This window comes from Centrocercus urophasianus, unplaced genomic scaffold, assembly GCF_019232065.1.
Source record: "Centrocercus urophasianus isolate 14NV4802_14NV808 unplaced genomic scaffold, USGS_Curo_1.0 seq_36, whole genome shotgun sequence".
NCBI lineage: Eukaryota > Metazoa > Chordata > Aves > Galliformes > Phasianidae > Centrocercus > Centrocercus urophasianus.
The window spans coordinates 3,585,205-3,726,769 of record NW_024884933.1 but is presented as its reverse complement, the minus strand read 5'-3'; the positions used below and the strand labels follow the sequence as shown (position 1 = coordinate 3,726,769).

Sequence of the window (141,565 nt, the reverse complement as noted above, 5' to 3'; positions counted from 1 at the left end):
GCTCTGCACGCCTGAAAGAAATCCGCTGGGTTATTTTTATACGGCATCTTGGATGCATGCAGCATTTCTGTCACAGTAGGGAAGAGAGAAAACAAAAGTTGCTCCCCCAGGGAGCTGTGAAGACTGCTAAAGCAATTTCACATGCTGGAAATCTCCGGATTTTACAGAAAGACCGAGCTGAGGAAGTGTTGAGGAAAAAATGAAAAAATAAACAGTTGTTGTGGAGCCCACTAGGAGCTCTTTGTGATCTCAAGTCCCCACACAATTAAGTGAGCGTTCAGAGCAGTGGCAGCCCGCAGCCTCCCCCTCCAAACGCTGAGAAGCCAAACTCCTGAGGCAGACAGTGAGTGGGGAATGGAGCACCTGCCTGTCCTGCTCAACACAGGGGCACAACTCGAGCACCAGGTCCAGTCCCAGGCCCCAGCACCAGGGAGACGGGCACACAAGCAGAGCCCAAAGGGCTTTGAGGCTGAACACAGGGCTGGAGCATCTGCCAGGACAGCTGGGAGCCAGGGCTGCTCTGCCTGGGGGAGAGGAACCGGACTGGGGGATCCCACCTGTCTAGGAACACTTGGAAGGAACAGGGTCAGGCTCTGCCAAATGGTACCCAGGAACAGGACAAAACAGAGCACTGGAGCTTCTCCAGACCACCAGAATACATCCTCACTGTGCTGGTGACCAAGCATTGGTACAGGCTGCCTGGAGAGCTGCTGGGGCTCCTTGCTGGGATCCTATGGCTTCAACACAGCTACCATAAAAGATGAATACAAGGAAGGGGAAGGGGACAGCTTTTTCCTTTCACGTTTTAAGCTGACTCTGGGACAGTGCTCCAAAGTAGCTGCACCTCCAGGAGGAGGAAAGCCAGCATGCTCACTTTGGGAAGATCTGAGCAGAAAGCGATGAAAGGTCATTCAGATGACTGAGGTGAGGAACTTGGTGACTTGGCAGGATGTTTACAACAAAAGCTTTTATGTACTTTATCTAAGTATGTAAGTACAAAACATAATCAATTCAGTTGGGATACTGTGACCAAGCTGCTAAAGAACAAGGAGTGAGACAGGCAACTTGAAACCCAGCTACAGCACAGCAGGAAACCAAAACAAGGCAGGAGAGGCAGACACTGAAGCAGAAAAAGCTCACATCTGTCAAAAAATCCCTGCCCTGGAAAACGCCAAATTGCAGAATGATGCTGAGTAAACCAAAAACATCACAACAAAATCCAATTCTATCCACCAGACTGTGGTATGCATACAGCAATACCTCAACCTGCCCAGCAACTCCTTGAATTTAACTCCAAGGCGACACGCCGCTTATGTCTGAAGGTATGAAAGTAAAAAGGAAAACAAAAAGGACATTTGCCAAAAGCCACAACATAACAGGAAAAATTAACATATGTGAATATTTAATACATGGATTGAAGAAGGTAATTAAATGTTAATTATCACAAGAACCAGCAAGATGAATCCTTCAGTAGGCAGCAGTGCTGTGGGTTGTACAAAAATCCATGGCGGGGGCATGCAGCTCAAGCACAGAAGGGAAGGAAGAAGCAAGCAAACATCTTTTCAACTCTATCAAAGCAGCTGTACAACAATGGAAACTTGCCCATTCTTCCCTCCAGTTTCGACTAAAAGTTACTTTGGGAATGGAAAATTTGATACCTCTATCAACAGCCTGTGGTATGTTTAAACTATTATAACACAAAGCATGCTCAGACTCACAGGCGAAAGGAAATGACTGCCAAATGCTTCCTTTACAACCTCTCCAAAATAAGACAGATTCCTTAGCAAGAGATTTTCTCAACACACCACAAATAGCAGCCATGAGCACACAGACACACCAAGTTAGCTGCGGATTTACAGGCTCTCACTGAAGGCACAGCAGAGATAGAAAACACGACTACAGCTCCCCACATTTTTCACGTAATAATCATATTCACATTCAAAAGCTTCAGAAATTCAATAGTTCTCCTTAAGTTACAATAAGCACAGGATGTGACTATAGCTGTAACAATCTGTCCCTCCAGATGCACAGATACAACCTACAAACAGGAAATTTCTACTACGATCTTGAAGAAATGTTAACAGTTTGGAACCACGTGAGTGCAGTTCCGTTAGAGGGGAAGAAACCCTTCAGTTCCCAAATCTATGGGAAAACATAGCAGGTATGGCATCACTCAGGCTCTGTTCCACACAGCCCTGCAGCCTGGAATGAGGTGAGGGTGCTGAGCTCATTCCTGTCCCCATTCCCCTCCACAAACTCATCTGTAAGAGCCAACAAGAGGCCGGCTTCCATCTCATAGATCCAAAACTGATTCTTTCTCCAATTCATGCCCCATCCCTGCAGGCATTCAAGGCCAGGCTGGATGTGGCTCTGAGCAGCCCAGTCTGCTGGTTGGTAACCCTGCACACAGCAGGGGAATGGAACTGGATGAGTGCTGTGCTCCTTTTCAACCCAGGCCATTCTGTGATTCCACACCCAACTAAGAGCCTAGAGAAGCACACAGAGGTAAGAATCTCAACCAGACTAGCACGTGCCCATCTTCTGTGTGCTACAGCATCCTGCCTTAGGGAAGACCTTTTGTCCTACTGAATAATGTCTCTCTACACTTAGCAACACTTTTGAAAGAAATTTACAGCTGTACAGCTCACGGAGCACTGTGAGCTCCCTTACATCATACACATTACATCAGCAGCTTGCTGAACTCATCTTTGTTTGCTGCTAGGACAGGCAGAAGCTTACTGAAATTCGAACATCTCACACACAGCAGGCTTCAATGGAACAAAAGGCAGCAGAGGATTTGGATAGCCTTTATCAGCCAATTAGCAGGCAAAAAGGCCCTTCCAAATTATTTCCATACTATAGATGAAGAAGTGGCAATGAGTTAAGCATGCTTTACACTCGCTTGTTAAACACCCACCGCCGCAAACAGAGCCTGCTGTAAATGTTAATGTACATCAGCCTGGGCTACTTGTCAAAACAAGGCACGTTTTCCTACCAGCATTGAACACAAGGGCTCACAAACGCTGCTCACACGACTCTGTTTGACTCCCAGCTTCCTCCATGCAAAGGCCACACGCTTTGGCCACCCAGCTGCCCTCGGCTTCCCCACGTGCCATGCAGCTCCACCAGGGTTGTGTGTCAGCCTTGTGATGGAGAAAGGCTGCAGGGGCAAGAAGCCAATTCTCCCTAACACCGCTCTTCCAGTGAGCCAACAGAACAAAAATTAACAGCAGAGGCATCCCAGGTCTTCTATTCAGGTTCTCTCCATACAACCTGGCAAGAAATCACAGCAATGCACAGGAAACACCACTAAGAAAAGCAGAATACGTCACCTCCATCAGAGCGGGCAAACAAGCAATTTGGAGGGAAGTTGGTACAGGTAAGTGAGAGCTATCTGCACAATTGTTTCAAAGCACATGCACAAGTCTGCAAACATCAAAGCACCCCCCCAAAAAACCTCCAAATTGTGTTCCAGAAATGACATCTCTGATTAAATCAACTGCCTGCAGATTGCAAATCAAGCCCGAACTGAAATGCACACACATGTACCTACCAAAAGGCATTTCCATAAAACAAAAATTTTGCTTTTTAAAAAAAAATATTCACATGTTCTGCATTAAACTTGCATGAAAAGCAAACATGCCTGGACAAAAGGAGAGCTTCACGTGATGCGATGCAGGTTTCTGGAGTAACAACAAACAAGCAGCTTCACAGGCATCGAGGCATAAGAAACCTCTTACAACAAGCAGGGCTCCAAAGCAATCCATCCGTGACCACCGCTGCTTCGATCAGGTCAGGCTGCAGCATGCCACCTAGTGTCAGACTCCTTACACGAGTGGTGCTAAGGAGAAACAGAACACTGGAACACTGGAAGCCCAAAGGAGCCACCGGGACCACACGCAGGTTTGGTTTTGCAGTTCTAAGTTTGAGTTCTTTCGTTCTCCCTTTGAGTTCTGACAACCGCCCAACCAAAAGGATGGCCAAAACTCAGGGATGTAAGCAGCACCACAGGCAGCTCTTCAGTAGACACATTTCCACTCCAGCTAGCAATTCAATTCACCCAGACATGAGCTGAAGAGCAACAAAAACACTGTGCAGTGAGCTTGGAAATGCCGAGGAGCACAGGCTGGTCCCCTGACATGCAATGCAAGGAATGTTAGAGGTGTTCTGTTTGGCCTATGAGCCATTATTCCATTCTGCTCTGAGCATCACGTCTATCCTTTCATTAGGTTAGCTACAGAACTGCTGAATTTTAATGCCAGTGGTTTATCAGCACCAAGGAGACACGTACACCTCACGAGTTCATTAATAATCCATTAAGACGACTTGTATTAGAGCGTGGCAGGCAACTTCCTCATGAAATGAAATCTGTTTCTTTACCTTTTAAGATCTGAATGTGCCAAAGGTGGCATATCAAGATGTGAACGCAATTCAAAGGCTACACTTGCTGTTCCAATTTCCCTAACAAGTCACTAGGCAATCACAGAACACGCACTCTGTCATCCATTTCTTCCCTGTTTGTAACCTCCAGTCATTGCTTTACAATGGAAGTGTTCAGAATACGCCCACAGCAACGTGTGCCTGCCTGTAACACAGACAGATGAGGGGAAAGGTGAGTTCCCCCCAGATCAATGGCTGAAGACAGCAGGATGCCAACATGCAGCACGACACACGGCTGAAAGATGGCCTCAACAGGGCATTAATTGTCAGCAGTCAACGTGAAAAAAGTCACCTAGATTTGTAGAGAAGAAAGGGAACTGGAGAGCTCACTATTTCCAGTCCCAGGAGGGTAAAGTTGTGAGTCGTGGTTAAATATTAACAGTGAATGCCAATTCAAGAAAGCAACACAGGAGCTGACTCCCACACCTCCTCATGCAGGTGTGTAAGCAGTGGCTGCTTAGGCCTTGGCCCATTACCCAGTTTACAGGCTCAAAGGACACCAAACCCAGATCAAACCCAATTCCACTCCCAGCGCCGTCCACACGTTTCCAAAGGACGAGCAACAGAACATAGGGTGTCACAGTGCTGCTGTGGTTCCCTTTTACTGCCTACTCCATAAAACCCATACTTTGGAACGCCAATAACCAGATGTGCAAGAGATGTATTCTGTCCGTTGCAGTCTGCTCATGTAAGTGAGGTCAGCAGTAGGGCAGGCAGTGCTGTGTGACTCCATCCCTGGAGCAAAGGCACACAGTGCCTTTCATGGCTTCCTCGATGAAGAAACCCATAATTAGGTCTCATTTTTGTCAGCTCACTCAGTATGAAGATCCATACAACTGAGGGAGGGCTCTTAGACTCAGAAATCAAGCAGCTCCTAAGAATACCACTGCACCCGTTTCAGATTAAAGCCTTCAAAGCCTCCCCTCCATTAATCTACCCAAAGGCAGGAAGCACTGCGCTTTGCTCTTCAGTTTCAGAGCTTGGGTGGTGGCGGTTTTTCTTTTTTTTTCCTTTTTTTTTTCCTTTTTTTTTTTTTAAATAACCTTTAAGATTGCTCTCTGTTGATTAAACCATTTTCATGCTTCAGTGAGTTTGATTCCTATTAGTTCAGACTGCAGAGAGCGCATTGATTTTTACTATAGTCAGGATCAAGAGCAGTAACAGCTTTGCAAATTAAGCAACTGCTCACAACGTTAACTAGAAAAATACATCCAGGGCAATAACACAAGCGTCCAGAGCACTCTTCTGTACCAACAAATGCTAGCAAACAAGCTTATAACAACTTCAACCTTAACACTTGAGAAAGGAGGCACTCCATGCACTGCAGCCTGCTCAGATCCTGCTAGCTCTGCTGATAAGGAGCCAGAACACCGAGAAAGGCTCTAAATTATCAACAGCTCGTCTGCCAGCCCTGAGTTGCCACCATCACACCATCCAAATCACTGCACTGGGCTTCAGCCCACTGAACAGACACCACAACTGGAGTGCTCCGGTAGGCTGCTTGTTCTTCTCATCCTAAATGAAGCTTTTACACAAACATATCTATGCAGTTCTTGTGTCTCAGACTTTCACAGAGCTGCACTGTAAATCAAATATTTTACTCCACAGCCTGCAGCTATTCCCACATTTAATAACTGACATGGGAGACAAGTTTTAATCTTCCATCAGCCTGAAACAATTACTATCCTCAAAACCACTCAAGTTGCAAGTAAAGATTACCAGTTCTGTATTACCTGAATGAATATTCAGGGGAAACATTTTCTTTTCCATAGGACACACTTGAGGTGCTCTCAGTACAACATCACAACACCACCCAGTATCCCCACATCAACTACTGGCTTTGGTACCTGGATGGCCAAGCTCTCCCAGCAGTCACACTTGACCTGGAAGGAGAGAAGCAAAGCTGTCCTGCTGCACAGGAGAAAGCCGTCCAGCCAGGCTGCAAGGTGAGCCTTCTCCAGACAGGAGCAGGATCTGCAACTTTATGTAAGACCTTAAACTAGAGTGGGATTTTATTTTTAGGTATTAGAGAAATAGTTCTCATGCTCAGAGAAAACTGTACTGAAAAGCTATGTGTGACCTGCAAGCACGCCCTATTTTTATGCAATTACTGCCAGCGGTCTTCTCAGGTTTTAAATTGCTTGTCAGGAGGAGATCAGCTTTTAATTTAGGACGTTACTCTGAGGGTCAGAGCAGCACTGCCAGCTCCGTGCCATGCTCAACACCAGGGCCACACAGGCAGCCCCTCACAGCCACCCAGGGCACAAAGGGATGGGTGCACAGCCACTGCCTGCTGGAGCTGACAGCCATCCGCCCCTCTGGGCTGCACAGTGCAAGGAGGAACCATCCCTCCCCAGGACAACTCCTGTCACATGTTTTGCTACCAGTTATTATTAGCTGCTAGAAAGGCACATTAACAATCACAGCAGGTCAAATCACCTCTTCTTGCTTTTGGCTATCTCGAGGCAATAAAAAACCCCGCAATATTTCATCTCTTATCCAAGAAAGGAAAAAAAAAAAAAAAAAGAAAAGAAATATGGAAAACCAAACCGCCATCCAGTCCGAGCCACTCATCTTTTTATTTATGCTCTATAAAAACCTGAATGGCGCCCTCGGCCCCCGGGGCTCTCATCACGTGACAGCGATAGGCGGGGCGTTCCTGCAAGGTTCTGATCACGTGACAGTGATAGGCGGTGCGTTCCCTCCAGGCTCTCATCACGTGACAGCGATAGGCGGGGCGTTCCTGCAAGGTTCTGATCACGTGACAGCGATAGGCGGGGCGTTCCCTCCAGGCTCTCATCACGTGACGGCGGTGGGCGGGGCGCTCCCTCAGCACAGCGCAGCCCGCGAGCCGCGCGGTGCCGGAGCGCAGGGCGTTATGCGGAGCGCCCTCTGCAGCGGGACTGCAGGACGGGCTGAACTCGCAGCAGACGGATGTTTTTACAACACGCAGCAGCTTTACGAGAGTAAAGTTCCACTGGAAGGATGCTCTGCCTGCAAAGTTTTACAGTTTGACTGTAACAAGTTTCTGGTCCAACTATTGCTAAGTAACAGCAGACAGCAAGCAGCCAAGCTTTTCATTCAGTATGCGTGCACGCTTTTGCACCTTGTCTTCCACCCACTGCTGGTGTTTGGATAAGCATTCTTCACCCCAGCAGCAGCAGTTACGCTTCTCCTCAGAAGAGCAATGCCCGGGGGGTGCTGGGGCTGTGCAGACAGACGGCAGACAGACAGCCCTCACAAGTCCCCACTTACTTACAGCCCACAACAATGGCCCTACCTTCATAATATAAAATCCCTATCATGCACTTAATTCATATTAAGGGAAAAATATCAACATACCTAGCTTATAAGATGCTGAATTTTTCACGTTATGCGTCTATTAATTTTCTGCATCTCGACAGCTCATCTGAAAACCTGCTCCTGTGTGCAGACAAACCCATTGCTTCATCAGTGCGAGGCCATTCCAAGAAGCCATGCCCTGTTCTGTACCAGCTCGGTATGCAAACAACCTGAAGCACTGAGGCTCTCAGCACTGCCCCCAAGCACAAGTCAGCCCCGGGAAATGCAGCTGTTTTTAGCACTTCCAGTTCATCACTTACAGAAACGTGGCTTGCCATCCTTATCAGCCTTTTACCCTACTGCAGAGAGGCACAAGCTACTAGTTGTCATGTCCAAAAAGCACTAAAGGACTCACAGAAGGGTATATACTGTCTAACATGAGGTTTTCCTACCTGAAGGGCACAAGCATCCCGACCTGAGCTTTCCTAGGCACAAACCCTTGCAAAGGCAGGCACGTAGTCTCAGGAGGTGACTCCTGAATGAAGGCTTCAGCAGCGTTACAACCTCAGATTTGATCGAGTGACACTGGTGTCCATGTCACAGGATCACCAAGGTTGGAAAAGACCTTCATGATCATCCAGTCCAACCATCCACCTATCACCAATAGTATTCAATGTCAGAGTGGTTCTTCCTTCAGATGTAGAAGTTGAATAGATCAGCTTCCATCCCTAAATTAACAGGGAGAAACAGATCCTCCCCTTACCCGCCTCACACTGGTGGCAGCTCCAGCAGTGGATGGAGATGGGAGCCATCAGCTCTGTCAGGGCACACTGAGATGTCAGCAGGAAAAAAATCTTTCCCCAAAATGTGCTTTGACAAAGCAAGCTACTGCCTCCAATTAAGATACCAAGCTATTCAAAAAAAATCACTACGCCTCTCACTTGGAAGGAGGCTGAACTCGCTCACATTGAATAAAGATCACATTTTGTTTTCTAAGACTTCACGCCTTGCTGCCTAATGAAGGGAGGAGGGAAGCTGCTGCTGCTTGGGCTCAGTGCATCAGCCCAGCTGGGATGAAGGGGCCATCCCCGAGCCCTTCAACATCAGCCAATCTCCAAGATTACCTCGCAGCCACACGAATGCCAGTTTTTAATTACTATTTTTAAGTAAAAGATTCTAACGCGTAAGACGTCAGTTAATTAAAAATCCACTTAGTTATTAAACTACTATTAGAAGGCCCAATTGAATCTCAAATGAGGATAAGTTACTGTTGTGTGAAATACATCATTAAATTCTTGCTCATTGATTAGAAAGGATTTGCTCAAAGCAGGTACATGCAAAAGATAAGACCAGTACAAGAAAGGAGCTATGCAGACAGCATCTGACAAGTAACTGCTTATCAGTGCACAATTCTGTGTCCTATTCCATCCCAACCTGAATCCAGGGTAGCAGGGGGACACAACAAAGAACAGACCATAGAATTTAATGATGCCTTTGTGTTTTAGCACTACAAATCAAGCGGTTCTTGCTAGAGGCTTGGCTGCTGGCAGTGAGTTCCCTGATGCAAGCCATTTCTAGGGGGCTGCAAAAGCAATCTCAGCTCATAAGCACGGCTCATAACCCCCCGCTCGATCCTGCAGCCTGAGGACCACATCATCATCTCTGGTGGAAAAGCAGGTAAACACACAAGGTCGTGCTCTTGAGCTTTGCTCACATATCTCATACAGCAGACACATCTTCTGTTTCAGAAAAATCTATGATTATCCTTCTAATCTTTCTTTGAAGAGGATATTCATCCTCCATCTAAAGGGATTCAGAAAGATCTCCTGAAAACCCTGCTTTTAGGCGCAGGCAGCAACTCTAAGAACTGTAAGGGCTGTAAGAATTCAGGGCTATCTTCAAACAGCCATTTCCTTGAAAATAAATCACAGGAGAAATGAGGAGTTAAAGCAAGGTGAGCTTTTTCGGATGAGCTCAACGAAGCCAGAAGGCTCAACAAGGCAGAAGATGGTTTGTCTCTCCGTGCACTGCTGGGAAAATAAAGGAAAAACTCTGCTACAGCCCATCTTCCATAGAGATGCTTAGTGAGAGGGAAGTGTTCACTGCCCAAGCAATAAGGCCAAACCCCAGCTTGCAGCCATCACAGCCAACAGACCCAGGCTGAGCTGTTGGCACCACAAGGAGCAGCACCCAGAAACCCAAATGCACGTTTTATGTAATCAAAAGATGAGGCTGTGCCTGCCTTTAGAATTCTGCGTGTGCTTCTTCTTAGCTTTCATCAACATAACCCAAGTAGCAACTATCTGATATGCCTTTAAGAAGTAGGAAAATACATCTGCGTGGGTAACCAATACACAAGAAAAGCAGATCCTTTACACCAGTTCAAACAAAGTTCCCAAACTTTCACTGCCATCATCCTGCATGTCATTCATCTCAGGCAATATTCTGATAGAAACAAGTGACAAACAGCCCAAAACACCGCCGGGTTCATCATTTAATTTCTAAAGATGCTGGCTTCTGAGCCACGACAGCAATAAAAACACAGCTTCAAGATCTGAATTAAATGTCACACACAGCTCACATGCCTACTACATTTCCTGTCCACTGCTCCCAACTTTTGGGCACACGAGGCTTGCAGTTTTATAGCAGTCGTTAACACAAGACGCAATTCAGGGTTTGAAACCAGTGGCCAACAACAGCATCCATAGGAGGGCACACACAGCCAGAGCTGTTAACAGCTACAAATCTTAAGCACATCTCTCAATACCAATTTCTCCTCTCAAGAGGATCGATAGCATTGCCACAGTTCTTAGCATAAAGCATTTTTTTTTTTCTGTGAAGCCACTAGAAACAAGCAAAGCCCTGTACATACAAAGCAGTACCTGAGATTCACCCAGCAGATCCGTGCTCTCGGTGGTTCTCCTCCTTTGCTAGAGGGCATTTCCTCACACCTCTCCTTTCCCTTTCACCTGACCAAAATAGAACGATGAAGGCAAGCCATTTACAGCTAGGAGAACTACCACTTATTAGATGCTATTTTTAAACCAGCTACGCTGAAATTAAAAACGTATTCAAGAATTATGCCGCAGCTTTCAGCAGCAACATTTATGCCTCCCACCGCCACGTCTGCGCATCTTCCCCTCCTTCCCATTAATGTGTTTATCCAACCATAATTCCATTAGCATTATGTAACAGACAAGCTACTTAGGTGTTTCATCACCACCTCACACCAAAGCCAGCCTGCTGCACACGAAGCCTGGCCCAAATGACTGCTGCCTTCCTGGGCTCTGCTGACCTACAAAAGTCTGGCTGATGTAGAATTGAAGTGACACCTCCAATTACAGTGCAGAACTGCCTGGACCCACAGCCAGCCCTGCACGGTGCAGCGCTGGGGCTCACTGCCCAGCACTCCCTTCTTGCTCAGCTGTGCTCACCGCATGCCACTGTGATCTGTGACAGCTCTGCTTCTTCCCTTAAGGAGAAAAGTATCCAAAAAATACTGTTTGTCAATTGTCCACCGGCTCTCACACAGCACACATACTACTTGCAGTTATGTCTGTAATTTGACATTAATTCCTTAATCTTCTTAAGCCAAGACAAGCTTGTGGATCATTATGAGGTTATTTAGAAGAGCACATTTCAAGTATTACATGATACATTTTATTAAGATAATCAGTTAACTCAGGGTCTGGTTTTTGTCATTCATACACCTAAAAAATAAATCGACCATCTTCGGAGAAGATACACTAAGAGCTATTGCTGCTATGTAATCCTCTTTTCCTGCACTGTAGTATCTGGTAACAAGATTGTGTAGCTTTCACATTGGATCAGCAAGACTGTGACCTCTACTGACAGCTATTACAACCAATGTTAATGCTCCAGCGATGGGCAGTGCGGCAATGCACACATTTCTGCTCTGCGGTGCAGATCCCAAGCAGATCAGCTTCCTTCGCCCATCACTGCTGGCTTCTTGCTTGCACCAAAAAGCACGTGGATCCGATCCAGCAGTTCTAACACTGCCTGCACAGCAGCATGCAACGCAAGGAGCGGGCTTCACCCAACCAACCTTCACGTCAGCAGCCTTTACTGCACCGCACCTCTGTTAGAGGTCAGAGCAAAGCAGGCCTTGCAGTCATCACCGGGCCCTCAGGGCACTGATGGGGCCTTCTGCCATTCTGACTGCAAGATGACCATTTCTAATTAAATCATTCCTCTTCAAATACACACCAACAGCAGAAGCAACTCCCTCTAGCTAAAACAATCCGACAGTGAGCGGCTGGTAACAGCATTAGCAGGAGTGCATTGCCTTCTTCAATGCCAAGTAAATAGAGACACACTAATAAAAACTGCACTTACATATAGTAAAATCTGACCTACAACTCGTGCACTAACTGCTACAGCTAGCCTGCAGTGAAAGCAAACCTAAATAACAACCCAGCAGCAGCGCTCAGCAGCAGCATGCTTCTTGCTAGGTTTATCATCATAATGCATTTTGTAGTTCCATGGGTAATGTTTCAGAACCTAGTTTTAGTCAAATATACACATAATTACATTAATCGATGACCCTGTAATTGCATTTTGCAATTTGATTTTTGACTCGTAAAGCTTTAATGGGTGAATTTGATAAACAGATACTCCCCGTTCGGGGTTTTTGGAAGGACAATAAAGCTGAAAATCAATACCATTACAAAAAAAGCCTGAATTATTTTAAATTTCAATATGTTTTCCAATTAAGGCTTACCTGGAAGACACAACCACTCGACAGAAAATGATTCTGCTGTGTCAATGAGGCAGCAAGTTCACCTCTGAATGAGACCATGAGGAGCACTGAGCACAGACCCAGACCTTCAGTGAGGGACATTCTGCTCTTCAGGGTGGGACAGAACCCGCATGGCTGCTTGTGGCACAAACACACTGAAAGGGGAATAGAACGGCTCCTCCACCGCACCACCCTGCTTCGAGAGCTTCTGAAGCAAAGAGAGCTTCCCAGCAGCTCATTCTGCCTTGGAACGGCTCCTTTTCAAATGATTGCAGTCATTTCCAGGAGAGGTCAACTACCAAAACCAAAGGAAATGCTATTTTAGAAAATTGTTTGCACCTCGTGTTCATCTGGTGGGCGCAGGAACATTTCAATGCCTGCTCCTTCAAAACACCAAGAGAAACCACAGCACGGGGAATGCTGTGCCTCAGCACTTCTGCCTGTTTAAAAACACACTCACACCTCAACATGTGATTATTCTGCTCTTGTTTGGGGAAACTGGAACCAAAAGCAAACACTTAGCCCAGCACTGACTACAAGCTTCTTCTCTAACATGCAATTAGACAACTTCAAGAGATCCCTTTCAGGAATAGATGCTTCCCAGCCATTGCAGCCCAGGTCTGTTGCACAGCGTTTCCTGAACTACTACTGGAAACCTGGAAAACAGATTCCCTACAAACACAGGTTATCACGCCTTGCCCGGTGGTTTGACAGGTCAGCTGTAGGAGCTCACCTAACAAGGACATCTCTGCCTTTCCCTAGCTTGGCCATCGGCTGCACCATGGTTAGCAAAGTGGTGTGTTGACATCACCATGTGATTTTGACACCCGTGTAAATCAGAGCCTTGCACTGCGAGCATCTCCCACCCATGGCAGATGGGACTCAGACAGCAGCATTAGGCACAGCACTGTGAGCCTGCTTCTATACACCGTGCCAGCCAAGGCTGCGTAGATACCAAATACACAGCAAATGGAGCAAGCATTTCTTTCAATAAACCGCCACGGCAAGACTATGGGGAAAAAAAAAAACAAAACAAAACCCAAAGATTCAAGCTGAGGACATATTGATGGGTACAGAATCCTCCAGGCATTATGCAGCTCGCGCAGGCTCATGGATCAGTATTATTGCAGCAACCAGTGCCCGTCAGAGCCAATTACCCCGGGGACGTCCCTGCGTGAGGAGCGGGCTGTGCTGCTGCTGCGGAGCTGTCAGGGCTGCACGCAGCGGCGAGGAGGGAGCGCTGAAGATCTGTCACAACCAATTACTGCCAATGTTTTATTTATGTCAGGATGCACCTGATCAGCGAACAATAAAGCCATTTTATACAAAGCGATTACAAAAGCAGAATGCAAAATGGCAACAACTGGTAGTGAAATTGCACGTAAACGCAGCACGTCCGCTAGCCACACAGCAACATGTGCAATAAATCCTGCAGGCTGAAGCAGTAACATGCAGATTTTAAAGCCTTTGACTCAAAAACGTGGACTGCTTTTGTCCCCCAGGCTGCTTTAGTGGTTTTGTGGGCAAAAAGATGCAAGTCCATCCATGGAAATGGATGCGAGGAATGACAGGAAAGCAGAAAGGGAGAAACACATGGACACAAGATGGGGACGAGTCCACAGAAGATGTCCTCTGTGCCATGTCAGCTTTTATTTCAGCTGCCCAACTCAAGTGACAGAAGATGAGAGCAAGAGATCTGTGTTTTCAGTTCCGGCTGAAAGCAATCTCTGCTATTTACCAGCTGGAGATGGTCAACATTTCCAGTATCATTTCTATGACCTCGGACTGCCTCAGTTCCTAGCAGAACTATGAGGGAAACATCCAAGCTAATAAGGTGTTCTGAGATGCCCAGAACTGAGTGATCCAATTAAGCCATGTTCCCTTCGTGCACCATCTGGAAGCCAAAGATTTTCTTAGAAAGATTCCTTTCTAAACAATTGCAAATAAAAAGCAGATTATTTGATTCAAACCATCTCCTAAGCTCATGGACAGCTAAAAATTGATGGCACTTACTGCAAAGAGCTATCTCAGTGTTGGCTTCTGCTTCTACTTGCTCTCGGATTTCACAGTCAGTAGCAGATCAGCCTAAAGCCTTCAAGTACCTTCAGCCCAGACGTGCACATAATTAAATAGCACTCTGCAACAGCCTGGAGGGAGAGCTGCACACCAGCAGCCCAACAGTCCTGTTGGCCATGTCACATCCCCCACTGTGACAGCCACCTGGAGGGCATAAGAAGCCTAAAAATGCATATTTTACAGCTACAAACCAAAATAAATAATACAAAAATCAAGATGACACAACAGCAATTACCTCGACTGTTATCAACACAGACAAAATGCAACAGCATTTGAGTATAGTTAGTCATGGGGGGGATTGGAAAGAGCGCACGTAACTGGCATTGCTGACCTGGAATGAAAGTAGAGAGGAATGGCTGCTGGGTACCAAGCAGGGGATTGGAGTGGGATTCCCCTTCTCTCTGCATATGCTACCTGCAACAATTTTCACATGGTCCTTTGTTCACAGGTTATATTCTGTGCAAGCAGAGCTACACGATAAGATATTTATCTCAGAAATACAGCCTCTGTTTAGAGAGTTGTGTATATTTTGGTATAATACATTTTTTAAAATAATCTATCCTGCAGCAAACATGTAGCTTATTGTTATAGAGCTAAATGAAAGGAGATCAATATTATTTTAATTTTTAAAGGTCTGTTTATGAAACGCAATCATCCTTCATTAAAAATGCAAGCTATGCTTCACAAGAGGTTAGTGTAAATGATTCATAGTTTGATATCTTTCCAGTATGATCATCCTCTCACAGGAGGGCCCATCAGATGCTCCAACACATCACAAGCTGCTCTTACTAAGAAAATAGTCATCCATGACAAAGAAGCTAACATGGTTTCCAACCCCATCCCACACTTCCTTACTGTCTGTAAGGACCCACACACAGCGCCCAGCGCGCTCCCTGCCCCAGCTCCATGCTCACAACGGAGCCAACGGTGCAGCCACAGCTCATCCTTCCACACCTCTGAAAAAACCCAAACGCTGACCGCAATGAAGGAAAGCCCAGACACACGCATTGCATCGAGGAAACGGCTTCTGCTCGAAGGAAAAAAACCCACGCAACCCAAACCCACTCCGTCGCGTTACAGAAAGAAATCAAATAGTTGAAACTCACTGAGCTGGACGTTGCAGCGGAGTTCTGCCCCGCCTTACAATGAAAAGGAAACCTACACCTTCAACACTGGGCTTCGATGAGTGCCAAAGAATGAGATCTTCAAAGTCAAAGCTGCACAGCATTAAACCAAAGAGCCTTCCATTTAGGAACTCCAATTGCAGCTCCCCCTTTCAAAATAGCAGCGCTGGCTAATTATAACAGGGGGTTTTAAGGAATAAATTCTTCATTACTAAACTCCAGTGTTCAATTTCCTTCACACGGATAAAGCACTGCTACGTTACAGCAATTACAAACACTGTGGATATACCAGTCACACACAAAAAGCCTGGTATCACAGAAATCCCCTTGAAAAAGCTCACCAGCTGCTACATTAAAGCACAGAATATAATGCTTATATTACAATAATGTCTGTAGAAGAAGTGTCCTTATGGTCCATTATACACAGATGCATGCAGCCTTTATCTGGCTCACAGATATTTCACCTTGCTATCTCCTCATGCATAACACACAGCAGCTCTGTTTGTGCCCATTACAAGACTATAGGCCAATAATTTTCATCTTTATTCTTTTCTCTCCAAAAGCACATCTGAGTTTAATATAACCGTGCTGCCCTCACCCAGCATATTTATGTATGTGCTGCTGGAAAGCTATTTAATTAAGGGGATATTACACACTGTGGTGTCCGAGCTCCAGGTGCTCCCTAGAGAAGACATCAGGTTTAGCCCTTCCTACCTGACTGGGACACCTCTCCCCTACAAAAATATATTAAAATAAATATAAATATATAAATACAGCCAGTTCTGACAGAATGTTTTACAACGGAGTTGCAGAGGATATGCATTCAATCGCTCCATTTCCCAGAAGATTCATTACAGTTACATTAGAAAGTCAAATCAGGCAATTCTGCAGTCTGGTGAAAGCTAGCATATGAAAGCAGGTTAATACAAAAGAATTTCATTTTAAATAGAGGACATTTAGGACTTTTAAAAGCGCCATTACGATAAAAATTTCAGGGTGTTTGTTCTGGCTTTAGAGCACGCTTTTCGAGCCTTGATTCAACGACGTCGCTGATTTCCAAAGGAATGAGGGAGGAGATGTTACATCTCCAAGGTTTGCCATCTTAATTATCCGCCTGCTTCCACACATCAGGGGGAATCACACTGCAGCTGCCCTTCTCCACTCAGCAGCCAGCAGCTCCAGCTCTGCACCTGCCGTGCTGTGCACTGCACACCAACACACCACGGGGCTGCAAGCCAGGCCAAGGTGTTACTGACCACAAAATGCCCTGTTTGAGGCTCTCTTACAACAGAATCATTATATGTAATGCTTAGGATTTGCAAACTCGCTGCATTCCGCCAGATGAACTGCTGACAGGGAATGCAATTACCCATTCAACTAATAGAGATTGACGCAAAGGAACCAAAAATTTTTTGTTCAAAGCATTATTAACTTACAAATATTGGCTTATCTGAAGGCAGTCAACTACATTTAGAACAATTCCCTATCACAAACAAGACACCTTCTACCAGAGCACAGGCACTGCCACATCAGCCATACACTGAGAAATCAACACCAGGAAAACAACTCAAGGCCACAGGACACAAAATCCCACATTTAAGGCCATGCAAGTCCTAAACAAAGCTAAGGAATCACAGAATCACACAGAATGACCAGGGTTGGAAAAGACCCCAAGGATGATGAATCTCCAACCCCCTGCCACACGCAGGGCCACCAACCTCCACATTTCACACCAGCCCAGGCTGCCCAGGGCCCCATCCAACCTGGCTTTGAACACCTCCAGGGATGGACGGGGCATCACAGCCTCTCTGGGCAGCTGTTCCAGCACCTCACCACTCTCTCTGTAAAGAATTTCCCCCTGACATCCAACCTAAACCCTCGCCCCCGAATGGAGCTCCCATCTCTGCTACAGCACTGTGCACAGGGCTGGTTATGTGCTGCTGCAAGGCAAATGCACGTTGGGTACAAATACACTGCACTCCAACTAAAAGCCACATCTGCCTTCAGTTTCACACATTTCAACTCAAGAGCTGTACAAAAAGTTATTAAAATTAATGCATCAAACTATCATAACTCAGTCTCTTTTATTACCGGTAATATTCCTTCTAAAATATTAGTCTGCTTGGCTGAACCAGCGTGTCTTTTTGAAAGTTGTCTTTGAAGATCAGAGTCTCTTTAGCATAAGAAGTGAAACATGCCATCATGTTAATTTGACAAGGTAAAGGTGGGGGTGGAACACATCACTTCGAGTTAGTATTTCTGAAACCCAGACTGTTCTATTAATTTAATTTTTTTTTTAAAGAGCATTTTTTCTCCCCTGGTTTCCACGTGATGATGGCAGTGAGGAGGTAAGGAAAGACTTCATTACTCAGAGTACTTGAAAATGAGGAAAGGATCGAGCTTGGCAAGTGACCCAAGTAAGCACTTTCCATCTTGAACAGAATTAGGAGGTGAGGATAAGCTGCTGCAACACAAACGTTTCAGAATGATCCAGAGAGTATTCGTGTGCCCTTGTTTGCCTAATAAATACCAGATATGTATGCACACACAAAAAGAGCGTATGAAGCTGTGTTTTACCAACAAGAAATGCACAGCTGGGACATCTCAGCCCCTCCAAATCACACGTGGAGCCACAACATCGTGTTACCCAACACTGCTTTATCAAAGTGCAAAACAGAACACCCACACGCACCAAGTTATCATACAACACAAAGCAGCTCCAGGCCCTCATCAGCTGGCAGGAGCGTCGCAGCTTTCTGATCTTCTATAACTGTTTATGATAACCTCATACATGCATATGCTGTACTGTCTAATCACCTGTTGCTGGCCCACCTGCTTTACACCAGGAAAAACAGGCACTGCACTTGAAAGACCTGGGACTGGCTGCTCCACGTACCACTGTGCTTCAGGCAACCCAAGTTACCATTCCTGTTGGGAAGCACTGACAGACAGCCAAGCAGGGCTCCAGACTGCAGTTCCAACCTGCGCTGCTGTGCTCGGGAGCCTGCAGAGCAGCTCACTTCTTGGTCACCTTCCTAGCCAGTCTGACAGCCAGGATGCAAGAATCAAGGAGATGATGGTATAGAACATGTCTGAAACTACACTTGGCAGAGGTAATCCCTTTGAAATCAGCAGCTCCACCTCTATACACATGTTAAGCTTCCTTCAGGACAAACACCCACATCTTACAGACATTCAAATGAACGCATGCCAAGTCTGAAGTCACAAAGTAAATAAAGGCACAGGAATTCTGCAATTACCACAGCCCCCCGACTCCCCCAGCACCAGATACTCCCTTCCAACAAAAGGAACCATTTCAACAAGTAGCAGATATTTTCGTATCTCCTTTTCATAACTATTCACTCCACTTTTGAAAGCACATTCCTCTTCCTTACAGTTACAGAACAACTTCAAAAACACAAACCCATTACACCATTTGCTTCAGCCCGCCCTCACCAACAACCTCCTGAGTGCCAACTCCTCATTTGATCCCCAAGAGGCCCTGCAGGTGCTGCTGCTACTGGCTGAGCATCTTCTTTGTGCTGCTCCAGAACAGCACAGAACAGCAGGACACACAGCAGTCATATGGATATATTCCCTTTCTTGCTACTTTACAGAGACTTCTTCACCGTGGCTGCTCACAGCCCAGCACGCTCCTCTGTCCCAGCAGAGATCTTTGGATGGCCAAGCTATAAAACAATCCCACTCAGTTCAGAATAAGGCCCACCCTGCTTTACACCACAAGCCTCTATCAAGCACATCGCTGGGGTACAAGGCAATAAAATGGAAGTGCTCACAAGCCTTCCAATTGCACTCATGTTCCTCAAAGGCATGTGTGGGAGGTCAGCCAACATACACTCAGTCACACTGCAACCATTTCCTATAGTTCAATTCAAGAGATAATGGTATCAAAACACAACTGAAGAGAGAACCAAATGGGGCCCTCCTTATAAACGTTCCATCTTCAAGGCCCACTAACATAATTAGACCTTTTAAGGCAGCAAAGCTATCCCAAAGTTTGCTTTAAGAGACAGACAACCTGTGATGGTCATCATCTGGCCAGTCCTCTCTCTCTTAAAGACATCTTTCCATTCATTTCCCTGTTTCTTTTTCCCAGATCTCTTAACTATCAGCCAGGTAGATAAAACGCTCTAAAACAAAAACAATGCTTTCAGTATTGACCTTAATTTACCTTCTGAAAGGCTAAGTGCTCCAGGAAGCCAAAAGGCACTTGAGCAGACTGTGACTGCAGCAGAGATTCAGGCTGCCCAGCATCCACTTCTCTGCTGCAAGAAGAAAAGGGAACAGAAAAACAAAGCGAGTGGGAAGGGGGAAATGTTCGCAACAAAGCCAGGTGCTGGTGTCACTCAATTCTGCACGGCCACTGAGCTACAATAAACCACAACACACACAGAATGAGCAATCTTCAGTGCATCTCTGAAACCCTGAACTATTCGCTTTGAGATAAAGCTGCCAAAACACACGAGTATGCAAACATGAGAGTCAAACAACACATCAGAAGAGAAAGCTCTGTGCTCTCAGTCATGTCATCTTACTGTGTGTTTAACCTGGGGTTGACAGCTGAAGCATGAGGCTTGCTGCATTCTTCTCTAGGAAAATAAAAAGGCTCTGTAACTTGCAGACAGAAACTTGGCTGGGGTTACTCTGGGGCAGCGTGGACCAGTCCTAGAACACATTTCCTTCTGGTTTAAATCTTTCACAATAAGAACGCAAACACAGCAGAATTTAGCAGTCTATATGTTTTATAAACAAAACCCAGAGCTTGCAGTTGGACCTAAAACCACGTGAGGAGCTGCATGAAGCCCTTTGGTCTCAGCAGTGACACAGCAGGATCCTCCATCCCCAGCCATCCACATGCTGCCATTGGGGCAGGAGGATCTGTCACAGTGACTGCTCTGTGTCCTGCTCAATTTGAATGTTTCCTGTCCTAGGAGGACACTCTGACAGCCTTGTAAATCTCCTCTTAACCCCTCTGCTTCCCTAATCCTCTGGAGAAAGTATAAGAACATGTTTTTTTAGTATCCTGAACTGTTCCAGTGATACATAACTCACATTTGAGAGCTAACATATGGTTCAAACAAGCATCAGATTGTTACATGCTTTTCATACCAGCCCTGGATAATCCCTGGGTTCCCAACATCTGTCTTGCATTTGTGATATAATTACACATTTATTTTGCCTTTTACTAGCTAAGTTTCAAATATTGTTTACTTGATCCTAGGAATGGTTTTGCAGCAGCCAAGGGACATCCTACTCCTTATCACAGGCTTCGTTGGAGCTTACAGACATCTGCAATTCTCCTGCTCACAGATTCAACTAATTACAGAATACAATTGCTCATAGCATCTCCCTACCTACACAAACTCACTCTTCATACTCGATATTGGTCTAGACAAAAAGAAAACAAACCAAACAAACATAGAAGCATGAACAGTTGTTCTATAAAAACTTTTTAGAACTGCAAGGGAATGAAGAGTGCACTGGAAGGCGAGGAGGAGAACAAGGCATCAGTTTTTAATGTACCACTGAGCTCAGTGTCAAGGCAGTGTCTGGGTGACACAACGTTGCAGCTGGTTTCATTTTCATGTTCTTTTGTTACGAAAACAGATTTTCCTTTTGCGCTGTATTAAATACAGTACGTGTTTTAGAATCTCAACAGATCTCTAGGTCTTGCTGAACTTTAATGATTGAGAAGTTGTATTCAACATTTTACAGGCTGGAGACGCATGATACACTAAATGCAGACAGAGCTGATGCTAATTTTGTTTTTATGTTCCCTGCTGACACATTCTTCTCAAACCTGCTCCATTTGGAAGACAGAATGACCAATACAACCAGCACGACTAAGTTCAGGCATGTCTGCGCTCTTCTTTCTCAACTCAAAGTTCAGACCTCCCATCCACAGCAGTTCCTCCACTGAGCAAATTGCCACCATGTGGTGACCAGGTAGCACGTCTGTGTTCTGCCCATCTGCATGAACAGGGAAAAAAAAGTTCTGCTTCTAAACAGTGATGCATTCACCACAGAAGTCTTGTGATGAAAGCCTGCTTTTGGAGGAGGCTTTGTTTTTTAAACAGACAGGGATTGTGCTTTCACAGCACCAAGCAGAACAGCACCGACGATGGCTGCTGTGCGAGCTGTCGCAGCGAGCCCACGCACACCTCACTCCATACAGGACTTCTCAACGCAGTCACAGCAAACAAGCCCACATTCAGCAAGCTGGGCACATGCCTCAGCCAACAGCAAACAGCAACCGCCATTATGGGATGGAGAAGAGGCCAGACAAAGCTGAACTGGACGTACTGTTAACACAGCATCAATTAGAACTGCCAGTCATCTCACATGCCTCCAAACCTGAGGTGTGTGTATCAGCACATTGGGGACTTGGTGCTGAACTCAAGTTTCAGAATCATCATTTTGGAACAGCGGCCTCAGCGCCGCCAGCTCACAAATGAGGCACTGACCACACGTGATGCATTTCTACAGCACCACATCCCACTGCATTCTGTGGGTTTAATATATCCTTTAATGACTTGCCTGACCTGTAAGAATTCACCCCAAACGTTACCTTTATGTATCAGCATAAACAGAGGCCATAAAACTCATCAGATCCTTGTCTCCTCTGTTTGTTTTCCCCTCGCTGTAGCTCCAAGTTCCACAGCCTGCCTGGTACCCATTATTAAAAGCTAAACAGATGTTTACCCAAACTACCACCACTGTTTGTGAAGCATGCAGGAGCTGTTTATATCAGCACAGAATGGACGCCATTTACTTACACTGCTTTAGGATGAATGGGAACCCCTAACAACGAAAGGCATTCAAGCGCAGCAACACTCGTTAATGTGTTTTGATAAGAAGAACCCACTGCATTCGTTAGCACTGCATGTCACAGTTCATTCTGAACAGATCTAGATGCGTACCATCACACCCAGCATCCCATGCTGACACATCATCTAAGCCCAGGATTCCTTCTGCCTTCTCCATGAGGCCTGGCCCCAGCGCTGAGGATTTATGGGCCCTCCGTAATTGAAGCAATCTTCCCTAGAATACGTTCATTAGCTCTCCACACTCACTTGTGCTCTCTGTGCCTTATGTAGGGCAAGGTTTGCCATTCCTGAATACTCTTCCAATCGCACCATTAAGACAATCACCACAAAACACAGAAACACCAAAACCTGAACTGCTTTAGAAAAACTGAAAGGGAAAACTACTAAATATCCTTTAGTATTATTATTATTACGATTAAGAGACAATCATTCCCAAACACAGCTTGGTTTGCTCAGCTACATCAGACTGAGAATTCAGATGCTTGCATTCTGCTTGTCTGCCATTACTGGGAAATTGAGGCTGAGAACAAACGCTGCGTAAGCAACAAATAATTTGCCCACCATGCCAACAATCGCTTTAATCTCTTCCACTTCACCACTGATGAACCTTTTATGAACATAATCTTCTAGAAGGTAACTGGTAATACGAGATAATCCCAGCACAAGTTTAATTAAAAATACAGACTACGTATAGCCCTGTGCTTACCAGCTCTCGTTGCGGAAAGGCGAGAGCAGCAATTATTAATAGCTCTGTTAATCTGGCAAACTGAAGTGCACAGAAACGAGCTGGAGAAGCGTTCAACAGAGCATTTCACACTGAAAAATTAGTTTCCACAAATTATAATTTGCCTCAGTTTAAGCATCAGAGCAGCTATTTTTAAACTGCTGAACTGAAGCGTGCTTACAGTTACAGATGCGGGTCTCCCACAGAAAACCCAGCACAAGATTGCTCATTGTTGCAAGCCACCACAGAACGTAAGGGGGGAAGGAGGAAAGCAATTTTCCTGCCCAAGTAACACAGGATCTGAGCTGTCAGACGCAAGTCAACACAGATTTCATTCAAGTTTGGAATGCCAAGAGCCTTATTTGACCAGACACAAAATACATTTGCTATTTTTAAAGATACCTCACGCCATCATTCAACCAGAGCCTGCAATTCATGGGGACCTTTCACATCAAAAAGCTCATCAGCAGACAGTCCTGTACACATTCAAGCACAAATATCCACCATGAGCTCCCCAGCTCCCCCAGCAATCGCCCCACGGTTCTGCCCTGTTCATCCAAACCCAGCCAGAGGCATTTCAAGCTGTGTGAAAGCCTCCAGAAAGCTTTTCCTCTACTGACTTTTAGCACGGGCAGCGTATCACACACGGTGCCAGCCACCAAGCCTGTTACTGATACGGAAACAGCCTCTCTCCTAACCCCAACCCTGAACCCTTTTCTCATCTCCAACTGTCTAACTCTGAGCTTCATAACCATTGCAAGTAACAACAGAAATTCTCCTGAAAAGCACAAATGCCTCTAACGAACAAAGCCAACACACAGAATAAAGGTACCCATAGGTGAGCTGTGACATCCTTCCCATTGAGGAGCAAACCGTCCAAACCAGTACATTTCTCCCATCAACTCCTCTTGGATTAGACTCTGCCACGACCAATGGCCCTGTGTGGACTCCTTGCACGCCATGAAAACAGCAAGAAGGCCCACGTTGGAGGGGAAAAATGATGTGTGGACAAGCTAACCAAATTAAACCTGGTGATCTAATGCATGTTTCTTTCAGCTGTGACACTTCACTGAGAACTAAATGCATTGTAAATATTTCTTCCTCCTACAAGAGAGCATCGAGTTTCAGACAGCCGAGTTAGCAAAACAGAAGTGTGGGCAGCAGTACTGTCAAAAAAAAAAAAAATGCAAGGCTGTAACAGGCTTTGCCTTTCCAGGAATAGAGGCAACAAACAGTAACAGCCAAGTGCAACTGATGGCAACACAGCTGCTGGAGGGGCTGCGAGCAGAGCTGCAGGCATAGGGAGATCTTCAGGTGCTTCTCATAGAGGATGGGATGCATTTCATTACCCAGGCATTTTGCACACCCTTATCTCTAAGCAGCTCCTCACTAATGTCAGAACCTCCAGCAGAAGCCTCTACAGTGCTCAGTCCCCAGAGAAGCAGAGGTTTGTTTTGATACCAGCTTACAGAAAAATAAAAAAGAACACAGTTGCACCGCGCTGTAGAGACAGCACTCACAGCCCCCCCCGACTTAGGCAAATTCATAAGTAATCAAATCACTACAGCAGTATCAGCCACACACCATGCTCTGCAAGTTCCTCTGACAAACCCTTCCAGCAGCTACAGCCCTTCTGAACAGAGGTGTGCTGCCACAGCTGCAGGAATCACACTGCTGTGGACGGCCACCCCTCATTCTGATTTGTGCAAGCAGGAATGGGTGACTATGAGAATTGTCATCACCAAGGAAGTAAGCAGCAACCATCAGAGGGATGTGTATGAGATGCTACCCAAATAGATCTCCCCACACTGATCTCTTACTTGCTAAATTTACAGTACCTTTCATAATGAAAGCACAGCCTGGAGAGAAAGGCTGCCCAAGCTCAGGAGCACATCTAGCCATGCACAGAACAGACCTGGCTGGACTTCAAACAGAAGATCTGAGATCACAGAAGGATCAATCAGTTTTCTGCACTGCAAGTATTAATCTCTTCTGCTTAACCTTCACCTCTGAAGCCCTTCCCTTCCTCTTCCCCAGGAATAAAAGGAGTATTTCAGCCTTCTGCACACCCACTGAACCACGCACTGCTTGGTAAGAGCTACATTTAAGTGAGATTCAGCTCACTTTCCTACGACTTGCTGAAGAAACATTTTCAACAAAAGCAAACACATACATGGCAAACCACCTTTCCCAGGCTGACTGATGGGTGACATCACCTCCTACCATCTCAAAAAGCTCTTTCAACGTTTATGCCTTTACCTTTGTATACCTGAAAGCAAAATCCCAATTTCATTCTCTGTATGGAGGTGGAGAGAACGTTACTCAGGACGTACCCCCAGTATTGATTCAGAGCCTCTCTGAATGAGCAAGCAGTCAATTAGTAACAAGAGGGGGACTAAGCACAGGAGCTCTCCATTAGCAATACCTAAGAGACAGCCTGTTATTACAAAGCACAGCACTGCCTATTTTCTGCTAAAAACCCAAACAAGAAAAGCAGGGAGCATCTCCTTTGAAATGGAGAAGTACCAAACAGGTATCAAAGAGGCATCACGACACAGCAAATGCAAAAAGCCTAACTCCCCGTGCTCCATCATTATTTCAGAGTCCTTTATATAAAAATAAACATCACCCCATGGAAGCTTTGCCACAGCACTGGTGTTCTGGGCCACCACCAACATCTAAACTCTTCTTAAGGACCGCCACGCAAGCCTTCCAGCCTCTCTTGCCTACTTACAGCACGACCATTTACCATCTTCAGGAACTGAATGCATGACCTAATTAAAATATCTGTGGGATTTAATACAGGAAACATGTTTAATTTCCAACAGGATGTTACAAACAAGCAGCATCATTCATTAAGAATCCTCCCAGCCCTTCTTCTCAAGGATATCTAACACGTGTATTAGGGCACTGGAAAATCCCAGCATGGAAAAATGTGAATGTGATTTATCAGGACTCAGAAGGCTTTGCTATACGTACACACGAGTAATTACCTTCCACATCATACTTACTAAACTTGTACTTTGGGACAAAAAGCTACGGAAGTAGTTATTGGATGAATAATTAGTTTAGGAAAGAGTGCAGGGCTCTCCTGAATTGAAGTAAGCCTGCATGGAGAGAAGCGACACATAATGAGAACACCAGCAGGGCCACTTTCATTTGTTTCATAGATTACAAAGTGAGACAACAAAATTCAACGGCAAAAGGCCACGTCGATTCAACACGAAGAGAAGCAGGAAATCATCCAATGACTTTTCCCCTCCACAAAATTGGGATTTATAACTGCTGCATTACCTGCACCATCCCCTCGTTGCTGCCTGTGCTCCTGCATCATCTGAAAGCTTTGATGGCAACGGCCAAACAGCAGCCACAAGTGCTCCAGCAGGTCAGCAGAGCAGCTGGATCCTACCTACCTCTTCTTTCAAGAGCATATGGTAACATTTGTCTCAGCCCTCCACTAATCCAAATATTATTCAGACCATCATCCAGAACCACGCATCGCAAAATCTCCCCAAATCCAAGAGACTGCATATAAACAGAAAAGCCCTAAATCTATTTTCTCTTTATTCAGACACTAGGCTGTTTTATTTTCCTCTGGGGCTTAGCAGAACTACTTGCATTACCATACTCCAGCCCACATTTCTTCAAAGCACTCTCGCCTTCCTTGGGTTATCCACATTTCACCCTTTTCTCTCAACTCCTTTGATTTAAGGCTTAACCTCTGGAACAGTCTCCCACTCTACACTGGCCAGCCAACACTACAGCAGCCATAAACCATCTCTCCACTGTCATCAGCTGAAAGCCCTCCGTGGCTCCTGCCCAGAGTTTAGCTGAATCAAGCAGGGAATATCAAGTTTACCATGGAAACTGCTCTGGAGAACAAGGGGGAGATTTCCTTCATTAACCACAGAAACAGGGGGCAGATCACAGCAAGCTTAAGAACCAGAGCACCATAAACCAGCCTGTGTGTGCAATAATAAGCAACTGCCATTTAAGTTTTAAAAATAAAAGTCACCAGAAATCAAACACTCAGCTCCAAACAGCCCTACGGTGAGCCACGTTATCCCTGCTGCCTCTCACCAGCTGGGCATTTGACTCTCAGATCTCCAAAAGCTCTGCTACCTTCATGTTCATGCACTGCCTGAACCTCACCTGAAGGGTTCACGCTGCAGGGCAAGCAATGTAATTCAGTGGTCAGAGGCAGGTCTATTAAGTTTCATCAAGTGAAAATGAATGACCTTGAAGACATAAATTAGATTTCTGCATCTCGCTCCCAGTTTGTAAAAATGAGGATTAAGCGTTTAAGTCTCCTGCACTGACCTCATTAGTAGATCTCTAATGGAGGCTGTGCACTCTTTTTTATGTAAGATGTGCCATTTTGCCACACAGAGAACATGGAACAGAAGAGTTGGGAGCTCGACTACTGCTCTGCATTTTGATCACCTTCACTGCCTCTGGTTGATCCTCACTCCTAAATGAACCAAATCATCCGTACGCTTTTTTGAAGACCTGTAATTCTTAAACAAAAATATTTAATAACATCCAGCACAAAGCTTTTGATACCCCAACACCCTGTTAATAGTTCATTAACAACTGAACCTGTCATCTCTCTTCAAACCAGAGAATTAACTGCTCACCTGCAATGCAGGGCAATCTCAGAAATACAGAGAATGTTCAGTGCTCAGAAATGGAGACCACCATACACAATTTCATTGTCTATTCCATCACAGCATCACCCCACAACACACAGCAGTGCAGCCATGTGCCTGTGGGAGCCCTCAGGTCTAAAACAGCTCAGCCATGAGCTGGTGCTGCAGCACAGCAGTTCCAGAAGCAGCACAGAACAGACCCACCTCAGGCACAACTCTGCCCCAGTGTCTCCAACAGCAGCTCCAACACCACGAGTTCAATGCTCACATTTTGCCTCTCCTATGTCCATGCTTCCACCAGTTTCTCACTTTAAAAAAAACACCTGACAGTCCCTCTTCACTAGTGCACTGCCCAAAGCCCAGGCAGCTCTGCTTAAGGCAGCACCCAAGCCAGTTTGTCAACTCAGCAAGGCCCAGGCAGAACAGCACACACTGCTGACTCAAGGTACAGATGCTGAGGTGAGGTCCAGGGGTTACAGGCCCTCTGTGCTGAGTGCCCAGAGCTGTTTACCAAAGGAGGGAAATAAGCAGGCTGCCTGAATTGGATGTCAGGGGGAAATTCTTTACAGAGAGAGCTGTGAGGTGCTGGAACAGCTGCCCAGAGAGGCTGTGATGCCCCGTCCATCCCTGGAGGTGTTCATAGCCAGGTTGGATGGGGCCCTGGGCAGCCTGGGCTGGTGTGAAATGTGGGGATTGGTGGCCCTGCGTGTGGCAGGGGGTTGGAGATTCATCATCCTTGGGGTCCTTTCCAACCCTGGCCATTCTGTGATTCTGTGAATTCTCCATGCCTCATCCCTTGGAGACAGATGGCATCCTGCATACACTGCCATTAGGAGCTCACCTTTGCCACAGAGCTGCTAGCACTCAGTGAGCTGCACTGCAACTTACTGTGCATTAACGCACACACGAGCCCTCATTGCATTTGAGGCACAAATAGGTACAGGTTAAGTGCACAATGTGTGTGACCAGCAAACTCCCAAATAGATGCTTCCCCCTCTGTTCCCCTGCATTCAGTCAGCCTGCCACAGCTCCCTGTACAGAAATGACTGCAGGATCAAGAGCTCACTACATAATATCTCCTTAAGAATTTAATACATATGGCTCACAAGGAATCCAAGATCAAATAAGATCCATCGACTCTAAATTTCAGTCCCTTCAGATCAATTAGCCTTACTACAGGCACGTCATTTGTTGGAGACTCAGAATAAAACCCACCAAGAGCCCTGCAGAGGAAAATATCTATGAGCACAAGGTGACAAAACTTCCTTTCTCCTCCTTTAACCTGGTTTCTCACAGGGAAAACAAAACAAGAAGTCCCTGCTCCCCTCACTTCCTCCCCCCCACACCAGGAACTGCTGGTGCATAAATGAATTCCAACCCAGCCACCACGACAGTCATCTCAGCAATAACCGACATTCCTGAAAGTTTTGTGCAGACCAGCAAACGGATGGGAAAAAACCACCTAATTACATCCCCACTAAGGCATGGCCAGACAGAACCCAGCATTTACACTGGCTGGGCAGCCAGCAAGGCAGTGCATCCCCGCCTGCTCAGCTGCTACGAGGGCAGGGGAAGGAAGAAGGAACCAGATGCAGAAGGCAAACTTCAGGGCTCACGAGCTCAGCCTCTTGTAGAGGATTACTGGAACAGAAGCTTCATTAGCACTGCTGGTCAGGGAAATAAACACTCCCTACAAGCTTCACTGCACGCACCAGAACGCACCACCTAACGCTCTGCATTGTGAACTGGAAACCTGGCTGCACAGTTAAACAGGGCTGAACTGTCGGGATCAGGGTTAAAAATAACACCACAGTAACATTTTTAAAATATACTCAAGTAAGACACATTAAGTAGGAGCTCAAAACAAACCCGCCATCACTTTCTGCCATTTTCCTCTGGATTTTACTGCCTCTCTCATTTCACTTCTGGAAGAACAAAAGGCAGAGTTACAAGTTACCTGGTTTGCAATAACTCAGTCACAAGTCTGGGATCTAGCAGAAGCACGCACTGAGCTGACCTGCGTTTCCAAAGCTGCCCTTTTAACAGAAAAAAAAGTTACTAAGCACAAACAACCCTTTATGCACACATTCAGAGCAGCACCTCCAGCTCCCACACGGCGCATTTCACACCCAAGAAAAGCCACCGCATCCCCGCTGTCACTTCCCTGTGCCACCACACCATTCTGGATGCTGGGTGAGCTAAGCAGCACGGGCATTCAGAAAAAAGCCAACTACTGAGATGGGGAACGGGCAGCTAATATTCCCACCTGTTTGGTTTGGGTCTTTTTCGGTCACTTACAGCAGAGCTTTGCCTCGGTAGAATCCTGAATCAAAAGGAGCCGGCGTAGCATTCGTATCTTGTTTGCTCCTTTGTTCACACATCAGCCTCTCTGAAAAGAGCAGCTGGGCACAGCCACCAGTGCTACAAAAGCTCGTGTACAACACCACAGGCAATTCAGCCTAAGGAGCACAGACCACACCGGGGTCCCTTTGCCCAGCAGCTCCATCAGCCCAAGGCTCAGCAGGACTTTCTGCCCAGCACCTTGCTGGCACCCAACCCCATCCAGCCCTGCAGAGGGGCAGACCGTGCACCCCCTGCACCCCTGCTGCACTGAGCCACCTCACATTGGTGGAGCACAAGATCCCTTTCGAGAAGCTTTCAGAAAACAAACTCAGTGAACAAAGTTTGAGAAGGTTTTTTTCCTTGTAACAGCTTTTACAATCCTGCTCTCCCCTTGCTGCTCGCTCACCTTATTTCAGGATGCTGTTCAGGATAACATCACAGTGCAATGTTTTCTACTCAGCATTATTTCCTTATAACCTGGAAATTAGCTACAAATCAAGCCCTGTGCCAGCACCACAGAGCACAGTGTGCTTCTGGAGCTTACGGTGTCCTTAAATATGGCAGGTAATGAAATCAATGAAATGCCACCCTCAGGCAATCTTAATGTACCAACAGCTCTGCTGAGAAGATAACACAGGTTCTGCTGTGCTATTACAGAGCCTCTAACACATACTTGCAAAATTCTATATGCTCAGAGCACATTTTTTTCCTCCCACTCCCAAAAGTGAAATAACTTCTTTATGGGCAGAACAACGGCCCAGTATGGCTGGAACAGAGATGCATTCTGGAGCTATGATAGTACATTTAAAAATAGGATGTTATTTTAAATACCAACTAAACAGCAACACCAAAATAGCATTTTTCTTACCTAAGCTGTAACCAGCATTAAGAATTACACATACAATCTCTGCTTGCAACTGTGAACGCTGTCAGTTACTGGCTTCGTGCTGCAGCAGCACTGAGCCCATTCCCACAGCTCCACAAGACAGACTTCTGCAGCACACCAAAAACCCACCAAGGTACAACAAACTCCTGGATGCAAGGAAATAACCATCAGTTAACCCAGCTACAGAACTGCTACTGAAGGCAGCTCTGTCTCTCCAAACTCCACTTACTGGAGAACTGCACACTATTTAGCACAGGGACAGCAGGGCTCTGCCCAGATGGGAGCTCTCTTCCTTGGTCACACCACAGCACAAACTTAATGCCACTGGACTCAAAGCCACAAGAAGGCAGCACAAGCTCTGCACTGTGCTTCCTTCCACATGCGCTCAAATCACAGCATCTGTGCTGACAGTGGCTTACAACACTAAAAATACTGCTAGCCACAACAAATCCATGGGCAATTCCCTATTTGACCCAGGTAGGGAAGCTAAAGAAGAAAGATGCCTATAGCCAGGGCAGAGTTGGAAACGACTTGGAAGGCTCATGGTGCAGTCGTTGCCCCACTCAGCTGTGACAGCCCTGCTGCCTCCTCTCCAGGCTTTACCCAGAGGACCCAACAGCCCAGCACATTCTCCTCAGCACTCACCATTTCGTTCCCTCTTTGCACACCTGCCTGGTTCCCATTACCCCACACTGCCCAGGACAGCCCCATGCTGCTCACACCAACCCACGGCAGCTCCAGCCCTCCCCTTCCACAGCCTCAGCACACGTTGCAGTTGTTGTTTCTAGAGATGCTGCCAAAAAACAAGCAGCATTAAGCAATCAAGAAAGGAAACTGTCTACGCTGAAACCACCTTCTGGCCTCTGTGCACTTCCTTCAACTTCCATCATCCCAGTGTGTTTATGGGAAGTGTTCTCCCCCCCAGACCTGCACCCAGAGCTCAAGAGGAGCAGTTTCCCATTTCAGGTCTCTCTCTGGGGATGGGGGACACGGCAGAGCATGAGAAGAAGTTGAGAGGTGTCGAAAGGAACACTCTGAGCCTCACCTCGCGTGCTCCCTCCTCTCTTCATGCTCACTCACAGAGAACGCAGCCAGCACCAGGAGGGGAGGAGGGAAAGCACACAATGTTTTGGCATCCTTCAGCTTCTCATTAGCTATTTTGGCTTTTCACAAGGTTACCAAAAGGCCATTCTGGAGAAGGAGGAAAGAGGTAGGAAACGCTCCCTGCTCTCTGTCTCTGCTCAAAGGAGAGGAGCTCTGTCTGTGCGAGCACAGTCCCAAACACAGCAGTGCACCGCACAGAACAATGAGCTCCAGCCCGGGCATTGTGTGCATCCACCTCCCTCCTCCCCTCCGGCACTCAGCAACCAACAACACGAGCCCTAAGATCGCCCTCATCTCCACCAGCCCCAGCCATAATCCTGCAGGACCAGCTCAGGGAGGGAGGCCGAGGGAAGATGTATTTACCAGAAGTGCTTTTATTATTATAGAAACACTGCCACCCCTCTCAGCCACCACGGATTTCTCAATCCTAAGGGAGCAGCACACACAAAACCAATGTTTGCCTAGTAATGTTAGAACTACAGAAAGCATTACACATCACCCATCCATCCGAGCGTTCGATGGGAGCCTTTTACAACGCATATTTCTTTTGACACAATGTTTGCTTTTAGCCGGGTGAAAGCTGTATTTAAGGCCATGCTGCGTGAATGATGTCACCTGGGTTTGCTGTGGGTAAGCCGGACCGTAGCAACGAGCTGCGGACGGGGCTGCCGGCACACACACACAGCACCGATCCGAGGCAGCGGTCAGCGCCGCGGGGCGGCAGTGGGGCACGGTAATGGGGCACGGCAGCGGGGCGGCTCAAACCCCACGGCCGGGCAGGGAAAACTCCGCGTGCCAAACCCGTAACCCGGCACGAACTGCACCCGGCGTGCGAACGTAAACCCGAAGGAAGGCGCCCAACAATGAATAACATTGTTTTCCTCCGGCGGCCGCTTCCAGCGACGAACCCTCCTCCCCCCCCGAGCCGCCCGCATCCCGCTACTTCTGATCCCCGGCGGCTCCCGTCGCACTTCGGAAAGAGAACAACGGCAATACGAGGCCCGGGGAAGGGCGGCTCTCCCCCCGTTGCGGGACGTGCCTTTCTCCCTCTCGCTCCGCTCCCCGCAGCGCTCCGCGGCACCCCGCGCCTTCCTTTGTCTCCCCTCCCCTCTCACCGCCGGGCAACTCCGGCCTCTCCCGGGGAGCCGTTCGTCCGCTCGCTACGGCCGGCGGCGAAACAAAACAGAAAAAAATGCACAAAAAAAAAAAAAAATTAAATTAATAATTAAAAAAAAATAAAAATAGAAAATAAAACAATAGAAAAGCAAAAGGCAGCCGGCGAAGCACCGCGTCGCCCCCAGCCCGGCAGCTCCACCGCCGGCCCTCCCCGCGCCCACCTACCTCGGCGGGGTTACACCATCCGCGGCGGCTCCGGGTCGCTGCCGGGACAAAGCGGCGGCGGCGGCGGGGGCCGCTGCGAGGGGAGGAGGAGGAGAGGAGAAGGCGGCGGGGAGCGGCTCCCCTCCGGCTATGGGGCGGCGGTCGGTGGGGTCCCCGCGCGGTGCCTCAGCGGCGGCAGCCCAGGGGCATCGTCACGGGGAGAGCGGGAGCGGGGCGGGGGCCGGGCGGCGGGCTGGGGGCGCACAGCCGAGCGCTGCCTCCGCCTCTGCCTTCCTTCCCTCACACACGCACGCACGCACGCAGCGAGCGGGCACCCAGCAACGCAGCCAGGCCGGAGCCGCCTGCCAGTATTCCGCATTCCTATTGGTGGAGAGGATGAAACACGTGACCCGGCAGGAAACCGGGACCAATCGCGGGAGTGAATGGAAGTGATTTAAAAGAATAGGGGGAAGGCGGCGAGGGGGGGCGCCGGGCCGGGCAGAGCGGAGCGGGCGGAGCGGCACAAAGCCGGCCTGTCCCCGCCCGGCACCGGGATTGCAGGCCGGGTCTCGGGGCCTCGCAGTCCCCCGCTCTGTCCGAGCTGCTTTCACGTTAAACGCCTACAAGCGCCGCGCAAGGCTGCGCAGCGGTATGAGGAGCCGGGGTTAGGCCGCCCCGGTGCAGCGGCGGGGTTCGGAACGGGAAGGAGCGGTGCCCGGCCCCGAGCCCGACTGGCCTGGCTGCGGGCATGAGGTGTGAGCGGGGCGAGGCCTCACCGCCCTCACAGCCCCAGCACGGCACCGCCGGCGCTGCCCGGGTCGTTCTTCGAATGGATGAACAGTTCTCAGCTTTGCGAGTAAAGGCATTTCGAGCGCCTCCAGTGAACGCTGAACCGGCAGGGAGCGAGGTGTCAGGGCTCTGCCACGTGCCTTTGTCTGGCAGAGGCTGCAGCCTGCCAGGCCTCGTGCGCTGCGCTGCTGGAAAGCTGAGGTTGTGTGTAACACATCGCTGGGTGCAGCAGTGATGGTGCTTCTATGGTGCTTTGCTTCTCGTGGTGCTGTGCTTCTCATGCTGTGGTTGCAGCAAGGATGCTGTCAGAGCAATTCCCAATTACTGCGCAGCAATTAATAAAGCACCCGGTCACGCAGGAGGCTCTCAAGCTTCTTTGGCTCTGAGCTATCATGCTGTCACTAAAGATAGCTACCTGTGCCATCAATAGAGCAAACTTGTTGTTTAACCTTAGCCTTAGCTTTCATCTGCAGAATGCAGGCCAGCAAAATAAATCACATGGCCATAAAGGAAGTCACGCATTCTTCCCGGGGAGCTGAGAAATTTCACGTGGAATTACATCTCCTTTTCGAAAAAGCGCCAGGATCTGTCAGGATGGGTTTTGCCCTCAATTACACTCATGTAACCCCAACTGTTTGCTGTCTCTGTAAACTGCCTTCATGGCTGATTCCAGTGGTATCACAGGAGAGACGTTTGAGGCTGTTAACGTTATTGCCTTTAGCAGAGGAAACTCTTTTTACCCAGGAGAAAGGCACATACAAGATCTGAGGTCTGCACATCAGGGGAATTTAGCTCGTCACCCTGGGCAAACAGGACAAATTTATCCCTGGTGTAACTTCAGGGACATTTCCACCAGAGGTTGAGACACAGAGTTGATTGTGTTCTAATAACTAATTTAGATAAGTGTCTAAAAATGCACATCAGTTAAATGTCTGACACAGCCATTTTGGAGGCTGTGCTTTAGCTGTCCTTGATAGAGGCTGATTCCATCTCTCCTATTTTCTCTGCTAATTACAATTTCACGTTCCTTGGTCTCTGGATGTACGCCTTAAGAGCTGTACAAATTGCCACGACGGCAGGCTTGCCTTCAGCTCTCTGCAGCCACCATCTCTGTGACAGCAAAAATTCTCCACAGCAGCCCCTCCTCCCCCCCGCCAACCTCCAGGTGATCATTTGGATGATATATCTTGTTGTTAAACAAAAATAAGCACATTTGGGGGGGGGGAGGGAATTTCCTCTTATGTGGATGTTGTGTAACTAACATCTGTGTCCTCCTGAAATCCTCACAGGCAGCTGAAGTGCAGGAGCAGGTGATTATTCACAGCCAGTTACAGCAGGCAGCCCCTCATCCTCATACCACGCACAACTGATCCAATTATAAGTTTGCTTCTTAGCCAGAGGATTGTTGCAGGAATAGCACTTGGAGAGTTTTCTTTGGCAAAGACGCAGCCCTCCCTGTGGACAATAATAAACAAAGCCACAGACCTTGTCCTGTAATCTTCTACTAGCTAAAGTGGCACGAGGTTTTAGTCAACATGGATGATCAAGGAAGATCCAAACGCTGCAGAGAGATCATTGTCTCCCTATCTGGTGGCTGCAGACTCGCACGGTTCACATCCCTCTGGAAGGAGCTTGATGGTGAAATTACCAGGCATATCCTACATGTAAAATACTTTTAACACATATGGATTGTCTATGTGAGATCCTAGCAGGTCTCTAACAAGGCATTTTCTGACATCCTTGCAACGTTTCGTGTCTATCCCCTGGCACTCCTGGGAGGTACAAAAGTGCTGATGCAGAGAAAGGCTAATTGGCTAAATCCACACAGAGACTTAAATTCCAACATGCTACATAAGGTACCTACACAGAAAATGTTAATCCTCAAAATCCTGTTCCTCACCCCTGGATATTTCTAAAGATCTGATGCAGCAACATTTCTGCTCCCTGAGTGCGCCGGATCCGAAGTGCTGCTTCTGCGGCCAGCTGGAAATGCCTCTGCCCAACTGCAGGCGATGTCACACCACCCTCCCATTGGCATTCCCAGCCCCACGGGGGCTGCCTGGCCCTGCTGCCTGCTCAGGGAGCCGTGCAGCCTCTGTCTTGTGAGGGCATTTGGCCAGGAAAAGGCTGGAGCATGTCCTGCCTCGTCTGCTGCTTCTTCATCTTCCACGCTTTCACAAACCCGTCCCCCATCGCTGTGCCAGCTCCTTCAGCCTCTCGATGCACAGCCCTGCTCTGCCGGTCCTGCCTTCAGCACCCACTGAGGCAAAGATGCAGATATGATATTGTTACGTTATGGAAAAATCATGCTGAGTTTTGTCTGTTACTGATCCGTATTCCTAAACGCACATCTTCCCCATGAGGGGAAAAAAAAAAACAAATAAAGAGCCGGTGGCAAAATACCACTTTGTGAAGTGACAGAAAGCAAAACTGATGCAAAAGGAAAATCACTTTCAGACAAAACAGGTCAGCAATGCACGAAGAGTTAAGGTGTTTCATGACAATTTCGCTGCCAAATCCAGATAACATTCACGTGGGTGGAGAAAAGTACCTGCAGTGCAGCCAGCAAACCTGAGAATCACTCTGGAAGGGAATAAATACATTTACATGATAATGATGCGACGCTCTTCTGGTTTGTTGGAGTGATGCAAGACGAACTCTCACCCTGGGCAAAGGAGGGTTCTGCACACAACTTTTGTCCCCTTTCAGACGCTGATCTGTTTCCTGCATGTGCATAAAACTTTCCTGACACTTCCCTTTTACTGTCAGCATATTGCAGAGACCATGAACTTATCTGTTCAGTCAGTAGCCATGGAGGTTTATTACACAGATAATTGACTTAGTTCTGGCCTGGATTGTTTTTTTTCTTTGCAGTTTTAGATTGCATTTCTTTCCTCCTCCCTTTGCAAGCCCTTATAGCTGACATCCATGTCAGTGTATGCAGTGTATTTAACTTCTTTAAAGTATCTCCTTACAACTGTGCTCTAACGGCTCTTTTTTTGTTTTTAATAAGTGTTACTGAATGAAATAAAAATCTCTGAGAAAAATATCTGACGAGGAACCATCAAATAAAAATATACCAGAGCTGGGAAATCTGCAAACACCAACCAGCGAAAAGGAGAGACAGGGCGAGATTTTTTATGCCACGGTCATGAAATTCCAAACCAGTCTTGACCATGACAGATGAGCCAGGTTCCAACCTCAGCAATGCAGTAAAAACTCAGCTCTAATGAAACAGGCAAATGTCAATACAGCGATTAGCCGGGAAGATAATATTCGGAGAAGCTTTTACAGATGACCTAACTCCACTCACAAACAGGATTATATTCTTTCTTTCCCTTTTGTAATATCTGAAAACCTGCCTTTAAAATGAAAACCATTCGCTGGGGGGCTTTTTCTGTTTTGTGTTGCTTACGGTAGAAATCTCAGGAATTTCAGATCTCATTTTCACTCGTGTTACAGGGGAGCTTTTTGGACGTCTCACAGTGCTTTAAGGACAATGCTCTGGGTGGGTGGGAACCCCTCCCAGCACGGTTATCTCCATTTACAACTGGCTGCATGGGTTGCAGCGAAAGCAAAAGTGATGTAAATGAGATTTGCATCAATTTGAGCACATTCCCACACATTCAAGCACGCAGAAAATTACAGTAGCTCAACGGAATCGGTTTAAAAGAATGGTGTTATTTGTTGGTCTGACACAACTTTCTAGAGGCGGGTTGTGATTGTGCATTTCTCCAGTCGTTTGCAGGAGGCAGTGATGTGTGCTCAGTTACCTGCTGTCCCTGGGTGCGAGCTCTCTGGGACTATAGCCTTAATTCAGAAACAATCCTGCTGACTATGGATGAATCGGGGTCTGCATCCCTCTCGGTCTTCGTCGAAGCTTTTACTGTAACAACTGACAAAGTGCTCCCAAAATCTTTGGCTGTTGGCAAAATAAAGAGCTGACAACAAACTGCTCAGACGCTTCCCACCCAGCTCTCCTCACGTGCCTCGGATGCCAGCGCTCTGTGAACTCACCACGGGAGGAAGGCACACAGCACATCCCCACTTGGCTGTCTTCCTTCCCACTGTGCCACATCGGGCTCCACATCACCTCCGTGCTTCTCTGTGTCCTGCTCTGTGTCTCAGCACGTGGCTCGGTCCCTGTAACCCTGCTGTGAAGTTTTGGATGCGCTGACAGCACGCACAGCTCTGAAATGTCTATTTTTAAATATTCTGAAACATCTCTAGAAATGTTAAGTGTTATAAATGAGTTTCCTCGGGGAAATATAGATATATATATTTCTTTTTATCTTTTAAAGGTTTTCCATTTCCCTGACTCAGACCATTTCCTGGTGGGTTCTGCATAATGAATATTAGCAGAGGTTGGCTTACCACAGTGTCTAGTGAGACTCGTTTATCAAAGCCCAGGATGTGCGCCATGCAAAGGGGAAAAAAATCCCATTGAAAATGAACAAAAAATGTCAGCCCTAACAATCTCTCCTCTCATTTCTGTATCCTTGGGTATGTTCCAGTGCACGCAGCGAGGAGGCAAAATGGCCATCTGCAGAACATGGGATGTATCTAAAGAGAGATTTGTACACCTTGAAAGTCACCGGTGCCGAAGCTGCGAGTGAATAATGGCACCGAGCGGGATTAATTGCATCAGCCCTCAGGGCACACTGCTGCGTCCTCTGCAAACCAGGGCACGGCCACAAGGCAATCCACGCAGCCATTACTCTCATTACAAGACCTGGTAAACAAAGAAAATACAACCAACTGACTTTGCACGCCAGTAACGTTCCAAACTGGAAGTAGTCCTTTCAATCAGAGTACTGCTAAGAGGATCCTAAGCAGCGTCTTCTGTGTGTTTTTGTGGTGTGTTAATGCACCTTTTTACCTCCAAGCACCCCAGCTTGTGTACGAGGCAGCTGAGCATGTGCACATACCCAAACACGCGGCCATCTTCAGATCTGTTCCCACAGCCACGTGCAGGAAGGACAGAGGCAGGCTCATCCTCTTCCTACAAGCAGAACAGTGCCCATTTTGCACAAGGTCACCATGAGCAGATGGGGAGCACAGGGAGATGTGGTGCTGGCAGCTCCATGCTTGGAGCAGGGCAGCACAGAGGCCAGCTCTTCCTTGCTGCCTGCTGCATCCAAGGCTTGCTGTTTGCTCAAAGGTTTACTCCAATGTTTTCGAGCCATCCTCTACTGCTAACGTGGAACACCTCATCCATGCACTTACTGCATTTCCACTATAAATTCACTGCTTATCCGTTAGTGCAGAAAGCTGTAAATGGATTTACAAGCTTCTTTTCTTGTCCTCAGCGACTGACTTTGCTTTAAACTGTTATAAATGGCCAAAGTGCAAGAGGCAGAGAGATGGATTGATTTCAGATTTGCATTTTTGTCCTTCCTCTGCAAATGTGCTCCTCCAGGAGGAGGGTTCTGGCTCTTGCCTTCCCATTGTAGCTGCTCTTTCCCTGGCATTGCAGGGATGTTAGCTTTGATGATACATTTCAATATCGTTTTCTAAAGGGAGAGAAAAAAAAATAGCGACGGAAATGGGAAAATTTCCACTTCAAGCACCGTTTCTGCTGCTCCAACCTCCTTTTTGCCTTCAGCACTTGATGTCTTCAAAGCGCTACACAAAACCGAGCGAGGAATTCTGCCCACCTCTGCATGGAGTTGTCCTTCCCCTGGGGCAGGTGGGCCACGGAGAGATGACACAACCCCAGGTCCCAGCACAGCTCCACGGCTGGAGCCCATGAGCCACTATCAGCCACCTGGGGAGCACAGCCCTGTTCTTCTTTATCTCAAACAAGAGGATTTAGGTCTTGTTAATTAGTAGAGCAGTTGCCTGACAGCAGGGTCTGCCTATGGACATACATCTCTCCTGTTCAGGCTGCACATGCCCAGAAACACCTGCTTTCCAGATGCTGATGTGACAATGGGCTTCTCAGCTCTGAATTCAGCTAGTCCCACTGCTCCTTTCAATCGCTGTTATTGTGGTAGAAGAGGAGAAGCAGGCTACAGAGCACAAAACCCATGGGCTGGGCCTTGTTTGAGGTACAGCAGCAAAAGGGACCGGTCAGCTTTGCAACACAAGAGCAGGGCAGCAGCCTGGGAGCTTTTCTTCCTCAGCTTTCGTTTGCTTCAGTGACAGAAATAAACACTAAAAAACTGTGGAGGTAGGAGCACAGCCTGGAACCTGCCTCCACAGCAGCCCTGCAGCTCTGCTCTGATTAGTGAGCAGGACTTAGCAGGGATTACCCTCCAAAGTATTGCCTTAGGAGCTTCAGCATACCCTGCTTTTTTTTTTAATCTATTTGATTTTGCACGTAACTCACAACGTGAGGACTTCTCGCCACAGTGAGAGGGAAGCAAAAAGACAATGCAGAGTCTCAACGTGCATTTTGGTTTTAATAGCTGCCCAGCTAGCTGAATTAGCAGTGTCAGCCCTCTTTTCAGCACTGGATGCCTGCTAAATGCAATATATATTATTCAAGAACCTTCTGCAAAATTTCAGAGAGCGAGGACAAGCACGTACGATGAGACACAGATAATGTCCACAGCAACCAGCCAAGGCACACTGGCATCTTGATGTATGGAGTTCTCAGTGCCCTTTGCTTTGAATAATGCAGCTGCTACAGGACGTCAGTGCCTCGGCCAGGCATTTTGCAGCTGGTGGGCCAGGATGACTCCTCAGCTTAAAACACATCACAAAACGCTCGCAATGAGCACAGAGACTCAGCAACAAAGCTGCATGTTGGTTTCACTGGGTGAGGTGGGCAGGCAGCTCACGAGCTGAATGCACACAAAATGCAAACTTCTGTCTCCCTGTGCACACGTACCTCATCGTGTCACCCTGGAGCAGAGGCATTCAGCAATGTGGAACATCAGCAAAGATGTTTTGTCTGGCAGGAAGTGTTTAGTTTCCTTGTTAGTTTGTTTTGAAAGCTTTCCTAAGGAGTTCTCAAAAGGAACATCTCTTAAAAACAAAGAGAGGGCAAATGTTTTGTTCTCAAAATGCTGACACAGAACACAGCATCACAGGAATAATACTTTGAGTTCAGATCATTTTTTGCCAAGTCTGTAAGCAGTTCCAGGTGGGCAGCAGCCAGCTTTGCCATTACTGCTGCCAGCAGGAGTGGAGCTGGCTGACGGGATGCTCTGGGCAGGGAAGGAAACATTGCTCCTGAAAAATCCTCTCTGTTCAGCACAGAGCAATGCCATCTGTGCAAAGGAACCACAGAGAGCACCTCTGCTGCTTGCAGAAAGCCCCAGCTGGGGTGATGCCCTCAGTCACTGCCAGAGAGAACGCCGTTCTCTGCCACAGGACTCCTTTTCTCCAATTATCCTTTGGACAACTGCGATAACCTTATGCACCTTGTTGCACTGAGAAGAGCTACAAGGGCAGTGTCTGGGCTGCAAGGATGGGTAAGGGGAGGGAGGGCAGCATGCCTGCTACGGGCACTGCTGTCAGCAAGGTGTCGTTTTGCCTGGGCTTCGTCCCAGCTCTTTGTTTGGCAGGACTGGTTTGTGTTGCTTTTCTCCCCTGTAACTTAAACCTGTAACTGCCAACCTAGATGATTAAAAGCACTTCTTAACAGAGCTAAGCTTGTGCACCGTATTAGAGACAGGAGATTTTTCCCACACGCACAGTTCAAACATCAGGATGGCACAAGGAGGTGAGCTGGAGCTGGTGGTTTTCTTCCTAATGCTTCCCACCTGCTCAGAGAGGAATGCTGTAGCAGCAAGGCTTCTGGCATTTCACTCCCACACCCACCCGCTGCTCCTATCTACAAGGAAATCATCTCACCCAACAACACAAAGAGAACAGTAATAAACACTTTCCAAGGGAGTGGTGGGACTTCACTGGCGCCTGGCACGGCTTTTAAACCCAACTGTGAAAGGGAGCACGAGGCTGCAGCAGGCAGGCAGGGCTGGCTACTGCCTGCACAATCCATTCCCCACATCCACCATGAACCCCTGCAGCACAAATAGCAGCAGGAGAGTGAAGCATCCTCCACGCAAGGCAGAATGTGGCTGTTGAGCTCCCATTTTGCATGCTTCTGATGCTCACTGTGCTGCAGCTTCTCCTGCAGCTGCTGGCTGAGGGTGCTGACACGTGTTTTTATGGCTGCAGACGCAGCCAGCAAGCTCCTTTCAAAGAAACATGGCTCATCCCCAAAAGCCCCGCACCAAGCTGGGGAGACAAAGCAGGGCAGGCCAAGGTTCCTTTCCAGGGATGCAGCAGGGCACGGTGTGGGCAGCACTCACCGCAGGATCCCCAGGGATGCTTGCACTGCAGCTGGGCATACAGTGTGAGACAGAGACATCACTGTGGGAGGGATGCTGGGGAGCATCCTGCCAGGTGCAAGCAGGAGGTGAAAACACACTTGTTTGTGCTAGAGGCAACAAAATCAGAGCAAGTCCCAGCATTCAACTGAGCCAAGCAGCTCCTGTAGGGAGCAGAATCAATCGGCTGCTCAATTACGGTTTTATTTCTTTTTAAAGTCAACGGTCTGGGAAGAAAATCTCCCATTTTTGAAAAGCAAAGAAGAAAAAAAAAAAAGGGGGGCATAAAGGTAACAGGGATGGAGCACGGGCATTGAGCAATCCAGGATATCACCCCAGCCAACACTGTGTTCTGAACACGTATAAAGCCAGGCGTCTGCTCTAGGGATAGAGCTGCTCCTGCAGGATGGCAGTTGGATAGTCAGCACCCTGCAGCAGCTCCCCCAGAAGCAATTACATGATTCACAGGCAAAATTACATGCAAAACAGAAGTGAGAAACAAGAAAAATCAGAAAACATGCCTTGCCCTGACAGCTTCAGTTTCTGAATGATGTGCTGACTCCCCAGCAGGGGCTCATGCCTTGCGAGAAAGCCTTGACACATTCAGCTTCCTATCATTTAGAGCAGGAGGGACCATTCCCTTCTGTCCACAGCAAGCTCTGTGCTACAGGGCCAGTACAGGAACTAGAACTCACGGTACTGGAGGGAAATGATTAACAAGAGCTGGGCAGTTACCTGTGTGAACCTCGAAATAGAGCCAGTGGGAAATGGGAGATCTTTCCCACCCCAGCTCTTTGCATCACTCCATTATGTATCCTGTTACCTGAATAGCTCCCTGAAGTGCCACCTGCCTCTCCCCTCTGCTCATCAGTCAGCTCTTCTGCCTGCTTCTCACTGCAGATCCGCTTTTGAGGCTGCCTGCTATTCTCAGAATAGCCTCCCAGTCCATGTTTGCTAAGCTGACGCCTCCTCCTCCTCCTCCATAGAGTGCCAGCCCTGCAAATTATTACAGTAATAAAGACACTGGCTGTGCTACATTTGCACTCTGTTATAAAGAACAGCCTTTCGAGCAGGAGCTCTGTGGGGACAGCACAGAGCAGTGAGGAGCTATGCAGCAGGACTGAGCCCTGATTAAGGAGCAGTCACAGCTTTCCTCCTCTCCAGCACTGCAGGTTTAGGTTTTGATTTTCTGCCATCAAATCATGCTCCCTGTTCACTTATTCCCCTCACTCCAAACACAGGCACGCACAAAATTACCGATCATTCACATTCCTCTAACACACTTTAAATTCTTATCTACAAACCACAGTCCCATGTTCCAGCACTTTGCTATTCTGGTCTCTTTTCTTCCTTCAGAAGCATCTCCTTTCAATGCCATAGCCTCATTAAGTGCAGTCTGAATTGCCTGCAGCTGGAAGCACCTTGCTGATCTGGCCCAAATACTCTCTGATTTAACTTGAAAGCTTTATATGGCTCTGGTCTGATGGGACAGGGCAAGCACAGCCTTTGACACTGTGAGATTGTGGTGCTAGTGCAGAAAAGAGGATACAGCTCAACAGCATCTGCCTTAATCATATTTGACATTGCAATCCAAGCAATGTTCTCCTAACCTTGCCCTTTTACTTGTGAATTCCTGTTGTTTTGGTTTTGTGTTTGTCTTTTTAAAAAAAAAAAAAAAAAAGAAACAAAACATTCAGTAATTGCATCTATACTTGTCCTCCATCTCCAACTGATATCACAGTGTGAATGATAACGAATGAATACCTGGACTTTGATTCCAGTGTGGTTAATCAATACAAGCCTCATTTGACAGAGCTGGGTCCAACCCACTCACCTGAACAGAGGAGCAGCCAGCTCTGGGAATTCACTCTTTCTCCCCCAGATTTCTATAACCATACACAAGTACAAAAGACCAGCCAGTGCTTGTGTGCATTTTCTCATCACAGATGTACTGCCAGGCAGGGTTTTGTCACCTCAGAACAGCTGGTGAGCTGCTTCCCTAATCATAATTTCTGGCTTTCTGTTGCTTATGAAGAGAAAACCTCCAGGTGTAAACACTGAGGCCAGGTAAGGTGGGCTGGGAATTCAGAATCCACTCTCAGGAGCAGCAGGTGAAAAACAACCACAGTTGCTGCTTCCTAACACAGTTATGCTAGAAAGCTTTCTAAACCATTCTGCATACATTACAACCTTGCCGCTTTGACAGAAGAAATAAAATCCCTTGATAGGATTTGTGTGTAATTAGCTGGTATATTCATTTAACAGGTCTAATTCAGAGATCAGCTGTGTGTGAAAAGTGCACCCGGTTTCAAATCTGCATGGAGTGCAACCAGCTTAGACCAATGCCTCATGAAAGGACAATTTTGCACAGGAGGAAGCATTTACCATGGACTGAGCTGCAGCTGGTAAATTTGGTATTTATAGCAAAGCTCTTCTTAAGAAGGGCTTGACAGAGGAGACAAATCTCATAAGGAGAAGCAGTTGCCAGCCATCCAACAAAGCAGGCATGTTGTCACTGCACCAGTTATTGTCTTTGCTGCTTTGTTGCAGCAGCCAGCTGTGCCTGCATTTGCTTTCAAAGCCCAGCTGCTGAGCTGGCTGCAGGGCCAGGGCAAGTCAAAGCCATGGCTGGGGATGGCAGTACCTCAGTCCCCACAAGTGCTGGTCTGCGCTCACTGCAACTCTGCAAAACACAGCTCTGGTTCCAAACAAACACAGCCTGGACCAAAGAGCTCAAACATGGAGGCTCTCCTTGCTGTCAAAGTGAGCAGGTGGTAGGGCTATGAGCCACACTGCCCTATGAGCCCAGCTTTGACAGGGGCTACTTGTGTCAGGAAAAAACTGCATCATACAAGACATCATTTTCCTCCCTCCACAGCTTCCCTTAGAGGAAAGATGCCAAGAACTCTTTTCTTTCTGAGGGGTGTTTAGCATTCTTTGCAACTTGCAGTTTCTCCAGACTTCCCACCAAATGAAGTATTTTACAAGTGCCAACAACAGATGAGTCTTTCTAGTAAGAAAACATAGATCAATAGACACTATAGAAGCCAGGCCTGTCCATGAACAGCCCCCTGTGTGCTAAATCCTGCCACAGCCATTACTCATGCTAGCATGAGGCACAGCTAACATCTCTAGCAACACAGCTGTCTGTTTGGCTCTGTACTGGCAGGCCTGTACCCTTCCTCCCATCCTCTGCTGCAGATTTGTTTAGGGATCTCACAGCCCTCACAAATCATTTGGTAGCATTGTACTCTTCATAATGATTTCTGAAATCAAATTTATTTTCCCCAACCTAAACCTGGAGATGTTTAAATTGAGGTTTTGGTAGCAAGCACCGTGCAACATCAGGGGCATTAGGCATGCCATTTCCCTCCTTACTGATTTAAACTACAGAATTATTTGCAACAAAACGAAGCACTGCAACACAGGCAACAGCCACAGTGGGGCACTGCTGTGCTCCTTACTACACTGATTCCCAGCCGTGGGTGCTTTATTTGAAATTGGAGTCATTGAAGTGAATCAAATTCATCTCCTCCATAATAACTGATTTATGAGGAAAAGATCATAAGCCCTAAGAGTTGGCTTGAACAACCCCTCCCTCATTTATGCACCATTTTCCCTGTCTGGTAAGGTTTTAACATTCTGACTCCTCCCTGCTGAAGGCTCACCCAAGCAGCACTGGTGGCTCTTCAGACAAAAAGGCATTCTTCATCTCCAAGATCAGCACTGACTGGGATCGAGCTGTACTTTGCAACTTCTCTCCCCCTTGAAGCAGCAGAGCTGTGACCTGAACAAAGAAAAAGCTTTTGGAAATACAAATATTAGTTCCTAAGTCTTTGTTTACAGCCATCTGTTTTCCAACAGCTGGAAAGGCCCTGAAGTCTTCTTCCTTCTCCCCCTGCTCCCTTCCCCCATGTGAAATACAGTACCTAACTGCTAATAGGGTAAAAATTAAGTGCAGCTATTACATCCATTTTCAACTATAACTAGCATTACAATGCTATTACTGAACATAAAACCAATTGCTGTATTTAACTAAGGTTCTAATTCAATATGGCACCCCACTCTTATTGGACTTTCTTGTGCTGTTAGATAAAAATCTTTACAGACTACACAACAATCTTCCAGAAACACTGGACAACTTATTTCGTGTGTAGCTTTTTCCTTACTTTACCTCCCCCCTCCACTTCACGGGGCAAGGGTTTGCAACAGTGCTGCTCCACAATTCAACCGAGGCTGCAAAATTCACTTGCAATATCACTGTCAGCTTCTTGCTATGCATCAAGGCTATCACTATTTTCTTCACTACTGAAGAGATTAATGAGCAGACATCAGCAGCAGCCTATTGTAAATGTCAATCACAGCACTTGCTAGGACACAACTCACCCTCTGCTATGTTAAGGGAGTCCTGAGCTTTCCTCTTCCCCTCCAGGATTATAATTGATCTCTTAGTTAGAAACCTACTCCTAGTCCTACTTCTACACAACTAAATATATCCTTAAGGCTACTTCTTGATTACAGACATACATTCAACTAATTGTCTATTGGTCACAAAGCAATTTAAATCCACCTTCCAGCCACAGTCCATCTCAGTCAGCACAACTTCAAACAGGACATGTTTAACAGAAGGTATCCATCTTCCTCAGCCTCTTCCAAAACAACTCAAAGTCACACCTTGTTGGGTTGTTGGATGCTTTTATTTGTTACATGTAAAAACACTACTATTCCTGTTTGCAGGTACCTCTTACTGCATTGCAAGTCACAGCTCCACACACTGAAGAACAGACAGGCAGAAGTGTTTTTGCCCAGTGGTAGAAGCTCATGGTTCCAGAGTTTTTTAACCACACAAAACCCCACTGAGACTGTTCTAGAAAAGCAGTAGAGCATTACAAGTAACAGATCAGAGCTGGTGAGAACACTAGGTAAAGGAGTCAGCTAGGGGGAAGGGAGAGGACCTGCAAACTTAACTTCCTTCAGCTGCCCTTATCTTTCTAATACAGGAAACTGTGATCTAAACAGGTGACTAGTGCTTTAAACCAGAACAGGGTTGCATGATCCAAACAGCTCAGTTGATACGAGGGTTCCTGAAGTTTCTTCCAGCAAAACGGGCCTTGCTGCCAAGCTCCTCTTCAATTCTGATGGAAAGGCAACAAAATGCTGGTATGAGCAGTCAGTGTAGAGCTGCTTTAGCACAGCTGCGAGCCTTACACTGAGCTACCTGATCTGCCTGGTGCTAACAACACTGTAACAATACAATACTACTAACAATACACAGCCACAAGTCCATTCCCTCCAAGTAACTTCAGAACTCACAGATACTCCACTACATTGGTTGCTATCTCCTAAGTAATCCTGCTCAAATACTTCAAACTCTTGTCCAAGGGAAATGTCTCATGCAGAGAGGAGGACAATTTCTCAGAGACACAACATTACAGGATGCTTTGTGTAACATTCCTATTTTATCTCCACTCTGATAATAACTAACCCAACTCACCACTGAGCCAACCACCAACCCAGAAGTATCTCTGCCAGTGTCAGTTTATGTACTTCTGCATCTCAGAAGCTGAGCAGCTTAAGAGCAAGCTGGACCAAATGGAGACCCATTTTATGTCAGGCCTAACTCACAATCCTTTTCCCACTGTGAGTCTCACCTCAACAGCTGGTTGTACTTGGCTAGGCGCTCAGATCGGCAAGGGGCACCAGTTTTGATCTGAAAGGGAAACCAAAATTCATCAGTAACTACAGCAGAAGCAAGGCCACAGATGCAAACAGAGCTACTCTATTCAGAGCAATCAACAATGGCAAGCTTTATTTCAGCATCAGGCTTTGAAATCCTGTACACTCAATCAAGATAAAGTTTGGGAGCAATAACCAGTGTTCATTCACTAACAGATTCACTGCCTGGAAATCCTGACACACCCAATAGTGAAATTTCTTTCAGATTTTTTTTTAATTCCTGGTTAAAGGTGAGTTTACACAAGATAATACGTTCCAGTGTCACATTCCCATGAAGCAAATGATCTTCCTGCATATAGAAGCAGGAACTCTTCATGCCTTAAGTCACAGAATAGCCCATCTGCAATGCATCATGGCTTTATCATATTATCTCATCAAGCAAGAAGGCAAGTCACAGCAGCTACAGATACAAACCTGACCAGTGCACAGACCAACCACCAGATCAGCAATGAAGGTATCTTCTGTTTCCCCAGAACGGTGACTCACCATCACACCCCAGCCATTGGACTGGGCAAGCTTGCAACTGGAAGAGATAAGCAAAGCATCACATCATTCTCATTTGCACAGCAGCCTTTGCTCTGGTGAGGCTGCCAAGCACCAGGTATTCCCAGATTTGGCAAGGCAGAACTGCTCTTCAGTACATGTGAAAGCTTGGAGCCACACAGCTGCTTTTACATGTGCTTACACCTAGTGTCTGACATGCCCATATGATTTGGAGGACGTGCAGGTACAGGTTTTACTCACCAATATTCTGAGTTCACAATTGTTCATCCCTTCACAAATGCCTCATCAGATTTCTATTCCACTAGACTTTGCTCAGCCCCCTCAGCTATACAATTCCTTATGCAACACAGGATCCCTTACCCACGGTAAGAAAAGGGAGAACTTACGCTTGCAGAGACTCTGTCACAGAGCCAATCTGGTTGACCTTCAGGAGCAGGCAGTTGCAAGATTTCTCCTCCACAGCCTTGGCAATACGCTTTGGGTTGGTCACCGTCAGATCATCGCCAACCACCTGGATGCCAACACTGGCAGTGAACTTCTTCCAGGCAGCCCAGTCATCCTGGTCAAAGGGGTCTTCAATGGACACCACTGCAGAGGGACAGAAGGAACTTCAGGGTACAGGCTGCTTTCAAACAAGTATTACCCACGACAACTTCCAGGAAGCTCATTGCTCTTGATCTGCATGTAAGGGAGGCTGCACCTCAACTCTTCCTTTCCTTCAGCAATCAGCCCTTATTATCTGCTACTAATATGAGCCTGGAACTTTGGAACTTACATGGGTAGTTCTTCACAAAGCCCTTGTACAGGTCAGCCAGCTGGTCAGGAGAAATGTATCTGCTGGGATCATCAGGGGATTTGAAGTCCAGGTCATACTTTCCATCGCGGTAGAACTCTGAGGCAGCCACATCCATGCCAATGACAACCTTGTCAGAGTAGCCAGCCTTGCCAATAGCAGTCTTCAGCAACTCCAGAGCTGAAACATTGAAAGATAACTTTGAGATCTTGTCGAACACCTTAATACAAAGCTGTTCTTTTGTTAGCAGCACATTCACTTGGGCAAGAATTTCTATTACTCCCTACAAAAAGCCTGAAGGGCACACAAAAGGATCTTCTGAAATAACTGGAACAGGATACTTGAATACTGTGCTCAGATTTTAATACCCCTGAGACAGCAATCTCCTCAGGCAGGACTACAGTCCAAAAAGGAAGACTAGATGATACTACATCATCTTTCAGCTTTATGAACTTGGGCAGAAAGCAGTCACTATCCTCAAATCCCTTTAAATCCCAGATCAGGTGCAGTTTGTAACCACACCTAAATACACCTAGATACAATGCACAGCTTGCTACTGCACAGGGCACCTTCTCTTCACATCTGCTGATCTCCTCTTGTACACAACTGGCAATTTAACTCTCCAGCACAAGTATCTACATACCACCCACTGTGCTTCTGTTTGCTTTAAGCAGAGTCCAAGCAATGAAATCCAGTACATTCACAACCAGGAAGACTCTTCAAGCATTTCCAACTCCAAGCCTAACTGCCAGGTCAGCCAAGCTATTTACAGTAGGAAGCTTACATGAAGTATTTTTAAAGATACTAATATGTCATACAAGCTGCAAGAGCAGCTGCTACCAGCAACACAGATTCCTTGGACTGTAATAGTCATCCAAAGTCATCTTCATTGATGTCTGCTAGTGTACAGACCTTGTAAAAGCTGCATGCTCCTGCAGGACTCAAACACACCTATTTTCAATACTGGCTCCTCACCTTCAGTATCAGAGAAGGCAACTGCAGCTCAGAGGCCAACAATATAACTGGCAGCTTTAAACCATGCAAGTGATCACCGAGTTGTAGTACTGTACTGGCTTAGTATCAGCTCCATACAGAAAGCAGAAAATAAGCCCCTTCTGGAGCACATTTTTTTGGTAGGAACAAGCATTTGACTTCCCATAACACAGACTGTGTCCCCACTTCCTTGAAGGCCTCTGAACAGAACTGTCTGGCTGTGGAGGCAGTGAATGCCTCAGCCTCCCAAGTTGACCTGAATGCAACCTCACACATCATCCATTACAGTTCAAACTGCTCTCCTTTGTCAGCAAAAAGAAAACCACAGCAATTCCACTCACCTCTGACTACTGACATTAGAAAACTCAAAGATACACTGACATGCCCACATCACCCTTTTCAAGTGCAAAGTGCAAAGACTGCTTCAAGCCAGTACAGAAGTGGTGAGGAAGGCACACCACCTAGACTAGACCACATCCATATAAGATCTTAGAAATCTCCAGAGCAGAAGCAGGGCAAAGAAACAGCAGCAACTGGTTAGGTCTCCTCCTGCACCAAGATCATTTTTACCTTCTTTATTTTCAAGGATATTGGGAGCAAAGCCACCCTCATCACCCACATTGGTTGCATCCTTGCCATACTTCTCCTTGATAACATTCTTGAGATTGTGATAGACCTCTGCACCAATGCGCATCGCCTCCTTGAAGTTGTCAGCACCCACAGGGAGGATCATGAACTCCTGCATAGCCAGCTTGTTGCCAGCGTGGGAGCCACCGTTGATGACGTTGAAAGCCTTGAAGTAATCCAAAGGAAAAGTCATTTAACATATTTCATTGTGAGCAGACAACAGCGAGAGATACTCCACTATCAAGATAATTTAACCCAAGAGCAAATGACATTGCAAGCACTTGGTCAGATCTTGCCTCTAGCCAGCCTTATAACTTACAGGAACAGGCAGAATGACTTCGGGGTTTCCAGCCAGGTCGGCGATGTGGCGGTACAGGGGGACACCCTTCTCAGCAGCACCAGCTTTGCAAACAGCCAGAGATACACCCAAGATGGCATTGGCACCAAATTTAGCTGAAATAGGAACAGAAATATTACATTTTCCTGAAGAGATTCAGCAGTATCAGCACAGTCACGGTCTTGGGAAGGTAAGTGCACAGCATAAGCCATTTACCTTACTAGAAACAACGTGCAGCACATCAGACCTATATAACAGCCTTAACACAAAGCCCACTTACATTTGTTCTCTGTTCCATCCATTTCCAGCATCAGTTTGTCTATCTTTTCTTGCTCCACCACATTGACATTCTGCAGAGAGAAACAGGCAAAACACTGTGTGAAGAGCAGCGTGGCTCAGAGAGCTCCCACCTGCCCACTGCAGCTTAATTTCCCTGGCAGGCATTAGGAACTGCTTAAGCACAACTACCAACAGTAACCTAGTTCTTACTGCTACCAAACAGCAGCTTCTTCTGGTCACTTCCAACAGATCACAAGGCTGACCTAAGCTTGACACATCAAAAGCTTCTTTTATTCTTCACATTCAGAGCTATAAGGCCAGGCTCTCACACTGCTTAACTGCAGAGTTACACTACTATGAGCCTGACATGGGGCAGAGCTCCTATTTGTGACCCCTGCTCCCTTACTGCAAGCTCAAAGACAACTGGCTTACAAGCACTTCTGTAACTCAATGCATACTGTCACGACATGCAATCACTTTATGCATTATCACCATCTTGCCCCCTCATTGGCAGCTAGGGCTCAGTGCTCACAAAAGGCACCAATGTCCCTCAAGTCAACTTCACTAAGATTCCTTTAAGACTACCTTCCAAATTAGCCTGGACAAAACCCAGCCACCATCACCGTGGCCCTCCTCTCACCCCCCTCCATTCAGCCACCCTTTTAAACATAATGCAGTTTGCATCTTAAATGCACTCCACTGAGAACTCCAGGTGCTGAAGTGCTGCTGCACACTGCTGGAGATTCTTCTGATTAAGTGTTAGAGATGCAATCATTAAGGGAAGCCATTACTGTAGGTCAGTTTTTTCTCATGCACTCCAATACACAGGCTAACATCGCCCAGGTAATACAGTTCCTGTACCTGCCTCTAGAGAGAGAACACATCAGCTAGGATGCACTGGACTGGCATTAACTGATGTTAGCAGAAGACAGATTGCTCCTACCTTGCTAATCAGTGCAGGTGCAATTGTTTTATTGACGTGCTCAACAGCTTTTGAGACACCTGGAAAGAACAAGCAAATCAGACACTGGTCAACCACACTCGTTACGCAGGCATTAGTAGATGATCTCAATACCATCTCATGCTATTCAAATCCCAGTTCAACCTGAGCTCACTGCTGAACACGTAAAGACATCATCTCAACTGAATGGAAGTTGCATGAAGTATCATCTAGAAATGCCTGCTGCAATGTTAGTTTGCAAGACCATGCACTGGAGAGGTCTGTCCAAGTGACAAGGTTGCACTAAAAGCACATCCATTACCTGTGTACACAATGCTGGCGCCAGGAACTCGTTAACATATTTAACAGCTCTGGATACACCTGACAGAAGTGAAATGGACAAGAGAATCAAGGAAGAGATGAAGGCTCACAGCCAAAGACAAAAATCAACCATGCAAGAAAAAGCAAAGGTCACAAATAGGGGAACAGACCTACAGATCCCCAAGTGTCTGACACTGAGCAGTAGTCCAGAAACAAAAGAGATCAGAGGGCAGAGGAAGTTGTGCAGCAGTCAGGCAGGCTGTGTTTTTGTTCTTGCCACCATGGTTTGATACTGCAAAAATCAATTGCAGACCAGAACCATGAGTGGCCAAGTGACAGCACTTAGATTAGGTTTTAGGAGAGCCTACTGCTACCTATTGGTAGACTGGTTGAGTAGGGGGAAAGGAAAAAGCTTTTCCAGGAAGTTAAGCATGCAACAGCTCAGGCATTTATTTGCCATCATTTTGTAGCACTCCTGAAGCATCACCTCAGCACATCCATTTCACACTTGATGCAACGCCAAAGGAAATACAACTTCTGTACCCATAAGAATTCAAGTGGGCTGTTACCACAGCAAGGAAGAGCATGTGAACACAGCACCTTTTTAGTCTCTGTGGACCATTGCGAGGTAAAAACAAGAGCTCCAAAACAAGAGCTCTCTTCTTTCCCATAAGCACAGATCAGTTGCCAGCTACCAACATCAGCCTAAGGAATGCTGTCATGTCTGTGCAGCATTTAAATACCCCTGAAAACCCAAGCTTCAGAACCCAATAAATGCTGATTAAGCATACCCTGAACTGCGTTAATTGCCTTTCAGACAGTTCAAGTCTAGAACTTTATATTACAGAAGACCTTCCAGCTATCTGTAACTCATCCCATATGGTGAGGTGTTTCTTAACTCGTTACTTGCCAGGTGATACAAAACCCTGAGCTGTGGCAGCCTACTGAGGAAACTCAGGCTATGCTGTCTAGTTAACTGCCCATTAAGTGGCTACAGGATCAGGTTTAGCAGCTCTAAGCACACACACAGCACCTGGGCTAAGTACACATTTATATTGCTCAGGGAAAAGAGCCTTAAGTGGATAGCAGAAGCTCTTCTGTTCTTTGGTATATTCAGTCATCTGCAGTTTATTCTGCTCTGCAGCAGTAGCCATCATGGATCTTAAGCAGTAATTACCCACTCTGACTGCTCCCTCTTAATAGGCACAAAGTATTTCAGCTTCCTTTCATTTGCCTGGCAAGGAAAGTTTGGAGTAAAGACAATTAACCTTACAACTGAGAGAACTGATTGCATAGAGTTGGAAACTACCACCAATACTCTTAGGTCAGCAAATTAAGGTGGAGTCCAAGTCCTAAAAGTAACTGAAGAATTGCTACTAAGAAGTTTATGAATGTCCTCTTGGACACTGTTACTCATTCCCCTCCATGCTACTTTCTACACCAGTCTTCCGACTGTTTAGTTACTTTCCAGGATATCAGTCAGCAGGCAATTAAAATATAGTAACTAAAACAAACTTCAGTATTATGACTACCCACAGTGAAAGGCAAAAGTCAAATGGCTTTAGCTCTGATTCAGCCTGAAATGGAAGCATTTCAGTGGTTACTCTTGTAGCATTGCATGTTTCCCATTGCCAGCAGTTGGCATGAACTACAAATTCAGGAGTCTGCATGTTGGGATCTAACAAGTTTTTACAGTGCCACAGCAGACACATTTAACAACAGTTGTTTGAAGTTTTTTTTTCCTATTATGAGACCTGGTGACTAGCTGCAGTAAAGCACTCTGTACCTTACACCAACATGTAAGGCAACAAAGAGTGCAACACCTAACTATGTCTCAGCATGCAGGACTACAGACACGCTCAGCCAGTGGGCACCTGAGCCCCACATGCACTGCTGGAAGCAGTCACTCTGTCCAGGCCTCTGGGAAACCCTGCAGTTTGTGCCTTACCTCGACTCCAGTTGCACAGCCTATGTGCAGGTATGCACATCTTACCTTTCATCACTTCCACTTCATTGCCATGCCCTGTACAGGCTATGGGAGGCAGGGAAGGAGCCCAGGTTTCTTCTAATGCAATCTAGCCTAACTTCAGCAGCAATGCTTCCATTGTAACAAGCCAAGCCAGGCACCCATATTCAGGTTTACCTTTTCCCAGGTAGCGTGTCTTGTCATTGTCACGAAGCTCCAGAGCTTCATAGATTCCAGTTGAGGCACCGCTGGGAACAGCAGCTCTGAACTGACCTGGTTATAACAGAAAGAATTGCCTTAGCACATGGAAAACCACCAAGCATGCTTCACCCACACATCATCTCAACCTTCCACATGCTTCCACCCACAGAGATAGGGGAGGTCATAGCTAAGTCAGATCTTGGTGATCCTGCACAATTTGTCTGCTCCATTAGTGTCACCAATTCTACAGCATCTCCCCACAGCAGGCTTTCACTCCCTCAGACAAATACATATTCTCTTCCTGTGTGAATTTCAACTGTGTTTGGAAAGCTACCCATTCACCTTCTGATACAGCAGGTTTATACAATGAATCTATTTCTTAGGCCAGTCTAGCCACTGAGCTCTTAAGCTCTTATGAGATGTGGCACACGAGACAATTCAGAGACCTGTTTTGCTCATCTGAGCTCTTCAGACCATTCATTCTTCCAATTAAGGGTGCTTAACTTGAAGAGCAAATTGGAAGGCTGGCATCTTGAACAACAGGCCAAACAGACTCCATCTCTTGCCTTTCCCTTATCCCACTTAGGCCAAGAGCTTAGCAGGGGAAATCTCATTAAATGATTGCATTAATCTTTTGAGGCAAAAAGATCAGCTATTTAGTTAGGGTATTACAGCCATTGTATTTGCTCATTCCACTGAACCACGCTGGCCTGTGCCTGTACAATGCCTTTGTCAGATCCTATCAAACATGGTCTGAACAACTAACAGAAACCAAGGAAAAAATCATAATAATTAGAAATATAAGATGTTGTATGTGAAAACACAATTAGAGAAGATGCTGGGTCCTGCCTAATTACCTGCGCAGAAAAGAAAACCTTACCCAGGATCCAATCCCACAGCAGAAGACCTTCATTACAGAGCTTGAGAAGCTAAACATGCTCAAGTGCAGTCAAACAGACTTAAATGAACACAGAGAAACTAAGTCCATTAGGAACTGCTTAGGGACAGGAAGAAGGTGTTAACAGAGTTGGCCAATGCTATCCAAGTTAAGCTCAGGACAAGGGGAGGGAGGCACATGACACTGTTTGCATTAACACTTGTGCAATGTAGACAAATATCTGCTAAGGACTCACCCTTGCTGGTGTAGAGGTCTACCTCAACAGTGGGATTTCCACGAGAATCAAAGATTTCACGGGCTTGGATCTTAAGAATGGACATCTTGAACACCTGCCAAAAGAGTTGAGTGTTAATTCATAACCAGCAGTGCCACCAGCAGTCATGGGAACAACTCAGAAACACTGCTTTTCACTTCAAGTAAGAAAACATTCACTGCTTGCCTGGAGCATTACACAAGAAGGAAAAGAACCTCAGCCTAAGCAGAAGAACCATTTAAAACCAGAAGTTTGATATGCTGAACATATCAAAGTAATCAGTCAAGTAATCCCAATACAGGAAATTACTGCAGCTAGTTAGAATTCTTTTTGCTAGAAGACTCGAGGGCTCTTAGTATGCTCTGCAGCTGTCCAGAGCCCAGCGTAACCTGTCTTGAAATAGAAACAGACACCCACAGCTCTAAGCACTAAGTTCTGCCCTTTCTTAAAAGGAATACATACAGGAATAGCCTTTCCTCCCACAGGGAACACAGACCACCGCAACCTTTGCGAACTTCCTCCTGCCCCCATCTCACATCCCCACACTTAAGAAAACTGCTGTAAGGAATGCCTTATGTAAGCTCAGACAGTACTTCAAAAATCAAGTCAGATGAATGCCTGTAAGCCATGGACCAGCACCAAAACCAGTTCATCTGCAGAGAAAGCTCAGCCTCAGAACCATCTGGAAGCCAGCTTCTGGCATGCCTGTGTGGGTGGCAGCTCTGTGTGACAGCACAGTCACAAATCTCCTCTCACTTACTGAGATGACAGGCTCTCAGCAGTGCTGCTGCTTGTACCAACACAGGAGGAAGGCAGTTTCACCACCTTCCTCCCTCCACAGGAACGTTTTCCTCCCCCCCCGTTAAAAGACAGGTAGCCATTCAGTTTGCCCCCCTGCAACAAACTGCCCTTCAAACTGCCTTGCCTCTGAGCAGCTGACTGTACAAGGCAGCTCAGATATTTTAGACACCCTTTGCCTTACTGTAAGACTCACACCCTGACAGATGATACAACTGTCCTAAGAAGCAGAGCAAGCTGGCTCCAACTGCCCTCCATGCAGTCACGACTTAACTTTAATCAGTGAACATACAAGCTAGAGACAAATCCCTGCAACTTCCATGTTAGGATTCTCATCTATGCAGATTGAGCTTTCTGCCACATGCTCCAAGCAACCACTAAAGGAGAACAATCCCCACTTATCTGAAAAAGGCTTTTGCAGCTTCTTCTACTGGCACCTGCTGTGCCTCACTTTCCTTTTCAGAACCAGATCTGCTGCAAGACATAAGGTGCTCTGTTCTCTGAAAGCACTGGCAGCTCACAAGGAAGTCTTAGTGCAATGCAAGAACTGCCTGTTCACCTTCACAAAGGTGTCACCCCAGCAATACATGCTGCTGGAGCTTCCACTGGTACCCCAGGTCTGACATTACTCAAATGTCCTTGGAAATGACCTCCCCAATAGTCCCTCCCTGTTCTTTTTTTTAGAGGAAGGCATTTCACAGCAATGCACCATTCCAAGAATTCCCTGCCTTTTTTTTTTTTTTTTTTTCTCTCCTCATTTTCATGTCCACTCACTTCTGTATTCAAGAAACTGTTATCCTACTGAGTGTTCCCCTGGGTAAAGCTGGTAGCGTTCAGCTCACCACAAGCTATGGAGATGCATTCTGCCTCCATCTATGCAGACAGAGAACCCACATAGGCCCAGCTGCAGGAAGGCTAACTGTACACAGGTTTGGACAGCTGTGTGGCCTCTCCAGACCTTTGTACTTTGTGATGGAGCTAGACAAACACACTGATAGCAGAGGGGTCCTTTATGCACATATTGCCTTAAACCTTGTTTTGTACTCTAATCTGCTGGCAAGGTCAGAGCCTCCCTTTGGATTCCCAGGCCTCGCTGGGAGCAGCCATGTCATTACCTCCTCCAAGGCATCAGGTCCTATCAGTCATCACCTACTCCCTGATGCTGTGCTCTGCACAGGGAATGCAATATTCCAACAATAGAGCAGGCTGCTCTAATTAAAGTTACAATGATTTGCAAGCTCACTGCCAATTTTATTACCAAGAGATTAATGCATGGAAGTTATTTTGCAGCCACGTTTCTCTTAACACGTGCATTTCTCTTCACACATCACTGCAAGAATCAGTATGGAGAATAAAAGCGAGTAGTAGTTTGGCCACAGAACTAGCCTAATTAATCGAGAGTGCTTATCACAGAGCTGCCATGCAGTTATCAGCGACACTTACACGCTTTAAGTCTGCAACTCTCATACGACCACCCTGAAAGAAAAAATAACCTTACTGCTCATTAATCCTTGACCTCACCGGCTTAAATCCGAGCAAACGCTCTGCCTGGGCCAAACCCAGCACCTCCTGCTCTCGCTCCCGCGTCCCACGTGGTGCCGGCTCACCAGCGCAGCACTTTAACACCGTGCAATTTAACACCGTGCGGCACGGAACGACTCAAAGGCTCGCCGGCTCCTTCCTCCTCATCAAGATGGAGGCCTGGATCCGCAGCCTCGCGCTGCGCGACCGCCTGCACCGCTTCCTGCCGCAGCCCTGCCCCGTGACTCAGCCGCGTGTAACGGCACAGAGGCCAAGATCCTCTCGGCAGACGCGGTTTTTCCGTACGCGAGTTGCCCGCAGATGGGCATCGCGTTACGGGGGGCCGCGCCCCGCAGATAAACGGGATTGAATCCCGCCCGGAGAGCCCAAGCGCCCAGATTTAGGCGTTGACGTAAGACATTCAATATTTGACATGAAGCTGAAGGACATCCAGCGCCGCTAATGAGGGGAAAGGTCCAAAGCGCGACTCGCCGTCCGAGACGTGCTGCTTAATCATTAAGAGACAGACGTTAATCGCCGCCGGGACGCGCCGCGCTGCCGCCCCCCGCAGCCCAGCGGTTCGGCACGGGGCCCGCAGGCCGACCGACCGCCCGGCTCCGGTCTGAGAGGAGCGGCGGGTGTGCCGCAGCACCCAGCCGGGCCGCAGCTCTTCGTAGCTCAGTTCACCCCGCCGCCTCCCTCCTCCTCCCCCCAGCCTAACACAGCCCCCCTCTCACCTCTCCGCACCCGGCTCAACGCTGACTGAGAGCGGACGACTGCGCGCACGCCAGCCTATACCCACCTCATGCAGATGAGTTGCCCGCCTCCCACCTCCTATTGGCCAGCTCGGCCACTTACGGCTTCTCTATTGGACAATCCTAACGCATGCTGATCTTCCATTGGTCGGCACCGCCTCGCGCCAGCGGCGATTCAGAGAGCGTGCGCTACGTGCCGAGGCAGCCTGCCGGGCTGTGCACACGGCGCGTGGAAAATCCCAGTGGGGGGGGCGGGCGCGCGGGTTCACGGCGGGAGGCGGGAGCGCGCGCTGGGCGCGGGAAGCGGCGATGCTGCGGGGAGCGAGCGGGGTGCAAGGAGCAGGAGCTGGGTGTGCAGAAAGGGTTTTTTTCTCCTTGTGCACCAAACCACTGCAGGTCTGCTCAGAAAGCCAGGGACATCGACGCACAGGGTTTCTCTGCAGCTTTGTGCGTGAAAAGAAAATGATTCTCGTGCGTGTGTGCGTGGGTATTGGGGACGTTTATTTTGCTTGCGGTGTATGCAAAACCCGAACTTTTTGCACGAACTCGGTGCTACAGTGCCCCCGAAATCACTGGCTGGGCGTAAAGGTAAAGGCATGCATGCACAGGAGGGGGTCCAGCCCAGCCCCCGGGCTGCAGGGAACAAAAGGTTCTGGCTGTGCACAAGGAACGGATGCCCCAAAGGCACGTGCTTGGGGACCAGCAAATGCATCAGAACAGGGCCCAACAGCAAGCCCTGGCGTTAGGAATTTGCCCAGAGAATACTATGCACAGCAGTACTGGCCAGGAAGTTTAAATAAAAAATAAATTAAAAAAAAAAAAACCAAACTGGAGTCGAACTGCTGCTTTATAGGCACATCTCTCGTTGCATGCCAACCCCCACAGCTGTGTGTCACAGCCTTTGTGTCACAGCCTTTGTGTCGCTCTCAGGGCAGCAGCAAGCAAGCAGCGAGCACAGCATCCTCCTGCTTGCAGCAGCCGAGAGGTGAAGCTGCACCGTGCCACGTGGAGGCAAGCAGAGGTCCGGGCTGCTCTTAGCCGTTACCCGGCCTGGCTCTGCTTTCCCTCTGTAAAGAAGAAATGAGAGCATCCCCGAGGCTATGAGCTGTCTGGCTGGCAGAGTTCCTGTGGCAGTCCGGGCTTGTTACTGCTTAATGCTATCCTGAGCAGAATTTTTGGCAGGGGGGCATGTGGCTAATGGGGCACACTGGGAAGGAACACATTTTGGCACCTTAAAGCTGTGCAGCTGTAATCCGCCCTGACAGCCCAGCAGCTCCAACCCAACACACAGTGCTGGGCACCCATACAGCACTGCAAAACCCACCTGCGCTGCAAGGCCGGGTTGCATGATGTGTTATATGCAGTGCATGCAGCTTATTCCACTGCTTGCAAGGAGCTCATGGTTCTAACCACCAGGATGCTTGGGGAATGGAACCTCTGCAGGCCAGGACTTGTTCCCCAGCTCAGTCATACACCCCAGCAGCTCCATGCAGAACAGGCTGCCTTCCAGGGCGTGAGCTTTTGCTCTGTGCATGCATTTCCTTAAGACTGCGGGGATCTCTCTTCCTTCCTCAGTGCACAGCTGAAGGGCAAGTGCTCCTCAGCTCAGCTCTGCCAGCTGGGCCCTATTTCTATAGGATTCTTCCAAAAAGCACTCCTGTGAACCAGCAGCCTTGCAACAAGGCCTTCCTGAGTGCATCTCCCACCTGCAGCCCTTGGGGGCTTTGAGGAGCGCTCGCTGGAAAGGTAACAGCACTGCCCAGCACTGCTTCTATTGCACATCTCGCATGGCTTCTCAGGTGTTCTTCTCTTCCAGGCAATCCAATCCCCTTCTGACTTTCTACCTTCTCATCCCCCTCTGCTGTCATGCTTTAGCCTTGCAGCCTCTGGGTGATGAAACACTGCCAATTTTAGGCATGAGAATAGCAAAATGACCAGAGGTGACAGACTGATGTCTTTCTTAAAGTGCATAGCTTCGCTCTTCTAGTTCTCCTCTGTCCTCCTGGGGTTTGGCAGCTGGGCCGCTGGGTGCTCTGGGAATGGTCTCAACCTCCTGACTTCAGGCACTGCCCAGCTGTGCTGCTCAGCCCAAGCAGGGTGATGCTACCAGAGCGCCTTTCCCAGCAGCTACCTATCAGAGATTGAGATCTGAGGGTAAACTGGAAGCTTTTAGAGCAGTTGGATGTGAATTCCAAGCTCTATGCAACCTGAGCCCTGGTCTGGTCATCCTGCTGGTGGGTGAGTGGTCAGCTGCTGTTGGGAGATGGTGTTTGGTACTGAACTAAGAATGGGAGCCAGCGGACAGTATGGGCGAAACAAGTAACAGCTCCTTTGTTGTCTGAATGAGTGCACAGCACTCATGCAAAAAAAAAAGGTTATCAAGCAGGCTTCTCTGCTGCAGAACAGGTATGGCACAGACAGGGAAGATTTACATTTCCTTCTCGATGCTCTCCTGCCCTAAAAATCAACCAGGTTCTCATGGGAAATGCTCTCAGCTCCCGTTGCACAGGCCGTGGTGATGGCAGTGGAAGTGTGCAGCCTCTCCCGGTGTGCTGGTGGCATTGCCCACCCATCTGTCCACCAAGCTGTGGAATGTTAGGAAATTAATGCTTGCACAGCCCTTTGGAGGTGCAGAGTGCAGTGGATGGGCTCATCCCAAACCTCACTGCATTGCCTCTGGCCACTGGATGTCACAGCTGCTCAATGCGCTGTGCAGCTCATTTTTGGCAGCAGGGATGTGCTCTGTGGAAGTGCAGAGCACCTGCAGCCCTACTGAGATCAGGTGAAACATCCCAGCTACAGCATGTTGCAAAAGCTCCCCTAAGGATGAATTCCCTGCCAGCCTCAGCTCCTGGCTCGCTGTCGGCTGCTTTTATCCCAAGCCAATCAGTGGAGTGCACAGGGTGATGGGCAGCTGTGGGGTCACTGCACCCTCTTGGTGCAGCTCATGCTCTGTGCTGCTGTCTGGAATCCAGGAGTGCACCCAGGTATAAACACTGAAGTGTCTCCTCAGCGGATTTCAAGGCTTATTTACCCAAGCAGATCCACACGGATTAGGGAGTGCATCGCAGGGCACGTTTGGTTAGTTCAGCCCCAGCACAGTTCAGTGCAGCTGTCGAGATAAATGATTTCTTTAGGGGAGAGAAAGAAAAGTATGCGTTTGCTTAATTAACTCCGTATTATGGCAGTTCCCAAACATTAAACGCATGTACAAAACCGCCAACCAGGAGTGCCTTGCAAGGCTGCTTTTTGCTGGGCTGTGATGGCTGGGGAAAGGAAACATCTGGCAATGTACTGAGCAGCTACAGGAGCCCACAGGAGCATTGGGGCACCCAAAGCCTCTCAGCTCTGATGTGAATCCCTCTAATAGCCACTGGGGCTTTGTAGAACCATACAGTCATTCCAGTTGGAAAAGAGTTCCAGGATAATCATTTTCAAAGGAGCCAAGTGCCTGCAGCACCCCGTGGGGCAGGATGGGCGCTGGAGGGGCTCAGCTGGGAGGAAATGGGCATTTTTGCTTCCTGGGCGTTCTTAAAGACAAGTGCTCCCCATCTCCATCTGGCTGCAGATGCAGGAAGAGATGCTCATCCCGACGGCCCTATTGCTGCTGCAGCTGCTGAGCTGCTCCCACGCCGTGCACTGGACCTACCGAGGTAACACAAAGGAGGAGGCTTTGGGATGGCTGCTGCTGCCAGCTTGCTGAGGCGCTCACATTCCTCCTGTGCTGCAGAGGCAACACTCAGCTTGCTGCTCCTTTTGTTAGCAGCAGCTCTCCAGCGAGCAGCCAATTCATTCCGCTTTATTGCTGACTGTGTATCTTGGAAGGGGTCCTCTGGCTTTGTGCTGCACTGAGCCGTGAGGTGTCGGGGCTGGCAGATGGACGGGCTCAGATGAGGGGGAAAACCTTTATGATATCTTAGAGTAAAAGCTGCCCTCGGGGTGATCCTGGAAGGAAATGTGCTACCTACTGCTCGCTCCTTGTTTTATTGTGCAGGTCACAAAAAAGAGGCTCATCTCCGTATTTATAGATCTTGTGGAATGTTACTTGATTGTTAATTGTTTCAGGGGCTCGTTTGCAGAGCTCAGTGTAGCGAAGGGCTGTGCTGTGACTGGGGCCCAGGCTGGGGGATGCTGAGGGCCTTAAGTTACTTTCTTTTCCAAACAATCACCTCTCCTTCCAACCCATCCCTGCAGGATTTGCACTCAGCAAGGGCACAGTCACTTGCTGATGATTCCCTGGCTGTAGCATGGATTGTCTCAGACAGACAGAACTCTAACAGTGATGGGTATGTGGCAATGCTGGAGGGATGCAAGGAGAGAAAGTCACCCCAGTCACTGTCACTTACAGCCACGACAGACATGGCATCAAAATTGCTGCTCAGCCTTAAGATCTTAAATCCAGCACTATGGAGAATGCAAATAGCCCCATTGTGTTCAAGCAGTTGAGAGCAGTTCCAGCAGCTCAGACCTCTGCAGGAAGGATTCCAGGCAGGGTTAGGAGTCTCAGAGCCACTGGAGGAAGGATGGGAGCCCACATGACTGCTCTGCCATGCACTCACTTCCTCCAAGGGTGGGCACAAGATGTGAGGCAGTGTGCTGTTACCGTCAGGCAGGCTTCACACTTTGCAGCTCAGCAGCCCTGCAGATAAAATACTGTACATTTTCTGACTCCTGAGCAAGCAGCAGCTCCCACCGCATGCTAATAACCTGCCTGCTCCTCCACACAGAGGGCGAGCTGGATGAAGAGCACTGGGGGCTGCACTTTGCTGCCTGTGCTGGCAAGCAGCAGTCTCCCATTGACATCCAGAGGAAGAAGGTGGTGCACAACGTGCAGCTGCTGCAGCTGGAGCTGAGTGGGTACGGCCGGCCGCTGCAGGGGGACTTCACCATGACCAACAACGGGCACTCGGGTAAGGCTGCAGGAGCAGGGTCAGTGCTGGAGGACATGCAATGCCCGGTTCCCTTCAGCTGCACTTTGCAGGCAGCAGCAGTCCCTGCCCCGGCCCACACACTGCTGCTGTGACCAGGGGGATGCTGGCAGCAAAGCCAAGGCATGCATTTTTGAAGCACAGGTGTTGTTAATGGTAGTTCTGGCCAGAATTCCCAACCTTTGTTTGGTCCTCTGTAAGAGCTCTGAACCTGCTGAGCAGATGCCCTGGGAGAACATCAGACTCACACCGTTGCAGGAATAGAATGCTGGGTTTGGCCATTTAAAATGCTGTTCATTTCTGAACTTGCCCTCCTTGGCTCTGCAGTCTCACTTCATCCTGCACTCCAAGCTCTGCTCTTTTCCCCAGTCACACAGGAAACCTTTCCAGAAATCCATCTACAAACCAGAGAAATGAGAGGCAGTGACATCACTGCAAGGTACTGTCTGTTAAACATCAAACAGGGATGGAAGGCAGCTGGAGCACGGCAGATGAGCCCCTTCTTTCAGTGCATTGATGACTGCAGCACTGAAGGAGCAAATTTGGGGCTTACCGACTCCTCTCCGCATCCACAAAATGCCTTTGTGCAGTAGGAATCCTTTGCCTTTGTGCAGTAGGAAGCAGAAGTGATGGGACAGATCTGCAGCTCAGCAGTGAGCTTGCATCCAACGTTGTGTTCCATATACTCAGACAGAGCAGTCGCCCTCCCTTTGAGCAACGGTTGGTTTTCAGCCCTCAGGAAGGGAAGGAAGCTGGAGCACAGCCCAGGCTCAGTGCCCTGCTTTAGTCACGCAGGGCCTCTGAGCAAGGCTTTGCCATTAAGAGGTCCTGGATGCTGCCAGAGCCTAATTCATTACCTAAATAATTCATCAGCTGGTGGTAGTGGGATAATGCTTTTGGACTACAGATGAGCAGCGAGAGAAGAACTGGCTAACAACTGCTTCAGGGGGACTGAGCACTTTCATGGCATTTGGAACATGAGGGGCCCAGTCAGTCTCTAATCCTCCCCCCCCAACAGTCCTTTCTTCTCTCCACTGCAGAGAGAAATCAATAGAGAGGGAGAGCAAGGAGCTGAAGAGATGAGAGATGCTGTCTTCAGAGAGAGACTGCTGTGATCATATTTCTACAGTCTGTCATGAACAGCACTCCTGTTTGTCTCCCACACAAACCCTGCGTTCAGTGAGCTCCCATAGCAGCACTGCCCAACTGCCTGCACACCAGTTCTGCAGCTTTATCATTCACATCTCTGACTGCACGTGTGTTTTTCCCCCATTCTCATGCTAACATCAAAACAGTGACGTGTGGGGCATTCTGATAAAGCACAAGGCAGATGACAGTCTGTAAGCACAGATACCATTATAGCAGGCTTGGTTTTCCCACTGACTTTGGTGAGGGAAGACAGGACGGCAGTATTCCACAAGGAACTCCTAATGGAAAGCACTCAGCAGGAATCTAGTGTAAAAAGTAAGGTGTGTGCTTACTCTCCACTACAGATCCCTTGGGATGTCACATGGAAATGCATTCTCATCTTGTCTGCCTGTCAATAGCTAACAAACAAATAAGCCTCTAACCCAAGCTGTGAGTAACGATGTGCTCTTCAGCAAGGAGAGCTGCTATTTTATAATGTGCTCTGGGCTATCGCCCGGATCAGGCAATTCTCCACTTGCAGTATTCAGTTCGGCATGTTTAGCACCACAATATATGATTTGTGGCAGCACACCAGCAGAAAACCAATTTTTTGTAGTCCCTTGGTGAATACCCTTCATAAAGAAACAAAGAGCTCTGCCTGCTCAGGCTCATGGGGCTCTGGCCCTGCACGGCTGTCCCAAGGAGATGCACGTCCCAGAGCATGGAAAGTGATGGTGACAGGTTAGGTAAGGCCAGTCGCTTGGCTGATTTCTTACTCCTCTGTTCTGCCTGGGAATAAAGACATTAATGAATGCATGCAGAGCTCAGCAAGATGTGATGTGCTATGCCAAGAACAAACATTAAAGCATTTTTATTGGTGCCTGAGAAAAAAAAATAAAATACGCAGCTGCCCAGCTGGGAAAAACCCTGCAGACACAGCTAGCAGAACCAGCTCCACACTTACGGCCATCTCCAATCCTGTTTTTCAGTCCAGATTGATTTGCCACCCACCCTGTCCATCTCCCGTGGGCTCCCGCGCCCCTACACCGCAGTGCAGATGCACCTGCACTGGGGAGGCCTGGACCTGGAGACCAGCGGCTCCGAGCACACGCTGGATGGGATGAGATATGTGGCAGAGGTACCTGCAAAGGAGGCTGGAGGGATGGGGCCAGGGAGGTTGGGATATAGTCCTTGAAGGTGATGAGGATGAGGCAGTCTTTTGTCACCTCTTGCTCCATGGCCCTGTCTCTCTCCTGGCAGCTGCACATCGTCCATTACAACTCTGCAGACTACTCAAGCTTTGAAGAAGCCAAAGACAAACCCAATGGACTGGCGGTGCTTGCCTTCTTGTATGTGGTAGGTTTGACCCATGGGAAGCTGAGCAATGACAGCCCATGGTCACTATTCATCCCACACTGGTCCAGCTGCCTGCAGTAGGGCTGCATCCCTGGCCTACAAGAGATTGAGGCAGAGCAGTGCTACTGAAGACCAGGCAGCTCAGCAACCTTTCAACTCTCTGTGCTGTGTTTAGGAAGGACACCTGGAGAATACCTACTACAGTGAATTCATTTCCAAATTGGCAAAAATCAGGTTTGCAGGTAAGAGCTTGGTTGCCCTTCTCCATCCTCGATGCTCTTTAAGCCTCTACATTCGTACTGGGGCAAAGCCCTGCTGCTGGCTTTGCTCACAGCTTACACAGCTTCTGTTTCCTTTTGAGGTCAGTCAACCAAGCTCACCTCTCTGGACGTCCAAGCCATGCTGCCAGAAAACCTCTCACACTTCTACAGGTACCAGGGCTCGCTCACAACCCCACCCTGCTCTGAGAGTGTCACCTGGACCGTTTTCGACTCTCCTATCATCCTGTCACATGCACAGGTACCTGGGGGCTGCTCAGCAGCACAGCAGTTTCTCTTTCCTCCACACTTTTCTTCCACGCCAGTTTCATTCTCCATTCTCCAGTGACCTAAAAGAAGAGCCTGCAGAACTACTAGGATGTCTTTCATAGGGCCTCACGGATAGACTCAAAAGCAACTGGAATGACTGGTGTGGCTGTTAGACCTGAGGTCTGCTGAGCAATAACAAGGCTCTGCTCAGCTTTTCAGCCATGATGAAGTACTAAAGGGACCAGCCAGAGTCAACAAGGTGAAAAGTACTACAAAAGAGGGAGAGAAGGAAAAAAAAAATCATAGATGAGGCCATTCAGGGCATTAAAATAATTGCAGAACACTTGGCACAATTCTAGAGAAGTGTTTCTTTTCTCTTTGCATTTTGGCTATGCAGTGGGGGGTTCGTCCGTGCTCTGGCTGAGTTATTGCTGAGGACCTCGTTGTGTGCAGGTCCCTGTGCTCAGAGCCAGCAGCTGGATGCTGCTGCACGGCAGGATGCCCAGCTCTGCCCTCCCTCTGCCTTGTCAGCACAAAGGCTTTGGCAGAGAACAAATAGCAGCAGTAAAGTGAGCTTACGGGTGAGTCTTGCAGAGCAGTTCATCTTTTGTAATGAAAAAAAAGCATCAAACTGTTTCCAGGAGAACAAGGTCAAGTGGAGATGACAGCAGTGGAGGATGACAGTGTGTTTGTGTTTAAAAATGAAATATTTTGTGGTGGGGAAGGCATTAGTGGGCACTCATAATTAGGCAGTATACCACAGAATAATTTCATCCATGCATAACACGTAGAATTACTTCCTTCAGGCAAAACACCTTCATCAGCACCACTTTGCTGATTAGAGCATTGACTGCCATTCCCTTCCCTTGTCAATGCTCGGGGAGAGACCTCACACAAATGACTGTGTTTAACCCCCAGCTGCAGGATCTGCCCTGCACTTCTAGGCTAACCTCTCGGTCCCTCTGCCCTTATAACAAGGCTGCCCTGCCCCCAGATCGGCCTGCTGGAGAACACCTTGCTGGACTGGCACAACAGGACGCTGCGCAACGACTACCGGCACGCACAGCCCCTGCACGGCCGCGTGGTGGAGGCCTCCTTCCAAGCCAGGCCCAGACAAGGTATGAGGCAGGAAGGAGCTGGGCTGCAAACCGTTTCAATTAGGTAAAACTACTGCAATCCCCAAGAACAGCTGTGTCCCTGCCGTGCATCTTGCTTCTGATGGTGTGGCAGCGGCCGCAGGTCGGGTGGCAGCACTCTGGTGTGCTGAAAGTGTTGCACAGCCCAGGACTGGTGTTGCTCTGTGACTTCACACAGTATGTTGTGTGCCTGCCTCTGCATGGGTGAAGCACACAAACTGGTGTACAAACAGCTCTGCCATGGCTAACGAGCCAAGTGCTGTAATTAGGGCGAATCACTGCATTTTAAAGCAAAGGTTTCCTCCATACCTCCTGCAAACTGGCAAGCAGAATTACCACACATAGCTCCTGGCTCTCAGAAAGCCCCCATCTGTCTGATTGCTCTAGAACAATGCCAGCCAGAAGAACTCAGCCTCAAACTGGAACAAATCCACGCACAGCTCCGAGACATGAAGAAAGAGTTCCTGAATGGAGTGAGCCACACAGGTAAGAAACACTCTGTTTCTAAGTCCAGCTTTCCTTCCAAGGATGGCCCAGGCCTGCTGTTCTGATGGCCTACATCATCAACAGGTTTGGTACCGATGCGTGCAGGTAGAATCTTGTTCCATGCCTAGGCCAACTGGAAGACTTCCATGAGCTACAGCATCATTAAACCCAGCCCAAATCTAGCACCTCTCCCAGCAACTGCAGCTTGTCCTGCAACGTGTAAGCACAGGTTTACAAACAGGGAGGCATTAAAGCTCACTGTTCCCCCAGGATAAATACTCATTATCTTCATTTTACTAAAGACGGGAACAAAGGAAGGAAGAGGAAAAAAAGGATTTTTCCCAAAAGAGTTGGGTGAGGGAGCCAAGCCACTAACCATGGCTGAGGCAGCCCCTGCCACCTACACCTACACCTGTGGGTATTCTGTAGGAGCTGGGCTCATCTGCAAGCACCAGAGAAGACGTAACTGAGCTGGCTTCTCAATCATTTCAGGTATTACATCCAGCACTTTCCCAGCTTTCTACTTCCCCATGGAAAACATTGAGAGCTTTGTGGAGGTTCGTCCCAGCCATGAGATGTCTCTCCAAGCCTTCACCCTGTGCTTCTGGACACAAGCCCAGCACGTGGGCACTCAGACTGTTCTCTCCTACTCCACACGGGAGAGGGACAACGAGCTGGTGATGACCATAGGCACAGACGTGGGATTGTGGATAGGAGGCCATTTTGTCAGATTCCCCCTCTACCACAAGGCACAGGACTGGCTGCATTACTGCATGGCGTGGGCTTCCCAGTCTGGAATAGCAAGTCTATGGCTCAATGGAGCTGCTGGTGATGCAAAGAGCATCCAGAAAGGCTATGTGAGCCAGGCTGGAGGGATGCTTGTCCTTGGGAAGGACAGGGACACTCTTCTTGGGACGTTCTCCAATGGGTTTGCAGGGTGGATGACGCATGTGAACCTGTGGAGCCAAGTCCTCAGCCCTGCAGACATTCGGTCACTTGCACAGTGCAAAGCAGGAAAGCTGAAGGGAGATGTCATTGCATGGGGGGAAACCCCCATGACCCTCTTTGGGGGGGTGGTGCTGGAGGCTGACACCAGCTGTCAGTGACCCCAATATATATATGTTTTAAGCAGCTGAAGAACCCAAACTTCTTGCTGAAGAAACTAAGGATGGAAAGCTTGCTCCATCTGCTTGTTTTAGGTTAATTGCCTGTTTCCTCTTTTACTTTGTATACGGTCACTAGGCACCTGCTTAGTGCTCCAGGTTGTTTTCCAAGCAGGTACGAGGTGGCACAGCCTCCACTGGTCAGTGGGACAGAGGCAAAGAACAAAGCACAGTTCACCACCTTGTATCTGCACATCCCTCCCACTACTAGGTTAAGATTTCCACCCATGGACCTTCCTTTTGTATCCCACATGCCACTCTCTTTGGTTAGAGAAACAGCTCTCTCTAGCCAAACTTTTCTCACTTCCCACATCCCATCTCCATTCTCAGTGCCTTTCCTGCACCATGCTTTATTTCCATTTATCACCAAGTCACCACTGCTGCAGGGGTATCACGTAAGAAGGTGTATGCAAAGGGCAGTGCAGCTCCCACACAGTCACTTGATGACAAGTCTTTGCTGTCAGTGGATGGAGACAGAGCATGGGAGCAGCTTCATTTCCAACAGGTGCACATCACAAGACAAGATTGAGGGTCTGCATGAAGCTCTTCTCCTAAGTTGAAGTACATCACACAAAGGGCTATCACCAAAGTCCATGCCAGGCTGTTGAACCATCCTGCTTCTTTCCCCCAACAGAGAGCAGCAACATTGCACAATTAACTCTATTTCCACATGTTAAATAATTGAGTTAGCCCTATAATCCTTCACACTAATAAATACTTTAATAAATCCTCCATTTATCAGCGTGCATTTTTATTTCCCTGGTGAGTCAGATCTAGTTCTTCAGACTTGGCTCCTCCAAACCGGTTCAGCCTTCAGGTGGAGCTGTGCCCTTAGGGACACAACCAGAAGGAACCACTCAAGGACCAACCTTTAGACCAGCTGAGAACTTTTTCAAGAAACCAGGTCCCTGAGAAATTAATTCTTTGGAAAACTATTCCTAGTGTCTCACACCAAGGTGCTTAAAGGCGGATCTGAACATGCTTGGAAACACGGCCACTGCACAGGAATCTGCCCAAACCTGACCCCAGCACGCAGCAAGTTCACACATCTCTGGGAATGAATGATCTCCACCTGGCTCATATACACAGAGTGTACCTCTGGGGGCTATTAAAGGATTAGGAGAGGGGCTGAAACTCTTTGGCAGCTTCTGTGAGAGCACTAAGGAACAAAAGGAGCTATTTCCAAAGACTGGAAGTGCCACAGGAACAACTGTGTATCAGCAGCCCATGAATAAGCACAGGGCCAATGGAACACTCCTAAGCTCAAGAATAAGGCTCTGGAAGGACTCACCAGCAACTGTTAGCTTTCCAGGAGTCCATCTGATGAGCAGGGTGGGAGTGAGATTAAAGTCACGTGCATTTCCAGTCTTATGGTCCTTCGTACAGGTGACAGGATACATGCCTCTAGGAACACATCTATCAGAGCACCTTGGTGTATCTGACACACTCTCCACACAGAACACCAAGCACCAAAGGCCTGCCCTCACACATGTTGGACCCTCAAATTCATGTTCAAGGAATGGTCAAGGAGTACAATGCACTCCTTGCACACGACTGAGCAAAACCCAGCCCAGGTGCTGTTCCGTGTCACCTGAGATGGTTCACTCAGGACATAAGGGGCACGCACCACACTGTGACATCAGTTCCTTGATCACAGGAACTGAGCTGACAGCAGGCGTTGCCCCTTCCTAGTGACAAATACAAGGAATGGGAAATCTGCCACTGAAGTCACCATGCCACAAAACAGAGTGGTCCTACTGATTACTCAAAATGAGAACAACCTTAAGACAGAATAAAGGCTTATTTGAAAACTTCTGTGGGAGTTGTGCAGAAAGTCCGAATGAAGGTCAGAATTGAGCCATATTCTTCCACTGAATAGAAAACACCTGGGCCAGGCGAAGCACTGGGTTGTGTCACAGATCACTGCCCAAAACTTCTGGCTTGTCTGCCTTCACACTTGGAACAGTCTGCAAATCCATCATCTGTTCTACGTCTGTCTGAATCTCCACCTTGTTTCTCTTGGCCATGATTCTGTTAATTTCCATGAAGGTTTTATTCTTCGTCTCAGGTACAATGAAGAAGATGTAGATCATGGTGGCGAGGCATATACCACAGAAGATGAGGAAGCTGTAGGCCCCTAGTCCAGCCTGACAATGAAAGATGACAGGGCAAGAATCAGGGCAGTACTCCAATTGTGGTCAGTACACGCTTGGGCATGCTGAATCCTGCAATAGCAATTCATGCAGCCACAGTAATGTTCCTTCAAGTGGAACAACTCAAAGCTAGTGGTGGTTCAGGATCCTGTCTTCTGATACCACCAAGATGGATTTATTGGAAACCATCATGGATTTACTGAAAAAGATTCCTAAGGGTGAGGACCTCTTACACAAGTTCAAGTGAATTCACCAGTTCCCCTTGCACAGGCTAAAATCAGTCATTATAGCAATTTATGGGTCACTTCTACTAGGATCGGTGCGAACTGGTGACCCAGAGATCACTAATTTTGAGCTAAAGCCATGTGCCATCCCCTGCTCACACCTTACCTCCATGTAGAGGAACACGAGTCCCACAGTGAAGTTGCAGAGCCAGTGCACAGATCCACCCACCATGAAGGCAGCAGGCCGGGACGACTGCAGGAACATCTCAGTGATCATCACAAAGGGGATTGGACCTGGAAGAATTGCATGCATGGAAATTCCAAAGGCATTCCTAAAGATGCAGGCACACAGCATCCACAGCCCAGCTGGTAGGTCTCACCAATCTCAACACAGCTTTGCTTGAGATCTCACTGGACATCTCAGTACAAACTCAGCTGTGCCTTGGCTTTTCCTTTTGAAAGCCAGATGCTCCCCTGCCTCATGGGCACAGGAGCACCAATCTAGCTGACAATCAGCCAGGTGCATGGCTGCACAGGAGGAATTTGACCTCCTCAGATCAGCCCCACAGAGCTCTTAGTTTGATGCTCAGTGTAATGCCTGCCTTTACCCAACCTGCAGAGGGGACTGGGCTAACTTGTGCGTACTCACTGGCTCCAATAGCATGTCCAATGATGTAAATGATGACACACACTATGCTGAGGTAAGACATCCATGAGACAGTATTCTGTGAAGAATATAATCAGGAGTTAAGAGTTGGTTCTCAGCTCAAAGTCACCAACACATTCAAGGCATTAATTGAAACAAGATTTGGGGGTGTTCAGAAGTCATCCCCTGTTGCCAGCTATGCCCAAGCTGACATGCCAAGCTGTTGAGCTCATGCTCTGTGTACCACCTTTGCTTCCAACTACAGGATGCAACAGGCACAAACACAATAGGCAGGGAGAAACATTCACACAGCAGCATCATGACTCTGCCTGGGTTCACTTCGGATAGATATGCAGGTACTGAGAGACCTCCCACACCAACTCCAAAATACACCAGGAGCACCAGGGTGATGCAGCTACAAACCTGGAGGTTTAGGGCCAAAGTCAACACTGCACAGGAGCCGCAGCACAACCCAAAGCCAGCAAGCAGCAGGATTCTCCTTCCCAAGGACTCCACAATGAAAACCTGAAAGAGAAAGAAGAGGGTAAGAGATCAAACAATCAAAGCACAGAGCTTTATTCTACCCAATTTTATTAAAGTAATATTTGGCTATTAAGAAATGCAGTGAAATTTCCCCCATTTGCTAATGTATTGTGAGTAAGAAGTCACCCAGGAACTGCAAAAAGCCAGGCATGCCTTCTTTTGCTACCCAGCTCCAGAGAGCTGTAGGGGAGCATTGCATGGCAAGAGGAGGGCAGAGCAGCCTGGAAACCAAACATCCAAAATCACTGAGGCTCAGAGAGCCCCAACAGAAACTTACAGCAAGGAAAGTCATGAGAACGTTGATGGCACCGATGGACACGGTGACATACTGAACGTTGTTGGCCTCCACACCTGCTGACAGGAAGATTCTGTCCGCATAGTAGAAGACCTGCAGCAAAAGCAATTGTGTTTAAACGTGGCCAGCAGCAGAGCACAGGAATCCTACTCTGGTTCTTTCTACAACCCTAGAAGTGGGACACAGGAATTGAAAAACTATTTCAGTACTGGAGATGTGGGTGTTAAGATCCAGACACGAGCATCTCACTCCAAAAACATCCCAACTACCCTCACAGGACAGCTGGACTCAGAACCACGTGCATACTCAGTTTGGTACAGGTTAGGCTGATTCTCCCATAACATCACCAGTGTCCCTGGTGAAAAAGGACTACTCTTGTCTCCTAGTTTCCAGCTCCTACACCAGTGCTGCCCCACACTGAGTCCCACCCCACTGTTACTCACTCCATTGACCCCTGAAAGCTGCTGTCCCATCATCATGACAACAATAGAGATGAGCTGCCAGCGCAGGCCTTTGAAGGTGCACAGGGTGAACACAGAGAGGTGTCCCTCTTCCTTTTCTGACTTGTCTTCCTGGCGCATTTCTTCTATCTCATCATCCACATCATCCCAGCCTCTCAAACGCTGCAGAGCTGGTTGGGAGAAGAAGATGAGCTACAGAGCCCAGGAAGCTCTCCTGCTTTACATCAAGACATTACAACATTCAAAGCCAAGGCAGTAGTACTGCTCACAGGATGGGAAGTCGAGAATTCATGGAAGCAAAGGAGCAATGCTGCAAAAAGCCAACCACCAACAACACGTCAACTAAGGATTTCATGCAAAAGAAGATGCCGTACCTTGTCGTGCTTGATCCTCATCGCCCTTCTGTATCAGCAGATATCTGGGACTTTCAGGAAAAAAGGGCAATGTAAGGAGCTGTAATGCTGATGGGATCCCAGTGAGCCCCAGGAGCAAGGGCCAGCCTGCAGCAAACAAGACAAGATGATGACTGGGAGAGATTTTCCTCCACGGAGCCGACAGAGGATTTCCTGAGCCAAAGCTTTACCTTCAGCATGCCCAAGAATGCTGGTAAGACCAAGGATCTGAGCTACGAGGATCCCGAGGGTGATGAAGAGCTGGGGTACTACCCCAATAGCACCTCTGAGATTTCTGGGGGACATTTCTCCCAGGAACATGGGAACCACGTTGGAGGCCAGACCTGGTAGGGATAGAACACGGTCAGTCCTGCAGCGGCCTGACATCAGCACATTCACATCTGCAGTAAGATGCTTTTTTTCCTCATGTGTGAGACCAAAGTGATCCCTGCTAGACCACAGGACACATGCAAGCTTCACACTTGAGCTCTTTTGCTCTACCTGAAGATTTAACGTTATCCATATCCAGCAAAGAAGCTGTGTACTACGGCTCTTTTTCTCTCTCTTCAGTGGGATGTTTGGAAAGCAAATTGAAAGATAGAAGAGGAATTTCTGCTTTCTTCAGGGGCACAGTACTGTTAGCTGCAGCAGCCCTGAAAGCTGCCAGTTCCCATACTTATGATGTAAATCTTGGCATGCAAAACCCAAACTCTAGAAGTCGAATGACCAAACAACTCTTATCTTACATTGGTAACTAAGTTCCCAGCCATCAAGTGCTAGGGGTTATAAAAGAGTTCAAGACATTATCTGAAGGCCAAAAGGCATAGAAACAAAATGTTAACACAACTGGAAAACATTATAAAATTAAATTCATGAGGTGTAGTGCTTAATGTTGACGCTACAACAAACATTCTAATTGCCCTCATAAAAAAAAAGTGCTAACAGTGACTTGTAGACTGGTGCCTCCAATCAACAATGGCTAATTGCTCAGAATTATGCTGATAAATGCCCACCACAGAAGGGCCTTGGTGTTCCTCCCAGCTGCAAGGCCTCCCTTTTGCGAGGAGGAACCACGCCAGGATTCTAAAGGAGCCCCAGGCTGGATTGATTCAGCAGCCTCCCTTCCCCAGAGGCAGGGCTCAGGCAGCCCTGATTCTTCTGTCAGTTACCCATAATTGAAACGATTTGGAGGGATCCCTCCTACCAGCTCCACCTGTAGTCAGAGAAGCAATGCTAAGAGCAGCTGCTGGGCTTAAGAGAGCAAAAAGTCAAAACAAAACAGACTAGACATGTTTCCTGCCTTAGATCAACAACTGCAACTGGAGCATGTTATAGATGGCGTTGTTTTCCTGTGCCAGTTTGTTTTCTCAGATACCCAAACTCACTAACAAACTACACAGCATATCAGTCTTGCTAAGCCAAAGCCAATTAATTAAATCTGAGTGGTGTCAGGACCCTCATCAGTGTGGCTTGGCAGGAGCTCAGAGCAGCAGAGGGTGTCCAGCCATCCCATGCCTGTCAGGTGTCTGTTACTGCAGCTCCAGCACAGCCACCAAACCAACTCACACTCTGCCCCTTAGCTCCCCACTGGCCTTGCAGTAAATCCAGTGACCCTGCAACCTTCACTTTCATGTTTCTTCACCCCTGCAGGAAGAACAACCATTTCCAGGAGTGGACTACTGGATCTGGCATTCTATTCAATGACTTGAGCTTGGAAGGACTTTTCTGTTTTTTATTATGTTTAAAAACAGCCCATCTGCTCTAAGACACCTGGGAAAACAGATGACCATCGGCAAGTTTCCAGGCTGATGGCACTTGTGCTGAGCAGATGCTGACTGCAGAGGGCAGCTGCAGCCACAGACATCTCAGTACAGCCCACAGCCCAGCCTTACTGCCACTGTCTGCCAGAGATCTGGTACTTCTGCAACACGCAGAGAAGGACTGCTATTCAAGCAAGCACAGAACTGCTATGCAGGTATTTGGCTAAAATATGCCACCTGTGAAACCACCTGTTGTGCAAAGACCTTTCCATTTCATTAGGTTTACTGCTCTTCCTTTAGCATCCAACCTCTCACTCACCAGCATATATCCCCATGATAACACGGGATACAATGATTACTTCAAAGGTTTTTGCTATCTCTGAGGTTCCCATAAGAACTGCAGCAACAATGGAGAAGAGGTTGTTTATCAGCAAGGTGCCTTTTCTGCAAAGCAACAGAGAGACAGAATCAGTTTAGTCTTCTAAGACCTCCCTAGCAGATAGACCCTCCATTGTGTTACGCTGTTCAAAACCCAGAGGAGCTGCCATCCCAAAGACTAGCCAAAAGAAAACAGCTGTCTTCCTGTTTTTCCCTGCAGGCAATGAAGAAAGCTCAGGATACGTGAGCAGCTGAGACCTGCATGCAGCTCCCAGGACTTTCACCACTGCTGCCCACCTGGCTCAGAGCCCAGCGCACAGCCTGGCCTTGACCAGACTGGAATCAAATAAATTCTCCTACACGTCAGAGACACCACATTCCCAAGTCCAGCACTGGGCTGACTGCTTTAGGATCGAGGCGGCGCGATGCTGCAGAGCTTGGTGAGCCGGAGCAACCGGTGAGGGCAGCCTTATCTGAGCCACACCGCTGTCACGTACCGGCCACAGTTGTTGACCAGAGGTCCCACTATGAGCGACCCAAAGAAGCCACCCAGGGGATACATGGACACAGTGAGGGACCACAGCAGTGTCTGGAAGCTCTCGTCCATGGAGACTCCATGCCTGTTGATGTAGGTTTGGTTGTAGAAGTCTTGCATGTACTGGAATGAAATACGGAGCGTGTTTAGCAGCAAGCAGAACTTCTGTATTGTAAAAGCTAATTAATAATCAATGCCATAAAACTTTAAACAAGTGTTTGATAAGACCAGAACAGCCAAGTCAGAAAAAGAATGCAAGGGAGAGCAGGAGAAGCCTTGCTTTATGCAAGTCATCCTGCCTTATTGGATTTGAAACAAATCATCCTGCCTTATCGGATCTGCCTGCTTCTCAGGAGGGAAGGCATTCCCCACACCCCATCGCTGCTGGGCACAAAGCCACCACACAGCCTCAGCACAGCCCCTGTCCTCTGCCAGGGACCATTGCTCCCCAGTGCTCAGTGATTCCACACGTGGAGCAGCACGAGGAGCTCAGACACCTGCCCTGACACCTGTAATCGAGCTCCTCCTCCACCCTGTGCTATTGAACCTCCTCCTTCATCGCCATCCACATCCCAACCTACCGGGGCTGGAGAGTTGATCACGGACACGTTGTAGCCATACTGGAAGGATGATCCAAAGGCAGAGATGAGCGTTACCAGCGCAAGTGGAACTGTCAGTCTCTGCAGAGGGAAAACACAAGCACTTCAGAATCAGGTTTGGCTTTCAAGCATAAATGGCATTGTGTAAAAACACAGAAATACCTTTTGCTTCACCGGTCGTATTTTTGGCTTTGTGTTACCCTACAAAGAAAGCCCAATTGGTTGCTTTCATCCTAACTCCCTTTGTTCTGCTTGATTTGCAGACAGTCATCACAGTAATTCATTCTACTCTTTCCCGTATTGATGGATCATTTGGATGATGAACAATTTTCAAGTTATTACACTTACAATACCACCCTGCAGTGAGAAAGGAATTGCATGCAATTATTCTTTTTCCAACATGCAAGTTATTGATGCAGAATGCTGCAGGAGGAGAGCTTTAAGAAGACAAGGTTCTAGGTGAAGCAGCAAGCCCCTTTCCTGCCCACTGTCCTTACCACAGTTATATCAACACACCACAAGGCTTTCTGCAAACATTCAGCCACTGTTCCAGCCTCAGCCCACAGCCAGCCCTGCTTTGTTGACTGAGCTGTCTTTTTTTTTTTTAATGTAGCTCACTAATACATCTCAAAGCCACTGCCGCAATAAAACCACTTTCCATTTCCACTTTTCATTCGTACCATTTTCTTATCCTTTCACTATCCTTAATGCCTGCAAGTTTTGCACATCCCAGCACACAGCTCGGGTCCCACATGGAGGAACTGACATGGCCCTCACTGAACATTTGCCCTAACAGTGCTGGTGCTCATTGCCCTCCAGCTCTTCAGCAGCTCCTGCAGAGCTCTGCACTCTCAGGGACTGCAGGAGGTGGAAAAGCCCATCGATCTGCAGCAGGAGAAAGCAGAGCCTTCCAGCACCGCTTTCTAACAGTAGACTGTTGACAACTTGCAGTGGTGATGAAAAGCAGGCTGCTTCGCTGGCGTTAAGCAAATCCCCAGAGCTCAGAAGAGCCGCTGGTGTTAATTATATAAACACACCACTTTTAGGAAAACCTTTGGCACACAGGAGCAACGCGTTGTGCAAGAACCCACAAATGCTGCTTTGCAGGGCAGCCCTCATCCAGAAACTTCTGCAGCCTTTTTAGGATTAGGAAGCAGGATAGAAAACACACAGACAGAAGGGGAGTTTCACAGAGCTGCCTGGTAGGTCAGATGCACAGAGCAAACTGGGAGACTCAGTGCAAAGCTGTGCTGCAGACAAACCGGGTTCAAAAACATACAAATCTCTGCTCTCCCTCTCTGTGGATGCCCAACGAGGAGATCTTGGTCCCCTTCCACTACAAACCTGCACAGCCCGAAGCCCACGGGAGCCAGAGCTGAGAACAGCCTGCATGCTTACCCCCTTCCTGCCTTCCTCCACGCTGGAGCTCTCCTGCTTTTCTCCGTTCATCTCTATTTTGGTGTTTGAATTGCAGATGCTGAGTCCAGACTTTTATAGCCTAAACAGACGACACAGGGGATGGAAACACCCTCCTTGGAAAGGAAACCTGCCCCGTGACGTTGAAGGAAGTGCCCAATCGATGGCCAGCTCTATCTGCCAGTCAGTAGATGTTTGTTGGGTCATTTCCCAATCCCGTGTGTCTTCTCCTGCACATCTCCTCTCCCTTTTTCTTGCCGAATGTCACCAATGTCAGATGTGCTTGGGCCAGATCCAGACTCAAAGCAGAGCCAGCTGTAGGGGAAGCAGCCTCATCTCTCCAGAAGGAGGGTGGACTTCTGGCCAAGGCTTCCAGAGGTGCCGTTCCCCAGCGCTGGCGTGCACAGCAAACTGACAGCAGGAGATCTGTTGTTCACTGCAGCCACTGCCTGGCAACCGTGTTCCAGCAAAAATAGAACATTCCATGGAACCTCAAAGAGGGCTTTTGCCATGGGTCAGCGATAACCCTGAGCTGCACTAACCCTGCAGCCAGGTTGCACACCTCTACTCCCCGGCAGAAATACCAAACCTGGTCTCACCCTGCAGAGCAGCTGGCTCTTGGCACAGCTGCAGAGTGCAGGTTCCTCCTTCTTGGGTTCGTTCTTGACAGTGCACAGAACATGCTGCTTTTTACATCAAAGCATAGCGGTTGCTTTCCTGCTCTGTGCAAGGTGCACCATGCTGCTGGCACAGCATTAGCCTCCTACACGAGGAGACTACCTACAGCAGTCCAGGACTTAGTTAACCATTAACTACAACTCTTAGAGTTCATCAGCACAATACAAAGTTCACAGATACCCCTGGCAGCCAGAGTAACTAAAACCAAACCACATTATTGGCCCTGCTGTCTTTAACACACAGTTAAAAAAATGCCAATCTCGAGCCAGACACGCTTCATGCGTCCTGCATGCATTCCTCAGCTGGCTGCAGCATCCCCACCTGATGAAGGCATCAGGTACACAATCTACTCAGCGTATTTCCTTTGTCCTTGATTACCTTTTTGCATTCATTAGTAATATTACTGGATAGATCTTTTAAAGGGCAAAGAACACGCAATAGAAATAGTGAGGGCTCAGCAGGAGCAAAGCCAGGCACTGCTTCCTATAGGTGTACTTGCCAAAGCTGCTTATGTAAACGTTCAGTCGGCAGTAGGAAGTGATACATGTGGCCTTGTATTTGCAGGGCAGGGTGGACTAACTGGCTGTCAGCTCTTACTGTAAGCAAAGCTTAGAAACTGGCAAGACTCTAAAAATGGACAGGGGAACAGAGCCCTTCTGCTTCAGGGCAGGGAACACAGTTCCAAGACTTCTGCCATTCATCCCTTCCTCGACTTGTCGTAATACGACGACCTCCACAACGCTGTTTGGTCACATTTTGTGACAAGTAGAATCATAGAATAACCCAGGTTGGAAGGGACTCACAAAAGCCAAGTCAATAATCTTCTTATGGAAACTGTCCTCAGTGGCTCACATCAAGAACACTCCTGGATCCTTCAGAATCCTGCTCCATGCTCCCACATATCTATCCCTTGGGGTTTTAGCTGTACAGAGATGCAAAGGATATCCATTGCACCAACAACTCTCACCCAGCCTCAGTGTTCCCACTGGGGATCTGCAGCCAGCAGGTACTAACAGCAATACTGAAGGAGCTGTTACCATCCTGCCTTCAAACATTGTTCAAAGAGTCCCAAAATAAATGGGCCAGCTTACAGCAGCTATCGTAGTTCTCACTTTCATAGATCTTTAGTTAGAAGAAGGCAATGACAAGTGAGTTATTCTGCCTCAAGGGTGGCGAATTTGCAAGGAGGACAAACCTCTCACAAAAAATCCCTGCCCTTTGAAGAGTGCCGTTCTTCCGGGAGCTCTGGGCAGGCTGACAGCTACTCCAATATTTGGTAATTGTGAAACAGAAGACTTTTCTGCCATGGTTTTTAAACCCTTTCCCTGAGCTTAAAGAAATAACCTTGACATAGATGGAAATAAAAAAGAAGATGCATTTGCCATCAGAAGTTCTTCATCAGAGCATAAATATTTGCTTATGACAGCAGAATGCTTTGAGTATTTGCCAATCACAGCAAGAGCCAGGCAGCATCATCCCTAAGGTGCCCATCAGCATCAAGCTTGGGAGATGTCAATGAAGGGAGACAGGATGGGGAGCAAATCTCCTTGAACTTTCACAGTAATTGCAGGGCAATAACTGCTGCCTCCAACTGCTCAGATTGTTGGACTTGAGCAAAGAGCAGAGCCAGCACCAAGAGAGCCAACTTCATAGGAATTTTACTATCACATTTCTCTCAGCAAATCACCTGCCAGGCAGTGGCTGCCAGAACTCAGTGCGTTTGCCTGAAGGCATTAACCCAGCACTGCTATTTTCTCTCCTCTGCACTTGTCCACTGCATCCTCAGGGCTCCCATGCCAGCATGCAGGAACTGTTCACACCCAGCTCACAGCCAAACCCTACAACATCCTGTTATCTCTGCCAAAAGGGGAGCAAATATAATTAAAAGATGAGGCTTACCTGCCAGGAGAGTCAATCTGCTGACAACATATGCAGTTAAGAACAGCAGCAGCAAGCCGTGGAAAAGCTGCCATTAGGCTGGGAGCTGCAGTGCCTGGGGTAAGGAGTCTCATTAGGAGGCACTCCAACAGCACAGCCTGTCCATGAGTGACACGGGCAGCTCTTTCACTCACAGTTTGGGAAGGAACTGTATGTATAGAAGGGGAAAGGCAACACCACACGTAGTCTCGAGCTACAGCTGGAGCCTCAAAGTGAGACGTAATTTAGCAAACAAGTTATTTACCTGCAAACAAGTCACATACAGATACTGCTTTATTAGCTGTGAAGTGGCTTCTGGACAGGTAAGCAAGACGTAGGCATGGCAGTCTGAACATCTATCAACAGTAAAAGCAGATCCTGGATAAAACAGGCCCATTTTGCAGATAATAGCAGCACACAAGAAGTTCTGCAACTAGGAGGCAAGCAAGACGCTACCCTGGCTGCAGAAAGGCAATACTGGGAGGCATCCTGCCAGCTTTCTTCCTTTTCCACAGCAACTGTCAGATAACCTCAGAAGAGCCTCAGCCACACACACATCCCCCAGACAAGAACAGAGGGGCAGGCAGATCTGTGAACTTACTGGATTAAGCCCTGATAGCTTGCTCTGAGAACTGCCCAGTCCTTTCTCCACTGGCATGATTGTCTGCTGAAGCAGATGTTTCAGAAAGTGTTGGAATGCTTGCATATTAAAGCTCCATCTGCACTTCGTTCCGCAGAAGCGCCTGACTGCCCAAATGCCCGCGGTGCCCTCTTGAACTTCAGTGGGTTTGCATTTCTGTGCAGGACAGAAGCATGGTTTTGCCAGCCAAGACTTGTCTTTTGCCACCTTGTGCCACTGCATCCAATTCTATGGCTCCCTGCAGGTTTGCATGGATGAGAGTTTTTATCCTCTCCTTACAACCACCCCAAGTCATCTTCATCTTTTGCCTGGTTGCCTTCCAGCTCCTTTTGTTTAACAAGCTCTGCTCTCTGCAGCCCTTTCCTTCCTTCTCCTCACCAGGCTCCACTCCTCCAGTCCGTAGCAGGCAGACAACACACTCCACACCTACAGCTCTTTCCATCTTGAGATCTTCAAAGCCATTCTGCAAACTTCTAAGACCCCCAGAAGAGCTGGTGGAAGCCAGCACGCAACTCCTGCCCTGCATTCTAACACCAAGGCCAGGTCTCTGCGTTGGAGCAGCTGAGCAGAGGAGCTCCAAGGGGCAAAGTCACAGCAGTATTTAGGATAAATTAACTAAAAGACAACCCTTGAAGTGCAAACTAACATTTTTTTCAAAGCCTTGTAGACACAAGGCAGAGCGTTGTCAGCAAATCCGTCTGACAGAGCAGCCAAAATACTGCAAGGAGCTGCCTATCACTTCTAACACTGCAGAATAAACAAGCTTCCCTCTGCTTGCTCTCTGCAGCATCTGGACTCATTTCCTCGCCGGCCCTGCAGCAGGCCTCTAGCAGAGAACATTTATGGATCAATTTGGGGTACAATTCTAAGCCACAGAAAAGCAAGTATCTCAGATGGGAAGCATTGTGCAACCCTAGAAACAGACAGAGTTGCTCAATCAGTTGTAAAAATAGTCATAGGCTTGCAGCACTGCTTGCACTGGGGCTCAGCTCCTCCCAGTCCTGTGAGATGGATGAAGTTTTCAGCCAAGAAAAGCTCTGTCACTGCTTGGAGTGCATACAACTTACACAGCATTGCTCAGCTGACAGCCTGCCCCTTTTTTTTTCATAAAAATCTGAATTTCTCTATTTGGGCAAGGCCTGGGAAAGCTCCAGCTCTCACCAGCATTAGCCCCACATACTTTACAGCATAACCTCACATGGAGGAAATTCAATTTGTATTTTCATGATTAGATAATGTTCGTAATCTTGCATAGCTGAAGAGCCACAGCCCATAAGGTCAACAGCATGTACAGAAAGCAAGGCCCACACGCTTGGAGCTTATCACAGTTCTCAGCAATCGTCCAGTGGGAATCAATAGTGCAGAGTGGTGAACAGGTTGCTCAAAAAGATCGGAAAGGCTTTGTATGCTATGCACACAAAAGAGATATGAAGAGACATTTGTCTACACAGACACAAGAGATTTGTCCTCCAGCACAACCGTGAAGGTACACACAAGAAACCTGAAGAAAGACCTTGGATCCATATTCTTCATGGCCCTGAAAGGCCCACCACAACACGCTTGAACAACACCTTGGTAAAGAAACACAACTTTATTTTGTAGAAGTTGGAGAAAATATTTTAAAAAAACACAAGCAAGGAGTTGTCAATAGGTTCAAACAGCACCTGCAAACAGCAAACAACAAGCTGACCCTTCCCAGCTCTGATCCGGCACCCACATGCCAAGAACAGAGCACAGCAGATGCACCCTCCCTGCTGTGAGAAGACACCCAGATGCCCCCAGAGTTCAGACGCCCCCAGCAGGCAGTAAGCATGCAGCCACCACAAACCCTGGGAACAACCCGTGGCCACTGAGAAGGAGGAACAAAGCATGAAGAGGAACCATCCATCTCCACCACAAACCGATGTCTGTCCATGTTCAAGTGAAGAGTGTGAGCCAGGCCAGAGCTCCCCAGCAGAGCTCACACATGAGGACTGGAACCCACACCCAGGGCAGTCCTATTCAGCAGCAACTAAAGTTTCCCTACACCCACATTCATTCACCCCAGAACTCACAACACATTTGTCCCGTCAGACTGAAAAGCCAAACTCCAAACAATTTAAGATGTATGGTGGAACGAGAGGAGAAGGAGGGAAGAAAAACCAGGAAGCTGGAAGGAGCCACAAAGTATCTTCCAGAGGATCCTGAGCAAAGTCCAAGACTGCAGCAGCAGGGATGGGAACCCACAGCAGTGGGACATCTTCACTGTACTCAGCCGCTCCAGCAGTGCTTTTCCCCAGGCTTTAGCTCCCCCTGTGGGGCTCGGGGATGATCCCACACCTACACGAAATGAAGAACAGTTAAAACCCAGCACTTCACCTGAGCCAGGACAACAGGCTGGAACTCGAGGGGCATCCCCTGCAGCAGCTGAAAACAGGTATGGAGGATCCATTCCTAAAGCACAGCCAGGTTCCCCAAGCTCAGCCACCTTCACAACTAGCTCAGAAAAGAACTGCTCCAGTCCAGATTTGATGGAAGATCTAAGTCATCTTCATGGGCTCCTGATGCAGGGGACACTGCCCCAGCCCCTTCCCTGCCTGTGCACTTAGAACCAAAGGGGACCTGCCAGGAGCAGCCAAGTATTTCTACAATCCCATCTCCAGACCTTCCTCACCAAACTTACCCCCCATCCCACCACCATGCTTTGCTGTAATCAGCTTCAGTGATGAACTAAAGACACCAGGAGGAGCTTCTCTGTTGGCTGCATCTCTTTCCCCGGCTGATGTACAAGAGGGCTTAAATACATTCATGTCTTAATCAAGAGAATGCTAAGTTTTCACTCAGAATAAGAGACTAGCCTACTCCCATGAGCTCACTGTATCATTCAGCTGTTTTGCATGTTGTTAACATAACTAAAATTAAGCTAACAAGAGTAGAGTTTGAACAGTTGGGTGCTGGGAGCAGCGGGAGCCTGACAGCTGCCCTCTCTCCCCAGGCAGTTCATGAGAAATGAGTTCATTTCTGCAAATGTTTGCTATAGAAAATACAAACAATTGTGTGTTTTTTTGGCTTTTTTTTCATTAAAAATCTGCCTTCTTGTTTTCCTCTAGGTTTTGTGGTCTAGAAGTAACAGAAATAGGAGTATGTGAGAGGATGGCTTACAGAGCTGGGAGCCTTCAGCCTTCTCTCTAGGAGTCTGGGCAGCCCAGCTTAATGCTTACCAAAACAAGGGCATCACACAGCATCGATGTATGTACCTGAAACCACAAAGAACTGCTGCCAGGTTTCTGTTTCTGCACACTTCCTACATAAGCTTGGAGGAGTCACTGATCCTCTGCCTCCCTGTTACAGTAAAGGCATTGCATTACCACACTTGGGGCACTAAATACATCTCAACTGTATAGTAGAGAAGAGATGCATGCATGGCGTGTGAGTTCAAGAGCAGTCCCACAGTCCCTTTTTCTCCCTCTGCCAACTGCTGTTTCCCAACCCCTTGCATTGGATCATGAAGCAGTGCACAGGCAGGTTACCCAGCAGGATGGAATCAGTGTCAAGACACAGGCAGATGAGGTTCAGGTTCTGGGCAGCAGGGGCTTCGTCTGCTCGGGGTCTGGCACGTCCTCACTCTTAGCAGGGTCTGCGTGCTGCCGGCTGCTGCTCGAGCTTCGCCAAGGCCAACCCACATCATCGTGGTGACAACAGCAAATGGAGGACAGCAGCCGAGCTCGGACCACACGCGTGCAGAGGACAAACATGATACAGTTGGCACCTCCTTGAAACGTGTTTCCAATTCCCTGCAAGGGCAAGAAAGGAATTAAGCAGTGCTATTCCTACTGGCACTTCCAAGAGAAGAATGCATGTCTGGGCAGACCAGCTGCAGTACTGTGAGTCAGCAACTTCAATCTACAAGAGGAAAACATCAAGGAAACTACAGCCTTGCATCTGAAAGCAGCACAGACTGCTGCAGACAAGCATCCAGTGCTGCTGCTCTAAGTCTGCTTCCCTTCTCCTGGCAGCAGCCACACCGCTTGCAGCTACACTCAGTGCCCACTAGATGATGCTGGAACAGCACTGCTGAGCATCCCAGAGCAGATGCTCTTGCCAGCCATTGCTGCATCCTGGCACAAAGCGTGTATTAAGAGCAACAGGAATTTATTCCCCTCCAAGATTTTCCTTCAAATGAATTGTCTCGACAATACTTACATGCAGGACAACCAGGACTGAATTTTGCACTGCAGGGGAGTTGCAGAGTGTCAGAATGAAGCGCACAGTGCTCCAGATGCGGAGGATGATGAAGATGACAGGGATGAGAATCAACTTCTTGTCTGCTGTGGAAGTCCATGGCTGAAGAGCAGGTGCACTTGAGAGAATGGGACGATACTCTAAGAGAGCTGCATGCTTTTGTGGAGACGGAAGAGAGACAGAAATGTGAACAAAAAGTGGAAAGCCCCTTGTGTGCATATTGTATGCCACCCCTATAGTAGCACTCTCACCATTTCCCAGGTTGTGCCAGAACCACCCCTGTAAAACCCATTAATAGAGCTCAAACCCAGTTCTGGCTGGTACTGCTCTTCCTTAAGAGCATGTTCTCCTCACAGGAAAAGGCTTCTCCAGTCCAGAAGGCCCTCTGTGCAGCTGCTCAGACACTGCTATGATCACTGAGAGTGGCTCTCAGCGCTGCTCCCACCAGGGTCAGACGGGGAGTGCGAAAGGGAGAGCAGAGCATGTCCCTGGCAGGGCAGGAGGGTGAGCCTTGCTGGTGAGGATCAGCTTTCCAGGCAGTCACATTGCTATCTTCGACAGCTGCTGGAACATTGAGTCCTGTCTGCTTTGTGTCTGCTGGCGGTGACAGGCACGAGCAAATCTGCCCCAGCTCCCCTGGAAAAGTTTGGGACTACAGTGGTCCTAGAGTTTGTCAGGGGGATCCTACCCTAACCAGAGCTGTGTTTGTCCGTTTTATCACTGCTATGGCTTCACCACATCAACAAGGTGTGCACTGGCAACATTTTTCAGTACATCTGATTTTGATGTTTTTTTGTTTGGTTAGGTAAGGCTAGGGCTTGGTGCAAGTGGAACTGTATGGATGACTGATTAGAATGTTGCCCTTCACACAGTTCCGATTCCCACTGCAGGATTCACATTTCATTCCATAACCCCTTAGGTTTTCAAGAGGTTTTCACATTCTTCCGGAGCAAAGTCACTGTGTAACGATGCTACCGGCTGCTGAATCAGCGGGGGATGTATTTCAGCAGTGTATGAAGCAATTCCTGTCCATATAGCTGCTAAAACACAGCAAAATGTTCAGAGCACCGGAGGATACAATCACATAATAAGCCTGTAACCTGAGCTGCAAGCAGCAAAGCACTCACCGCTCTATTGATGTGCCTTTTGATGAGGATATAGAGCACAGGCAAAGTCACGTAGGCCAGTATCTCCCAAACTTTCCCCGTCAGCAGCATCCACAGCACTCGATCCTCTGCATCCAAGTTGACCCAACACCAGCCCACAGAAACATTGGAAGCATCGTAGCCTATTTTCTTCAGAGCCACAGCTGCAATTGTAATGGCAAGGGGGACTCCCCAGCTGTGGAAAGAACAAGCAGCAGGGTCACACCGAGGACACACTCAGTGCAGTCCCCACACAGACTAGGAGAAACAGAGCACCAACACACCTGCATCAGGCCTAAGGGAAGTGACAGCAGCAAGCAAGTATTTGACAGCACATTCATGAGGAATGCAAGCCCATGCAGTCCCATTTCAAATTCACTGTAGGAACCTGGGTTCTCATCCCAGAGGACACACAAAGGAAAGAAACATAATGATGTTCCACAATGAGGACCAGAACCAGAACCCTGCCTGTGCAGCAAGCAGTCAGGGTGCAGCAAGACACGAGACATCCTGTCCACTCCTCCCATCCCCTTCTGGGGTGGCTCCAAGACTCAGCAAACCAGAGCACGGTGTAACGTGATCATCCTGCAGGACCCAGCAGTGCAGGAGCAAGCTGGCCCACTCACAGCTCTCAAAACATAAGCAGTCAAATCCTGCATTGGTTCCTAAGTGATGCTTGGCACAGGTGACAAAGAAATCTACCCTTTTATTCCATCATTTCTGCAATATTTGTTTTGTTACTGTTGGTGATGGTAGTGGTGTATTGATTTTTTTGTTGGCTTTAAAGGGGACATAGTAGATACTTCGACAGCAAAATAATAGTTTCTGAAGGACAAAGGGAGAATTGCTTGTTAGGGAAAGCACCAGTAACAGGATTTGAAGTAATTAAGCCAAGAGGAGCTAGTTTCACATTATTTGGAGCTGTGTTTTGACTTCAGCTTCTTTCCTGACAGCAGATGATAGTACAGGGAAGCATTTAGCAGAACAGTAGCAGTGCTGACACACATGGTTAATTCGCTCAGCATCTCGGGCTGCCCACAAGAAGCCATAAGCAAACACTTGAAATATTTCCCAAAGCCAAATGTAAAACACCCAAGCCCTTTTCCAGCTGCTGTGAATACCCAGGACTTCACAGTCCTGCCCTGGCCCATTACAGCTCACATCACCTCATGGCTGTAACACTGGCCTGCTCTCAGCTGAGCACACCTCCTGCCCTTCCCATATTCACCCTCCCAAAAAGCTTCTGCAGAGGCTTACAAGGCACAGTTTATCAATGGGTGAGAAACGCTTCAGAGAGCACAGACTGAGCTTCCAGCATGGTCCTCCCAGTCTCTCCAGATGCATGAAGGAAAAAAGAAATGCATTAAGAAACTAATTTGCTTAAATAATTATCTTTACAGCGACCTGAAAAAGAAAGAGAATGATACAGAAAGATAAAAGTGGGTCAAATTATTAAGTATAAACGTAAAAGAGAGGAGTGTGAGGACGTATAGACACATTAAGAGGCTACAGTATGGAACAGCAGACCTCACCAGCCAGTGAGGGTCTGAAAGAAACCACCAGAAATCAAGTGTCCAACCAGTATAAGGAAAATGGAGAACTGCCATACATCAGGAGCGTGATTTGTGCTTCCATTATCACTGCAGCAGCATATTGGGATCAGAAGGCTATCACAAGTACAAAGGATGACAAACTGAAAGGGAAGTTAGAAGGACTCTAGAGAAAAATCAGACATTTCAAGGAACTTCTTTATCTCCAGCTTATTTGGAAATGACTTAGCAAAGTAGAAAGGAGAACAGACTCATGATTAGGTTTTTCTTAAGAACCCCTAGAGAACAGCTTACTAATACTGGAAAATACCAGTGCTTCATACTGATCTAGCAGAATCAGATCTGTACACAATACACACACCCAAAGTATGCTTGAAGACTGGAATTAAAAGGATCCAAGACAGCACAAAGAGGCAGAAACTCTGCTTTGAGCCTCTAAAGATAATTACATATGCTGGGCCTGAGACCTAAATGCCATCAGTGTGGGAGATAAAAGGGAAAACAGGCTGCAACTCCATCCCCAAGGCAGACACAGCAGCACCCATTTCCCTCATGCAGCACCCCACATCTATTAATACAAACACATACAATCCAGCATCTCATTCCAGATTAACAAGCACTGCATTCATGCAAGTTAAGACAAGAACCCTTACATGGCAGCTGCTCACGGCTTAAAGCCTGCTGTTTTTCTTGCCCTCAGCATGCCTGGGGTCAGATTGCTGAACACCACATTTTGATTTACTCTGGACAGGTGCTTTTTTTTTTTTTCTCTCCCCCACCATTGGCTCTTGCATGCAGGAAAGATTTGCTGCTGTCAGCCAGCACAGGTCAGATCCTACAGCAACATGCAGGCACTTCCCACAGGGGAGCGGAGTTTTTGTTCTCCAAGAGAGAAAAGTCAGCTTCCAGAGATCCACGCTCAGCTCAGGAGGTTCAGGCACATGCTGTAAACACAACTGCAGACCAAACCTGCTCCAATTTCTGCATTTTTCCAACCCAAACATTAACTGGGTACCAAAGTACCACCTGCTGATATCAAATAGGCTCTTTTGAGAGCTGTTAGAAGCCGACAGCAGTGCACCAGGCAGCCTCCCTTCAGCTGGCTTTAGCACTGAGCTACAGCTTTTATAAACTAAAAGACAGAACCACCAAGAGATCTCTGCACCTGAGGCAAGACATAGGGACAGAAACAGCCCTCTGAGGTCTCAGACCCAAAAAGAGTCCTATGTACTCTCTCAATATTTATAAACACTTGTGGAGTCCTATCACAAAGCACAGACACTTCAGAGGTCAACAGCAATTGCTAAAAGCCAGCAGCAGTCCCAAGGTGTGATCTGCTCCCCTCCTCATGCTCAGTTTGGATCAGGTGCTCTCACAGCAAAGAAACCTTTACCCAACCAAGTGGTGCTTTGAGATTCAGAAACCAGAACAAGTGAGGCTGCCTGGAAACTTACCCTCTGGATCCCACAGTTTGCACCTTACAAGTATTATGAATATTTTCAAAGCAAACTGCAAATTTGTTTTCAAAGCTCATCTGAGCTCAACACAAATTTAAAACCAAAGTGAAGCCTGCAGTTGCCCTGTGTGGCTCTAGGAGAGGCAAATGCATTACCATGACTCGACTCAGCAAGGAACAAACCTGTTGATCAGGTTTCATCCTAGCAACGTGCTAATTTCCCTAAAAAAATTCCAGGTATTGACTTCCAGCAGATGTTTAGCTGGCTCTGCCCAGCTCTAAGAGCAAAGTGCTTGGTTATGCTCAGTGTCTGACACACACTCATTGCTACAAACACTCGCCCAGTGAGTAACTGCTGGTGAGGACTGAGAAGCTCACATCCAACAGAATCCTGTCCTGCCTCCCATCCCTCCCAGGCGTGTGTCTCAGCACAGCTCTTCACACAATGGTTGCTGTGTGACTGCACTGGCAACCTGCAAAGTGAGACAACAAGATTTTCCAGCCATAACCACAGAATCCTCCTGGCTGCATTCTGAAGCACTGGAACGTGTGGGGGCAGCCCCCATCACACACCATGCCCAGATTTTGTGTTTATGGCCAAGTTCTCAGGTAGTGATGGAAATACAGGGAAGGGGAAGGAGGATGAATCAGGAGGTAATGGGAAGAGGACAAGCCTGTGATGGTTTTCTCTGCTTTTCATATATCAAAAGGCAGAAAGATGCTCCAAACATCAGCTCTGTGCAGAAAGTGAGTTACTTACGAAGCAAAACCTGTTAATAGGGCTTACATGAAAGCTATGGATGCTGCCTTCTGAACGGAGCAAGCAGAGCTGAATAATACCTTCAGCTGAAGATGGCATTTTATTTTTACCATGAAGATCTGAAGGCAAACCTGGAAACTCACCAAGAAGCCCAAAGATGCTGAGCGACATTAAACCAGAGGGAGAAGTTTAAGCATCAACCAAGTTCACACAGTGAGTGATGAGCAGAAAGAAAATTAGATGTCAACATGAAAGCACCTTGGGCTTCCCCACATGCACATCTCACCAACAAGCAATGATTGCAACAGGAAGGGCAGAATTCAACCTTTCCTCCCAGATTCCCACCTCGCCTTGCTGTCTTGCACTGGCCCACCTTTACCAGGACTCAACTCTAATCCCATCAGCTCCCAAGCAGTGCAGTTGAAAATAAAAGGTGATATCCATTGAGAAGCAGACCAAAGAAAATGCACTGCTTTCCTTAATCTGATGCTTTTTTTCTTTTCCTTTAAACCCAATCGTTCCTCACACAACGTAGTGCAAAAGCCTGGCAGCACAGAGCACTGAGGGATCACTGTTTTGCTCAGCGCAGAGGTAGCACATGATTACCCAAGCTTAAATTGCATAATGAAGGCTTTTACTAAACACGATGTGGAAAATCAGCTCTCTGAACAGCAGAAACCAAGACACCGAGCTCCACTGTGGGCTGCTTTGTGTGCTTTCAATCAAATGTGCCAAAACAACCTTCCATGCTCTCCTTGCAGCATGTTGCTCATGGTTGATGCTCTCCCTGTAGTGCTGGGTTACAGCAATTGGCCGGGGATGGGGAGACAGACAGACTGACAGACTGCCTATGAGAGAAATATGGGAAACGGAGCTCAAGCAGAGCAGGGATTGCAAATAAGTTTGGGGTGTGATTGCTGGGATGTGAGAGGAGGCAGCGGAAGGGAAGAAGCCAGGATTTTGAGTCGCTGTCACACTTTTGTGTGCCTTTAAGCCAACTATTTGAACGTCTCCACGTCTTCCCTTGGATGCTGTAGTGGGGAATAAGCAGGGTAGGTTAGTTGGGAAGCAGCAAACCCCACATTCCAAAGGAATTCGAGGAAGGCACCATATCCCTCAAGAGTGAGCAGGGGCCCGCAGGACCCACAGCACCCACCTCACGATGTGGAAGCAGCAGAGCAAACCCGCACCCGTGGGCGAGCCCCTCACAATGGTGACATAGAGGTAGAGGGCAATGGCCACGGTCCAGAAGAAGGAGCTGGTGTTGGAGAAGGTGGACAGGGCACCCTGCAGCACGCAGTCCCACGAGGTCCTGTCGAAGTCCTGCAGCACCCCGTAGAAATAAGAGAGGGCGGAGAGGAGGTCGGCCAACGAGAGGTAGAGCAGGAGCTCCCGGGGACGGGTCCGCAGCTCCGGCCACAGGGCGTGGGTGCCCACCAGGAGCCCGGAGCCCAGCGACGACAGCACGCACGAGGTCAGCACCGCCGCCCGCTCCGCCGCGTACAGCTGCGTGGGGGGCAGCGGCTGGGGCATGCCGGGCTGCGGCGGCGGGCGGCGGGCAGTGCGGGGAAAGAGAGGGAGGAGGGCGGCGGGGAGGGAGGGAGGAGGGCCGGAGGAGGGCCGGGAGCGGCGGAGCGCCCGCCCCGCCCCCGGGAAGCCCGCAGCCGGCTCGTTTCGTTCATACAAAGCCCAAAGCTGCACGGGGCGGTTCTGCGATGCGCCCACCCGGATCGACCGCAACAAACCATCGCCTCGAACCATTCCTCGATTCCCTCGATTTCAGCTTGGGTTCCAGAGGGGATCGGTACTGCTCTGTGCCTCGCTCCCTAACACGGCTTAATCCTTTTCTGGAGAGCGGCAGAGCACCCCAGCGCTAATTTTAACGCGGTTTATTCTGACCCGTGGAACCTGATGTCTCACCTCCCCCCGGCTTCTCTCAGCAACCAGAACCCATCCACCAGGCACATCCATCTCTGACAGAAAGATCTTCCAAAACAAGTTCAGCATTTGCATATTGCTTTCTGCCACTGAGCGCTTTCAGTTTTACATCCCCATCTTCCAAACTTAGAAGGGGCTCCGCAACGTTTTATTTCTTGTATTTTGACCAGTTCTGCATTAAGAACTTTACATCTGAGTTTTTCAGGGTGACTAGGAGTGAACTGCTTTCTTTTTTTATGATTATTTTTTGCACTATTGGCATTTTCCTGCACTGTCCAAACCCATTGCTTCTGCTCCAGATCCACATCCAAGGAAAAGCTGCACCAGCACTTTGCTGCAGGTTATTAGAAGGCCAAGCTCTGCTCCACACAGGCTTGACATGCCTCTGGTGGCCTCAATGCACCTGCCACGTTCTTTCCTTCCTCCTGAAGATCTTCCTGCATATATTTTTCACCTTTAGCACTCTGCTATCAAACAGGCTCCCACATTTAGAAGAAATGTATTTTGGAGCCTGACGCCCTCTGCATGATCTCCATTGGAAAAGGAACTTGCAGCAATGCAGACTCACTTTTCCCCTGAGCACAGTCTGACACCAAAGCTCTCACTAAATGCTATTCCAGACTTTCTTTAGCTACCATCTGACCCTAAAAAAAAAAAAACACAACACATGACAAAATTTTGTCAGTGCTGCATTCCCAGTGATTGCTCTTACATATTTTTTTTTCTTCCTCCTTTTTGTTTGGTTTTCCTTCCTCCACTTTCACAGCACCAAAGAAACAAGGCACTCCCATAGCAAACATCCAGATAGATCACTCCATCCTCAGCCCCTGCTTCTGAGCATTGGGTTTTTGGGGTGATGGATGTAGCTCTACAATACAGCCTCATTCAGAAGTTCTGCAAGATAATTCATTCCCACAACTCATGACCTGAACTAAACTTTTAAAATCATACAGAAGGGAATATCTGACATTTAAATTGGAATCTGACAATTAAATTGGAAACGCAAACTCTGATTTTGTCCAGTTTTACTGAGAGATGCATTTTGCCCTCAGCAATCAGAAATTCACAGCACAGGCACAGGAGATTTGCTGCATCTCTTCTGATTTTCTAGGAGGAGCACAGTTAATTTGTGCACACAAGGCATCACTCAGTAGCAGGGCATGCAGAGTTAGTGCTTCAAAACTGAATAATAGAAGGCAGATCATTTCTTAAAGATTTCTGTCATCTGCACATGCATGACTCAGAGCTTTCAATCATCATCTAGGGGCTGAGATCACAGCACTGTGCATCTCTCCTAGCTTGGTGCCAGTAAGACGAGACAGCTTTTGTTGAAGATAGAGACTATGGGAAAAGTACCTGAGCAGAAGTCTTGGGTTCTTTCCAGCTCCTCCGACACAGCTGTACACCAACTCTGCGTTCACCAAGGGCTGAGAAACACGATTGCTCTGGACACTTGGGACACTGCATCTCAGCTTCAGAGAACAAACGTGCAAGGAAAAGACTTAGCATCGCTTACAGCTGCACACCTCCCAACCCGATCCCTCTGCCCGCGAGGGGTCACTGCCGCTCCAGGCTGCCATATCCCGAAACAGCAGCCGCCCCAGCAGAGCTGGCAGCAAAGCAGAGCCCAGGGTTTCACTACAGGCTTCATGGAAAACACTCAGGGCTGCTCAAGAAACTCCGGAATGACCAGAGATGATGATCAGAGCACAGCTTCTTCAGCTTTAAAAGGCTCAAGTAAAAAGTCTGCAGAACTTCCAGATGAAGGAGATTATCTATTTAGAACACTTACCAACAAGGCACAGCCAAACAGGTGGACATTGCAGCCAGCTCTCATGCAGCTCCTCTTGGGAGATGAAAAAGCAGCTTTCAGAGATTTGAAGGGTTTTGCTTGGCAAATGCTGGGGACAAACAGCTGTGCATTCACACGTGTAAGGTCATGCTGGAAGCTGGGCACAGTGGGAAGCTGTTATATACAGTTCTGTTGGAACCAAGATTGCAATACGTGTAGAAGTACACAGAACATACAGCAGTGAGGAGCTACACAGCCACCTGTGCTGTGTGCCCTGACTCCTTGTGCAGCAAGGCAGTGTTTGTGTGCACAGGTGACCCTTTTGGAAGGAACAACCTTAACAGAGCTACAGGAGAACTGCGCCCCCAAATGGCAGCTCTAGCAAGTTCCTTTGAATTAATTTTAGGACTCCTGGAATTAACAAACGCTATGTGAATTCCCACTTTATCCCAATTATGCAAGACTGACCTCCTCTGCTGCTGCTACTTCCAGGTTAACAGCACCATTCTGCTGCTTCCTACCCCTCTGGTGATCAACAAATGCTGTATGTGAAGTCACGGTGCTCCGTCCCCTCTGCAACAGAGCTGCAACAGAGCAGAGTGCACACAGCTACCAAACCAAGGCAGCTTGCTGCGACCCAGCTCTGTGCTGCCTCTGCCCAGCAACCCAAGGGCTTCCCTTTCAGGGAGAGATGCTTAGTCATTGTAAGCAGCTTTCCATTAGCACTGAAAATGTGAAGTCAGGCTGCAGAGACTACACAAAAAATTCAAGCCAGCAACTGACAAAAAAAAAAAGCCACCGCAGCAAGGACAGCTTGATGTGGGCAGAATGTAATTAGCTACACTGCTGGAGTGCAGCCAGCACAATCCATGAATTAAGGATGGCCCCAGTGTTGTGACAGTTTTTCATTTCAAATATAAATTAGGAGATTAATATGGGATGTTCCTGCTTGCTGTGGTTGAACAAAAATAAAGGCACTCACAGTCAAATAAAAATACCACATCTAAGACGTAGGAGTTGTTGTCCATGTGTTTTTCTTAGAAGACAACAATAGCAACAAGAAAATAGGCTGAACACTTACATTTTGGGGGTGCAACTTTACCGTAAATTGAATTAGAAGTATACACAGTATCACATGACAGAAAGCTCTGCTTAGAGCCTGTGGTTTTAACACAGCTGAGACAAGGATATAGAAGCTAATAAGAAGTCCCCTCAAGTGGAAGTCACAAGGTTTGCCAGCTTCTCTGATCCCTGTGCCAGAAGCCTTATTCAAATCTTCACACAAGTCATCTGAAGTGCAAAGCAGCAAAGAGACAATTCTGCTAAGGGGAAACGGTGTAAAACAGAGCTCAGGAGATCAGCTCTTTCATGAACATGAGACCACTCAACCACTACAGTTCAGAGTCATCTTCAGATTCTGGAAACATGCAGTAAAGCACCATGTTGTACTCCTCACCCTCCTTCAGTGAGCCAAGCAAAAGGTTTGCAATTTAAACCACATGCAGATGCTGACTGCTCAGGTCCCACACTTATGGGCAACTGTTACCATTTGTCTAACCAGGGAATCAGGCACATCACATCAATGGCACTTAGTTTTCAGTACTGTTTGCATCATGGGTTCCTTCCCAAGGTAGCAGAGAGCACATGGAATACAATTTCCAATGACACCCCACACTGTCAGAGACACACCACTACCCATCCTGGTTTGAACACTACCACACCAAAGTTAAGGTTCAAAGCATTGTTATATACTGGAATTCAAACCTACTAACTTTATTAACACAAAGTTGCTCAGGAATTACAGAGTAAGTGAGACAGGTTGAGCCCCAAATGTTTGACCATTGCCCCAACCACATTCCAGTCATTGTATCATATGGAGAAGCATTGTTTTGGCCAAGAGCACTATAAAAAGCACTTACAGAGAATACAGAGAGGCACTCTGCAGTGCAGTGATTTTTTAAAGCCATTTATTACCTATAATGCAGTAAAGTTAAAAAGCAGAACCACATCCTGCTTCTCCCCAGAAAGCGTGGGACTGACTGCTATCTTTGCTCTATGAAGAATAAACCTAAAGCTAAAAAGCCATCAAAAGTAATAGCTGGTCAGGAAAGCTGGAGTACGAGCTCAAAACATTTGCCTCATGACAAACCCTGCAAAGGTAGAGACGAAGTTTCAGAAGAGTTGCAACAGAAGGATACTCTGCTCCCTTCTGGCCACCCATCTTCTAAGTGCAGAACTTTTACAGACAGTTCGTAAAGTTGCACAACTCCCTGTAATTGGTGCAATTATGTTCATGTCTGGAAAAAAAAGAAGGCATACAGAAGTGTAGGCAACCAAAGTCATAGCTCGTGCTTTAAAAAAGGCTTAAGGTTTGACATCCCTGGATTACGACACCCAGCCAAGTCAGCAGGAACCACAGAATATTAAACAAAGCCAATCTCTTTGCGTCAGAATTAATGAAAAACTCTCATTCTCTGCACAGGTACTGTAAGTTTCAACTAGATTTTGGCAAGGACTTGCCTTCTTCTGAGCTTGTGGAACTCCACCCCCCCAACACACACACAATAACTGCTATCATCTTAGATTCGTCTTCTCCAGAAATCTCCCTTGTCTCACTCCTACCTAAACAAGGTAAGGAGAAATAGCTGACTGCATCACTTAAATCTAGTTCCTCTCCAGAAAGATCAGCTAAGTTCTTGGGTGCCTGACCACTGACTGCATATACTTGCCATACATACCTGCTGACCAGCAGCCAACAGAAATAATGACTACAGGTGAGTTGTTCCCACAGCAGGCTCAAAGCAATGTCATTACCAGCCTGACATCACCAGCCTGAGCCTGAAGCTAAGATGAATTCTCCCTAAAAGCAGCCCTTCTCCCAATAGTTAGTATTGCTTTTTTGCAGTGTTAGTAGCAGGAATTTTATTCTCAGCAATATTCATGTGGAAAGAAAAAAGGAATAGCAAATCAAATTGCAACATGTTTATCTTCTTTTCTTCATTTACGCCTGATGCAGTGGCCACATCAAGCATCCTGCAGCATTTCTTACATGAGCCCTCTGTTCCTTCAGACAACCCAAGCTCCCATGCAAAACAGTACATCTGGGCAGCAACCCAACCAGGATCCCCGTCCACCTCTCATGCCAGGGAGATCTGAAGCAGGCCCAACAATGTGTAGCACTTCTAGGGCAGTATACTTGCTGATTGCTTCCTTAACTATTGCTCACAACAACCAGCTAAGACACTGCCAAAGAAACACTCACAGCTGGCATCACGCAAGGAGAGAAGTTAGGGCAGCATGTTCAGTCTTCTCCTTTCTTCTCATTCACAGAAGGCAAGAGTCTGGGGACAAAGAAAGAGTCAGTGATGCAACTGCAACAGTACTAATGGAAACAGCTCTCAAGGGAGAAGAGGCTCAAAGCTATAAGCTGACAGATACTCTGTTCTTGACCACCAGTCATGCATTACAAATACTAGCAAGATAAACCAGTTTTCATGTCTGCAATCCTTATCTCAGTTTCCAAATTTCACACAACACTGTTCAGGCAAGGCAGCAGAACAATGAAGTGTATCCAGATGCTTAACAGCTTAAAGCACAAGACTGTTTGAACTCTTGCTGGGTTCACGTGATTGCACAGCTTTGCTCTTATGTCACATGTGGTGTTAGAAGGAGAACTCACTGAAAACACAACCATCTGCAGAAAAATAAATTAAAAAGGGAACCTATACTCACATGTATTAAAGCCATTTGACTTCCCTATCATCCATGTGGAACAGCCTGAGATGCTCTAGATGTGGTGTTATCTAGCAATCCTGCACTCCTCAGTTCCTGGAAACATCTGAGCATGTGAGAAGGCAACCTTCAGGGCAAAGCAGTTCCTCAACTCTTGCATCATAGCCTCACAAGCAGGTTATTACACCTAGGGAGTCTTGTGTGACACTGCAATATAAAGGTAAAATATGCTGTATGACCAGAAGTTCACTTTGGCTTTCACCAGCCTTCAATTTCTTTCAGTGAGGCTCTGGTAATGCTCCATACACATTCTGAGACATCTAAGCCTTCTCTGCCCTACTGTTCCCCACGTTAGGAATACCAAAAATTCAAAGATAAGCTTGCATTTGGATAGCAAGATGCAGCACCATGACAAAATTCTTTCCCGCTCTCTGATTCACCTTGCATCAAGAATCAGAAGCCTTCCATCTCACAAAGGAAGGCAGGAGCTTCAGCTGAAAGGCAAGACTCAGCAACGCCTCGAACTGAGAAGCAGATGTTAAATCCCAAGCCCCTGGCTGTCACTGAGCCTTCAGAATGGCGTCTGCCATACATGCAGTATGTACTGTGCAGACCCACAGTAACCCAGGACAGACCTGCTGGGTTTATCACAAAGTCACAAGATGAAGTTCAGTGGCTTCCATTGAACAGTATGGCAGTGTAGTTGACAGAGAGAGCCTGTGCCCTTTATGTACTATCAGAGGTGACTGACAAAGATGAAATGAAGAACTGCAACTGCACACCAATCAATCAGTACAGCACAGAACAGATACCCACCAGGCACTGCGATAACAGAACAGCGGCTCCATTCCCTGTGTCCCAGAAGACAGCAGCGATTAATTAACAAATCACTTCTTGACTGTAAGCCTTTTCATCCTGAGGAAGAGAGCAAACAATTTCAAAACATCAGAATCAAGACCTGACAACGGTCCCTTCCTTCTTGCCCTGAAAACATGTCCCACTCTGGAACGAGCTGTCTGTTTAAACAATGACCTAATCATCCATCCAGCATTTCCCATCAGAATCAGAACAAACCAGACTACCTCAAAGGCAATTACCAGGTCAGGGACAAGCACAGCTACAGAAGAGCAAAGCAATCAGGTACAGAAGAGGAAGATACTACTTCATCTCTCATCCTCCTCTGGGGAGAAATGAGACTGCAGAATTGGCTGTTCTGTAAAACTTTTTTGAGGCACTAAAAATTAAGCACAACAGGGCCAGAGAAAGATGCTTTGGGGAACAGCCTTGTATCTGTGCAGCAGGCAGTGGTCCTGCTTTTAATTTTTCAAATCATTTGACATCCCCTCTGCTGCTTCTCACCTGTAGGAGTTCCATTGCTTTAGGAAAAGCACAAATGAAACACTCAGTTGAAACTTTCTACTGCTGTGGGAGGGCATGGATAGCTAGCTTTGAAGTCTCACAGGGAAACCAAGCAGTCTGGCTAGTCTGGAGCTGGAAGAACAGTACAAAAATGCTGGTCAAACAGCTGAGGACCTCTCTTGGTTCAGCAGCTTGTGCAACACCAAGTCTTTTTCGTCTCTCTTTAGTCCAAGTATCAGGCAAATTTACTGTTATTGTGTACACAGGGACAGCATTCTGCTTTATGAATTGAGACTGGAAACAACGACAGCATAGAGCAGGTTAGCATGCTGGAGTACAATCTCAAGGCCAGGGGTGTCACTGGAAGCTTACACATCACACTTTTACCTGTATTTACCAGGTAAGGGCTACAAATTTCCCCTCATAAGGCAGTTTCCCCTTTAGACTAGATAACATAAGACTTGCTTCACTTCTCAGTGACCTCAGTGTTACCCTGTGGGTGACAAAGCAACAGGAACAAGTTTGCTGGATCACATAACAGTACACTGAATTGGCTTGTAAAGAAAGCACCACTTTAAAACAAGCTGAGGGGTGTGGAGGATGGTAATTCTCTCCCGTTACGGAAATACTGCATTCCAAGAAAGGTAAAAAGTCCAGTCAGGTAAGATTTGCAGAATCACTGTCATCACTGAGCTATGTGATACCATAAGCTGCATTTCATCAAGCACATTTATTTCAAGTTCACTCCCAGCATTGTCATCTTCCTTTTGTCAAGGGGAGTTTTAAGCTGCAACTGACCCACTCACAAGCCTTGAGCTGATACCTGAACAATTACCCAGGGTTTTTCTGAAGGTGGAAACAACTGCTGGAAGCTGATGCAAGCAGATCCTCTCTCACTGGGGATCCAAGTACTCTAGTTTTAAGGCAAAGCAAAGCTTCAACTTTCACCTGTGAAACTTCTGGGTGAAACTCAGCAACAGGAGGAAATCCAAATGAAAAGATTAAATGACACTTATCAAAGTTCAGAAATATTTATGTTAGAAGACACTCCTGCACATCAGCCAGCTCAACGGCCCACCTAAAGCAAGGCTAATTTCTAAACTAGATCAGGAGACTCAATCTTTTCGTACAGGTATTTCAGCAATGTTGTCCATTTCTACACTACCGAATCAAAAGCTGTGTCTAGCTGAGCCTATTCTGCTGACTAGGATGAACTGCTATGCCAAGAAAAACCATCTTCAAGCTGCAGCAAACCTCCAGCAGCGGCTGCAGAACAAGAGCAAATTCTGTTCCATCTCCTAAAGCTGCTTGGCTTTGCTATTACCAGCCTTCAGGTAGAAGAGTAAACATCTTATTTCTCCAAACAGTTTTCCTGACTTGTAATAAAAGACAGGTTCCTCTTTTTAAGATAATACATTTGATAAATTCTGACTTTGATTTAACACATATCCCTACAATATGCAGATCTTGGGTTTGGGGTTAGTTTCTCCTCAATTTTACAAATTAGTTTTCATTATAATATCTCCTACTGTAACACCTGAGGGATGCAAACAAGCTGTCCATGAAACAGTTCTACGTTACAACTCCTACAATGCTTGCTCAACACAATCATACTTCTGTCACGTCTCATCTCCCAGCTTCCTACAGAATATTACTCCCCCAAGTACAAGACAAACTGCTTAACACCTCCCGTTTGCCTTCAATTAATCGTACAGGAGAAGCTTTCCTTGTGAGATGATGCACTGACAAAGCCCTAGAGGAGAGATTTACCTGTTCCTTACAGTTCTGTAGGAGGTGATCCTGCAGGCAGCAGCACCCCAAGTCCATCGGAGCTCTGCACAGACTCCAGCCTCCTGCTGCCGGCGCTGGGACGCTGTGCTCCAGGGAGGTGCAGACACCTGCTTTGTTATTCAGAGCCACTGCTAACTCAGGCAGTTCCGGCTTTCTTGATAGAGCTGCAACTCCACCCCACCTTCTGCCACCAGGCCAGCCTCAAGGCTGTAGGAACACGGGGCAATAGCTTCGCAGTGAGTCACAGGCTGTCTGAAACAAAGCAGAACTAAGGGAAAGCAAAGCACACTACCAACTCCTTTCTGTAAAGCACAAAGACAGGCAAAAATTGCCCAGGATGGGTAAGCGGCAGGCAGATCAGCGGGCATAAGGCAGAGCCCCAGCCTGCCGCATTCCAAACCCTCCTGGTTCTCAGCTGGCCACTCAGCTCAGAGCAACACAGCCTCTGGTCACAGGCTCACTTACTGCAGCTGAGCAGGGAACAAGCTGCAGTTTTGTAGCCCCTGATCACGTAGAAGCCACATCTGCCTCAGCAGCTTCTTTTCACAAACCTTTCTGCACTCTGAGAAACTGAGATATAGTAGAGAAAATTGAGGAAAGCAGCGCAGGTTACATTACTACGACCTACAGGACAGCTGTGTCTATCAGCCAGAATCACCTCACCTCATCCATCCAGCAATACAGACACTAATGCTCTCACAGCATGGGGCACTTAAGGATACCCCTACGTTTCCTTCAAAGTAACAATCTTCTCCCACCCCTTAAAAGGCATGGGAATTAAGATCTACCACATCTCATCCAAATCAATCTTCACTTGCATGTCTCGCTGGGCCTTGCTAATCTCACTGGCTTATGCAATATTAAATCCCCACATTAAAACAAAAAAAAAGCCATGGAATTAACATACACCTTGCTTACTGAGCTCCTCCACATACAGTGCAGGAGAAACCCTCCCACACACCACGCACTGGACTTGTACCTTCCTCCACAGCAGAGTTAAGCAATTCATTTGCCAGGTAGGAGCAGACACTACAGCAGCCTTCCAGTTCCTAACGGGGGCTAAAATAAAGCAAGAGAGGGGCTGCTCCCAGGGAGCACAGTGACAGGGCAGGGAGTAACAGCTTTCATCTAAGAGAAGGTAGACTTATATTAGAAGTAAGGAAGAAGTTCTTTGCTATGCAGGTGGTAAGGCTGTACCCAGAGAAGCTGTGGATGCCCCACACGCAGTTTAGATGGGGCCATGGCAGAAGGGTTGGAACTGGATGATCTTTAAGGTCCATTCCAGGATTCTGCGCAGCTTATCTTTTGATTTCACTTTTCTTTATCTGTGAAGCAAAATGCTCACTATTTCTGCATCCTAGTATGTCCTGCTCTTCACCTCCAAACACCATTTAAGGAAGTTTCCTTGCCTTGTTTCCTCTTTCCTGAAGAAGCTCAGAGATGTCTAGCACTCATATCTTCACTTCAATGGCAATCTACTTAAAACAGCCCAGTCTCACCGTCAGGACAGCCAGCACCTGTGTTATCAAGAGAACTGACACACCTTGGTGTTTCACACACTGAACTTCCCACATATTATCTCTTCCCTTTCCTTTACACAATGCTCCCTCACTCCCAAAGTTTATCTAACTTAAACAAAACCCACACAAATTGAATTTCATCACCCAAAGACTTTAGCAGAAGCTAACATATACGCTCCATGACCATTTGTCAAATGCCATAACACTGGATCTTCCTGCATGGTATCTTAGAGAAGGGCTTCACAAATCCGCTGTTTTGGAGCTTACAGAAACAGCTCACAGCTCTGCTAGCAGCTGAGTTAGCTCTCACATCCACACAAGTGGCATTAATCTCTGGAAACGTGGCACGGGCAGAATGCTCTCCAGCAATGACTCCTGAAAAAGACCATCTATCCAAGGCTGTAATACTAAAACAGCTCCTGGAAGTAAGGTTGCTCCATCCCCTGGCTGGCTCCATTCTGCAGCAAAGCAAAGCACACCAGGCTGTCCTGGAGTCCTGCTTATTCAGTATGTGAGGTGGGCAGAGCACAGTGCACTGCAGCTCTCAGGGCTGTGCACCACACCTAAGCACCCGTGACTCATTAACCAAGCAATGCATGAGCATTAGCTATAGATCATAAACCCGGATCCAAGAGCTGTCAGCAGCTCATGCCTACTCCACATGCCAGTCAAGAAGCCCGTGGTTTTACAGCTTAGGTAGGCCTGGGAAAGACAAGGTTAACCAAAGAAGTTTCTGACGTGCCCCCTGCAATTCCATCTGCTGGGACAGAAGAGACACCGCCAGAGTGACTCACAGCACACATTTCACTTTGTCACAGCAGTTCTGTCCTTTCCTGCTTGTCAAGCACAGCTTCCTCCTTTGCCAGAACAATGAAGGATCTCTCAATCTCCTGAACTGGCCTCTTTCCTCTCTTCCAAACATAGACAGACAGAAGTTGCCATCATCCTCTATGCAGAAAGGTGCTCCCCATCCACCACCAAACCATGGGGGAGATGTGAAGACCACGATTGCTTTCAGCACTTTCTGGCTTTCCCATCTGTGCGAGGAGATGAGATGCACACTGATAGCAAGGCTGGGGAAGGGCACTGTGCTGCCTGCAGCACAGCTAGGGAAGCTACCCTAGAACGGCAATTGTAACCAAGCAGTACATGTTCCCTTTCGGCTCCTGCAAAATGACCCATCTTATCTCTAGTCTACTAAATGAAAAATTAAAAAGCATCCCATGCCACATGAAAGTTATTAAGTCAATAATCAATCAAACTCTCTTTGGCTAAGTGGGAAGTCCAAAGCACACTTAGACACAGCATATAAAATACCAAAACACACTGCACAGATCAGAGGTACATCTTGCTTACAAATTACACGATTTTGTATCATGGGTGAAAAAGTTAAGCATGGCCCTCTTTTCAAAATACAGAGGAAAAACATCACAGCCATCCACCTCACTGAGATGTCCCAGATAGGCAGAATGGGAAACGCCACCAAATACCAGAGCACAGCCCTGTGCTGGTGCACACAGATGTACTTCAATGGGCTCCAATGGGCTCGTACTGGCTTACCTCTGATCTGAAATGACTCCTGGTGCCTTCAATTCTCATCTGAGCCACTCCTTTCCAGCATGCCTTCACCTCCCGTGTAATCCAATAGCTACCTAGATACCAGACAATACCACTGGGCAGTTTGCACAGACACCTGAAACTTCCCAACAAGCAGGTGAGCCATGCAGAGGACACCCACAGGCAGGTATGGCTAAGGTGCTTTTGCTGCTCAATAGAAGGATCAAACGGCACACAGAAGAGCTCTCTTTCCCCACGTTACCCTTTCCATTACAAGATGGTTATGAGAACAGCCTACAGAGCCAGCAGCAGCACTGGAAATAGGACGGAGAGAACAGTTGGTGCTCAGCGAGAGCAGCACAGCTGCCAGCTCCCTGCAAAGAGCAGGGCACAAAACAGGCCACGACTGCTTGTTTGGGTGCTGGTTCTTCCTGGGACCCCTTCACCGGGAGCTCCATTCCTGCAGGCAAAGGGGCTACGCAAAGGGAAAGCAAAAGGAGTGCAAAGTCAACACCACACCCCAGTAACAAATCAGCTCATCAGCTGCTCCTGCGCGACCCCAGGACCTCGGGAAGCTCACCTCCGCGCCGCTCACATCCCGTGCAGCAGAGCAGGCGGGCAGCGCGGCACCGCCCGCACCTGGGGCTCGTCCGTATCGAGCGGGGCGATCCCTGCGAGCGCACGGCCGGGGCCGGGCCGAGGCCCGACAAGCCCGGACAAGTCCCACGGAAGCCTCTCCCCCAGGCTGCCGGCTCGCACAGCTCCAGCCCCGCTGCCCGCCCCGGCTCACCGCGTGGCAGCGAGGGCTGGCTTTCATCTCCCCCGAGGAAAGCCACGTGGGGATGAATGCGGGACTCTCCCTTAGCAAAGCAACGTAACGCAGCTCCGATCACAGCGCGGTCCCTGATGACACTACTGGGACTCGTGCCGCATCCACCGGCCGCAGGGGGGCGAAGGCTTCCCCTGCCAGCCCGCCCCAAACTGCGATCCCGGCTCCCGTGCAAGGCTGCAGGAGGGCCGGGGCACCTCGATCCCCAACAGCTGTTAATTGCTGTTGCGCAGTGGATGCAAGAACGTGCCGCATCTGCTTCCTCTCAACCCTGTTGCTTTCAGTTCCTCCAGATGAACCCTTCGCTACAATGTTGGTCTGCAGGCTGCTCCGAAGGTTTTATTTATTAAAAAATTTGACAAGTCACTCTCTTGCAAGCTCAGCTAGACCCTGTCAGGCTCCACTGATTGAGCTCTGCTTCCCCAGCCCTGCACAGCCTCTTGGTCTCAGTCTGTACATTAGGAAAAGAAGTTTGCAAGTTCCCTATTTTGAAGAGGGAAAGAATAAAAATGTTTATAAAACAGGCTCCAGCCCAGACATTTACCATTCTCCCTTAGATTCTAAGTCCTCTTGGCCAGAGTGACAAGCGTAGGGGGAAAAAAAGTCTGTTCTAGAAGCAAGAAAAGGGCTGAATGTAGGAGAATGTTTGTGCCCAGCTGCCCTGAAATGCCAGCATCTCTGTTAGCAAGGCAATGGTTTGCCAAAGAATGAAAAATGTCTTATCTCTGCCTCTAAGCTAACAATTCCCACAGTTTTTATATAAACAAGTACTTACTTGTTGGCATATTTACAAACAGCAATTGACTGCAGCTTCAATTTAGAAAGTGCCACAAACACCAAAGCTTTCACCAGAGGTTGAGTGCCCCCACTCAGCAAGGCAGTGTCTAGCAAGAGCTGGTTCTGATAGCCAAACTGAACACAAAGCTTGCAAAAAATTAAAAAGGCAACAATAGCTAGAAAGATGAGAGGTGGCTGAGGGAACCACACTGCATTGAGACAGCTTGGATTAATCTCTACTCTTGTGTGCATGAAGTTATCCCAACCATTCTGTGCTGTGATCCCCTGGTCCTGTACAGCAGCCCAGCCATTCATCCCTGCATCGCCTCACCCAGGCTGCAGCTGCAGAGGAGCATCCCCACCTGAGGCTGAGCCAGCTCCAGGCTGCATGCTGGTTCCTTGGGGTTGGCATTATGGTATCACCACAGGTTAAGGCAGGCCTGGAAGCTACCTCTGAATGCAGGGTTTGAAGCCAAATGCTTGAGACTTGGCAAGAAGAGGTGGGTATTAATCTGACATAACCAAAGGAAGTCTAAATGCTGTGAATACACTTTATTTGCAGCCACCACAGAACAAGGGAATTCTGATGGCTGCCCGCACAGTTCAGACACTTCATGGTTGAATAGAAAGATTAAGCTTAACAACATCATTAAAGTGCACATATCTGGAAGCCAGCAATCCAAGGCTTCTCACAGGCATGCTGGCACCATCACTGAACAGTTTTTGAAGGCAGATTGGCATCCTGCCCCACAAAGGGCAACTGCTGCCTCTAACCCGAAAGAGCTGTTGCCACTTCAGAGCCATAATCCTTCCCAGGCTCATACAGGATGGGTCTCACCAGTGGAAGCTCTCCAGAGCTCAGAAAGGAGCTAACAGTAGTTACAGCTCAGCTTACACTTGATGAGAGTTTAAGGCCCTGTGACTCTTAAGAAGCACTTGAACCCATCTCACTGACGGTGAGTGCTCTTGTTGCTAAACCAAGCTGCCTTCAGGCAACCTGCTTACAGGGTAAGAAGCACTTCTCAGAGAGAAATGCTGAATGCTGCTGCACAACTGCAGCAGATGGAGGCAGAAAAACCCCAGCTGAAGGCCAACTGCAGAGATGCAGCTTCAACTAAACAGAGAAACTCTGACAGGACAATAGGGACTGAAATTCAGTAGCTAGCCAATAGTGGTTTATTTAATCTTCAAATGAAGGTGATTCACCTTTCCAGCACTCTGGTTCAACCCAGCAAGCTATTAGACTAGCTAAATGATTTATCGCTGCTCAGCTGTCAGATTACTTCAGTGGATCCCTTCCATTCTCAAAGAACTACGATACAAAAGGAGATTGACCTGAACTCATACATTACCTGCACAGTTATCCCTAATCACAATATCATGCATGCATTAAAAACTTCTACTGCGTACAGATGTTGGCAGTAGGTTTTAATGCTAGCTAAGAAAGATACGTAAATACAGGGAGATTACAGGGAGATTACTCTCTCCACAGAGTGCAGCCAGTTTGTTGATCTCCATCCTGTATCCAAGACATGACTCACCACACTGCCACTTCACCTGCCAAGGGCAAAACATCTCTCCACACTATCTCAGTGTTTTCTTTAAGATCTCAACCGCTCCCCATCCACTCCAGCCTGTCCCATCTAAAGGTACTATAGATTCAGAAGTCATGCTATCTCTCCCCTTGAAAAGGACATTCCTTTAACATATATGCAACACAGTCTTCGGTAAACAGGTAAAGAATTCAGGCTTTCCCCAAGATTCATTTCTGGTAAGCACAGCAGGACTCTGCAAACGTCCACTTCTGCCAAACATAGAAACCATTTGCCTTAAATGCAGCATTGGCCTGGTAATAGACATAAATATTGCATGTACAATAGCATTTATTGTGTTCACAGTTGTATTTATTATATAAAGAATTCATGCCTACTCAACAAGCCCTTTGGCATTGTCTCATGAGCACTTCCCAGAAGCTAAATCTAACATGGCTCAAGGTCTTCATACAAACCTGACAAACCACAACAACCTGTTTTACATCTGCCTTTGTGAAAATATCTTCATTGGAGTCTAAGTCAGGAAACTTCAGCAACAAGTGAATGAGAAAGGCATCTAATTGCAGTGTCATCTGCTTGAATAAGTGCCCTCAGTTTATCTCGCCATACTTCAGCAGAGTTGGATTAACTGTGTGCACAAGCTCATAGCCTGTGTTATCAGGAGTTAACACAAGTATCAGATCAGTGAGGGTGTGCTAGCCCAACTCAGATACCCCTTTATTTGCCATTGTCTGAGAGCATGAAGACATCTCATCTGCCAGCTGGACTTGAAATAACAGCTGGAGTCTAAACATATCATCACTTCACTCACTGCTGAAGTTTTGCTGTAGCAATTGAGTGGATGAAGGCTGGAGACCAGGACTCATTACCCACCCAGAACTTGAACATAAGCTAAGAGAAACTGCCAGAGGAGGACAACCCAATGACCTGACAGCTCAGATACAGATCCAGCTCTCTTGAGCTCCTTTGGAGGCTGTTTCTCCATAGGCTGTCTGCTGGTGCAGGTGCACATGCGTGCATTTGCATACTTTGTAAAGGACAATTATGGCTAATGAGATGGGGGCAAAGTCTCTTCAGTTGTACAGCCATCAATCCAGAGCAAAGTGACTGGTATCAGTGAATACACTGCTACTCAGCAGATGCACTGCAGACACAGCCTCCACCACTACCCTTGGAACAGTGCAAACATGAAGCCTACTTTAAGCTGAGGAAACATTTAGTAATTCTTTCAATCTAAGTAGCAGCTTCTACAAAGAGCATCTGTTAGGGATGCTAGACAGCTGTTCAAAGTGAAGCAGTCTGCTGTGCTGCAGCAGAAAGCTAAGCTAGCAGGGGAGAAAAAGGCATGGAGTAGCACAGTGATCATTTCTATTATTCAATTTCCTGCAAGCCTAAAGGAACCTTTCCAACAAGCCATGCCACATAGTTCTGTTCTCCACACTATTTCACATAATGCCAGCTAAAGAACAAGCTTACCACTAAAGAAAGCAGATTCAGGATTAGAAAGACCTACATCCTTTCTCTAGCTGCACAACTGCTAACACAGATTTACAAGATCTAAAACTGCATGGAAGCAGCAATAGCCTTGCAACCCAAGAAATGTCCCTGTGGGAAATTACAGCTGCACCTATAGTCTGAATAAACTCCCATGTCCTCTGCATATAAACATATTCCTATTTTCAATTCATAAAAATCTAGAGGAGAAAATGAATCAGATGAAGAGCTGAAACATCCAACAGTGAGCATCTGACATTAGAAGCAAACAACTGAGCCTGCAATCAGGTATCAGTGAGTGGAGAGGGGCAGCTCCCAAAGAGGTCAGCACTGTTCCTCTCTGTCTTTGGCACACAGGCTGCTCTGTCACCCTGAGAGCATCGTGCCCAGGCAGTTTTGCTTTAAATTTTACATTCATGTTTCAAGTCTGTGTGGGTTCTAGTTATAGGCAGACAAAAATAGGCTTGCAACAGTCACCCTCTCTGTATTTCCGGGCCAGTAAGTGTTTTCTTTAAAGAAAAGGTTATGTGAAGAATGAACAAAACTTTCACCTAACTGCCAAGGAACAAAGCCAGTATGAAACAACTTTTTTTTTTTGGTCTTCAGAGCAGAGGAAAAAAAAATCACATAGAACAAGCACACCTGCCAATGCTGGGTTTCCTTTTGCCTCACATACAATGAAAAAGTAACAAAATGAACTGCTGGAGCTCCGGCAGCAAGAACAGAAAGACTGTGATGAGGCAGGAGCCTACAGAACTCAGTGAGCCTCCTCAGTCCCTGTGTCCTGGCTGCCCACGCCTGGCTGCACAGATGGTACTGCAATAGCCAGCTGTGCTGGGTTTGAAAAGACAAGTAATCAGTGAAGATGGTGGAGGAATGTATGTATAGATATCTCAGTAGTCATTTATGAAAGCATGTCTCATGTAAGAGTGAAGAAAGATGATATTTAAGATATTTTATTTGAAAGATGACCTCACAGGTGATGGTCTAATGTAGCAGTTACCCCTACTTACCACATGCTGATTAGCTTCCCCCATCAGAACACAGCAGCTCAGGTACGTTACACTCATGCATGCCTCATTACATAGCCAAAAACCTGTTCAGACATCACCCAGAGCATCATCTCCCAGAAGCTCCTTGTCTCCTAGGACACCAGCAAATTCATTGCATTTAGTGGACAATTAGGCCTCACAGCAGCCTGCGAACATTTCCCCGTTTTGCAGAAACAGAAGCAGAACAATTAGCAGAAGGAACCACAGTAATTCAAGCACAGAGCAAGGGATGAAGATCTGGGCCATTGACTGAAGCATCTGACTGCTCCATCTGAAGTGCCCCATCCACTCTGGTGTCTCAGTGGCCTTGCTCAGCCACGCACCAGTTGCAAAATCAGGATTTGTCAGGCACTGGAATGGCTGCCCAGGGAGGTGGTGGAGTCGCCGTCCCTGGCAGTGTTCAAGAGGCACCTGGATGAGGAGCTACGAGATCTGGTTTAGTAGCTTGTGGTACTGATAGGAATGGGAGGGTGGTTGGACTGGATGATCTTGCAGGTCGTTTCCAACCTTGTGATTCTATATCTATGATTCTATGACGATTTTCCTCTGATCATCTCTCTGCTGCTGATCAGATACAAACTGAAGCAAGGACACACACATACCAGGTTTCCATATGCCACACAGCAAAAGGCATGCAGACATAAACACCAGGTGTAGCTATACCTCAACACATCAACATGTTTGCAATGGCCCTGCTAGAAAGGACTTGTGCCAAATGGACTGAGACACTGAAGCTCCCAGCCAGGCAAAAGCCCAACACTGAGGCACTCTGACATATTCTACTTTCCTGCAATGCAAATGCTGTCCCTGTAGACTCAGACAGGAAAGCTGAATGACACAGCAGTCACGTTACTCCTGTAATAGCAGACAACTCTTCAGACAGCCTCTGATCTCCTCCAGAACCACATCTCTCCTCCCCAGTGTTGCACTCACACATGAGGGCAGGGCCTGGGTGGCACAGGGATCCTGCTCATTAGCTGATGGAGCAGATGAAGAGCAGCAAGCTGAAGATCCAGCAACAGATTAAAAAAACATAAGATGACAAATGGCAGACTTTTGTCCTAAGGTCACGAGAGCAGAGTCACAAGAAACTTAAGTCATTCAGTCAACTCCCTCGGGTAGGGTGAGGGCTAACCACAGGTCACTAAGTTCAATAGCATTTCCTCCACTTTCTTAGCATGCATATCAATACTTGACTTACCTCTTGCAGAAAAGAAGGAGAGCAGGGCCTCCATCAATCTCTTGCATGGCTTTACATGAAAATACTTTCAAATTCTCTCATTCAATTAATCTTTCCTTAGCATTTACCCTGTCAAGCATCCAACGGGGACTGAACTAAGAATAGTAGCCTAGGTGAAGGACAGTGCTTGCTGGTAGGATTAGCTGGAGCAATTACAGGTAGCAAATCTCTGCTATTCAAAGGCTTTATCATTAAGCAGCAAGAGATATGACTCTTTTTGGTGAGGGATTTTTTTTTTTTTTTAATTAGAGGAAGGTTGACAGAGCACAGAGCTGCTGCATGCATGCAACTCCGCATACACCTGCCTCCCTCTGCTGGGGGACAGGCAGCCAGCAGCCCCTGAGGCATCACCACATGCATGTTCATTCCATGGCAGATGTTCCACCAGGGCTGCAGGCACCCAGGGTCACAGGGCTGCAGCAGTAAGGACGAGTGCAGATGCAGGAGTCCTTCAGAAGGACAGCAGGAGTTGCTCATCATGCTTTTTCCTACCAGTTCACAAGGAGAACAGTCACTTTGCTCAAGCTGTTCAAGAGATCTTTTCTTCCTCCCTCCTTAGATTCCCAGATTGCAGGTATTTATTTTTGTTGCATGCTTCATATCTGCAGAAGAAATGAAACTGCCAGCTAGCCAGCAATGAGGTCCAGTTCGGGTGCCCAGGTTGCAGTGCTGCATAGGGAGGGAAGTCCATGAAGCAGCATCTGCCTTCACAAATAGGCAACTGCACAGGGACAACAGTGATGACACATCTCTCTTTACCCTGGCCACACTTCCTCTAGCATTGCTGCAGTACCATGACTCCTCTTGACATGACTCCCATGCAGTAAGGGCTCTTCCTAAATCAATCCTTGTCTCAACTCCCCACCCATTTCTGCAGCTTGGAGCCCATCCAGACAGCACTGCACAGAGCAGTCATCAAGAATAGAACTGCAGCAGTTCAAAGCTTTTGAAAGCATACAAGCAGAGGTCTCTGCATCCTTCTTGGCTGCAACTGCAGCCCTTCAGGACACAGAGAAAGAGCTCAACTACAAATCAAGCTGTACGGGCGCACAAATGCCAGTGCCTTGTTCACAGTTCTAGTGGCTGTTTTTAGATATTGTGCCATGCAAGTTGTTTATACAACAAAACACACCAACGTTGCCAGTAACTGGGCTCTGCATTAAGAGCTTTGTTACCAGAAGCACTCATCCCATGTAAATCTGAGTCAGTTTCTTAAAATAGAGAGCCTGAAAATAAACATCAGCTAAGTATTAATATCATGAATGCTATCTAGCAGCAGAAACACATTCATCGCATACGTGTTCAACTCGGACATGGGATAGGAATGGTCAGCACAGGCAAAATCTGCTATTGCAAGTTTTTCTACATCTCAACTCCCCTGCAAACTTTGTTGCTCCCATGATAAGCAATTATTTTACTAACGCTGCAACAAACTGCACATAAGCTAATTTAAGCAAGTGTCCCCTCTCCGTCTCAATATCGTGACTGCAGAATGAGGAGTTAAAGGTTAACATTAACCATTCAAAGGCCTTACCATACCTTCCTGTAACTCCTTCCAGAGCACGGCGGCTGAACGCTGCTCTGCCCGCAGGCTGTGCCACAGGGAGGTCCAGCTTGGAAGCAGCACAGTAGGACATCCCCTTTGAGAGCACTCCAGAATTCCGCAGACTGCAGCTGGCCCACAGAGCGCCGGGGTCATCTTCTACCCTGAGCTGCTTCAGCTGCAGTTCTTCTAGGAGGGGCAGAACAGGTATTCCGACCGTGCGGCCTATAGGATGCCACGTTCTCTGCAGTAATCATCTATTTGTTGGGGCGGGAGGTGGGCAAAAATGGGCTGTTATGAATTGAAGAGATTCAATTCCTGGTAGATAAGATGCATGAATTGCCATTTATCTTGTCTCAGTCCAGACACCCTGCGCATGCTGCAGCAACAACAGTCCAAGTGTCACCTGCACTGCATCAGCAGTTATCCATCTCCCTGCTCTGCACTCCTTTGCCACTAACATGCCGCTATGCGATGCGCTACATCCATCATTTCAGTCCCCAGAACACGAAAGCATCCTGGCTCTGGCAGGTGCAGAGCAGATGCTGCAGTGGTGGCTCAGCACCCAAGTTCAGTTCATTGCTTTGCTGCTTCTTCATCATGGCTGTTACTGAAATTGCTATAATAAAACCCCTCGAGGAGATGCCCACAGGCAGCACCATCCCTCATTGCAACTGAAGGACATCCAGGAAAAGGACACTGCATTCTACTTGCAAACAAAGGGCAAGGGTCTTGGCCAACTCAATTGCTAAACGACCGTGGGGGGAGCAGAGGACAGGGGTTGGCTGTCACAGTGCTGGCAGCAGCATCTTTCAGTTGTTCCCCCCCACTTCCCTGCAATGTCCTTCGTTGAAGAGTTCAGATAGGGCTTTTGCTGCAGTGCATCAAAGAGAGGGTGACTTGCCAGCAAACCACAAAGAGTTCCCTCCTCTGCACTTCTCCCCCACCTAACCAGAGCAGAGGAGCTGACACGTGGTAATTGGAGGCTGAAGGACTGCCTCACCTGTCTGCAGGTCCCAGTCTCACTTGTACCACCCCTCCTCTAAACTCCTCCAGGTACACTCAAGAATCCTGCTCAGTTTGACCCTTTGTGTGCCATGGCCTCATTTACACAGCTTCTCTGCAGAGCATCTCTTCCCTGAGAGATGCTGGTTCTAATAGCTCCATGGGCAAGAAGGCCTCAGAGCCAGGATCATATCCCAGTATTCAGCCTGAGGTCCATTCCCTCATGGCTGCGACCCCATCGTAACCCACAAGCTTGTCCACGGCCCAAGTTAACCCAGAGATGGGTTTCAGTGCTCAGTTTCTTCCTGCCTTCCAGTTCAAGGACATTTGCTCCATGCCCATCTTTGCCTGGAGAGGTTCAAGTGTTGCTCTGAAGCACAGCAGGCACTTGAGCAGTTCCACAAAAGGCACAAGGAGACAGGCTGCATGTTCTGCTGCCGACAGCACTGCTGCAATGGCACAGCAGTTACTTCTACCAAAAAAGTGGATTTGTCACAGTGCATAAAGTTGCACTCAGGCATTCCCTATGAGAAGGGATGCGTAGGGAAGCACTTCTGAGCTCAGGAGCTACAACAGCACCTCAGGGATGACCCCAATCAACATCTTCCCCACTGTTCTTCCCCGTCTGATAGCGACCTTCAAATCTGAAAATCTCTCCCCTTAATCCTCCCCAATTTAATCGAAGTGTATTTAATCAGACGACTCTCCATCTTATTTTAATGAACCTAATGACAACATACTTAGGACCGACGCTAAATTGCAATCCACATATTGTAATCTCAACTTTTTTCACCAACAATTCAAGGTCAGCAGCTCATTCAAGGCCAATTCTGTGCTCTTCTTGAATATCTCATTGAGCAAGGACCTCATTTTGTTTTCACAGGATTCAACAATTTTTGCTGCTAAACCAAACGTGGGATAACTTCAATGAGTACATCCTTGACTAATTTTGCTCCTTAAGAACAGAGTACTTTCCGTTCATCACATGTAAGCTTTTCAAATGAGGTAAGCTTCACCCTTGGTTTATAAACAGTTATTTTCTGCAGAATATTGATGCAAATTAAAACCCGTTTAGATTTACCAAATTTCAGTTCTTGCTCACTCAGCAGTAGGGACTCTCCCTCCTAAAAAGACCAGTTGTCTGAAAAGCAGGGGAAAGGCACAAGGAGGGCAACTGAACAGCAAGCCTGCTGCAGCTCGGCGCTCCCAGCATAATTAGAAATTCTAATGGTTGAGCAGGAAAAATTACATCTTAAGGACATTTATGCCCAGGCATAGAAATAGAGGGAAAAAAAAAAAAAAATAAACAACCAACAAATATTAAGATTCCTGGCACATGGGAATTCTTGTGTTCACATGTCAGACGGGGATGGGCTGAAAGCAATTTACAGCAGCTGGTAAGGCTTTTTAATACACTGGTGCATCACACTGCACAACTGAGACAGCCAACAGCGCCTCCGCCCCCTGCATTCCCCATCACTCCACACGCTGCAGTGCAAGAGCCCAGTGGAAGAATCTGCAGAGGTTTTGCAAGAAGCAGCCTCTCTTCCTTGCCCCACTCCAAATCTTTCAAGTTTGTGGAAAAAATGGGCAGAAGTGCTGAACTTACTGAGGAAGGGCAAGGTTATCTCCCTGAACCAGCGCTGCTCGTGGCCTCCAGGTGGGGTCCAGTAGCAATTTTTAAATTCCCCTTTGTAGAAGATAAGGGACCCTTCCTCAGATCACCTCAATTTCTCCTCTCAAAACCAAACCTCTTGCAAGAAAGCAATTCACAGCAAGTTTTCTGCAGTGCCACATAATACCCAGGGAGCATATATTTAATTAGGGGGGCAGGGGAAAAGAAGCACATTATCTTGGAAACAAGCAGAATTTGTGAGCCTGTCATACATCCTGCTATTGCAGCACATCACATTTGACAAAGCACCACCAAGGGCAAGAGTTAAACTGTAGTCATACCCAAATATTTAAAGGATTCATGCCTTTTGCAGCAGAGCATCACACCGAATCCATGACCTTCTCCTCCAAAAATACATGCTGTCATTTGACCCAGTCTTTCTTAACCGTTTTGATACCAGGCATCGGAAATGGATAACAGACAAAATCACCATTTAAGCCCCACTCATTCAGCACGTGGTGGAGCAGACTGCCCGAGCTCTGTGCCAATGCTGGCCTTAACTAAGAAGAATTTGGTGCGGCAGATCTTTAAGCTCATGAACCCCAAGAGCAGGCACCGGTGATCATCCTCCTTACAAGTTATAAACCTAGCACTTGTTTCAAGACACCTTACACAAAAACCAAACAACCAGCAGTGGCAGCCAGGCAGCCCAAATGCTAGATCTCATTCTAGCATTAATAGCAGCCAGAAAAACTAACACACTCCTTTCCAGAACAGAGATGGGCATTAAAGGAGGATATCAGCCAAAAAAACAGTCTTTCACCAGATGCAGCACCATCTAGATTTCAGAAACACAATTTACACACTGACTCAGGCTTTTCAGTGCACTGACATGTTAAATTCATTCTTTCTGGATATTTATCACAGTGGATAACCATGGGCATGGTACAGAAGTCTACGGTGGTACCAGAGGTGCTGTGAGCTCCTACTATGATTTAATGTGCACTGAAGATGCCTCAGGTGTGCAAAGCAAGACCTGCTGGGGCAGCATTGGATGCAACAGGACAGAGCATTGAGTACGTCCTCCTTCCTTCCTTCCTTCCTTCCCTCTCCCTGGCACTGAGTGTCAGGCACTGGCAGTGGCTCATCTTTTGCAACCTGTCCTCCCATTGCTCAGCACTGAGGGGTTCTTTGCCCTTAGTTTGCTTTCAGTAGAACATAATCAGTTGTACTTCACCTGAAGAGATCACCACAGGACGACACTTCAGCACGTGCAAAATGCACAAGCCTCCATTCATCTCATTTTTGCCCTCTGTGATCATTCTGACTTTCTACATCTGGTACAGTCATCCTGTCAGGTTTTTAAGGAGTCCTTTCAAAACCATCTTGTGCTCACTTCTAGAGAGCTGAACTCCAGAGGAGGCAGCCATTTCCCTGGCAATACCCTTTTGTGACTTCTAACGATTCTGATGAAGCCTGTTCTCCTGTTCAATTTGAGAGCAGTTTGTTTCTGCAACATGTTTTTGTTGTAAAGGCACAGACTGATACACTTTTATGCTAGTTGCCTTCACAGTACCCATATCTTGGAGCACCCCATCACCTTCCTTAGCCCTCAGTGATTTACACCAAGCTCAGTTACTACAGTTTTGCTCCCATCCCAGCAGTTAGAAGAGCGGTTCTTCAAACAGGCCAAACTCAGGCATTCAAATGGAGTCTCTTAACTCATTAATACGATAACGTAAGGAAAAATAAGTAACAGCCTTAGCAATGAGACTTCTTGTCTCCGCATCACAACCAGTTTGAGGCTCTCTATCACTTTAGCTTTTCACTTACATCACACAAAGTTGAAGGTTTGCTCCTTGCGTTATCTGTGATTCCTTTTGCACCCTCAAGACAGAAGCCAGAGAGCTCTAATGGAAGCCCCACAAGTTTCATTGCACGTAACAAAGACTTTGCAGCTGGCAATGCCTCTACTATCCTCTACCATCAGCTTGCGCTGCACGACCTTGAGAAACAGAGCCATGAGGGTAATGCTTACCTTTCCTACAGATCTGCCTGACTTTTCCCAGTCCTTGTGCAAGTCTAAGATAAAAACCACCATAATTACAGATGTAATCAATGTAAATACGCACTTACCACTCAAACAAAACTGTAGACAACTGCCTCTGCCTCAGTGGGGCCAAGAACACCCTTCCTGGTGGTGAAAGGCTAAAAAAGGGCAAGTTGAATACTTGGTCATTTCAGGCACTGCTAATGTCATCCAGCAGCAACTCCACAGCAGCCCCAGGGACCTAAATGGGCAGTGCGGTAACAACCAGCTGCTCAGTAGCTTTCCCCCCCACATGGGAACACAAAATGAAATCCCTATCTACAGGGATTTCAGCACAGCTCACTGCACTGCTATTTCAACAGAATCGGTAATTGCACAAACTGCATTTTTTCCCCCTTCCCCCATTAATTCATACAGCTACAAAGTCTGTGGGATTGGCAAGAAGGTACCTTGCAGTTAGCAGAGGTGGTTTTAAAATAGGGAAACGCGAGTTGCTGCCAAGCACCTCCACGACCAAGTGAATTTTTACACTTCGCAGGTATAAACGCACTCCGCACACCATTAGCAAATAGCACGAGGAATGCACATTTCTCCCAGAAACGCGAGTTATATTCCTGGAGCAAAAGGCTGCGCTAAGGCATTTCCAGGTTAAATTTAACTTTTGAAGGCTTTATGCTCAGAGGGCACGAGACCACCCTGCCTGGATTCACACGCTGCCTTCTAAAGGCCGGATCAGCAGACGCGAGCGCACAAGGACACGGCAGAAGGGCGCCGGAGCCGCGGTGTGCGCCGGGCGCTGCGGGACTCCCTCGGCCCGGTGCCGGGGCACGGGGAGGGCGGCCGGAGAGGCTGCGGAGCGAGGCTAGGGCGGCCGGCGGGGCTCTGCGGCGCGGGGGGAGCGCCGGCTCCGCCGCACCCTTAAAGCCGCAGGATCCTGCGGGCTCCCGTTTGCCCTCCGCCCCCCCGACCCCGATCCCGCCGCGCAGCCCCCGGCTGAGGGGTGACGGAGCGGAGAGGTGCGGGAAGGAGGGGGGTGCAGGAAGTTTCCTTTCGCGAAGTGCTGCATCAGCAGCGAGCCGGCGCGTCCTGATGCACTCCTGCAAAGGCGCTGCAGCTCAGCACGGGGCTCGGACTGCAGCACAACTGCACCAGCCCAGCGGCACTGAAATCCCACCACCTGACTGGAGCAGCCATGGGCAGAGAATGCAGAAACAGAGCTCCCGACGAGTAATTGCAGTGGGTTCGATTTGCTTTTTTTCTTATCGTTTTAAAGAGCAGATTAAAAAATATAATGATAATTTGTTGTGATTCAGCCTCCCTTGAATCGGTCCCAAGGAGAATTAAAAAGGTAGAATGGAAATGAAATGGATTAAGTTTAATTAGCAGTCACCCACCATAAGCTGGACTTGGTTTAATCTCATATCAATTATAAGAGAGGAGGAAGGATTTCCCTTTAAAATGCCTCCTTCCTAAAAAAAAAAAAGGAAACAACAACAAAAATAAGCATGCAAAGGAAAGATCTTCCACTAAACCAGGTTAGGAAACCCTCCTTCCCTCCCTCCAAAGTTGCCTCTCTTACCCCAAATCCACTGTGCAGAGCTCTGCTTTCTCAGAGATGAAGTGCTGTCTAGAGCAGCAAAAGTTGCAGACTGCTGCTCCTGCGAGGGAGGCAGGACCTGGCATAAGTAGTGCCAGACGGGTCCTCGCATTGAAGCGATGCCGGGGGAGCCCGGAGCTGCTCAGACAAGCAGAGAAAAAAAGGGGGGGAGGGGGAGTTAAAAAGTCTTAAATCCCTGACACTGCAAGAACCCTGATCCTATAGGATCGTGTCTGAAAAGCAAGCTCTCGCTCTCTCTGTACAGCCCCATTTCCTGACGAGGCAGAGACTCGAGCCGTTTGATTGCCTGCTGGGTTTCCTCACCTGGTGATGTTGTTCCTTGCAAGGGAAGAAATGAAAAGCGAGTCAGACATCTGCAGATGCCTCTCACGTGTGCTCTGCTCCCACCTAAGCTGTTCTGAATTTGGGGGGCAGGCTGGAACCCATTCAGGAGCCAGCATGCCTCGGGCAGATAAAAGCTGGAAAGGTGCAGAGAGAACGCCCCAACTTTGCTCAGTAAGGACAGGACGTGAGAAAAAGAATGGAGGATTTGCCCTCCCTGTGGTATTGCCAACACAGGTCTTAACCAAACAAAAATCTAGACAGAAGCTGCAGGTATTAGTATTACACCTGAAAAGCTATCACAAAATTAACGAACATGCCAAGAAGCGCGTGGCTTCCACAAACATCTGACTGGTCTCATTCTCCTCCTGAGACGTAAAGCAGAGCAAAACCTGATCCAAAGATGTACTGCAAACCACCCTAAGTGAGCTGAGGCCTAGGAAAGCCTCTTGCCCTGAGCAAATTTAATTCCTGCCACTTACTGGATAGCAGGTTGCATCCATTTCTCTCTCAACTACTCCACTCATGAAGCCAGTGAAAGGGTACCTCTGATGGAGCCAGAAGAGCCCTGTTTTACAGTGGATTTACTGTTTTCATGGCTGAGAGGTGCAACGAATCACAGAGACAACACAAGCCAGTCCATTCTCCTTGTGTTGCCTGAATGGGAAAGTCAGCACTATAGCCCAGAGAAGAGGTTGCTGAAGGTCCCAGTTACTGGTGGTTTCTACTTCTGCTATTCCAGCTCCAGTGCTAAGCGTGACAGAGAAAACAACTCACGCTCAAGGTTATGGCAGGATATTGCCAGGGGACACAGCTGAACCAGGCAGCATTTGCAATATTTAAGTGCCCTGCAGTGAACGGGCCCTGGAACCAGTTGCAGAGTGACAGTTTTGAAACATGTTATTTTTTCATCCACATACTCCAATGCACCACAGCACAATGCCAAGTGTACACGAGGGTCAAACTAAATTTACTGCTGCCTTTTGGTACCACCACTGAAAGCTTTTGGATCAAGTTTTCAGATATGCTGATTAGCTTCATCCAAGAGCCCTGGTGCCAACTGAAAAACCTTTCCCTTCCTTTTCACCTTCATTGCTCTTCCATTCGGGGATTAGCTTTTGACTGGACCACCCAGCTGTTTCATAACCCAAATGCACAGGGTCCCTGTTTGTGCCAGGTAAGGTGCACTATGTGCAGATGGAGGTTTGCATCCAGCATGCAAAGCATCACTGACACTTGCTCAGGAGAGACCTAGCTTAGGATTCAGGGGACTGAGTCCTGGATCCACTTTTTACCACTATTGTATAAGTTCTTAATATATGCTTAATTCTCAATGTTTTACAACAGAAGAGCAAAGAAAAAGCTGGATATTCAACTCAGTATTTGTAATTACTTACAACAATTACTTACTCACTACACTTTGCTAACAGTTTTGTACTGCTGCAGTTATTGCATGGCAGAGCATGGAGGAGATACTCAGCATAAGGAAACCCACTTCCTCTGCAACCTTCAGAGACACTCAGAAGAAGGCTAAAACCAGCAGCCAGAAGAGTATCCCCTGAATATCAAAGCCTTTTGCTGAGATTTGACATATCACTGCCAAGGTTTGGAAACATTGCTCTATTTCAGTGTTTCACAATACTTCAAGGCCACTCACTCTTCAAACCAGCAACACATAGTTAATCTGTAGTGGATAAGATGAGCAAAAACACTGCTCTAATGAAACAAAGCTCCAATTGCAATATGCCAAAGAATGCACTGAGCAGCATACATCATCCCAACACTGCGCCAATTCACTGCTGCAACGCAGTCCATTAATAGCAACACAGTTATGCATCACAGTGCATTTCATTTTGTTATAGGAGGACAAAGATGTCACGATCAAGAAGGATTCTGTCGTTAAACTATGGACTTAATTTTAATGTGGCATTGAGATAAGAGCACAGGGCTGTCATTTAGACTTTGTTTCCCATGCTGCTATCAGATAGCACAGAGAACCTTTGACTTTCCTCAGCTGTGTTCATGCAGCTCAGCTGTTCTGAGTGCAGCAGTGCTGGGCTGATCAGCATTTTGACATGCAGTGCAGCACAGCTCCATGCTGCATTGTGCCATCAGGTGCTGCCTGGGCCACTCTGTGTGTGAGACCATAAAGGTGACTTCTAGTAAGTGTTTTGCCTCCATTAAATAGTTTCCAAAGCTTCCTGGACAGAAAAGTAACCATACTGCTATAAGAAGCCTGATATGAGTCAATGAGAAATCAATGGAAGAGGGGACAAAGTGTTGCCCTCCAAACCAGGACCTGAAGATATGGAAAACAAAAGAGCAAAGATCTGCCTAGTTTAGGAAGCCTCCATTAATTTAAAGTTTTAATCTACCAGAAGTGTGCTGTTTATGTACTACTCAACTTGTGATTATTACCTTAAATTTGAATCAATGTTGAATACTAGTTAGTAAAGAAACTGGCTACCAGCACACTGATTCCCATTGCTGATTTCAGAAGTTCATCAGCCAGTCAATATTTACTTTAGGTATCCTAATTCTAAATCCTAAGTACATTTGGGGACCTGCAGGTAGCTCTGTGATTGCAGAACTCCCCACATTTTACAAACCAGGAAAAGCGATTTCTCTCACACCCAGCCCTGAAGTTCAGAGCACACCTGCACTGCTCAGTGGACGCAGCATTGCCACAGCACAGCCAGGCCTTTAGGAGCTCAGGAGCTGAGCACTGCAGAAGCTCTCGGGCACAGCCTGACAGCAACACAGCAAATTACCTGCCTCGTGCTTCCTTCCAAAGTATATTAACCCATTGCAATATAGACTCAGAAACACTGATCAGTCTGGGAGCCACATGTGAAGCCTTCCACTACTGAAAGCTCTCGGTGAAGCTGCTCCATTTCCTCAGTCCTCACAGAAAAGAGGAAGCTAATATTCCCCTACATTACAATGAACAAAAACATTTAGTTTCATAAATTCCAAGCCCCCTTCCTAGCCCAACCCAGCCCCAAACCAAATGGGAGACTGGAGGCAGTTTCTTTCAGAGCAGAAATATCTGGGGAAGGTGCCAGCACTTTATCTTTCATCTGATGACCGAGCTGATGAGAGAATCACTTTGGTAGAACAGAGAGCAGGCACAGCTGAATTGATCACTTCTGTTCCAATTCAGTTCGAGCACGTGGTGAAGATGAGCTCTCCTCTCAGCCCCCAGCTCCTGTTCCCTCCTCACTGCTGGGAAGTGCTCACGCTGCAGTTGCATCCTGGCTGCTGAGGGATGCAGACCGCATCCTTGCTGCGGCAGTGCTGCATTGCTGCTGAAATACTCGCCTGGCGTCTGTGACAGAAGCTTACAGCAGGGCATTAAGTCATGTTTTATTCCCATGGCTGCCTGAGGACAGCAGCAGAGAGGTAATTGCATTAGCTAGTAATGCCATTTACTCAAGCCTCCCAGCAAGCCAGCTGCATTAAGACACTTTGCTGCTCCACTCAGGTGGCACACCTGTGAGCCACTCACTGGCCATGATCTCTGCAGCTTAAAAGCCCCAGTTAAAAAAAAAAAAGAGAGCAGACAAGCAATAGAACCAGAAGCTTTCAGTATTACTCTAATACTCTTTCACCTTGGAGTGTCTCAGCTTTACTTTGATGATAAGCTCTTTAGGAGCCAAGCTACCCGGGCAGAACCAGAGCAACCGGGTGTTGGGAACAGCACCTGTCCTCGCTGCAACAGGCTGCTGTGAGCAGCTCTGGGTCAGCCCTCCAGCCTCCCAGCATAGCTTTAATTATTGTCCCTAAGCTTTTTCTTAAAATAGAATTTGGGGATATCCATCTTTCATGATATTTTAGGCTTCCAGTGAGGATGTTTAACCATGCACTGCAGACCCAGAACTCATTAAGTACTGCAGCCACTGACCTGACCCTGGAGCCATAACAAAACCCCCCTTTTCTTACTCTTTCGTACACCAGTAGGAGCCAGGGGACTGCTGTTATGACTTTTATCTTAGCACAGGCTGGCCTTCCAGAAGCCACTAGCTAGTTTAACTTTATTTTCTAATAAGAACCCAGCTGCTATACAGCTGTTCTTTATTGCTTCACAGCAGCAGTTAACAGCCTTACTTACAAGCTTGCTAGGCCAGGCCTTCAGAGCTTTTCTAAGGCTTAATGTGCTCAGCCCAGCCTCAGACCAGGCTGCAGCAGCATGACCAAGCAGAGCTCTTAGCTTAGGGAGCAGCACATAAGAAGCCTTGCAGAATCAAAAATCTGCAGGGATTATTCAGTCATTAGCTGTAAGTCAGTAGTAGCAGGTGCCTTCACAGAGCAATAGCTTTTAAGTATATTTCTAGGCTGCATCATCACAAGTATGCCTTACCTCTCTAAGAGGTACAAACCCCCTCCTAGCCAAAGTTCAGCACTCTGCATCCCAAAACTAGCTTGGGAGAACAGCCCAGAAAGGCAACTCAGTCCCACTACACTCAGCTCCCATTTTACATTGCTTTTCCTATCCCCAATCTTTAAAAAAAGAACAAAAAAACACCACTTGCAGTTGCTTTGCTCAAACACAGCCTTTACCTACAGCACATAAGAATTTCCCAAACTGATAAGCCAGGCTTATCAAGTTACTGCTTCCTGCTCCAAAACACCTCCTCTCAAGACCAAACAGAACCTCTTCCTACAGCACTTTTATTTGCTTGTAGCTCCTTAATAGCCTGTTCCTTGCTAACAAACCTTTATTCCTTTATTGGCATCACATGTGTCAGCTGTCACACCGGCCCTACTTCCCTTAAAGGAACATGCAGCTGAGCATGCCTGAAAAGACACTGACCAAAGCATGCTTTCTTCTTGACAAAAGTACGTTCTGATCCAAACCATCATCCAGATAAAATCTTCCTTGCCCCAAATTATGAGATGTTAGAGCTCCTTAATGAAAAAGCTGAGATATTTTTAACATAGTCAAAAAACCTATTTTATCTTGACCTTCAGCTCAGAAATAGCTGCACCATTTTTTTTAGAGACTTAAAAAGAAAGAAAGAAAGAAAGAAAGAAAGAAAGAAAGAAAGAAAGAAAGAAAGAAAGAAATTGCATAAAGCAGAGCCCCCACATGCAGTTCCTTCTTCATGGCATAGTAGCTAGCTAGAGACTCAGCAGAAAATGTTAAACAACTGTCGCTGCTCCCAACTTCCAGCTCTATCTGTAATAATAGCAGGCTCAAGTGAGCAGGGCCTCAGCTGTTCGTCCCATTCAGTGTGGCATGCAGCAGGGAGATGTGCACCTCAATCATTTCTGCTCGAGTAGATGGCAGAAGCCATTTTTTCTTCCAGGGCACAAAGCAGGCCGTAACAGGGCCTCCCATTTCCTACCGCCTGCTGCACCAGACTCAGATTAGTCCCTGCAAGCCATGCAGCCTTGTCAGCAGGTCATTAATGGGTTAAACACACAGCTATGGGATACAGCATGGCTCCCTTAAGCTTCTTGCTAAGCATGCTGTGTAGTAACATCTACATGTGCTTAGGGGAGATCTCAGGTGCAAGACTGTTTTGTCCAGCTGGCTCTTTCAGATGTGTTATTTATCCCCTCCCCAAGTTGTATAGGTTAAATTTCATCACTTGAGCTTTGCTTGTGATCCACCCTCTGCTGGGTTTCAGAAATAAAGCCACTGCTGGAGGCATTCTACCCAGCTCAAAGCTGTACTGGTAACACAGGAAGAGTCACAAAGCAATGTGCAGTGTGAATGAATCAGGGCAGACTGCTGTCTCCTTCATCCCTAATTTGGGCCTGCATCCTGCAGACAAACCTTGCTGCTGACAGTCACTGGCGCCTTCACAGTACCACAAAGGGCATTTATGGAATTGGGCACACATGCAAAAGGAGAGGTGAGCCTCCAGAACAGGACAGTAGAGAAGGTTATGACATCAGGAAGTTATACTGTCAGTATAATTCAGTTATATCACAAACACAAGCTGGTGTCACCTGTAATGAGAGCCCTGGTGCAGCACTGAGTCCAATGCTGGCAGTCCCTGAGTCTGATTGCAGCCTGCTTGGGTCTGAGCAGACAGCAGCTGTGCAGGCTTCTGTATGCTTACGGAATTTTCATCCAGGAAAGTGAAACTTATGGCATTGTTCACCCAAGTGAATTAGAAGACAGCAGCTGAGTTCCAGAGCAAGCTTTGCATTGCAGCAGGACATTCCACAGGAGCGTTCTGCTCTATTCATTCCTGCTTGTTGGGGCAGTTTCATTTCTGTCTCTTTTCACTCCACCTTTCCCAAACCTGATGTGTCCAAAAGCACTGTCAGGCTTGCACTGCAACATACCCCAGGACGTGCCTCCTTTGTTTAGAAAATACGAGACCAGTGCTGTGGGTGCACACATGGTTAGAAGGTGGTATGCTGCAGTCACAATAATTTCAGAACACAGAGCAATGCAAGTTCTGCAGGTAAACATAGGCGTTCAAAGATGTGGATATATATACAGATAGGCAGGAAGTTGAAACAGAAGAAAACAGCTATGTTTTCCCTTGTTTCGAGATGCTCCTGGCCTCAGTAAAGGCCTTGTTCTCCTGGTGCATTAGGAACTTCTCCAGCCTCAGTGGGAGAGCCCACAGCCCCGGCTGTCCCGAGATTCCCTCCCTCCCGACCGTTACAACCATCGACAGCGGCCGCCAACCACAAACTCTCGGAGCGCAGGGAGGAGCGCGGGGCGGGGCTTTGTGCCGGGCCCGCCCGCAGCCTCCGCTCCGCCACCGCGCCCCGCTGGCCAACCGTGGGTGGGCGGGAGGTGAGTGGGGCGCCGCGGGGCGGGAGGGGAGATGATGGGATAAAATGAGTTGAGATGGAGGGGTTCGGCTCCTAGTGGGGCTTCTCCCGGAGCGGGCAACGTTCCCATGCTGGGGGTGGCGGCATCCGTGCTTCGTGTGCGGGCTGGGCCGGGCATCCCGGAACCGGCGGGACCCCCAGGACGGTCGGTGCAGAGGGAGGCGGAGGGCAGCCCCTAGAGCAGCTTCCCGCAGCATCCTCCGTGCTTTTGGGTTCGGCTCACGCACCGATGCTCCGTGCCCAGCCCGTGTCCTTACCCCGCCGGTGCTCCGCCCGTCCCCTTCGCTCCGTACCTGTCGCTCCTTCCTGCGTCTCCGGAAAGCTGAGGTCGGGCGGTGGCAGCTCGCACTGCGGGGTCGGCCCCGATGACCGGGAGATCCGGGGCAGCCGAGCGGTGGTTCGTGCGCTGGGCCCGAGCTCTGCTTTGCGCTGCGATGGGGCACGGCACCGCGCTGAGCTCGGCCGGGCGCTGCCGTGTCTCAGCCTGCCCGTAACGGGAGCCTCCACGGTAAGCCGCTGACCTTTGCAGGAGCTGGCGGTGTCGCTCCCGCTCCTGCCCGCACACGCAGGAGGGCAGCGCTCTTCTGCTTCTCGGAGCATCTCAGTAATTCATGCGTTACACGTGCACGGCCTTGCGGGCCGGGCCACACCGTGCATCTGTTAATTGCTTTTTAAAGTGGGGATGCAGCAGTAGCAAACAAGATCCCTTCCCTTTTACCAGACGGCGGGGTAATGTGTGAGATTTAAAATGAGCTGCTGTCAAATCAGGGCTATCACAGCTGTGCAGGTCGGTGCCCTGAGGCGCGCTGCCCCATTAAACCCTCTGTGCTTTGCAGGGATGGGGCCCAGGCACCTTTTCCCTACAACCTGATTGAGTAACTTGGTCCTGTTTGGTTGAGAAATTTGTAAAGGTTATTGCTTTTTAATGTGAATTCTGGTGATTATTTGATACAAGAGCAGTAAACAAACAGCCCTGTGTTTACTGTGCTGCTTTTGGGCTGTGTAGCAGTGTTTTGCAATTGGGAGTGTTGTGAAACTGGTTTTGAGTTGGCTTGGAAATGCCATGTGACTGCGTGGCTGAATCTGCCAGCAAGCTCTGTGGCTAATTCTCTTGTTTCTTTGGTGATGTGGAAAAGTATGACCCACCCAAGCCTTTCCCTCCCATCCGGGTAGCTGCACCTCGGCTGTGCTCTGTGCAGTGGGCAGCATGGGCCTGGAGCAAAGGTTGTTAAGAAAGTGTAACTATTGTCCTATTGCACTGGGGAACTTTGTCATCTACATTGTAACCCCCTAGTGGGTAAAAGGAAAACAAACTTCTGCTTAAACATGATAATTATTTCTAGTGCAGGCAAAAGCTTCAGAGCCACACATCTGCCCCTGTGCAGTTGCCACCACTGTTTGCTGGATTTAAGTGTATGTGTGGAGATTAGAGGAAGGAGCAAGAGAGGGGAGGCAGTCACAACAGAGGAGTTGCACTATGGAGCTTTCCAGGGAAAGCAGAGGAGTCATGAATTGCCACAAGTTGCCTGCATTTTGCCCACTCAAAAAAAGCAGATGTGGATGGGTTGAGAGCTGGAATGTTGCTCTGTGAGTTTGGTCATTTTTTCTTTGCTGGAATTGAGCCTTTCCTTGCATTTATCAGAAGGGGAACAAGCTGCCTTATCTTGCTTGCAAAATCCTGCTCACCTGACTATTGACCGTTGAGTCTGCAGCCACAGGAGGAGAGAGATCTGCAATTGGGGCTGTGAGGAAGATGAGTTTCCAGCTGCTTTTGCCAGTCCATCTTTTGTAAAGCTCCGGTGTTGCTCAGGTGAGTCTGCTGGGTAGAGAAAAATGAGATTTATGAAGACCAGTTCAAGCTAAGGATGGGGAGAGATGTTCAGAAGTTTTGTTTGTTATTCTCTAGCTGACTTAGCTCCTATGTTGCTTTGTGATGGAATAGTGATTTTTGTGGGAGTTTTCCAGTGGGCGAACCAGTCAGAACTAGGACAGCATCTGTGGTTCATCCCCTTTCCATTCATGAGGAGTAAGGACCAGGCCTTTTTCTCCAGTTAGGAAACAACAGTCCTAAGTACGTCTGGGCAGGTAGAAGCTAAGAGCTTCTGTTTGTACAGCTGTTACTGTAATAGAGCCAGTGAAGTGTTTTCAGGCGTGCTATGAATGTTTTTGTCTGGGGATATGCTTTTCTGTCTCCCCTTGCCCACAGAAGGATAAGAGCATTGCATTCATTCTTTTACCCAAGACCATTTTCCAGTTGTACTTTCATGAAGCTGCCATTTTAAAATGATGTAATCATACCAGTGCAAAGCTCAGTGAGACTACAGTTGCACCAGAATAGAGCCATCTACGTTTTCCTTATGCAATCAAAAAATGGCTGTTAAAGGTCTTTCCTACCTGCATCCATGCTATGTGGGTGTATTTTCCTACATAGGTAGTTAAATGGTCTGAACCTATTGACCAGAACTAATACTTGTAATGAGAACAGAGGTTGGTATATTCACTTATTTCAGGATTTTTTTTGTGATCACAGGTCTTTGCCCCGTTTCTAAGTGTAACAACTGGGTGCGTCATTTCTCTTAAAAGAGCTTTATTTTGAATTAGAGAAACAAGACTAAATAAGAACAAGTAAAGGGTTTTTTTGGCCAGGGAGACCGGCTGTTACCGGCTCAGCAATGAGTGGGTGCCCACATGCTCTTCTCTGACAGAAAGCTGCACTTGGCAGAACACAAACCCAGCATTGTTTCCTGGCTGCATACACAACTGTCATGAGACAGCATCTAGACTGGCTCATGTCTAGACTCCGTTTTAAGGACTAAACTGCTTCTTCCTGTGTTGTTTTATTGGACCATTTGTCTCCCAGTAGCTTGTTGGAACCTAATTCAGCTGTGTTCATGAGACTGGTGGTCCACATGAGTCGTGGAAGTGCAGTGCATTAAAGGAGAGCTTGTGAACTGAACCTGCCAGTGGTCGTTCTTGTCTCTGAGCTGCTATGACAATATTGACATGAAGCAGTGCCAACAAAGCATAATGCCACTTGAGCAAAGTCCTAAACAGGATGTTGCTGAAAGCAGCAGCCTGAGTTTGCTAGCATGTAGGTTCATCTGTAGCCGGGTCTGAAATCTGCATTAGATTGGATTTCAGTTTCACAGTCTGAAGACATTGGTATCCCCTCATTAACTGAGTCTTGGAAGCAACTCTTGTGCTACTGAAAGATCTTAGGCACGGACTGATTTCCACTTCTTGGTATGCACAAGGAGACTGCAATCTTTCCAAGAGCTCCATTTCCTGCTGTGATTCAAATCGTGGAGGGGGAAAGAATTGTGGTTGGGTGGGGGATCCAGGCAGAAGTCCTGGCTTTTGAGCCATGGGAGAAGAGGCACTTTACATTGTGTTTTGCAGTGTTGTAACATGGACTGACTGATTTTTCTTCTTTAATCCTGTTCTCTGTAGTGTTCCTGAGCCTGCCTCCTCTCTCCCAAGATGCTGAGAAGAGTCCTGTGTACCATGTTGCTCATGGGAGCCTTGCCATCGCTGGCTGAGGAGTCTCAGGGCCACATCTCTGTGGTCTTGCTGGGAGCCACAGGGGATTTAGCCAAGAAGTATTTGTGGCAGGGTCTGTTCCAGCTCTACATAGACCAAGTGAGCAGTGGCCACAGCTTCACCTTCCATGGGGCTGCGCTGACAGATCTGGAGCCGGGGCAGAAGCTGATGTTTGATGTGCTGAAGAAGCTCACCTGTCCCCCAGATGAATCTCCCAACAGGTGTGCTGTGCTCAAGGACCAATTCCTGAAGCTGAGCCAATACCACCAGCTGAAAACTGCCGAAAACTACACTGCACTGAACAGAGAGATTGAGGTGCTGCTTCACCAGGAGGGGCTGAAGGAGGCCGGAAGGATCTTCTACTTCTCAGTACCACCCTTTGCCTACACAGAGATTGCCCGCCACATCAACAGCAGCTGCAGGCCGCCTCCAGGTGCCTGGCTGCGTGTGGTGCTGGAGAAACCTTTTGGCCATGACCTGGAATCAGCCCAGCAAATGGCTGCAGAGCTGACGAGCTTCTTCAGGGAGGAGGAAATGTACCGGGTGGACCATTACCTTGGCAAACAGGTAAGAAGTGTGCAATGCTCAGCCCCCTCCAAGGCTGAGGGTGGCTGGGAGAGTGCATCAGCTCTGCATCTGATGGGAGTGATGGTCCCCTCTCAAATTCAGGCAGTGTCATTGAATGTGCTCCATTGGTTTATGTTGCTCCATACAGCTGTTTATGCCCTGTAGTGTGTTGCTGTCTGTCCCCTCGCACAGCAGAGGAAATGTGCAGATGAGCTTTTTTCCAATTGTGATGAAGGTTCCCTTTCTAGTGGGAAGCCGGGGTGTAGGGTTAAACTGTGTGTGTGCATGAGGGAGAGGTGCAGAATTCATCTGGTCTTCTCAGCAAGGTCAGGGCTTTGGTTTTGCTGAGTAAGCCCTTTCCCTCTCACAGTTCTTCCATCTCACTGCACAGGCCCTTTGCTAGCCGTGGCTTCTAGAAGCAGTTTTTAATTTGATATGGTATGAAGCTGATGGGATGTTAGCTTTGTGAGATGATTGGAAGGCTTCATCCTGTCCTGTGCTCCAGGCAGGGCGCAGGGTCTGCCTGCTGCAAGGATGGCTCAGGATGTGCAGCACTGCATTGTCCCAGAGGAGATGCATCCAAGGACATGCCATCCTTGTTTTAGAGAAATGTAATAGCACGTTTTGAAAGTAGCTTGCTCCAGCCGTGGCTCTGCGACCAGATTATAATCAGAAAGGTGCATGAACAAATATAAGGAGACCATCTCTGCTAAGAGGGTTTTTGTTTTGATTTGGTTTTGTTGTTGTTTCTTTTTTCTTTTTTTTTCTTTCTCCTTTTTTACTGTTTTGTTTTTTTTTTTTTTTTTCTTTCTCCAAGGTGGCTTTAGTGTTGTAAGCACCTGATCTGATGTATTTCACCTCTCTGGAGCTATATGTTAGTCCCAGGATGGTCTGACTCAGCCCTTTGTCTTTTTAGGGATATTAACTGAGAGCCTTGAAGCTTGCTTTTCAGCCTTTTTCACATGAAACCTCAGAATGCTTCAGCGAAACCTTTAATGTACAGTCAGTAGAGTGCTCTACTATGTGTTGTAGTAGGGCTAGGGTAGGGTAACTGTGTACCATCACAGGCTCTTGATGATTTTTCCTTACTCTCACTCTCTCTGCTGTGTGGCCCTCTAGAGCTGGCCTCATCCTAGTGCTGGATGGGGCAATGAGGAGGAAATAGAGATGTGGTAAGTTTTTGTTGGATCTTTCATGTTTCTTTTTGCAGGCTGTAGCTCATATCTTGCCTTTTCGAGATCAGAACCGCCAGTTTCTGGATCCAATTTGGAACAGACATCATGTGGAAAGAGTGGAGATCGTCTTGAAGGAGGTTGTGGATGCTAAAGGTTTGTGGAGCGAGTGTGCAAAGCTAGGGTAGCTAGGTGAGAGGGAGAACCAGCAGGCTTATTAATTATGTGAAAGTGCTCCCTGAGGCAGTGCTGGTGCAGAAACAAAAGTGCAGGTGGATGACATGCTGCTCCCTGGAAATGGAGAGAGACTGTCTTATACTTTCTGTGCTTGGGACTGAATCACCTTCCAAGAAAAGATTCCCATTGGAATTCGACTGCAGGTCAGTAGAAGCTTCACCTTTTTTCTGCTATGGAGCTTTGGAGGAATTTCAGGGAGCTTTCTGCAGTGCAGGGATCTTAGTTGTCAGTAAGAAGCCTTGCGTTAGGAATTGATGCAATCTAAAACCTCCTCTGTTTAGTGATGCGATAATCTGGCTATTTTATTGGCAATCTTTTTTTGTTCCTGTCCTGTTAGTTATCAAGACCTGGTACAGAGTATTTGTTTGTGGTATTCTTTGGAAGATGCTCTTCTATCTTTTGCTTGGGCATTGCTCAACCTGGCATGTCAGTACCCAGGTCAGCCTGGCTTTGTCTGCCTCTTTCATTTTCTCTGGATACTAAGAGCCTTGCAGGGAGAAAAACTGAAGCCCAGAGTTGCTAGCATGGATATCCTGCTGAAGGACATGGCTGCAATCTCCCTGCAGTCCTGCAGCATCTGCTTTGCAGTACTCAGCATAAAGCAATGGGGAAGGACTGCCACCCACAGCAGTTCTTGGGATGTCAGGTGCCCTCAGTTCTGCAACATCAGGGTTGCTTTTCCACTCCCCCAACCACCTCTTCTACCTTCCTCCCTCCTTCTCACCCCCAGCAACCACAATCTCAATTAATGCGACTTTACCAGGCTCTGCAGAATGTTTGGTTTGGCAGCCTAGACCTCAGCTGGGACCTGATTTTAGGAGAGGGAAGCACTGCAGAGAGGTTTGGGGAGAACAGTGCTGTGTGTGAGTAGTCCCAGCTACTCCCTGTGCCCTCCCCTCTCTGAAAAACATTGTCATTTTTCCTTTGACGTCTTCTTTCCTCTGTGTGGCTTCAGCTGCAGCCTGGCTCCTAGCAAATCAGCAGCATTGATTACACTAATGAATGTATCTTTGGATTAGAGCAAGGGAGATAAAAGTATCAATCAATAGGGGAAGCCTATGGCCATGATGTAGTCTGCAGTGTGCAGCCTGCTGCTGAAGGATTACAGAAAGGTATCTGCTTGAGTCATGTTTGTTAAAAGTACATTGTCTGTCTTCCCCTGAATGAGCAGTCAAGCAAGGGAGAAGCAGAGCTTTGTGCACAAAATTTTGTCTCTCAAGGGCATGGCTCAGCCAGAGCCTCCTGAGGACAGAAAATCAGGGGAAAAGAGGCAGAGAAGAGTGCTGCTCTTTCTGCCAGGGTGAAATCTTCATTTTGGTAGCAGGGGCATTTCAGAAACCCGTCTGAAGGGAAAGGAGAGGCTTGATAGGCTCATGGTAACTTTTAGATCAGAAGGAGAGCAGCGCAAACCAGTTTTGGTCTTCTGGGCACATGCATAGCACAAGGCAGGGCTGCAGAACACTCAGTTCATTTATCAGTGTCTTACCTCCTCGTTGTCCTCAGGCCGCACCAGTTTCTATGAGCAGTATGGCGTCATCCGGGATGTGCTGCAGAACCACCTCACTGAGGCCCTGATGTTCCTGACCATGGAGCTCCCAGGCAACCTGAGCAAGGCTGAAGAAGTCTTGCAGTGCAAGCTGCAGGCCCTGCAGTCCTTGCGAGGCCTGGAGAAACAGAGTGTTGTGCTGGGTCAGTATCAGGCGTATGCCAGCCATGTACAGGAGGAGCTGCAGAAGGGGCAGAACTATGTCAGCACAACACCAACCTTTGCAGGTGAGTTTTTTCTTCTGGGTTCTGGAGAGGAGGAGTACTCTAGAGCCAAGGGGAGCAGGAGGTGAGAATCCTTACTCCATGACACTGGACCTCACAGCTGACGTGGGGGTAACTCCAGGCATCCACAAACATGGTACCTTGGACCTGTAAAAACATAGAACTATTGTCATTTTTGTTAACGAATACTGCTACAAATGGGAAGCACTGCATAGGAGCAAAGTACCTTTATTCTTGCTAAGGTCTGTGTGTTATTTTTAGAAGTGGCCTGCAAACTTCTTTGCTTTCTTACAGAGTTGCTCTCTACATTTGAAGGATAAAGCATTAGGAATTCTTTGGTAGACCACCAGGCCACCTCAAGCTGTGCTGTGTTTTCTTAACATCAAAGGTTTTGTCTGAACAATATTCATGCTTAGAAATACCTTTCCTTCAAGACAAAAAGAGGTTGAGCAAGTAGGATGCTTGGGAGGGAGCACAGAGGTACCTGGAGAGCAGTTAATCCTGTGCTGTTGTTAAAGAGCTAAATGTGGAGCAAGAGGCACAGTGAATGCCAGGGTTTCTGGGAGGTAAGGAAGGAGAGTGGCTAGATGACAGCTCCTCACAAATCTGCTTGCTGTTTAGGTGTCAAGTTGAATTTGGAAGCTGAGATCACTGTGTCATTTCAGGTGTGCTTGTCCACAGTGACAGCCTGCGTTGGGAAGGGGTTCCTTTCCTCCTTACTTCTGGAAAAGCTCTGGATGAACGGATAGGTTATGTCCGAGTTCTCTTCAAGAACCGGGCCTACTGCACACAGAGTGAGGCTTTGAGGGATGCAGGGCACAGCCAGTGTAAACCCAAGCAGATTGTGTTCTACATTGGACATGGTGTGCTCAACACCCCAGCAGTGCTGGTGAGCAGGAACCTTTTCAAGCCCATCATGCCAAAAAGCAGTTGGAGAGAAGTTGTAGTGCAGCCTGACCTGCACATTTTTGGACAGCTGCTGTCTGATTACTACGTGTACAGCCCTGTGAAAGAGAGAGATGCGTATTCTGTCCTCATCTCCAACATCTACCATGGCAGGAAAGACTTCTTCATAACCACTGAGAACTTGCTGGCCTCCTGGGCATTCTGGACACCGTTGCTGAACAGCATTTCCCACCAGGCCCCGCGCCTCTACCCTGGTGGAGTGGAGAACCAGCAGTTCTTAGACTTTGAAATGGTGAGTGGGGAACTGACCTTCACAGTGGCAGAGCCAGTGGAATTGCTGAACCCCAGTGGGCCGATGCCAAGTGATTACAAGACGATCCAGTCCAAATTTCGAAAAAGCCCCTTGGTCTCCGCGTGGTCCGAGGTGTTGATTTCCCAGCTGGCTTCTGATGTCGAGAAGACAGCAAGCAGAGCCGTGGCACGCTCTGGGCAATTCCACCTGGCCCTCTCGGGCGGCTCAAGCCCGGTGGCCCTATTCCAACGGCTGGCAAGACACCATTATGACTTCCCGTGGAGGCACACCCACCTCTGGCTGGTGGATGAGCGTTGCGTCCCACTCACTGACCCAGAGTCCAACTTCTTCAGCTTGCACAACCACCTCCTGCAGAACATCAGAGTTCCCTACTTCAATGTCCACCCCATGCCCGTGCACCTGCACCAGCGGCTCTGTGTGGAAGAGGATGGAGGCACAGAGCTGTACGCCAAGGAGATCGTGGCCCTGGTGGCCAACGCCAGCTTTGACCTGGTGCTGCTGGGGGTGGGCACTGATGGCCATACTGCCTCGCTGTTCCCCCACTCTGAAAATGGTTTGGAAGGGGCTCAGGCTGTGGTACTGACGGAGAGCCCTGTCAAACCTCACCAGAGGATGAGCCTCAGTCTGCCCCTTATCAACAAGGCCCAACAGGTGTTTGTCCTAGTTATGGGGAAGGGCAAACATGACATCACCACGCAGATCAGCAGGGTGGGCCATGAGCCAAGAAAATGGCCTATCTCAGGTGTCAGCCCCAGCTCAGGACAGCTGGTGTGGTACGTGGATTATGAAGCTCTGCTTGGATGATGTTCCTAGTGTCCCTTCTCCATGGTTGTCCTGGCTCTTACAGCCTGGATTTTCCTACACAGTGCCCATGTTTTTTCTGTTGCCAGCAGCAGTTTCTGACAGAGTGCTGTCACCTTCTGGGAAATTGGTGGCCTGCAGTGCCTGTGGCATTTGAGCTCAGCTCAGTGTGCAGAGCTAAGCAAGAGCCAAGAGCCCAGTGCAGCATTGCTGGCTCTGCCAGGACTGAACCGTGACTTTGGACACATTACCTCACCTTGAAGTGCCTCAGTTCTCTCTCTCAGGCTTTTTGATTATTAATACTGAGCTACCTCGCAGACACAATGGAGACATTAAATTAAATACCTGCCAGAAATTTTCTTTTATATTCTCAGGTTTGAAGATGGACGTGGTAATGACATGTCCGTCTTCTGCTCAGCTTTGTCTGGGACATTGGTTTGGCCTCAGCAAAATAGGTCTCACGTGCACATGAGTTTGTTGTCTTATTCATGCAGCCCATCATGATGTCAGCCAGCACAGACGAGGGCTGGGCTCTCCTGCAGCTTTCATGGCATGTGTCCCCTAAATGCTGACACCAGTTTGTGAGCTCTTGGTAGTTCTGGGTCTTCACCAGTTGCCAAGCAGCAGGGACTGAGTCTATATGCAGTAATTTGCTGCTTTCCTTAAGTGGGTAGCTGGTACCATGGGGGATGGAGAAGGAAACCACACTGCTTTTTAGGCTGTTAGAGTAATGGGGACAGGGTGAGGAACATGGCAGTTTGCAAAGCTGTTATTTTCCTGTAGCACAATAATTATTAAGGGAAAACCTTGGTGTTCAGAATAGTCATTTGTGTTTAGCCAGCAAAGGAGTGGTGTTTTCCTTATCCATCTTCTGTGTTTGTCTCATTCTCTAAAACCTTTTTTGTCTGTCCTCAGAATTGAAGCTTTAAAGACCATCCACATGTCCCTCGTTACATCGTGCATTAAGGTAGTTACATGTTTGGGGATGGGGGTGGTGGGATTTCAGCTCCAGGACACTGACTTAGAATGGCAGGGAATTTTCTGCACGCATCCACTTTTAGTCATGGTGTCTGATGTTTGGGTGGTCCTGTGTGGAGCCACGAGTTAGACTTGATGATTCTTACAGGTTCCTTCCAACTTGGGGTATTCTGGATGGAGGTGACGGGGCTGGGGGTGATGCAGGGACCCCAGTGCTGACACGAAATGGCACCTGGACTCCAGGAAGCAGCAGTGAGTTGTGTGGCGTGGGGCTGCGCCACCCTTCACAGCCCTGTAGCCTCCTAGGGAAAGTGGGATCCTCAGTAGTTGCGCCTGGAATTTGGTGACCCTTCACAGACCTGCAGTTCCACAGGGTGTGGAAGGAAGGAGACTTTGTTTGATGCAGCTGGATGATAGGCATTGGCCTCAAATCCTTCCCTGCATTGGGGCATCTGCTGAATCTGGGTAATGAGGATGCAAATCAGGCTGCAAATAATTGCTGTGGTCTGGCGGCACGCAGAACAGTTTGAATGGCCCATGCTCCCAGGTTCTCAAGTCCTTGCCTTTCTTTCTGCTCATCTTAATGCAGAAATCAGAATTCTTATCCTCTGCTAATTGTGCAGATAAAAGAATACTGAGCAAACTCCAGAAAGCCTGTTAATGGTCAGCAGTCCCTAGGCAAACAGGGCCAGGGAGAACATGGGCTGGCAGAAACTGTGGGCTGCAGGAAGAGGCCAAATGCTCGGGGAATGGCTGTGGTTTCTGGCAGCCCCCTCCCAAGCCTGCAGATGGTGCTGAAAAATGGCATTTTGTGTACTGCAGCTGACTAAGCAGAGCTGAGCTGTCCCAATGCACATCACTCGGCTCTTGCATGGGAAAGGATAGGACTTCTGGTGCAGCTGTATCATCTGCAGGAGAAAGATGAGTGCCTTACCTGGCCTGCTCTAACACCTGGGATGGTTGGTTATCCCTCTATTCTGTGTGTGCTCATCAGTACATTTGCTGCTGCCTGTTTTGCGGTTTCAGCTGGCTTAACTACCAGCAGAAACACAAAAGGGTGAGAATAAATTGCAGGGAAAGAGAATAGCATAGAAATGCAGGAGGAAGGCAAGCACTGCAGGCACCTTGGTGCAAGTGAAGTCTGGAATCAGAGAAGTTAACTGGAACAAGTAGATGAGTGCTAGCAAACACTGGCTCTAAAATATACCACAGTGGCTGAAACAGCTGTGCGGAGGAAGATGTGTTAGGTCTGGTATGGCCATAAATTTAAATGTCATTTTCCTTCTTTAAACAAAAGTAGCCATGTTAACTTGAATCTAGTTCTTGTGTGCTTGGGGTGAGGGAACAAGTTATAATGAAAAATGGACCTATGTGAGAATAAATATCTTGTTACAATGGCAGAATCTATTCCTGCTTTACAAATGACTGGCATTTGCGTTTTCTCATTTCTGCACATTCTTTTATAACATTTGGCTGGTACCTTTCAAAATAAACACTGATCTTTATTTTTAGAGGGGTTTATTTGCACTTCTAGATAGTGTTGTCATCACCGCCAGCCCAAGAGCAGCTGCTCTTCAGAGCTGAAGATAGGGATCATTTGGGAAGTCCCCAATGGGTCACCCTGAAATTCATCCTGATCTTATAAAAATCCATTAGAAACTTGTGTGTGTTCTCCTCAGTGAGCATAGCTGCTGGGGTTGCACTGTATATATATTTTTTTCCACAGACATTCCTTTTAAGCTCTTTAATACTTAACATTTGCCTAATGAGAAATAAATATTTTGCAATGTATAACATTTGTGACTGGCAAGAGAGACTGTGGATGGGAAGAAGGGCAGAACCAGCAACAAATCTGGTGGAGAAGAATGGTAGAAATCCGCTGGGCTGTAGGCCAAGGAGCAGCGCTATTTTTATTTGGTGAAAGCTATTAATGGGAGGCTGCACCTTCCTGAGGGATTGTGTGTTAACCTTTCTTTGCAGAAGCAAATCCATGGAGTAACTGCTTAGAGTCTGTCTCTAAGTGAATATTGATAACAATTCCTTTTTTTTTAATGACAAATGGTTTCTTCATTGCATTCCTGTGATTTGGTGGTGTGATATTTACTGTTTTACAGAAAACTAACACTGGAATTCATTTTTTCTCACTGTAACTTTTATAACTCAAGCTGTAAAATCTTATTTTCCCATGAGTAAATTTTATGTTTCCTTTCATGTTGTGTCATGAATAGAGATTTATATTTATAAAAAAATAAATATTTTTTTAGCATTAATGTCTTTTAAGTTCTTTCAAAGCTTGACAGTCGTCTTGATTTATTCCCTTGCGTGCCCCAATCCTGTTGGTGATTAAAGCTCTCCTTAGGTGTTAAAGCTTTCCTTGTGCAAAGAGGACATTTTTGAATGTTCTGCAGTTTAAAAACAGGAGTCTTTATTATTTGCTCTTACTGGCCAAGTCTTTTTTTTTGTGTGTGTGTGTCTGTATGACCTGAACAAGGCCAGGGCTTTTCAGAACAGGAGCAATTGAGGCTGTTTCAAGATGAGAAGACGGACCCAGCACCAGGACATGAAACGCCCAGTCCTGCTGGTGCCTGAGGTAAGTCTCCAGCTGGCAGTTCTGCCCTGCTGTGGTTTTGGTACTCTCCAGTGCTGTTAGCAGTGCTGAATTACCTGGGCAGCCCTTCTGTTTGGAGATGATGTCCAGGTGAGGAGGCCTAGTGCTCGTGCCGTGGGGCCTGGGCAATGTTTTCTTAACCAGGTCAGAAATGCTTTAATTCTAGTTTAGAGAGAGTTTTATTCTAGTTCAGAAGTCAGTGCACGTCACTGCAGGGAGATGCTTTGAGCAGTTACAGCATCACTGAATCCTCCCCACACGCAGTGAGCAGAGGCAGGTGGTAAGAGCAGCAAGGCCTCCAGTGTCTTAATTATTTTGAAAACAAATTTTGTGATGCTGTTCTTGACTTCTCCTTCAGCCATAGCTAAGGGCAGCCCTCAGTAGGGTCTGTGCCTCCAGCCTCATTGCTTTCCTTAGCAGAGATTTGGTTTATGGCTTCCTTTCCACCAAACAGATGACCTTAAAAGGGGAAATAAGGGAAATAAGAGAGATGGTGGAGATCGAAAACAAGATCTCAAGACAGTCTGCTTTGTGAGATGTCTGTGGGCAGCACGACTCGATGCCGCTCCCTGCAGATGCTGCCGCGCTGTGCTGTAGCAATGCAGCACCAGGCTCTCCTGTGAGCACCCCTGCAGGCTGTGCCCAGCCGTGCCCGCACTGCTCCCTGCAGCAGGACAGCTGTCTCTGTTTGACAGATTGCTCTACTGAGAAGAATTTCCCACGTTAACTGTGTCCTGATGGTGCTCTGAGTAGACATCGCCTCATTTTTTCCTTAAACAGGGCTCCCTTTTTGTAGGCATCTCTACCCACAGAACAATTTGGGTCTTGTGTGAGCGGTGTTTGGCTCTGAGCAGTGTTGCTGAAATGAGACCTTGTGCACAAAGACAAACAGTCAAGGAGGTTATTTTCTGTAGATCCCTGCCTATTTTTAGCAGGGTTTGGGCATTTTTTTTGCATGCTTCTTTTCTTACATTGGGTGTATTTTATGAGCTGACACAGTACCTTGTGTGCCTGAAGACTTGGAGAAACTCCCCCATGCTGCCTG

General features: G+C 47.7%; 6 protein-coding genes across 28 annotated transcripts in view; 2 read left to right on the top strand and 4 right to left on the bottom strand.

Annotated features, from left to right (window-relative positions):
• Nucleotides 1-33,644, bottom strand: part of RERE (arginine-glutamic acid dipeptide repeats) — a 168,130-nt gene extending 134,486 nt beyond the window's left edge. For both annotated transcript variants that reach the window (XM_042831792.1, XM_042831794.1), the window contains exon 1: nt 33,577-33,644. The gene's annotated coding sequence lies outside the window, so the exon portion shown is untranslated. The remainder of the gene's footprint in view (nt 1-33,576) is intronic.
• Nucleotides 33,645-47,304: 13,660 nt separating this feature from the next.
• ENO1 (enolase 1) lies at nt 47,305-59,633 on the bottom strand. Of its 2 annotated transcripts, none has more exons than XM_042831513.1 (12): nt 59,531-59,633; nt 56,457-56,550; nt 55,300-55,395; nt 52,839-52,897; nt 51,897-51,966; nt 51,599-51,732; nt 51,223-51,445; nt 49,642-49,839; nt 49,253-49,454; nt 48,777-48,885; nt 48,278-48,336; nt 47,305-47,761 (listed from the first exon to the last, which is right to left on the bottom strand). In XM_042831513.1, the coding sequence occupies exons 2-12, from the start codon at nt 56,539-56,541 to the stop codon at nt 47,692-47,694; spliced, it is 1,305 nt and encodes a 434-aa protein (XP_042687447.1). In that variant the 5' UTR covers nt 56,542-56,550; nt 59,531-59,633; the 3' UTR covers nt 47,305-47,691. The 2 variants fall into 2 exon arrangements, with proteins under 2 accessions (XP_042687447.1, XP_042687445.1); XM_042831511.1 differs by lacking the exon at nt 59,531-59,633 and adding an exon at nt 58,716-58,739.
• Nucleotides 59,634-64,415: 4,782 nt separating this feature from the next.
• On the top strand, nt 64,416-70,215 carry CA6 (carbonic anhydrase 6). Its single transcript, XM_042831821.1, has 8 exons — nt 64,416-64,458; nt 66,594-66,742; nt 66,865-66,960; nt 67,136-67,202; nt 67,322-67,479; nt 68,482-68,605; nt 69,011-69,109; nt 69,602-70,215. The coding sequence occupies exons 1-8, from the start codon at nt 64,437-64,439 to the stop codon at nt 70,213-70,215; spliced, it is 1,329 nt and encodes a 442-aa protein (XP_042687755.1). The 5' UTR covers nt 64,416-64,436.
• A 376-nt stretch (nt 70,216-70,591) lies between these two features.
• Nucleotides 70,592-80,093, bottom strand: LOC122167121 (solute carrier family 2, facilitated glucose transporter member 5-like). Its single transcript, XM_042831436.1, has 12 exons — nt 79,657-80,093; nt 78,241-78,339; nt 77,622-77,782; nt 77,066-77,190; nt 75,178-75,330; nt 74,969-75,094; nt 74,577-74,764; nt 74,116-74,226; nt 73,719-73,820; nt 73,299-73,374; nt 72,816-72,943; nt 70,592-72,419 (listed from the first exon to the last, which is right to left on the bottom strand). The coding sequence occupies exons 1-12, from the start codon at nt 79,705-79,707 to the stop codon at nt 72,186-72,188; spliced, it is 1,554 nt and encodes a 517-aa protein (XP_042687370.1). The 5' UTR covers nt 79,708-80,093; the 3' UTR covers nt 70,592-72,185.
• Nucleotides 80,094-84,481: 4,388 nt separating this feature from the next.
• GPR157 (G protein-coupled receptor 157) lies at nt 84,482-128,037 on the bottom strand. Of its 18 annotated transcripts, none has more exons than XM_042831443.1 (10): nt 127,922-128,037; nt 102,633-102,905; nt 100,320-100,418; nt 99,504-99,710; nt 99,034-99,112; nt 95,336-98,068; nt 93,198-93,364; nt 88,258-88,471; nt 87,092-87,286; nt 84,482-86,682 (listed from the first exon to the last, which is right to left on the bottom strand). In XM_042831443.1, the coding sequence occupies exons 6-10, from the start codon at nt 95,486-95,488 to the stop codon at nt 86,461-86,463; spliced, it is 951 nt and encodes a 316-aa protein (XP_042687377.1). In that variant the 5' UTR covers nt 95,489-98,068; nt 99,034-99,112; nt 99,504-99,710; nt 100,320-100,418; nt 102,633-102,905; nt 127,922-128,037; the 3' UTR covers nt 84,482-86,460. The 18 variants fall into 18 exon arrangements, with proteins under 18 accessions (XP_042687377.1, XP_042687382.1, XP_042687381.1 ...); XM_042831448.1 differs by having other exon boundaries at nt 102,633-102,901; XM_042831447.1 differs by lacking the exon at nt 127,922-128,037 and adding an exon at nt 118,975-118,997 and having other exon boundaries at nt 102,633-102,901.
• Nucleotides 127,534-140,182, top strand: H6PD (hexose-6-phosphate dehydrogenase/glucose 1-dehydrogenase). 4 transcript variants are annotated; one of them, XM_042831433.1, is made up of 6 exons: nt 127,534-127,590; nt 129,271-129,438; nt 131,079-131,735; nt 132,946-133,063; nt 134,648-134,917; nt 135,580-140,182. In XM_042831433.1, the coding sequence occupies exons 3-6, from the start codon at nt 131,109-131,111 to the stop codon at nt 136,935-136,937; spliced, it is 2,373 nt and encodes a 790-aa protein (XP_042687367.1). In that variant the 5' UTR covers nt 127,534-127,590; nt 129,271-129,438; nt 131,079-131,108; the 3' UTR covers nt 136,938-140,182. The 4 variants fall into 4 exon arrangements, with proteins under 4 accessions (XP_042687367.1, XP_042687366.1, XP_042687365.1 ...); XM_042831432.1 differs by lacking the exon at nt 127,534-127,590 and adding an exon at nt 128,046-128,136; XM_042831431.1 differs by lacking the exon at nt 127,534-127,590 and having other exon boundaries at nt 128,147-129,438.
• Nucleotides 140,183-141,565: the final 1,383 nt, after the last annotated feature.

Bases quoted from the DNA above. Each gene is read 5' to 3' on its own strand.
- ENO1 (XM_042831511.1), bottom strand. From the start codon at position 58,739: ATGAGAGTTGCAGACTTAAAGCGT. The intron at 52,898-55,299 runs GTAAACCTGAAT...TGTTCTTTCCAG, and splicing joins GACACGCTACCTGGGAAAAG to GTGTCTCAAAAGCTGTTGAG. The intron at 49,840-51,222 runs GTAAAAATGATC...TCAATGTTTCAG, and splicing joins TATCCTTGAAAATAAAGAAG to CTCTGGAGTTGCTGAAGACT.
- CA6 (XM_042831821.1), top strand. From the start codon at position 64,437: ATGACCAACAACGGGCACTCGG. The intron at 66,961-67,135 runs GTAGGTTTGACC...TGCTGTGTTTAG, and splicing joins TGCTTGCCTTCTTGTATGTG to GAAGGACACCTGGAGAATAC. The intron at 69,110-69,601 runs GTAAGAAACACT...CAATCATTTCAG, and splicing joins GAATGGAGTGAGCCACACAG to GTATTACATCCAGCACTTTC.
- LOC122167121 (XM_042831436.1), bottom strand. From the start codon at position 79,707: ATGAACGGAGAAAAGCAGGAGAGCTCCAGCGTGGAGGAAGGCAGGAAG. The intron at 77,191-77,621 runs GTACGTGACAGC...GTTGCTTTGCAG, and splicing joins CTGGTCAACAACTGTGGCCG to AAAAGGCACCTTGCTGATAA. The intron at 73,821-74,115 runs GTAAGTTTCTGT...TTTCTCTTTCAG, and splicing joins TTCTCATGACTTTCCTTGCT to GTTTTCATTGTGGAGTCCTT.
- GPR157 (XM_042831456.1), bottom strand. From the start codon at position 93,574: ATGCCCCAGCCGCTGCCCCCCACGCAGCTGTACGCGGCGGAGCGGGCG. The intron at 88,472-93,197 runs GTGGGTGCTGTG...TTCTTTCCACAG, and splicing joins TGCTGCTTCCACATCGTGAG to CTGGGGAGTCCCCCTTGCCA. The intron at 87,287-88,257 runs GTGAGTGCTTTG...TCTCCACAAAAG, and splicing joins AAAGGCACATCAATAGAGCG to CATGCAGCTCTCTTAGAGTA.
- H6PD (XM_042831433.1), top strand. From the start codon at position 131,109: ATGCTGAGAAGAGTCCTGTGTACCATGTTGCTCATGGGAGCCTTGCCA. The intron at 133,064-134,647 runs GTTTGTGGAGCG...CGTTGTCCTCAG, and splicing joins GGAGGTTGTGGATGCTAAAG to GCCGCACCAGTTTCTATGAG. The intron at 134,918-135,579 runs GTGAGTTTTTTC...GTGTCATTTCAG, and splicing joins CACAACACCAACCTTTGCAG to GTGTGCTTGTCCACAGTGAC.